Here is a 139,453-nt window from a genome sequence, read left to right as displayed (position 1 = left end):
AGCTGCTGGTTGGTCACCCTGTGGCCAGGCCAGATCTCCTCGGAGGTGGAGGGGCAAGACCCTGGAGGAGAAATGCCTTTGGGCACACCTGGAATCTGGGAAGTGCCTTTGGACCCACCTGGACTCGTGGTTTGGGGAGCTGCTGGTCTGAGGGGATCCTCCATGCCAGGTCCACCTGCGGAGCTCCCTGTGAACTCCTGCTCAAGCTGCTGGAGGAGCCCAGAGGAGGCTCCAGGGTGATCCGAGGGATGGAGCAGCTCTGCTGGGAGAAAAGGCTGGGAGAGCTGGGATTGTTCACCTGGAGAGGAGAAGCTCCAGGGTGACCTCACTGTGGCCTTGCAGGGCCTAAAGGAGCTGACAGAAAACAAGAAGAGAGGGAGTCCCTGTGAGCCAGGAGGGTGAGCGGGGCAGAGAAGCGCCGAGGAGGGACCCTCCCCATGAAGTCCCTCCAGCCTGGTCCCGGACTTCCAGAGGGATCATCCTTAGCTGGGAGTGCAACCCTGAAAGACCTGGAAGGAGTCCCAGGGCAAAAGGGGTTCTGGAGGGGAGCAGGGTGAGAGGGCTCAGGATCAGCAGGAGCTGGGAAATCCCTGGGATGGGCTTGTTCCCGTGGCCACCCCAGCTGCTCCTTCCCAGCCCCTTCCCAAAGCTCAGCCTGAGCCCAAAGCCCCAGCCGGGCTCTCCTGAGCCGCAGCCCCGGGGCCGTGCAGGAGCTTGGGACGCTGTTGCAGAAGGATTCAGAGGCCCCTGCAGGAGCATCCCCAGGGCATGAGCGTGTCTGTCCCTGCAGGAAATCCCCCAGCCGGGGGAGTGCTCGGGAATAATCCCCTGGCAGGCTCCAGCAGCAGAGAGGGGAATTCCTGCTCCGCTCCCCTTCCAAAGGATTACCAAGGGAGACATCAGCAGGGCAGCCCTCACAAACACCTCCTCCCCTCCTGTGGTTGTTCAGTGAGTGACAAAAGGCCGCAGGATTTTGCCACAAATGATAAAAGCCAGGAGCAGGAGCAGGTTCCGGCTCCATCACTCCTTTGTAATTCCTGGCAGTTCCAGAGGCAGCCTGGAATTGTGCAGAGCAGGACTGGGGCTGCTGGGAACACAAAGCTGCTCCTGCAGGGTTTATTTGGACTGAAGGAATCCTCAAGCTCAAGGGGAAATAGGCAGCACCTGCAGCCTGCCCTGGGCCATCCCAGCAGCGCAATCCCATCTGGCACCAACCTGCCAGGACCCCCTTCACCCACAGAAAACACATCTCCCAGCTGGAGCTGAGAGTGGGAATTCCTGGCCACTTGTCCTGTTCCAGTTTCCGTCTGTTCTCACTCCAGTCGTGATCGCCCCTCTGCTCTGCCCCACCTCCCCTGGGAGTCATGCCCAGAAAGGTGGAGGGCACCAGTTTCTCCAGTTTAGGGGGAAAGAAATGAACTGGTGGCAGCATCACACGTGAGCTCAGCTGTTAAAGAAAAGAAGAACGGAAAAAACAAACCTAAAGAAGAAAACTTTGGAAGAAATGAAAGGGAAACAAATCCCAAAGCTGGGGCTGTTCCTGTGAGGGGCACCTGAGAAAAGAGCAGGCACTGAATGAGAATGGATTGAGGGCAACGAGTGCAGAGAAGGACAGTCCCAGCCATGGACTCACAGAACAGCGTGGGTCGGAAGGGACCCCCAGGGATCACCCAGCCCAGCCCCTGGCCCTGCACAGACACCCCAACAACCCCACCCTGGGCATCCCTGGCAGCGCTGTCCCAACGCTCCTGGAGCTCTGGCAGCCTCGGGGCCGTGCCCATTCCCTGGGGAGCCTGGGCAGTGCCCAGCACCCTCTGGGGGAAGAACCTTTCCCTGATATCCAGCCTGAGCCTCCTTGACCCAGCCCCAGCCCTCCCCTTGGTCCCTGTCACAGAGCGGAGCTCAGCACTGGCCAGGTGGCACTCGGGGCCCACAGCAGCCCCAGCCCAGCACCGTCCCAGCAGCTCCAGGGGATGTGGTGCCACAGCTGGAGCAGGAATGCTTCTGCCCAAAAAATGCCTCCTTTTGCTGGAGGCAGCAGCTTCAGTGGGTGAGAGATGGGACAGAAGGGCAGAGAGGGGGGAAGGACCTCACAGGCCTGGAGGGGTCTGGCTACCCCAGCCCAGGGAGCTGGGGTGGGAGATGGCAGCGAGGAGCTGCTGGCACTGAGTGCCGGCCCTCCATGAGCTGGGCACTGGCACCAGGCCGTGCCCAGGCAATGTCCTGGCTGTGGGACGAGGCCTGGGCTCACACCCCGAGTATGGCCGGCCAGGGATGGAGCCCTGCCACTGCCCCTGGGATGTGCCATCGTGCCCTGCCACTGCCCCTGGCATGTGCCATCGTGCAGTGCCCTCTGCTGCACGCTCTGGCTGGGCAGGGGCTCCTCCCTCCCAATCTCCCCCTGCAAACACCATTTCCAAGCCAATTCAACCCTCACTTCAGTTAAATTGAAAAAAACCCCAAACTAATCCAAAGGAATCTTTTTGCACGACCTCAATCCATTTAAGGCGGGATCTTTTCCAGAATGATGGAAGCCATTTATCATTAAAAGAGTATCTGTGTCAGATTACTGCTCCTGTGACTGATGGCATTCCAGGCGCTGATGGAGCATTAGATGTGACATCCCAGATTTCTGTTATTTAAAGGGACAAAGTCAAGTGAAATTTGCCAGTCAGGGGGATGAGACAGGAGCGAATCCACTTCATTAGAACTGCTCCTGACTCCTGTCAGAGTGTTGTGATTTGTTCAAACACTCGTAATTTCCTTCCCCATTCTGTTAGGACTGGAGAGAGAGACACGGTGTCAAAATCCAGATGGAAATGATGGAGCGCTGCCAGAGACAGCCAGGGTTTGTCAGCCAGGGCTGTCGATCCCTCCAGGAGCAGAGGAATTGGGAGGATTTGTGTCCTGCTGCTCCCCAAGCTCTGCCCCAGCACCCCCAAACCTCCTCAGCACCCACACCTGGCTGAAAAACCTGTCCTGGAAAAGCCTCAGGGGAGCAGGGAAAAACCCACAGCGTTTTTTGCCTTGGCTCCAGAAGCATTCCCTGATTCCTGGAGTCCCAGCACAGAGCTCCCGGGGTGCTGGGGCCTGGCCCAGGCTGCAGCTGGAGTCAGGATATAAAGTGCAATGAGCCAAAGGGAGCAGGAATATTTGATGGGATGGAGGTGGGAAGGAGAGGGAGGGACCAGGCTGCTCAGGGACTGCAGCACCTGATACTGGGAGGGAAATAATGAACACCTCAGGTGAGAGGGGACCAGAGCCTGGAAAGAAAATGTGCCATGGAGGGTCCAGGGAAACAGCAATAAAGGTGCAAGCAAAGACATTTCCAGGAGGGGTTTAGGAAGCTTCAATTCCCTTTTACGCAGGACTTTAATTTCCATGGGCTGCCAGCGAGCTCTGAGCTACACAGAAGCTGACCTCAGGATATTTAAATACCTCAAACACAGTTCGGGCTCTGAGGATGGGAGGTTTGCTCTCTGAAGTCCCTCAGCATGACCAGCATGTCCCAAAACCTCTGGCCAGGCTCCTGCAGATCCATCCCAGGAACCTGAGCCACTGCAGGAGTGGGACTGGAGGCAGACTGCCAAGCTTTGCCCAAAATGCCATTTCTGCAAGTGGACACGGCTGGGTTGGGCTGCAGAGGCAGCCGGACCAGGAGCCAGGGGCTGCAAGCCCCTGAGCACAGCCCAGCAGCGGGCAGGGGCTGCCCTGGGAGGCTGGAAGGGAGGGCAGGAGCGGCCAGCTGGGATGCAGAGGGGACTCACGGGGAGCAGGCTGTGGCCACGGGCTCCTGGAACACAGAAAAGGAGCAAAAGCAGGGGCAGGGAGCCCCGGGCAGGCCCTGCCCTGTGCATCAGGGGCACGGAAGCACAAAGGGAGGATGCAGAATCCAGGCTGCCCAGCACACAGTGACAGCAGGGAAGGGTTTGGGGAGCACAGGAGGGGGCAGGGCTGGGGAAGGCCACTCTGGGGCCCTGCTCCTCAGGATGGGTGTGCAGGGGGGGATCCAGGCACAGCACTTGGCTCCAGGGCCCAGCTGGTTTCTATCCCTCGGTAAATCAGCTCCCAGGAGAGGCTCCCTGGGACGCTGCCTGATTCCCTGCAAGGAGGAACAGCTGAACCCCTCCAGTGATGGGGCTTTTGCTTTTTCATTCCGTTCCTGCAGCCAAGGGAGCTTCTCCTGATCCATTTGATCTCCTCTTATGCCCCAGCCCAGGACACGGGCAGCGCAGCCTCTACATTCCACTCCAGCTTCCATGTCCATTCATGCAGGCATTTTCTCCTCCCAGGGACCCTCTGGCCCATCCCTGGCAAAGGCCCAGGGTACCCAGGGATGCTCTGTCCAGTGCTGTCCAGCAGGGACAGTCCCCATCACTCTTCTCCTCCAAAGCCAGCTCAGCCCAGCGCCAGCACCCCGGGAGCTGCACACCAAATTCCTAATGGGAATCTCCTGGCTCCCACAGCTGTGTTTCCAACCATCCCCCCTCCAATGGGACACCCTAAGGGGGTTATTAAACCCCTCCAAAAATCCCCTGGAGACCCTCCAGCGTTGCCCTGGGTGTGCTGCCCAGAGGGAACACAGCCCTCAGCCCATCTGTGGTCCTGGATTTCCTCAGGAGGCTCTGTGCCCCAGGAGCAGCAGCTGTGTGGCACCAGGAGGGGCACAGAGGGCAAAACCAAGCACAGAAGAACCACATGTGCCTCACTTCAGGGTCTCCAGGACTTTGGCTGGCTCTGGCTCGGAGCTGGCTCTGTGCAGTTCTCCCCTCACCCCGGTTCCTGCCAAGGCTTCATTCCCTCATCCCAAAAATCCAGAATGAACAGGGACGCCCTGGAGGACTCAAGCACTTGAACACACCACAAATGTGCTGCTTCATAAATCCTGGGGTGGCTGAGGGCTTGGAAGCTGCAGGAAGGGAGTGATGGATGGCTTTTTCCATTCAAAAACACTTTCCCGGCAGCCACAGGCTTTGATGCCTCCTTCGTCCTGTCTTTGGGACACCGAAGGGAAACAACCAGAATATTCCTTCTCCTGCCATTTCCTCAGCTGGACATGGAGAAAACCCCCTCAACTCTGTGCAGGTGGAGCTTGGTCAGGGAATTCCTGCTGCAGCCGGGGTGTGGGGGAGGGCTGGCTGTGCCAGGCTCTCCACAGACACAGGACCCTCCTTCCTCTGCCCCTTGGGGACAGAGCCAGGAGTTCCAGGGCTGGGATGGATAGAGCTCCACCCTGAGCTCACCAGCCAGCATGTCAGCCTCCCAAAACTTCCTCTTTTTGTGCCTCCAGGTGAGGATAGAACATCTCCAATCCATCATTTCCAGCAGAGCAAGGAGGACGTGGCTGCGGGCCCAAACTGTTGCTCTGGGAATGGTGTTGGTGACTCAGCCAGCGCTTCTGGTGTGGAACTGGACAAGAACCAACCCCTCCCGTGCTCCTCTGCCACCTGCAAGGGCAGCTCACTGAAGGATTCATTTTGCTCCCAAATTTTTGCTGCTCTCCTGTTTTAAAATTGGAAACTGCCATGGCCAGAGATGGTTGAAAAAATCCCACAGCCTGAAGGCTCTTCTGAGCACAAATCCCAGAATCCCAGAGTCACTGTGGTTAAAAAATCCTCTGAGGTCTTCCAGGCCAACCACTGCCAGGGCCACCACCACTGCCCCACGTCCCCTGGTGCCACATCCACAGGGCTGTTAAACCCCTCCAGGGACGGGGACTCAGCCCTGCCCTGGGCAGCTGTGCCAGGGCTGGGCAGCCCTTTCAGTGAAGAAATTCCTGCTGCTGCTGCCCACCCTGAGCCTCCCCTGGCCCAGCCTGAGGCCGTTCCCTCTCCTCCTGGCCCTGTTCCCTGGCAGCAGAGCCCGACCCCCCCGGCTGCCCCCTCCTGTCAGGGACTTGTGCAGAGCCACAAGGTCCCCCCTGAGCCTCCTTTGCTCCAGCCTGAGCCCCTTTCCAGCTCCCTCAGGAGTTCTCCAGCCCCTTCCCAGCTCTCGTTTGCTTCCACCATGGCAATCCAAAGCTCGTTAGTGCTGACTCAGCACCTTCAGTCAGTGACTGTCACACTCTGGGGTCCCTGAACAGCCAGCCCTCAATCCCTTGGCATTTCACCTCTAAAAACGCCTCAGTGAGGACCCTCAGGCTGATGGCACCTGGTGGCTGTAGGGCCCTGCTGAGTTGTTTGGGCTGTGATGGGTTTGGGAGTGACAGACATGGAGAGCTCAAAGGAAAATGTCCAAACTCCCCATCAGATCCAGTCCAGCTCTTACTAGAAATGCAAGGAAAGTAGCCAGGCCCATGCAGGTAGCTCAGGATGATTTATTTGATTACCCCTACAATTATTATCAGAGCTCAGAAGCTCCTGAGGCACAGCAGGACCATCGGAATAAAACACGGAAGCAGCGTGCAGAGAAGGAATAGAACAGGAGTGAGGTGTGCAAACACACCGTGCACAGGGAAACACTGTGATCCAGGATCTCCAGGGCTGGCAAAATGGGAGCCTTCCTTAGGAAAACCAAGGAGCAGCTGTTTGGAACCGAGGAGTTTAAAGCAGGCAGCACAAAGGAGCTCTGGGTTTGGGGGGATGCCGAGACTGGGGGATCACAGGGAGAAGAGGTCACCTTTGATTGCCCCTGGGGCTCTGCTGGAGATGGAGCCTGGATGGACAGAGCCAGCGTGGGCTCAGCCCCAGGGCCCAGCCAGCGGTGACCCCCAGCTGCCCCTGCAGCCTCCCCAGCCCAGGGCTCCCACGGGGGTCCCTTTGGAAGGGGAGATGCCGGGGGGTCCCCGGGTCAGGAGCAGCGGTGAGAACCTCCTGTCTCACCTGCATTCCCTGCACTTGGTGCTCTCCAGGCTGGGCTTGGCTCTCTCCAGGGGCCGTGAGGATCCTCCCACACTCCCAGACTTGCCTGGTTCTCCATCTGGGATCCTCTCCCATCGAGTCCTCTGGAGCAGCAGCTCAGCCCGGGTCCCTGAACTCATTAATCTCATTAATCTCATTAATCTCACCAAACCCATCAAACCCCTCTCTGTGGCCTGAGCAGATGCAGGCTGGCAGTGCCAGCCTGGGCAGGGGTGACACCCACACAGAGCAAAGGCCACCACAGGTCACCTCGTCCAGCTTTTCACCTCTCCTGGAGCCCGTGGCCTCTGCAGGGCCCTGAGCTGCTCAGGGCCAGGGATCAGGAGAGGAGAGGAGATGGAAAACCAAAGGACATCGTTCCTGCAGCAGAGGCGGGGGTGGCTCCAGCCCTGAGCCTGTAGAGCAAGGGGCTGAAAAGGACAGGAAAGGAAGGACTGGCCAAGAACTCTGGGAGCCCCAGCTGGAGAAAGCCCCAATTTTCCTTCAGTGAAGGTTTCCCTGAAGAATTCCTGCCATTCCCAGAATCCCTGCACTGCTGAGGATGTGGCACTTCAGAGATGGGACAAGAGCTCCTCGTGCATTTCAAGGATCCTGCAGAGCCCTTTCCTGTTCTCCCGAGGGGTTTGATCCTCTCCTCCCGTTCCCAGGCAGCAGCAATCAGGGGCAGTGAGTCAGGGCTGCAATCCCTGGTTTTACAGCTGCCACCAGCTGCAGGTGCTGGGCACCTGTTCCCAAGGGCACCAGGACGTGGCTGGCACCCCTCTGCCCCTGCTGTCACTGGTGACATCACGGGGACAAGGAGCTGCCACCACAGAGCTCCTGTGAGGAGGCGGGAGGCTCTTCATGGTCCAGTTTTGTCCTTCCCAGCTCCTTGCACCTCTCCAAGGGGGACTGGGAGGGTCTGGTCCTGTTTCAAGGCATATTTCTCACAGACCCCTCCAAATGTCACCTCCCTGAGGATCAGCTGGACACTGTGGGACTGGGGAAGGAGGTGGTGGGTTCAGGCGGCTGCCCTGGACCTCAGGAAGAGCAGGACACTTGGTTATCCTGAATAGCCCTAACCCTGTCTTGGCTCTCCTCTCCTGGTTATCCCACTTGGGTCTCCCTGGGTTTCAGTCACAGCTTTTCCAGTGCAGGCCCAAACCTGCTGAGCTCACAGCAAAACCCCTCATCCTCCCAGCTGAGCTCAGGCTCGACATGAAGCACCTCTTCCAAAGCAGGGAAGACGTTTGGTTTTGCAGAAATGTTCCCTGTGCTGTGCACAGGAAGGCGTGCTTAGGAGGACACAAAGCTGACATTGACAATTCCCTAAATCCATGCTCCAAAATGCGCCTGCCCTGGAGCCCCAGCTGCCCAGGGCAAGGTGGTCACAGCAGCTCCTGTGCTGGCTGGGGGTTCCTCCCTTCTCTGCATCTGCCAGCAGGACTCTTTCTATTTTTTAATCCAAGTCTCCACCAGTGTTTGTCCTCTTTTCCTGGGTTTTGTTGGATTTCAGGACTGTGCCAGTGCGAGGTTATCAGCAAAGCTTTCCTCAGCTCATGGATGTGGTGCTGAGGGCCAGGTCAGGGTGGGGTTATCACTGCAGCCCTTCCTTGCTGCCTGATCCAGCGGGAGGCAGAGAGCTCCTCAAGGCTGGCTCCTGGCCCTGGGGCCTTGGGCAGGGCTTCGCTGGGGCTCAGTTGCCGCTGTGGCGAGCACAGCACAGCCAGGCTGGGCTGGATGAAGGGCTCGGCTCCGTTGGGTTCCCGGGGATCAGGTCACTCCTGGAGCAGTTGGATCACCCAGGAAAAGAAGAGACTGTGCTGGGAAGGGCTGGGGGCATTTGCCCCTCAGTTCAGGGGGGACGAGAGTGGGCACAGCTGGGCCGGAGAGGTCTCGACCCCCGGCCAGGCACTGAAATCAGCCTCAGCATCTCCACCCACAGCAGCAGCCTCAGGAAGGAGGCTCCCAGACAGGTGTTCCATGTGCAGAACAGGCACCAGGAGCTTGGGAAACCTGACCTTCCTGGGTCCGAGGGGGTTCTCACACAGAAATGGAGCCGAGGACAAAGCCAGAAAACGGTTCAAGAAAGACACGGAAAGAGGGGAACTGCCCGGAGCTGCTGGCACCACCGGACTGCGGTGGGGAGGGTGAAGGGCAGGGACTGAGCGCGACCCGCTCCCGCAGGGACCACCCCGTGCTCTGAGCAGCTGCGGGGCTCGCTGGCTGCTCCCTGAGCCTGCACCGGGAGCTCCATCCCGCAGCTCTCCAGGCCCCTGTCGGGGTGAGGAGGGGGAGCACTAAAGGCTTCACCTTTTCAGTCGAGGAGCAGAGCTCTCGCTGAAGGGAGGCTCGGGCCGAGCTCGAGCTGCCTCTGGAGCTGGGTAGGGAGGGGGGCTCGGTTTTCTGAGGAGGTATCTTTTCAGCTTTTTACTGGCTAGCGCTTGTAGTTCAATGCCTTAGAAAGCTTCGAGCAACCCAGAGAGGTAGCACGGGCAATCCAGCATTTTAGTAGCTCTAAAGTCGGTACCTGTATCAGCTGCAAAGCAAATACCACCAGCAGAAGCAAAGAGGGAGAAATACAGCTCTCTTGGCTCGCTCAATTTCCTGCAGTTAGAAGCTTTCAAAAGAAACAGTCGACAAGACATCTTTGCAGAAAGGGTAGCAGAGCCAAGAGAGCTGTATTTCTCCCTCTTTGCAGCTGATACAGGTACCGATTTTAGAGCTACTAAAGTGCTGGATCACCCGTGCTACCTCTCTGGGTTGCTCAAGGCTTTCTAAGGCGTTGAACTACAAGCGCTAGCCGGTAAAAAGCTGAAAAGATACCTCCTCATTTGGTGCCCAATGTGGGTTTTCCATGGTTTATTTGTGTGGAGCAGGCTGAGGCTCCAGTCAAGCCGAGCACCGAACTCAGAGAGCCCCCGGCTGCCCGGAGCACTCCCCACACAAAGGCACAGCCGCGCTGAGCTGGTGGCCCCCCCTGCCTGAGGAACCGAAGAATAATTAATGCGGCCACTTAACCCCACTGAACCCCTCTCGCTGATATTTACAGGGCAGGACTCGGGGCCGTGGAGAGCCCAGGGAGAGCTGGGGATCCTCCCCTGGTGCCACAAACCTGGACACAGAACGGGAATGAAGTGGTGACCAGCAGCCCGGGCAGTGGGTGGGGGTCCTGCAGGGACCCTGGCAGCAGCTGCCCTGCACCACCCGCGGGAGAGGTGCCCTCGGGAAGGGCTTGGAAAAGCCCGGCAGGGTGATCAGGAGACGGGAGAGGCAGCCCCAGCTCCTGCAGCTGGTTCCTCACTCACTATGGAAGCACGGGCCCTTCTCCCAAAGCCTGGGTTTGCTGGACAAGGTTTAACAGCAGCAGAACAAATCCATGGCCAGCAGAACTCCCAGGAGTGCTGAGGGCACAGGAATGAATCCAGGCCGAGGGTTTAAAGTCTCGTAGCAAGGCTTTGTTTGGATCCATTCCTCGGCTGAAGCACCCCAGGACAGGACCAGAGCACAAGAGGGCAGTGGGGTCCAGCAGGCAGAGCTCAGGGAACCTGGACCATCCTCCAGGGGCACCTGGAACCTCTGGAGCCAGGCTGGATCCGCATGGCAAGTGCATGAGACCCCGGATAACCCGGAGCCACAGCAACACCGGGGTTTATGGGGATGTTTATGGGCTCCTGCCCCGTGCAAAGGGAGCTGATGAACGTCCTGGAGCTGCCTCTCCTTGCAGCGCACAGCAGATTTACAGCCCGGTCTCGCAGCCCTGCAAGGACACAGCTCCGTGTGCTCGGGAAGGACAGGCCCTGCCTCTCCCCCTCCTCCTGGGCCAGCAGCTCCTTCGCTGGCTCTGAGGCCCTTTAACCAAGCCCCAGCCCCGGCTCTTCCCTCACCTCCCCCCAGGCTCAGCTTTTGTTAGCCCAGCTCCCCCAGGCCTCTCTGCAGAGCCCCCCCAGTTCCAGAACCCCCCCAACTCCAGACCCCCCCAGTTCCAGAGCCCCCCAAGTTCCAGAACCCCCCACACTCCAGACCCCCCAGTTCCAGAGCCCCCCCAGCTCCAGAGCCCCCCCAGCTCCAGAGCCCCCCCAGCTCCAGAACCCCCCCAAGTTTCCTAACCCTAACCGAGTTCCAGAGCCCCCCAAGTTCCAGAGCCCCGCAACTCCAGACCCCCCCAGTTTCCTAACCCTAACCCAGTTCCAGAGCCCCCCAAGTTCCAGATCCCCAAGCTCCAGAGCCCCCCCCCCCCAGCCCCAGAGTCCCCCAACTCTAGAGGCCCCCAGCTCCAGACTCCCCGGTTCCAGACCTCCCCCCCCCCAGCGGCACCGCTGGCTCTGAGGGACCTGCCCAGGCTCACCCCAGCCCCCGAGGTCGCCCTCCCCGCCCGGTTCCCGGCCCCGAGGTCGCCCTCCCCTCCCTGGTTCCCGGCCCCGAGGTCGCCCTCCCCTGCCCGGTTCCTGGCCCCCGAGGTCGCCCTCCCCTGCCCGGTTCCTGGCCCCCGAGGTCGCCCTCCCCGCCCGGTTCCGGGCCCCGCGGCAGCTCCTGCCGGCTCTGCCTCCCAGCGCCCCCGTGCTCTGTCCATCCCCACCCTCCTGGCTCCGGCCCCTGAGGAGCCCGGCCCGGCCCCTGCTCCCGCACACAAATGCGTTCCTACACTCCCAGAAATTCAGATCGTTAACAGCCATGAGATTGGGCATTTTCAATTTAACGATTTCCAAGTGCCCGAGGGCTCTCATTCCCTTTGTTTTCCCTCTCCCTTCCCACTCCTACAGCCCAGAGGAGCCCATTTAAAGCAGATCCACCCCGTGCTGGCCTGGCTGGGGGCACCTGGCCCTGCTGGGCTCCTGCAGCTGTTTCTCCCTCTGGACCACGGAAAACAGCTCCCAGTGACACCGTTCACGTCACCTCCCGCCCTCCACGATGCTCCCCGAGGCTCACTGGAATTTCTGCCACGAGGTTTTTGGTTCGGTTGCATGGATTTATTTTGTTTCCCCCTTACAAACACGAAGCTGCTCCTGCTAAACACCGTCCCTGCTTGTCTGGCTCTTCCACTCGTCCGTCCCATCTGCTTCCCCATTTCCTCCACCCTTCCTTCCCCCTCCCTGCCGTGCCCAGGCTTGGATCTCATGCATCATTCATCCCGGCCTGGCGCCTTCTTTTAGGGCAGCCTCCTGGGAGCTGCAGATCTCCTTGAATTCCTCTTCTCGCCCTGCCTTGCCCTGGTTTGCACTCACACACACTTTCCCCGGAGTTCTTCTGGCAACGTTGCATCCACGGAAGAGCAGGAGGAAGGAGAGAGCCTCCACACACCTTTCACCACACCTTGGGAGAGCTCCACGCAATTTTAATGTCCAGAGCCTGGCGCTGGGCTAGGCTGGGCTGGCAGCCGCCTCTGGCACTAGCACATGGCCAGTAGGAGGGGACAGGGTGACACTGCGGTGTCCAGCGTGGTGAAACACAAGGTGGAATTGTATGGGAGCTGCCAGGAATGTTTCCCAGGCTTTGGGAATGCTCAGGGAGGAGCTGTGCTGGCTTCCCAGCAGTGCTGGTCCCACTCCCAGCAGCATCTTTGGGAACAGCTGCCGCAGATCCCATCCCTGCACCTGCCAGCTGGAATTTAACTGGGGCTCAAGCACCCACAGGCCACTGAGGTGTCCCTGGAGCTGCGCCTACAGCGGTGCCCAGCACTGGGGGGGACAATCTTCCCAGCCTGGATGTTCCTATTGCATTGCTCTGTTGTTTGGTGGCTGTCCCGGGATCCCTGGAAACACCTCAGGCCAGGCTGGATGGGGCTCTGGGATGGTGGAAGGTGTCCCTGCTCATGGCAGGGGCTGGGACAGTTGAGCTTTAGGGTCCCTTCCAACCCCAAATACTCTGTGGCTCTACGCTTACCTGTGACAGCTCGACACACCGAGAACTCCCCCAAATCCCCCCAAAGTGATTTCTTTGGAATACAAAGGGCAGTCCTGGGGAGCATGAACTGAAAGGCAAACACAAACATCAGGAAAAGCTCGGGAAGAGCTTTGCAGCCCCTCAGTGGAGCCTCCTGGATTTCCGTCGGTGACAGAGGCCTGTCGGTGTCCCAGCTCTGTTCCCGACCCTCCGAAAGAGGTGAAAGCTGCTGAGGAATTCCCACCTGTGCCCGGGGCTGCCAGGACAGCTCCAGCTAGGACTGGGGCTCTGGCTGGGAGGAAGAAGGAGGCAGAGCTGTCCCCAGCTCCTTCCATCGGGAGATGCTCTGGGTGCGATTCCCCACAGTGTGGGACGGGCCCACGGCCAGAGCTCCTCCTCTGGGCCAGAAACGCACACAGAGGTTTAGAGGCAGAACACGGCAAACTATTGCTGAGGAGATAGAGCCGCTTTTGGGGTGTTTTGGCCTGAACTGGATGGATTCATCCCAGCAGCAGCTCCTCCGCTGGCTGGGAGCTCAGAGAGCTTTTTGCAAGCACATCCGTAGCTCTCGTGCCTTGGCGAGTGGAGAAATAGAAATAATAAAAATAGAAATAGAAATAGATGCAGCAGGTACACACAGCTGTCCCACGATTTCCCACCTGCCTTTGGCTGGTGGGTGTTTGGCTGTTGTCCCCCCAGAGCAGCGTCTGGGGAAGGGCTGGAGCAGGGAAAGCCACTGGTGGAGTGGGATCTGGGCATGGGCAGCTCCATCCAAAGCACGCCTGGAGACCTCCTGGGTCTGCTGGAACTTCTCCAGCGCGGGGTGAGGCACGGGGGAGATGCTTTGAGAGGCAGCTCAGCCATATCCAGTGGCAAATCCCATGGATCAGGGATGTTTGGGCTCATCCCGAGGCTGCTCTGTGAGTTCCACCCAAGGCCGGAATCCCTGGAGCAGGGGGGGCCCATCCAGCTGTGCCAAAGCACATCCCAGGAGAAAAGCAGGGGGATCAGCCAGCAAGGACACCAGGAGTGCTCCAAGGCTCTGCCCAGGGGCTGATCCCACCTGGAGCTCCCAGGCTGGGTGGGCCCGGGCAGGGATCAGCTCCAATCCCTTACTCAGCGTTCGCAAAGCCCCACTCACTTCGGAGGGGATTTCAGATTAAGCTCTTTAAGCAACAAAGCAAGATCTCTCTTTTAAACCTCTCCTTAATCCCATAATCCTGAGGGAAGGCCTCTCCTCCCCCTGCAGGGGCAGGAGAAGGAGGTTTTTGCTGAGGAGGCATAATGACTTTATCCCTACATAATCGGGTGATATTTGCTGATCAGACACAGAAAGCCTTGGTGGAAGTTGGATTTGGGGTAACAACTTGAAGATCTTTAAGAAAAAAACAGATACCCCCAAAACCACCCTAAAACCACAGGAAGAGCCAATGGGAGAGGGGGGAACAGGGTCCTGTTCTGGTGGCCTCGAGGTGCAGAGAGCAGAGCGGGTTTGCCTTCGCTGCAGGAGGGACTCGGTGATTCCCGCTGTGGGACAGGGAGCAAAACCTCCCAATCCATGGCTGGCCGTGGTGGGAACCAGGAGCTGGACATTTGGGATGGCCCAGGGCAAAGCACAGCTCTTACATGGAGCAATCCCCGGATATTTTGGGATGGAAGGCACCTCTGGAGGCCTCCAGCCCAACCTCCTCCCTCCTGGTCAGCAGTGGGGTCACACCTGGTCACTCTGGGTCATAAAACCCTGCGGGGACTGAGGCAGCACCGGAGCTGCTCCCACCTCCCACCTTTCCCAGGGAATGCTGCGGGCAGGGAGGGAGGAGCTGCCCCTGCTCTGTGCAGGAGTTTTGGGATCTCCAGGGCCTCCAGGTACAGGGAGAACTGGAGACCAAGGAGCGCAAAGCCAGCCCAGCCCGGGGGCCTCCCCAATGGGCTTTGAAGGCTTTAGATGGGAGAGAAGAAACATCAGAAGCTCACAGTGTTACCAAAGCAGGAGCGAGGCCAGCCTGCAAAGAGCCTAGAAAATACTGAATGCTTTAATGAAAAATAGTATCTTATCTCTAAACAATGTGAACGCTCATTTTTAGTCTCACACTGATTTTTCTGCGAATCTGTCTGAGTGTATTCAGCACGAGTCGTAGTGAAAGCGATTTCAGCACAAACACACAAAGGGAGCAGCCGGTGTGAGCTGGAAACCTGCTCTGGGTGTGGAGCATTCCCACAGAACCGCCCCTCCCCGGCTTCAAGTTTGGGATCTCAGTCTCCAGGGCTGTTCAGACAGAGGGAAAACCACTGCTGCCACCGGGAGCTGCTTGTGTCACTCAGGGACACCAAGGGCTGGAAACAGCTCTGCCTGCAGGCGTGCCTGGGGTGCTAAACGAGCACCTTGGGCCAGCCCACACCTGGGGAAGGAGCTGCAGGTGTTGGCAGCAGCACAGAGGCACAGAATCACAGAATCACAGAATCACAGAGTCAGAGAATCACAGAATCTCCTGAGCTGGAGGGACTCACAGGGATCATTGATCAAGCCCCGGCCCTGCCCAGACACCCCAAAACCCCCCCTGGGCATCCCTGGCAGCGCTGTCCAAACACTCCTGGAGCTCTGGCAGCCTCGGGGCCGTGCCCATTCCCTGGGGAAGACAACTCTGTGCTAAACTCATCACCCCAATGCTGCCAGCAGCCTGTGCTGGTGGCTGAGCAGGGGAGAAGCAGCCCTTGGCTCACAGGATGGGTGGGGGTCAGTCAGAAAGACAAAAGAGGAGCTGAGGTTTTACCTGCCCAGCCTGAGCCTGGGAAAGAAGGAAATAAAACAGAAGCCCAAGCGAAACCTCCAGGCTCAAGAAAGTCCATCGCCAGTGCTCTGCCTTGCAGCCCCAGAATGGTTGGAGCTGTAATGGGAGGAGCTGCCCCAGCACAGAGGGGCTGAGAGAGGATGGGAGCCCCCAGCTCCCTGAACCCAGCAGGCACCCAGATGTGCCCTCGAGGGAAGGGGGACCTGAATCCATCTGAGCCCAAACCCCCCCGGCTGCCCCCTCCTGTCAGGGACTTGTGCAGAGCCACAAGGTCCCCCCTGAGCCTCCTTTGCTCCAGCCTGAGCCCCTTTCCAGCTCCCTCAGCCGCTCCTGGGGCTCCAGCCCCTTCCCAGCTCCCTTCCCTGCCCTGGACACGCTCCAGCCCCTCAGGGACATTCCAGGGTTCAGGGTCCCCATGGCCAGGCTGCACCAAACCCATTTCACTGCAGCACTTCCCAGCCAGGCCCCATTTCCGTAATTCTGTGGGACCAACCTTCCGGACGGGCTTCAGTGCCACCTCCCCCAGTCCCAGCCCGGGCAGGAGCAGCCAGGCTGAGGCTCAGGAGATGGGGATAACTTGACAGGAGGCACAGCTTTGCCGGGAAAGGCACCGCGGGCTGCTCGTGCAGCAGCTGATTATCGCTGGCTTGATGCTCTCCTGTTCCCCAGCCAACACGTGTTCAGCACTGAGGCGATTTCACAGCTGAGCTGAGCCCGGCCCCTGGCACAGAGAGGGAGTTTAGCAGTGCTCGAGCTCCCAGATGGTGCCCCAGAGGTGAGGATTATGTTGTTATCAGCATCCCTAAAAATCCCGGTACTGGGAACAGCACGCAGGGACAGGGAGGGGATGGAGGATTTCTCCCATCAGGATTTCACCACCTTTTTTATGGGTAATTGCTGCCTTCTGAATTTTTTCAAGAGTTTGTTTGGGGGTTTTTTTTGGCTGGAGTAATTGCTCACAAACTTTCTCATTGACTTGGGTCTGTCCTGAAGAGATGGGGATGGTTTTGGTTCAAAAATTTGAATTTGGAAGATGTCCCCAGTCACTGAGCACTGGGGGTCTGGCACCCCATGCCTGGGTGAGGCATCCACTCATCCCAGCAGCTCCTGAGGGGCTTGAGCCTATCTTGAAGTGGGATGGGAGAAGGTGGAAACACATCCTGGAGGTAGAACCCATCCACAAGGAATCCCAGAATGGTTTGGGTTGGAAGGCACCCCAAAGCCCATCCAGTGCCACCCCTGCCATGGGCAGGGACACCTCCCACTGTCCCAGGCTGCTCCCAGCCCCAATGTCCAGCCTGGCCTTGGGCACTGCCAGGGATCCAGGGGCAGCCCCAGCTGCTCTGGGCACCCTGTGCCAGGGCCTGCCCACCCTGCCAGGGAACAATTCCTTCCCAATATCCCATCCAGCCCTGCCCTCTGGCAGTGGGAAGCCATTCCCTGTGTCCTGTCCCTCCATGCCTTGTCCCCAGTCCCTCTCCAGCTCTCCTGGAGCCCCTTCAGGCCCTGCAAGGGGCTCTGAGCTCTCCCTGGAGCCTTCTCCTCTCCAGGTGAGCACCCCCAGCTCTTCCAGCCTGGCTCCAGCCCTGGCAGCAGCTCTGGGACTCCCTCTGGCCATGGGCACCAGGGATGGGGCTCTGGGAGCCATAAAATCCCCTGCACTGCACGGGCTGGAATCACCCCCGCTCCCGCTGGCTCCGTGGTGCTGCTGCTCCCGGGGTTTCAGGGGTGAAGGTGTGGCCTGGCAGGAGCTGCGCCGGTGCCTGGTGTGGGTCCCCTCCTCCCCAGTGTCACTGCTGGACACGGGACCAGCAGCTCCGGCCCCCTCCAGTCCCTGCTCCGACCGCTTGGCCAGGGCAGGGAGGAGACCCAAGAGAGGGGGACCTGCTGAGCCCCCACCTGCGGGAAAGCTCGGCTCCAGAAGGGCCAGGGCTTCCTTAGAAAGGTTTCCCTGGGATTTACTGCCTCCCCTTCCCCACAGGGAAGGAGCAGGAATGTCCTGGCTGAGCCGGGTCCCTCCCTCTGCCAGCTCCTGTCTCAGTTTGCAGGTGACAAAATGAGGACGGTGCCCTTCCTTCAATTAATTCCCATCTCTTCTTCCTTCCCTCTCAGGGCACAGCAGCAGCTCCAAGACCATAAATGATTTAGGAGCAGAGCCAGATGAAGCCAAGGCTGATGGATGACAATGCTCTGCTTGGGGGAATGTTTTCCTGCTGGAGTTTTTTGGAAACAAATATATTTATCCTCTGTCAAAATTGAAACACAGCCCCCATCCCGGGTGAGTCAGCCCCTGAGTCAGGATCCAGTGGGAGCACAGCTGGGAAGAGCCTGTGGAGCAGCCAGGAGGGATCCAGGCTGTGCCAGGGAAAGGGGAACGGGACTGGGCACAGGAGTCCTCAGGGCTCCTCAAATTCTCCCTGGCTTTATGGGGTTAAAATGAATGTTGCCCATTTTGCCCCTTCCCGAGTCTCCAGGCTGGATGTGGAAGCACCAGGTCCCGTCTGCTGGAAGGGGCAGCCAGGACACGCTTTGGGCAAACCCCCAAACCGGAGCAGGGGCTCTTTGGGGTCCTGGGCAGCACTGGGGCAGGAGGGGGGTGGGAACCCCCTGCAGCCCGGCATGGGCTGTGATCAGATCAACCCTATGGAAACGGGGCTGGAATTACAGTTATTGACTCAAACACAGCACCACAAGAGCCTGGGCTGACCCTGAATGGTGCCCTGGAGAGGTTTTTCCCCCGCTGGGATCTTTCACCGCCCTTTGCAGGACAGGAACCCCTCACCGAACTGGGGTCACTTTTCCTGGAGTGCATCCCATTCCCTGAAAGCTCCCCCGGGCAATCCCACACCTCAGCCCACGGGAGCCTCCGTGTTTAGCTGCACCAGGAGCAGTTCCAGGTGAGGCAGGAGGTGCTGCTGTTGGAGAGCAGCAAATCCCTGCTCCCGGAGCACAATCCCGGAGCTCCGGCTGTGCCAGCCAGGTCCCCAGCCCAGGGAGTCCCCAGCCAGCCAGAGGGGTGTGCTCTGGGGACCTGCGTTCCCTTGTCCCACTGGAAGCTCTGGCTGTGAGCAGATTCCGGGTGCATTTGTGCACTGGAAAATTCACTCTGAGCCCGAGGCAATTCCAGTGGAATTGCAGGAGCAAATCCTGCCCTGGTTGCTCTCGGAGCAGTTCCAGGTGGGAACTGCTGCAGGTGGATGCCCTGGTTCCACCCTGCCTGGCACTCGGGACTGTGCTTTCCCCCAGGGCAGGCGAAAGCCCCGTTTTAGGACAAGGCAGGTGCCAGTTCCCATGGGAACGCCGTGGCACTGACCCCGTGTCACCCGCACTGTCCCCACCCTGTCCCCGCACTGCCCTCCCTGCCCAGCGCCAGCTGAGAGCAGCGGGGAGGAGCAGGGAGAAGGATGGAGGGAGTGTGGGGGCACAGGGAGGATCAGGAGAAGGATAGAGGGAGCACAGGGAAGATCAAGAAGGATGGAGGGGACACGGGGAACACCAGGGAGAGGAATAGAGGGAGCACAGGGAGGACCAGGGAGAAGGATGGAGGGAACACGGGGAGGATCAGGAGAAGGATGGAGGGAGCGTGGGGACACGGGGAGGATCAGAAGCATGGAGGGAACACGGGGAGGATCAGGAGAAGGAGGGAGGGAACACGGGGAGGATCAGGAGAAGAAGGGAGTGTGGGGGCACAGGGAGGGTCAGGGTTGGCCTCTCACAGCCCCAGGGAGTCCTTCCAGCCAAGCCCTGGGGGCTGGGGCTGTGTGACAGGGACAGCAGGGACTGGGTATCCCGGGGGGCAGAAGGACAAATGGCAACAATGCCAAGCAAACCCATTTTTCTTTAGAGCCCCCCTGGATTCCCAAGGGAAGCGCTGTCAGGGGCTTATGGAGCACTCTGCACCCAGAGCTGATTCCCAGGGCAGCCGTGAGGGCGGCAGCCCCAGGATCCCCCAGCATTGGGGCCCCTCTCCCAAAGCAGCTCCTGCAGCTGCCAGGGCTCACTGGGGCCAGCAGGGAACTGGGATGGACTGGGGGGCTCTGTCAGGGGGGTGGGTGCAGCATGGAGGGGATTTAGGAAAGAGGAAGAGGTGCCAAAGGGCCGGGATCCATCGAGGGGAATGTGGTGGGTCCTGGTGGACACCAAACACGCCAGATCCCAAAATTCCAGCTGATGGTCCAGGGTTAACTGGAGTCTCACGTCCAGGGCAGGGAACAGAGCTGGGAAGGGGCTGGAGCCCCAGGAGCGGCTGAGGGAGCTGGAAAGGGGCTCAGGCTGGAGCAAAGGAGGCTCAGGGGGGACCTTGTGGCTCTGCACAAGTCCCTGACAGGAGGGGGCAGCCGGGGGGGTCGGGCTCTGCTGCCAGGGAACAGGGCCAGGAGGAGAGGGAATGGCCTCAGGCTGGGCCAGGGGAGGCTCAGGGTGGACATCAGCAGGAATTTCGCCATGGAAAGGGTGCTCAGGCCTTGGCAGGGGCTGCCCAGGGAGGTTTGGAGTGCCCATCCCTGGAGGTGCCCAAGGCCAGGCTGGACATTGGGGCTGGGAGCAGCCTGGGACAGTGGGAGGTGTCCCTGCCCATGGCAGGGGTGGCACTGGAGGGGCTTTGAGGTCCCTCCAACCCAACCCATCCCAGGATTCTGTGATTTTCTGAAAATAGGCTCAGGAAAGGCCCCCACCATCCATCAGCCCCAGACACACCAATGCTCTTCCTGCCACTCCACACCTGTTAGCAGAGCTCTTACACAACGTTTGTGTTCTCATCTCCTTCCAGTCAATCTCCACCCTCCCTGCAGCCCTGCACGGCAGCCATGCAGCCCAGGCGCTCGAGGCAAAGCTCCTTTATTTCCCTTCTGCTTTAGAAACTCTGTACAGCCTAAGAAAAGAGGCTGCTTTTAAAAAGAAATGGGATCCCCATCCCAGGAATGCTCCATCCACAGCATTGGGACCACCCTGCCAGACACTGGGCACGTCCAGCCGGACACTGGGCACAGCCAGGCACAGCCTGACAGGGTCTGAAGCACTGGACCTGTTGTTATGGCTGCTGGGATGGGATAGAACTGCTCCTAGCCCTTGCTCCTGCTGGAAGATCCTTGGAGCTGTACCAGGAGCTGCAGCTGGTGTCCACAGGGCGCTGTTACACCGTTCCCAAGTCTTGGCTTCTTGGGGATGGGGTTTTACAGGAAATGGCACCAGTGTTTAAAATACCTAAGCCTGAGCAGAGGCCCTAAGGCGACGCTCCCAGCAGGGATCAGGTTTTGGATCCAGGTCCCCCCACCTGCCCTGATCCAACCCTGTGGGGCTGAAATCCCCTGGCATTTTTCCTTAGGGATGTGGAATGTTTTGCTGCCAGGCTCTCCTTGCACAGGAGCCCAAGGAAGCCTCTGGCCCCACATCCCACCCCAAACATTCCCCACTGAGGAGACCCCAGCACCGCGCCCCCGATGCTGCTGCTGAACCAGTTCTGATTTATCTCGAGGTAAGAACGTTATCAGTATTTTCATCCAGGAAGCCCTAAAAACAGGAGGGAAGGGTTAAATCCAGGCTTGACCCCCTTCTCAAAGATCAGGATGATCCAGGGGATGGATCCAGAATTGGTGGCAGCCCGAAGTGGAGTCCTGGGAAGCGCAGGGTGCGGCAAGCCCCAGCCCTCAGCACCCCGAGATGTCCCGTGCCTTGTTTTTCCGCTGGAATCTCACATCCAGGGGGTCGAATCCCCGTTCCCTGGCCCCAAAGAGGGCCCAGGGAGGAGTCCTGGCCGTGTACTCGGCCGCTGAGAAGGTCCTGGAGCCGCCGCTCTGCTCGTGCTCCCTGACCAGCTCCTGGAAACGGCCGTAGTCAATCCAGGTCCTCCACTCGCCATCCACCTGGAACTGGAGCAGAGGAAACGGTGAAGGGGCCAGGGAGCACCAAAGTCAGGTTATGGTGGGAGCAGCCGGGTGGGGATGAAGGGGGATCCCAGCTGGGGCTGTGTTAACTGTGCACCACGGGGAGGTGCAGGGTGGAGCCATCCAGGGCTCCTGTACCACACAGCTTTAACAGGGAAACAAAAGGAATCCAGGTGGATAAACACCCAGAGGCAGCAGGGAAATGATTCTCCACCTCTGCTCTGGCCTTGTGAGACCCCCCCCCCACCCCGAGCTGCTTCCAGCTCTGCAATTCTCAGCACTGGAACAACCTCATCCTGTTGGAGCGAGCCCAGAGGAGGCCACAGAGCTGCTCCAAGGGCTGGAGCCCTTCTGGAGCCGGGCTGGGAGTGCTCACCTGGAGAGGAGAAGGCTCCAGGGAGAGCTGAGAGCCCCTTGCAGGGCCTGAAGGGGCTCCAGGAGAGCTGGAGAGGGACTGGGGACAAGGAATGGAGGGACAGGACACAGGGAATGGCTTCCCAGTGCCAGAGGGCAGGACTGGATGGGATATTGGGAAGGAATTGTTCCCTGGCAGGGCGGGGAGGGGCTGGGATGGAAATCCCAGAGCAGCTGGGGCTGCCCCTGGATCCCTGGCAGTGCCCAAGGCCAGGCTGGACATTGGGGCTGGGAGCAGCCTGGGACAGTGGGAGGTGTCCCTGCCCTTGGCAGGGGCGGGATGGGATGGGATTTAAGGTCCTTCCAACCCAAACCCACGCCAGGATTCTGGGATGATCTCCATGAGGGCTGCACTGCTTTGCTGGAGCTTTCAAAGTGCCGGATCCTCCCCCACTTCAGCCCCGCTGTCCAGGAGGGAGGCTCCTAAAATGTATCCAGGCCTTCTGCCCTTGCCACTTCCATGGGAATCCCTGGCTGTGGGGAGCTGGGAGAGCCCGAGGGGAAGGTGTGGATTTGGGGCCATGCCCAGGTGCCCCTCGAGGAGGGACCTTGCCAAGGTCACCCCAACGCCATGGGACTGCGACTCCAGGGCAGCCCAGCCTGGGCAGCGGCCCAGGAGCAGCACTAGAGCCACGTGCCAAGGACTGGGATGGATTTGGGAGACTCTGGAAAGGAGCAGGAGGGCTGTGCTTGGGAACGGGGGAGATGAAGAGGTGTAATGACACAAATCCTCTTTCCACGTGAAGAATGGCTCCCTTTGACAAGCTGGAGCTGCATTTGTCTCCCAGACCTGCTCTGCTCACTCAGCCCCAGCCTTGGCTGAAGCCTCAGTTAGGATTTATCTCAGCTAAGAGCTTATTGTCCGTTTCATCCAAAAAAAGAGAGGGAAAACAGACCGGCTCCTTGGTTATTGTGGATTTTTTCTCCCCGCAAACTTGATGGCTGTGCATTTCAAATGGCACTTGACTTTGTGCCCAAGAGCTAAAAGCTTTTTTGGGTGGAAAATCTGCTGACACCCCTGAAATTCTGCAGTGAGCCGTGGCTGAGGCTCCTCCATCCCTGCCGGAGCCGGGCCAGGAGGGGACACTGCAGAGTGGCAGCACCGGGAGCCAGCCCTGCCCTAAATCGAGGTGCCCGGGGCTCGTTTGTCTTGTGCCAGGGTGGGCACCAGGAAAGCAGTGGCAGGGGAGACACCGTGGCCCCGTAAAGGAAAAATCCCAATCCCAAAGGGCATCAGAAAGGCTCCTGGAAAAACGACCCGGGTGGCTCCATCCCGAACTCCTCCGTCGCCCTCTGAGGACAGCCCATCCCCGGGACAGAGCAGCAGCTTTTCCACCTTCCCACAGGCTGCCATCAAACCCAGCACACTTCACAGCCTGCCAGCACCAGCTCTCCAAGACAAACAAATCATTCCCAGAATTATCACCCCCGGTTTCTCACCTCATTAAAGCTCACAATTATTTAAGGCTCCCTTTGTTTGACAGGGAAGTGACTGAACTGGAGCCACTCAGCAAAACAAGGAGAAATACTGTGGAGAAATGGCTCTGAACAGGGTCACACGGCTTGGCAAAACCCTACAAACTTCTCCTTTACAATTATTATCCCAAGCTCAGGCTTTAGGAAGGAATTGAGCTGGTTTTAAGTTGCAGGTGAGGCAAGAGATGGGAATAATGGCCTTAAGAGGAAGGAGGGCAGGGATAGGTGGGATATTGGGAAGGAATTGTTCCCTGGGAGCGTGGGCAGGCCCTGGCACAGGGTGCCCAGAGCAGCTGGGGCTGCCCCTGGATCCCTGGCAGTGCCCAAGGCCAGGCTGGACACTGGGGCTGGGAGCAGCCTGGGACAGTGGGAGGTGTCCCTGCCATGGAAGGGGTGGCACTGGGTGGGCTTTGAGGGCCCTTCCAACCCAAACCACTCCCTGACTCTGGTCCCACAAACAGTGGGACACCAGGCACACACAGCTGAGCCTCTCCACATCCCAATCCATGGGGCTGAAGGAAAACCAGCCCAGGGACACAGCCCTGGGAATAACCGAGCCTTAAATCCCTCAGCAGCTCTGCAGACGGGATCTGGGAACAGCTGCCAGCACCAAAATCCCCGTGAGCTTCAGATGGGAACCAGCAGCAGCCCCTGCAGCCCCTGCTCGGGGGCAGGCAGAGGCGTCAGGGCAGAGGGAGCAGCTCCAGAGCCAGCGTGGAATGCCTGGGGATGGGATTCACTGCTCTGCCCTCCCCAAGAGGGGCACAACCCAAACTGCCCCGAGCTGAGCCGAGCAGTGCCACAGCCCACGGCCCCCGTGCTGGCCCCCTGACCCCGGGCAGTTATTCCAAGGGAAGTTCATGATGGCAGATTTGGGGTTTTTAATCCAGCCCCGCTGCCAGCGGAGCCAGGGCTCCATCCCGGCAGCTCCCATTCCCAGGGAGCCGGGTTATTCAGCACAACGGAGAGCAGCTTTTAATCACTGACACAGGCAGCCCTGCAGAGCCACCTTCCTGCTGGCACGGGACAAGGGGAAGGGGGAAAACCCTCGGGAATTCCACCATTCCGTGCTCACACCTGCTCGAAGGAGGCTGCTCGGCTGCTGAGACACCTCGCCCACACCTGGGGACACCTTGGCCACACCTGGGATCCACCCCATCCCTGCTCTGCTGCAGATCCCAGGATATTCCACCTCTTCGTGACCTTCTGCCCCAAGTTTGGCGCTCCCTGTGATGCTGTCCCTGGATCCGGGATGCTGGATCACAAGGACAGCTCCCACTCTCCGAAGGACTGAGGCAGGAAGGAGCTAAACGTGATGGACTCTTTGTTCCTGATCTAACCCTTGTCAGGGGATGTGCAGCTGGGACTGAAGTGCTTCCTCTTCCTCCCTAAATATAGCCGGGATGCTCAGCATGGAATGCTCAGCACGGAACCATCCAGTGCCTTTCCCCAAAGGACAGCCCCAGAGCCTCCCGGGCCCATGCCATCCCATGCCATCCCATGCCAGCCCCGTGGTGCCGGCACTGGGCAGGGAAAGGCCAAGTCCCTCCTGGCTGGGATGGTTTCGTGGCTGATGGAGGGGGCTGGGCCCCTCTGGGAGGTGCCGTGGCACCCCCAGCACTGCAGCCACACAGAACCCCAGAGTGGCTTGGGTGGGAAGGGACCTCAAAACCCATCCAGTGCCACCCCTGCCATGGGCAGGGACACCTCCCACTGTCCCAGGCTGCTCCCAGCCCCAATGTCCAGCCTGGCCTTGGGCACTGCCAGGGATCCAGGGGCAGCCCCAGCTGCTCTGGGCACCCTGTGCCAGGGCCTGGGCACCTTGCCAGGGGAGTTTGGGTAAGGGAAATGAACTTATGGAAGGGATGTCCCCAAAAGCCTCTCCCTTTGTGGGTCACCCTGCCCTGCTGGAGAACACAGCGCTGTCCCAGGCCACACCAGCAGGGAAAGAATGCAGCTGGTGAGGCAAGGGAGGGCTGGAGCACACAGCTGCACCACGAGGGAACGCCTGGATCCAGGGGTGGACACTCTGCTTGTGCAAGCCTGCTTTAGGCTGGAGGGAGGCAGGTGTTGGTCCCCTCTCCCTGGGAACAGGTGACAGACAAGAGGAAACAGTCCCAGGTTGTGCCAGGGGAGGGTCAGGTTGGATATTAGGGAAAATTTCCTCACTGAAAGGGAGGTCAGGGCCTGGCACAGCTGCCCAGGGCAGGGGGAGCCCCCACGCCTGGAATTGTCCCAAAGATGTGTGGATGTGGCACTTGGGGACACGGTGGTGCTGCTGGGCTGACTTACATTGGACTTACTGACCTTGGAGAGCTCTTCTAACCAATCCCAGGATTCTAAGTCAGGCCTAACAGATGAATTAAGGCAGAAAGGGCTGATGGCAGCACCGTGCTGAGCCCACCCTGCTCATGTCACCCTGTGAGCGGAGACCTCCAGGGAGAGCAGGCACTGGAATTCCCGAGCATTCCCTGAGCTGTGCATCCCGAGGTGCCACGGAAATCAGCCCCGGGTCACAGGGAGGAGTCAGGGATGCTGAGACACGGAATCCTCTGTTCTGCCCCAGAGCTGCGGGGTGCCGGTGCCTCAGGCCGGCTGAGGGCAGCAGCAGCAGCACACGGCACAGACTGAACTGGCCACAGATCGGTGCTGGAGAGCCCCAGGGAGCTGGAAAACAACCACCTGCTCCCGGGGGGAAAGGGTTAATGAACAAAATGGGCTGGAAGTGCCGGGAAGTGCTTCGGGACAAGGACAGGGTGGAACACACATGGGAAGCAAACGCAGCCCTGTGGGGCCGAGGGGTTTAGTCCAGAAATGACCAAGATCCTGAATTTCCTGCGGAGGAATCCCCTCTGCACGGCAGCTGCAGCTCCTCCCCGTTCCCAGGAGCTTGCTTGGTCCTCCCGAGGGTGCAGTGACTGTCCCAGCCAGGAAAAGGTCCCTTGGACTAACTGGTACATGAGACAGCTGCTGCTGTGTTGGTATCTCAGCCCATTAGTTCAAAGTGGGGCCACAAATCCCATTTTTGTGACCGTGGTTTATGGGATTCACTCGAAAGCAAAGAGAATTACTCAAGAATTCGGCACTGTTGCTAAAGAATCGAAGAGGATGGAGCCCAAACACACCAGGCAACTCCCAAAGAGAGATGGAAACCATGGGAAAGCTGGAAGGAGGATGCTGGAAGGGCAGGGAAGAGGAGCTCTCCCGCCCTTGGGAGCCCAGCTGAGCTCAGGGAAGGCTGCACTCGGCCCTGGCTGTCCCCACCCATCCCTGGCAGTGCCCAAGGCCAGGCTGGATGGGGCTTGGAGCAGCCTGGGACAGTGGGAGGTGTCCCTGCCCATGGCAGGGGTGGCACTGGGTGGGATTTAAGGGCCCTCGCCACCCAGACCCTTCTGGGGTTCTGAGGAGTGACACCCATTGCCCCAAAGCTGTGGAAATCCCAGGAACAAATGGATCCTCAGGGCATGGGGAGCAGGGCACAGGGGTTCCTCTCTGGGGTGATCTTCAGGGCTCTCTGAAGGGAACTGGACATCAAACATTTCACTGTGAGGCTCCAGTTTCTCGGGCTGTCTGAGCTCCCCTGGGATCCAAAGCTCTCAGGGGCTGGAGTGAATCCATCACTCCCTGGGTGCTGAGGGCTCCCACAGCACCTCGCCTGTACTGCAGGCACTCCCAGAGAGCAGCACCCGCTGCTGGCCAGCAGGGAAAGGGATGTGGGTGTGTGGGGGGAGCCTTGGAGGCTGAAGGGGGGATTTGTAAGGCGCTGAAGGCCCCAAGTGCCCCAGTTCCCATCTCAGCGCCACCCTGTGACCTCCAGAGAGAGAAAGTAACACCAGACACAAAACCTGCAGTTTGCTCCCCTTAAAATCCCTTTTCTCCCTAAATCCCTGCCCTTAAGAGACTTCGGAGCTCAAGTCCTGAGCTGTCACTCAGCACAAGGGGTGCCAGTCAATGAGTGCCACCCATCCCAGGCAGCAGCTGCAGGATCAGCTATTCCTGACATTCCCAGACTCTTTCCTACAGGCTGGCATTCAATGGCAGCATTGAATTTATCAGGAGCATTGTCTGAACACCTCCAAACTCGGACCTAGGAAAACACAGTGAAGCAAATCACATTTCTTAATGATTTTTGTTTCACTCTTCCTGCAACTCCTTAATTTTTTGAAGACCCCTTTGGTTTTGCAATTACTCGCTGCAGTTTGATCAGTCCCAGAGCACAGCTCTGCAAATAATAGGCACTGACAGATTTTATTCTCCACTAGAGCCTGAAACTCAAAAATTAAACCATAATGGAAATAAATTTATTTTTTATTGGCTATTTTAGCACTGAGGCCAGATTGTTTCCCACAGACACCCTCTGCTAATGGCTGTGGAAGGAGAAGCAGCTGTTGAATTCCTCCTGGGCAGGTACCAATTTATTCTTCTTGCTAATGGTGCTACTTAAATCCTGCCTCAGGAAGGTCTCTGCAATCTGTTTGTTTGCTTTCCTGGCCCTCACAATGCAAAGGGAGATTTTGCTTTCTCAGGAACAGTTGCCAGTGGCAACAGCCAGGAGTGAGACTGTAAATAAAGCCAATTTAAGGTGAGATCAAACACAACCAGTGCCAGGTGTCCTGGCTTTCTCTGCTCCTTCCCAGCTGCTCCCTTTGCAGATTCTGAAGTCGGTTTAGATGGGATATTTGGGAGAAATCCTTCCCTGGGAGGGTGGGCAGGCCCTGGCACAGGGTGCCCAGAGCAGCTGGGGCTGCCCCTGGATCCCTGGCAGTGCCCAAGGCCAGGCTGGACATTGGGGCTGGGAGCAGCCTGGGACAGTGGGAGGTGTCCCTGCCAGTGGAATGGGATGGGCTTTGAGATCCCTTCCCACCCAAACCATTCCAGGGTTCTACAATTCCATCAGCTGGCACATTATTATTTCTGCTGTCTTTCCATTAATCTTTTCTGAAGCTCAGAAAGCAACTACGTTCTCGTTACTTTTCATTTCCTGCATCCTTTAAAATGAATTATTTTTCTGGCATTTCACTTGTATTTCATTTAATTTCCCTTCCAGTACTGAAGGGGAGATGGTGACAAACCTTTCCAGCAGGACCCGTTGCAAGGGGTGATGGATTTCAACAGCAGCAGGGTCAATTCACATTGGATATAAGATAATACCTTTTACTATGAGGGTGGTGAGGCCCTGGCAGAAGTTGCCCAGAGAAGCTGCCACAACAACACAGACCCTGAGGGGCTGGAGCGTGTCCAGGGCAGGGAAGGGAGCTGGGAAGGGGCTGGAGCCCCAGGAGCGGCTGAGGGAGCTGGAAAGGGGCTCAGGCTGGAGCAAAGGAGGCTCAGGGGGGACCTTGTGGCTCTGCACAAGTCCCTGACAGGAGGGGGCAGCCGGGGGGGTCGGGCTCTGCTGCCAGGGAACAGGGACAGGAGGAGAGGGAACGGCCTCAGGCTGGGCCAGGGGAGGCTCAGGGTGGGCAGCAGCAGCAGGAATTTCTTCACTGAAAGGGCTGCCCAGCCCTGGCACAGGTGCCCAGGGCAGGGCTGAGTCCCCGTCCCTGGAGGGGTTTAACAGCCCCGTGGATGTGGCACCAGGGGACGTGGGGCAGTGGTGGTGGCCCTGGCAGTGCTGGGCTGGGCATGAAGACCCCAGAGGGCTTTTCCAACCTGAGCGATTCTGCGGTAACTCTGGAGACCAGGTCTGTTAGAACCACACAAGGCAATTGTGCAACACCTCCCCGGAGCAGCCCCGTGCCGTGCCGGGAGTGCCCCTGGGCAACCTCACCTTGCTGTGGGCCATCAGGACGCAGTTGGAGTGCTCGTGCTCGCAGGCGATGCCGTAGTCCGGGAGCAGCCGCGCCAGCTCCTGCACGAAGCTCACGACCTCCCCGTGCCACGGCACGTTGGCCATGGTGAGGCTGCTGGCAGAGCTCTCCCCGCAGTAAGTCACGCCCTGGGGACACACAGAGACCAGGGCGGTCAGCTCAGCCCTCCCGGGCCCGGGCAGTGCCAGCCACAGCGAGCCCTGCGGCTGCCAGCTCCGTGCCCCCTCGCCCCGGATGCCTTGGCGAGGTCACAGGTTTGGAGATGGCATCAGAAGTGGGTCCCTCCCGCAGTGACACATCCCCAAAGCACCGTGCCAGGTGTCCCCAGCAGTGACACACAGGCTGGGCTTGACCCCGGAGCTCTGCTTTACCACGAGTCCAAGGGGGGATGCTCCTGAGTGACCAAGGGACCTCGGAGAGGGTCAGTGGGGTGGGAAACGTGACGAGCCTGGGAGAGTCTCATGGACAACCAACGCCATGTCACTGTGACACTCCCAGAGATCCTGGCCCTGTGCCACAGGGGAACAAGCTCTGGGCCTCTTCCTTCCGAGCCCAGGCTGGGATTTCTGCCCTGGCGAACCCTCTCTGCCCCCCCCTCTGCCTGGTTCCAGCCTCTCTGCCCCCTCTCTGCCCGGTTCCAGCCCCTCTGCCCCCTCTCTGCCCGGCTCCACCCTCTCTGCCCCCTCTCTGCCCGGCTCCAGCCCCTCTGCCCCCCTCTCTGCCCGGTTCCAGCCCCTCTGCCCCCTCTCTGCCCGGCTCCAGCCCCTCTGCCCCCCTCTCTGCCCGGCTCCAGCCCCTCTGCCCCCCTCTCTGCCCGGCTCCAGCCCCTCTGCCCCCCTCTCTGCCTGGCTTCAGCCTCTCTGCCCCCTCTCTGCCTGGCTCCAGCCCCTCTGCCCCCCTCTCTGCCTGGTTCCAGCCTCTCTGCCCCCTCTCTGCCTGGCTCCAGGCTCTCTCTCTGCCTGGTTCCAGCCTCTCTGCCCTTGGGCTGAGCTCTTTTATTCCAGTCACAAAATCCCATCAAGCACCAGCCTTTACAGCACAGTTTTATGGATGGTTGTGTCTGGCCTGCCCGTGGGTTTCCCCCTGTGAAGAACCCTTTTACCTCCTGTAAATGGAATTTGCCTCCAGGTTCACGCCTGCTCCCAGGGCCCTGCTCCCAGCTGCCCCACGCTCCCAATCCCTGGTGCACCTGCATTTCCCTGGACATGGCATGTGCAGACACACCTCTGCCAGCGCTTTCAACCCCAGCAAGGTGCACACAGTGCTGAGCAGGGCCGCAGGAGCTGCTGTGAACTGGGAACTGTACAAGTTTGGGAAGCAGCTGCTTTCTCACCCACAGATTTATGAGGGACTTCCCCCATGAAGCTGCCCAGGCACTGTAACTCAGAGCCAGCCTGGAGAAAGACTGCCAGGGCCCCAGGCAGGGAGTGCTTGCCAGGGATGTACACTCAGTTTTATTTAACCCAGCTCTGTAAGTCTGAACCCAGAGTTGAAACAGGCTCATTCTGTGCTAGTCAGTGCTGTATCAGAGCAGCCAGCCACGCAAATCAGGGGTTTGGATCCCCAAAGTGCAGCTGGAGACACACAGCAATATTCTCCCCACACTCATTATCCAGATTATGATTGGAGCAGCATGAAAAATGTATGAGTACAGAGGGGGAAAATTCTTCAGAAGCTCCAGTGTGATTCATGCTCTCAGTACACTACAAAGATATCGTTTACAAGCAAAGAAAGTGCAGAGGCAAATGGAATAAGTGAATGCTTGGCTGGCTGATTAATTCCCAGCACAAATCAATGGGAATCAGCTTCCAGCACACCGAAGGAAAGCAGCTTTCAACTTCCCCAACTTCTTCAAACTGGAGTTAATTAACAGCTGATAGCACTTAAAACCCATGCGGAGCTGATGAGGGCGGTCACGTTCTGCTTTGCAGTAATACATGAAGACAGTTATTAAGACATCAGGAATTAAAAAGGGAAGGATCCCATTGTTCACCCAGAGCTCTCTCCCCAACCTCCCTGCAGCAGGAACAGCAACGATGCTGCCTCTTAATTACCTGCTTAATAAGGGTGCTTGGAGCAGCCTAATCCACAGAGCTCTGGCCAAGTACCTTGAAATGGAAGCCTTTGAACAGCATCCCAGCTCTTCCTGGCTCTGCCAGGATGGATCCAGAGCAGCTGTGCTGGGCACACTCTGGATTTCACAAAATCATGGAATGGTTTGGGTTGGAAGGACCTCAAAGCCCATCCAGTGCCACCCCTGCCATGGCAGGGACACCTCCCACTGTCCCAGGCTGCTCCCAGCCCCAATGTCCAGCCTGGCCCTGGCCACTGCCAGGGATCCAGGGGCAGCCCCAGCTGCTCTGGGCACCCTGTGCCAGGGCCTGCCTACCCTCACAGGGAATAATTCCTTCCCAATATCCCATCCAGCCCTGCCCTCTGGCACTGGGAAGCCATTCCCTGTGTCCTGTCCCTCCAGCCCTTTCCAAAGTCTCTCTCCATCTCCTTTTTGGCTCCTGCAAGGCCACAGTGAGGTCACCCCAAAGCTTCTCCTCTCCAGGTGAACAATCCCAGCTCTCCCAGCCTCTCCTCCCAGCAGAGCTGCTCCATCCCTCGGATCACCCTGGAGCCTCCTCTGGGCTCCTCCAGCAGCTCCAGCTCCTCCCTGTGCTGGGCCAGGGCTGATTTTCAGCTGTGATGGAGCTGGGTGAGCACAACTGGACTGAGCAGAGCCTTGTGCCAGGGTGGTTGCTGGTGCTGTGGGAAGCATGGGAAGCACATTCCTGCCCCCAGGACCTGGCTCCTGCCCGGGGATCCAGCCAGCCAGCAAAGCTTCCAATCCCCAGGGCTCTGAAGGGAACAACTGCAGCTGACAGCGCTTTGTTTCTCCACTCACACTCCAGACCTCCCAATTTAATTACTGAACAAAGCAATTCTCTTCACTCCGAGCCCACAAATTATAAATTTAATTGAGGCTCGTGCAAATTAACAGAGAACAAAGTGTGGGCCAAGCTGCTGAGTGACAGAGACACTGTTTAAAATCTGGGGCAGCCGTGACCCCAGACAAACAGAGAAAGCCTCAGTGCCACGTTGATGGATTGCAGCTCTGCAGTGCAAACGCTCCTGAGCTGAGCAGCAGCACCCCCCAAGTTACAACCACAAGGCCTCACGCACGTCTGCTCCTGCTGCAGTGGATCCAGGCAGCATTCCACTCCTTGGCTGCTTTTAATAATCACTTCCAAGCTGATTTAACAGAGGCCATCAGTCCTTTGTGTCACTCCAAGCTGCAGGGAGGGCTGGAGGTGGTTGGTTGTGCAGCAGAGCCCCAGTATTTCCCAGCAGCTCTCCAGACAGCCCACAGCCATGGCTGAGGGCCCGGCGGTGCTGCACTGCCTGGAAAGCTGCAGTGACTCCTCCTGGGAGAGCTCAGCTCCAACACAGGACACAGCCCTTCACCCCAGCTCTCCCAAGGAGCCGTGTGGGGATCCAGGGAGGAGCAGCCACTGCTGGATCACCCCCTCTGCTCCCAGAGTCACAAGCTTGGAATTATCCTGGCTGGAAAAGTCCTCCTGGACCACCAGGTCCAACCTGTGACCAGTCAGCCTGGAGCAAAGGAGGCTCAGGGGGGACCTTGTGGCTCTGCACAAGTCCCTGACAGGAGGGGGCAGCCGGGGGGGTCGGGCTCTGCTGCCAGGGAACAGGGCCAGGAAGAGAGGGAACGGCCTCAGGCTGGGCCAGGGGAGGCTCAGGGTGGACAGCAGCAGGAATTTCCCCATGGAAAGGGTGCTCAGGCCTTGGCAGGGGCTGCCCAGGGAGGTTTGGAGTGCCCACCCCTGGAGGGGTTTAACATGTGGCACATGGGGACACTGGCAGTGCTGGGGTTGGATTCAGTCTGGCACCCAAACGATTCTGTGACTCTCCAACAGCAAGTGAGCAATGCTGGTCTCTCTTCAGGCGTGGAGATCAAACATTGTTGGGGTTTATTCATAGCAGACACCAGAACAGGAGATTCAGCTTCACCTCTTCATCTAAACCCCAGCTGGGATGGCAGCAGGATCCTGAAGGGGATTTTGACAGGTGGGGCAATCGCCTCTTGCTGCATGCAATTAAAAACTCATTAAGGCACAGCTCATTTTCCTCATTATTTTAAGCAATTAAATGATCTTTACTGTTTAACATGACAGGAGTGAGCAGACTGGGACAGACACTTCCCTCTGGCCCATCCCTGCACACATTTACTTGGGCATTTCCATTCTGCAGCCAAACCTCAGGCACCAGAGCAGGAGCTGCAGCCCCAGGGCAGCACCCTGAGCTCTGATGGACACCCAGATTATCCATCCACACAAACAAAATCAGCAGGAAAATCAGCAGGAAAAGAGCTTCCAGGTGGCTGAAAACTTCCACAAAGGCTGGGGAAGATTCTGTGCCCAAGTCCTGCCCTCAGACACCGTGGCATGGACAGCCCTGGGACAAAGGACCAGCCTGGCACGTTTGGATTTCTTCCTTAAATTCTGAGGGATAGGGGGAAGCAGGAAGGCTCTGCTCAGGCAGGAGCTCACACTGCTGCTGTGAGCTGAGTGACGAAGCCTGGCTCTGCCCAGAGCAGCTGGGGCTGCCCCGGATCCCTGGCAGTGCCCAAGGCCAGGCTGGACAGTGGGGCTTGGAGCAGCCTGGACAGTGGGAGGTGTCCCTGCCATGGCAGGGGTGGCACTGGATGGGTTTTGAGGTCCCTCCCAACCCAACCCATCCTGGGATTCTAGAATCCAGCAAGGACAGACCCCTAAGATGGAGTCCAATCACTGCCCCAGCAGTGCTGAGGCCACTGTAAGCCATGTCCCCAGGTGCCATGTCCAGTCATCTTTCACATTCCCCCTGGGATGGGGGCTCCACCCCTGTCCTGGGCAGCTGTGCCAGGGCTGGGCAGCCCTTTCAGGAAGAAATTTTCCCCAAAATCCACCCTGAGCCTCCCCTGGCCCAGCCTGAGGCCGTTCCCTCTCCTCCTGGCCCTGTTCCCTGGCAGCAGAGCCTGACCCCCCCGGCTGCCCCCTCCTGTCAGGGACTTGTGCAGAGCCACAAGGTCCCCCCTGAGCCTCCTTTGCTCCAGCCTGAGCCCCTTTCCAGCTCCCTCAGCCGCTCCTGGGGCTCCAGCCCCTTCCCAGCTCCATTCCCTGCCCTGGACACAAAAACGGTGCACATCACATAAACCTGTGGCTTTCAGAACCCAAAGAGGGCACCATGACAGGAAAACGAGTTCTGGCACGTTCCAGACCTTAAGCACCACCATCAGCTCTGTACAAGTGTGACAGTGACACGCCAGCATTAGAACAGATTAAGGCAATAAATCAATTTGATGCATTTTTAATGACTGAGTCTCCCTTTACTATTGGCTTAAGTGGGAGAATGGGATCCCACAGAGTGTGAGGCACTCATGGAAATGAGAACAAGGATTAAGCCCTTGCGAGAATCTAAATCTCTCTCCATCCACCCCGTGAGCCTCTCTGGAGCAGCACTGGATTAGCTCCCTTCAGCTGAAATGGCCGTCATTTATCCCAAGTCTTCAAGCAGCAAATCCCTGAGCTCAGCCCCATTGTCAGGCAGAGCTTCTGCAGCATCTCGTTACCACTCTCTGTTGGTTGGCTTTGAGCACCACCTGGGCCTTGGCTGCTCACCCAGCACACTGAGGGTCTGCAGAGAGAATGCTGAGCCCTATCCACACCCCAAACATGCTTCGTTCTCAAAGGAACACAAAAAACTTACTTTTAATCAAAAATACCAAGTCTTTGGGGGAAAACTGCCAGGTCTCCAGTGTTGTGTGACCACCACAGTGTGAGGCTGGACCCCAGTGCCACCATCCCACTGCTGGATTCTGGGAATGTCACCCAGCCCCTCCCTGTCCCAGCTCACAAAGACTGGGCTCAGAGATCCACAGACATCCCTGTCCCAGCTCACACAAACAGGGCTCAGAGATCAGGATAAATCCCTGTCCCAGCTCACACAAACTGGGCTCAGAGATCCATGTAAAGCCCTGTCCCAGCTGGAAGAGCACCAGGAGTACATCTGGGACCACTCATCCATTTCCTTGGCAGAGCAAGGCAGGATTTTTGCAGGGACACCCTCCTCATCTCACTAATTAACATTAATGGCCCGGGCAGAGCAGCCTCAGCCCCTCTGCTCCATCCCTGCCCTGCCCTCCCTGGCAGGATCCTGCACAGCCAGTGGGACACCCAGGGAGGTGGAAAACCGAGGGGTTTTCCCCAAACCAAACTCCAAACCCGAGCTGGGATGAAGCTCCCAACTCCAGCAGCATACCTAGAGAGAAAAACTCTCCGTGCTGATGTATCAAACCTTCGCAGCAAAATCCAGGCTTTTTCTCCTTAGCAGCAGTTAAAAAAAGGTTGGGGGGGGGGGGAAGGTTAAAAAAATAAAAGAAAGTTAAAAAAAAAACAAAAGAGAGAAGGAAAAGGGAAAAGAAAAAGGAAAGTCCAGGAGTAACAGAGCTGCACAAACACAGAGCTGAGGGAGCTGTGCTGCTCTGCAGGAGCTGCTGGGTGAAAATGCTCAGAGCCCTTTGGAAGGTGCCCTTTTTACCAGTTTGTACCTTTTTTTACATTCTCTATTTACTCAATTGATTAAGGCCATGAAAAAGCCCCTCCTGCCCTGCTGTACCTCCCATCTCCTACTGGCAGCCCTTCAAATCCAGCCAAATACAACCCCATCGCTGAACCTTTCACTTTCTCCTGGCAAAATTCGAGACCAGGATGGGAAGAATCCTACCCCAAAGCACCAGCTTGACCTGGAATATTTTGTTTCAACTGTTGGTTGATATGAAGAAGGAATGTCTGCTCATCCTTGTTTTCACAGAAATTCACCAAAAGGCCAGAGAGTGACGATTCTGTTGGGCAGAAACGGAGGCTGGCTGGCACAAAGCTTGGCTGGTGGCACAGGGAAACCTGCCCCAAAGGCACACATAAGACACTGGAAAACACTACCTGAATGTGAATTAATTATCATTCACTAACATTAAAAGCAAGAGAGAAGTTTCTCGTGCATCACTTTAGAAGGATTTTACTTACTTGGAAAGTTTAGACTAAAGGGAGGGGGGAAATGGGGACAAAGCAGTGGAGAATACTGCTGGAAAAAGGAAAACAGCTCCATGCAGCTCACCTTGACCTCAATGAAGTCTGGTTTCCCAAGGGTTATCAGGTCAGCATAAGCTTTGAGTTCATCCACATTCCAAGCTTTCACCAGGGTCAGCCTGTAAACGGTGCGTTGTTGCTGGAACAAAGGGAAAATCCCATTGACACCCCATTGTGACCCAGGAACAAAGGGAAAATCCCACTGACACCCCATTGTGACCCAGGAACAAAGGGAAAATCCCATTGATATCCCATTGTGACCCAGGAACAAAGGGAAAATCCCACTGACACCCCATTGTGACCCAGGAACAAAGGGAAAATCCCATTGATATCCCATTGTGACCCAGGAACAAAGGGAAAATCCCATTGATATCCCATTGTGACCCAGGAACAAAGGGAAAAATCCCACTGACACCCCATTGTGACCCAGGAACAAAGGGAAAATCCCATTGATATCCCATTGTGACCCAGGAACAAAGGGAAAATCCCACTGACATCCCATTGTGACCCAGGAACAAAGGGAAAAATCCCACTGACACCCCATTGTGACCCAGGAAAGGGGTTCTTCCAGCCTTGCACACAGCTTCAAACAGGAAAAAGAAATGAAATCATTCTTTTATTCCAAGAACTCAGAGACTGAAGCAGACCAGACTCAAACCTGTTCCTTCAGGAAATCTGCTCCACAGCCCCTGGGCTGAGCCACCTCGTGCCACCCAACTCCTCCCCCTGCCACACCTCCTGTCCCAGGCACTTTGTTTCCACGGGAGTTTAAACCAGTGGCAGAACAAGCAGGAGATGTCTCTCTCTTGGATTTGCTTCCCCAGGCACAAAATGTCCCCGTTAGTTACAGGTGTTTCAGTGCCTCCAGCTGGACCAGCCAGCACTGGGGACTTCCACAGGAACATGGAATTATTTGTGCTGGAAAAGCTCTCAAGGCATCAAGTCCAACTCTGACCCAGCACTGCCAGGGCCACCACTGCCCCATGTCCCCAAGTGCCACATCCACAGGGCTGTTAAACCGCTCTACCCCCACCCTGGAGTCTGTTCCTGTGTTTGACAACCTTTCCATGAGAAATTTCCCCAAAATCCACCCTGAGCCTCCCCTGGCCCAGCCTGAGGCCATTCCCTCTCCTCCTGGCCCTGTTCCCTGGCAGCAGAGCCCGACCCCCCCGGCTGCCCCCTCCTGTCAGGGACCTGTGGAGAATATTCCCAGGTCCAACTTCCTGCTGGGAAGGTGGCAGACAGCACTCCCAGAACTTCTCTGCTTGGAGTTACTCTGATTTGCCCTCTAAGGCTGCTCTCCAAAGGAGTCACTGGTGACAAAAGGCCTCTCAACACAAGCACTTGGCCATGGAACAAATCCACTCCTCACTCCTCACATCCGCTTGTTTCCATCCTTCCCCTCCCCTTCATCTTATACTGATGCTTTATTTCACTTATTTTTATTTTTATAATTAAAATTCACTTATAATTTATTTTTATTTATAGAGCAATTTTCCAGCGAATCTGCAGTTTGGATTAACTCCTTTGCTGTCCCTGCACACTGTGGACTGTGAAATGTAAATGCTGATCCCAGTGGGGCAGCAGGAAAGGGACTGGGATTGTGTCCCTGTGCCCCTGTGCTCAGGTGAGACCCCACCTGCAGAGCTGCCCCAGCCCTGGCCCAGCACAGGGAGGAGCTGGAGCTGCTGGAGGAGCCCAGAGGAGGCTCCAGGGTGATCCGAGGGATGGAGCAGCTCTGCTGGGAGGAGAGGCTGGGAGAGCTGGGATTGTTCACCTGGAGAGGAGAAGCTCCAGGGTGACTTCACTGTGGCCTTGCAGGACCTAAAGGAGCCAAAAAGGAGATGGAGAGAGATTTTGGAAAGGCCTGGAGGGACAGGACCAGGAGGAAGAAACTCCTCGCTGTGAGGGAGGGGAGGCCCTGGCACAGGGTGCCCAGAGAAGGAACATTTTAGTCCTTCAGAGCCTCTGACTGCCACGTCAGTGAATTCTGCCCTCAGTAGAAAAATCAAACTCACCTACCACACATCTCTGTGCATTCCACAGGGGGCAAAGCCATTCTTACACCAATTTGTTATGGAAACATTCCAGGTTATTTACTAAGAAATAACCAGAGGACAAAGAAACAAACACCAGGAGCATCTTCTCCCACAAGTGACAGCACTAAACCGGCTGACCTCTACCCGTGGCATTTAAGCAGATACTTAAAGAACAAGAAATTCTTGTGATTTGAATGGATTGGCAAAAGAAAGGTCAAGAGACAAGCAGGAAATCAACTGTTAATTACTGAAGAGAGAACAAGAGAGGAGCTAATACAGAAAAAGAAGCAGCGTTTGCACATAACGGGAAGAAGCAAGCGGAGGGGAAAGATCTAAGGAGGAAAATCTGCAGTGCACACACCCTGTCAGTCCTGTGGAATGATCAGACACCAGTTAATGACAGCTGGCTCCCAGAGGGCAGCTCCCAGTGGGGAACAAGTGCAGCAGCCTCAAGGCACCAGTAAACACCAGTTTGTGTTTAACATAACTGGTCCTGCTCCACAGCAGCCCCAGCAAGGGCAGCGCATCCTCGCAGGCAGGGAAGTGGGGCTTTCTCCCACTTAAATCTCATTTTTAGTACTCTCCAATTCACATCCCAGCTCATTTAGAAGTTTAAGGTCAAGGACTTCATAAAACTAAATGTGCTATGAGTGAATTTAAAGGGCCTCTCCCCCCGGGGCAGCACTGACAAGGAGTAACTGCAGCCTCTGTGTGTCCATCACACCCAAACCATCCTAAAAGCTGCATGAACTCACCACGGCTGGGCAGGGAAAGCAGGGGAGGAACTGAAACTCTGCCAAAGGCAGACAGCAAACAGGTAGAAAAGTGAGAAATTAATCTGGAGAAGCCTCTTTCCAGAGGGGAACATCTCGGCAATGTTGTTGAGCAGAGAAACGCGGCTAGAAGGCACAGATCAAAATGAGTAATAGCCCAAAACGTTATCTGGGAGCAATCCTTGCAGACTGCCGGCAGTACAAACAGCCAGCCTGTTTTATTCATGGATTATTTGTATTTGTTGTACAATAGGGCCCCAGGAGATCCTCTCACAAGCACAGCAAAACAAGAAATAAAGAGCTTAAGCCGTGAGAATTTAACGATCTAAAGCATCAGGATATAAAAGCAGCCTGGGATGCTCCACACTCCGTGTTTCCAGGAAAAGCAGCTGTTACTCCACTCCAGTCACCAGGAGAACATGGAGGAAGAGGAGCTGGTGTGAGAACAACCCTCCAGATGGGTGGCAGTGAAGGGTGTGGGTCTGGTTTATCTCCTTGTGCACAGACCCGGCCTGGCAGGGAGCGGCAGCCCCGGGGGTCCCAAAAACGCAGGTCCAGCTCAGCCTCCTGTTCCCGAAACTCCTGAGGGCAAAGGAGGGCAGAACAAGCCTGGGGAACCCCAGTCTTTTCCCTTTGGGCAATTCCTGCTAAAATCCTTCCCAGCTACCCCAGGAAGCACTGCAGCCCTTCAGTGTCAGGACAGGGCACCAGGGAAACACAGACTGACCAGGCTTGGGGGAGGATGCTGAGGACAAAGAATCCTTTCCTGGGTGGGTCTGAGATCCTGGTCTCAGCACACCCGGGAATGGTCCCAGCCCCGAGGCTGCCAGAGCTCCAGGAGCGTTGGGACAGCACTGCCCAGGGTGGGGTTGTTGGGGTGTCTGTGCAGGGCCAGGGGCTGGGCTGGGTGATCCCTGGGGGTCCCTTCCAGCTCAGGACATTCTGTGATTCCATGAAAAAGACCAAACCTGTCTCAGGGTGTCTCATGCCCCAGTCCCACACCAGCAGCGCTCACAGCTCAGAGTCAGGATTGGGGTCACCCAGACACAGACACAGCTCCTTCCCTCCGAAGGAGTGCCCAGGCTGCTGCAGCCCTGCCCCCTCCAGCAGCTCCAGGCACTGGGAAGCTCCCTGGGCCAGCCTGGAGAGCAATGGGCCAGCCTCCCCCTGAGCCCAGAGCCTGTGCCCACGGCAGGGACATTGCCCCTGGAAACCACCCTCACATCCTCCTAGGCCTGTCACACGTCCCAAGGGACCTGTGCTGGTTTTGCTGCTGGCCCAGCCTCAAAGGCACAGCTCAGGCCCAGCCCCAGCCCAGGACACCCTAACAGAGGACTCGGTGTCACTTTGACAAAGTGCTCCCTTCCCACTCCAGTAACCATGAGGGATTGGGGCTGCTTCTTTTTATCATTTCTTTTTAATTCCCTCCTCCTCGACATTCATCTTTTCCCAGATCAAACGTAATTATTCTTCATGAAACAGCCCAGGTCTAATCCCAGGAGGAAGAGGGAAGGGGGAACGCATCACCTGCAAACAGCAGGATGCTGGAGGGACACGGCCTTGGCTGGGGCAGGGGAGCAGCTCCCTTCTCCAGGAGGGGCAGGGGAGCCTCTCCAAGACCCTCACCTTGGATCCTGTCACTTGAACTCGCTCTTCTGTTCAGGCAGAGTGACAATGTCCCCTGTTTGGAAGTAACTAGAATTACACGTGGGTTTTTGTTTCAGCTGCTGGCTCAGGCTCAGATACCCCGAACGCTTACAGGCATTTCCTAGGCACAGCTGAAATTATTTTATTGCCATTTCATCCACAGACTCCTCCACAGAAATCCCGACTTTTGCAGCTAATGAATCTCAACGTTCTCAACAGCTGGATGCAAGCAGCACTCTCGGGGGAGGAAATGATGGTGCAAACTCCAAAGAGAACCTGCCCTTTGTTTCACACAACTTCACACCCCTCTGCCAGCGCCGGATGAGGAGCAGGAACCACTTCAAAGGCACCTCCTTTCATCAGGACTTTCTTCCTCTCTTCAAGGAAAGGCTCCACTTGCAAACTCCCTTCATGACACGTTCTCAGAGCTTCTGAGCTGCCAGGGACCGCTCTGATCATGCTCCGAACCACCCAAAAACGGGCGCTGAGAGCAGCCCGAGCCCGGCGGGAGCAGTCTCGGAGCTGCCCGGGCTGAGCCCGCTCCCCTGCCCCGCTTATGCAGCGGATTCCTGAGCGAGCCAGCGCTGAATAAAGATATCAAAGCAGTTTTCACACTTGGAAATGACTTGTCACAGGGATGCGCATCGGGAAAAAAAGCCCCTGCAGCCAAAATCTCTTCCCCGCAGTCGATAAGGAGCTGCTTAATGCAGAAACCTCACCAGGGAGGAAAGATCCAAAACACAGCCTAAGGAAATCTCAGATCCCAACACCCCCCAGATCCCACAGCTTTCCAAAGCCTTCCAGTTCAGCCCAGGGAGGAAGGAGGGCTGGAGACCACTCCTGCCTCTCCCAAATCCAGCTCTGCTGAGCCCCCAGGCTCCCAGATCACAGAATCCCAGAATGGTTTGGGCTGGGGGGATGTTAAAGTGCATCTCATTCCACTCCCTGCCATGGGCAGGGACACCTCCCACTGTCCCAGGCTGCTCCCAGCCCCAATGTCCAGCCTGGCCTTGGGCACTGCCAGGGATCCAGGGGCAGCCCCAGCTGCTCTGGGCACCCTGTGCCAGGGCCTGCCCACCCTCCCAGGGAACAATTCCTTCCCAATATCCCATCCAGCCCTGCCCTCTGGCACTGGGAAGCCATTCCCTGTGTCCTGTCCCTCCATGCCTTGTCCCCAGTCCCTCTGCAGCTCTCCTGGAGCCCCTTCAGGCCCTGCAAAGGGCTCTGAGCTCTCCCTGGAGCCTTCTCCTCTCCAGGTGAGCACCCCCAGCTCTCCCAGCCTGGCTCCAGAGCAGAGGTGCCCCAGCCCTTGGAGCAGCTCCGTGGCCTCCTCTGGACTGTCTGTAGGACCCATCACACTCTAGAGCATCATCAGGGAAGGCTCAGTGTCCTTGGAAGGATGCAGATGGATCCATTCTTCTTCAGGAGCCTCCCCTCCCCAAGCGAGCTCCTCTCTGCACCGGGCCCATCCATCACCAGAGGTGCCACCCTCCTGTGACAGTCACTGCAGGCCCGGGGAGGGCTCAGCTGAGCACACTGGCACAGCACAGGAGGGATTCTTCCCCTCCCAGCTGAACTCAGCGCAGAGCACAGAAGTTTTCAGCCTCCCTTCTTGAGGCTCATGATCCTTAAACAAGCCCTGAATAGGCTCTGCTGCGTAGGAACCCACTGGAAACACGGAACGTTGTTCCAGCAGCTGCTATTAATACCCGGGTGAGAGCGAGTGCAGCCTTTGTCTCCAGTGCTAAAAAGGTGCTCATTAGCATAGGCTAATTAACGCATTAACTCTGCTGTGAAAGCCCAGCAAAGCTCGGAGCAGGGGTTTCAGTGCTGGAGGAGCGAGTGCTCAACCCCAGGCTGCACCTGAGGCTCAGCTCCAGAGCCCTGGGCTTCACCCAGCATCTCCCAGCTGTCCCCACGTCATCCCCAGGATGGGGACAAAGCCACCATCAACCTCCCGTTGGACCCTGCCCAACATTTAGCCCCATATCAAGGACCTTCTTTGCCTCCTGTCTGGGTGTGGGGAAAAGCAAAACCAAATTCTGAAGTACTTGGGGATGTGGATTTTCCACGAGGCTGGAGTTTCTCAAGGTTCAGAACCCGGAGATGGATCCCTGGGCCCTGTGTTTTCCTGCCTGCAGTGACCCAAAAGTTACTGTGAGCTCTGAGCTTAACTGGAATTGAGGAATTTCTGAGAGTCAGCCTGGAGTTTTCAGTCACAGTACACATCCAAAAGTGAGGACTTCTTTGGATTTGGATAAGCCAAGTTTATTACTGTGTAAGACCATCAGAAAATAATTTGTAACTGTTAGGTGGGTATAACAAAAATGTCAAATACGGGCATCTAAAGCAGGGCTCAGAAATGACCCAAGATTTGTGTTTTCAGCTATGCCTAAGCACAAAAATATCTCCTGAAGTGCTCAGTTTTTCTCAGCTGAGATTTAAAAAGTTCCCTCAAAGCTGATGGAGTGGGTGGCACCTCTGCCCCTGGCTGGGAGGTGGAAAGAAATGGTCTTTAAGGTCCTTCCAACCCAACCCAACCCACTCCATGATTCCATGATTTGAGTGCTAATGCCAAAAAAATTGGGATGTTCTTAAAAAATAACCCCAAACTTATTAAAAAAACAAACATAAACCCCACACCAAAACACAAACCTGGCACTACTTTTCCATGCAAAAGCCATTCCGGCTCCTTGTGAGGGAATCAGGCAAAAAACTAATTAGGGAATCGAGGAAAATACAGTTACAAGGTGATGTCCACACGATGAGGGGCTGGTCCTGCATCTTGTCTTGAACCTGGAGCCCAAGGCAGTCCCTTTAAAGCAGTTTCTAATTCTTTCAGCTTTCATATAAATGTGTAAGAACCAAAATTGTCTCTCTGAAGTATAATTATTGTGAGGAGCCAAGCCTGATCTCCATATGAAATTCCTTGTTCTTCCAAGGCCTTGAAGATAAGATGAAAACTGTCCTGAATAATAATTAGGAAAACAGCAAAGTTGGACTTCTGGTCTGCATCAGGTTTTTTATCACTCAACACCAGTGCCCTGCTGTCCCACCAAACCCTCTGGAGTGCCCAGCTCTGAAATCCTGCCTGGAGAGAACAAGACAATCCTGCAGTGAGATGAACACATCAGCACTAATTCCCAAGCTGGAATTTCACACCAGAAAAGCCCCTCAGCCTCTGCACAGCCCTGCTGATGTGTGAAGCACAGGAATGAGGGATCAGGACTGGAAATAAGGAGAACAAAACACCAAATTTCTCTCCCCTCCACACTCACTCTTCCTGTACTTGCTTGTAATCTGCTTTATTGCTTCACACTTCAGCAGAAATCAACCAGATTATTGAAAAATCTCTAGAAATAAAACAAAGTACAGCAACAGCTTTGTTTTGAGAGCTGAAAATGTTGTTCTTAAGTAAATCCAGAACCGTGGCTGCTCCTTATCCATTTTCCATGGACTCGGTTTTAACACACTCGTGGAAATCAGCACCGACAACATTCCCGTGATTATTTCTTTCTTTTCCACATTTCCAGTGCAGTTTCAAGGAATCATGTAAAATTTATACCCAGGGAAAAAGAAGCCCAATGCACAGGGACTTAAAATAGAACAGCATGAAAACAGATCCTATCAAATCAGCAGCAAAACCCACTTCGAGCTCGCCGTTAGCCAGGCTGCTGACGGTTCTTTTCGCGGGTGAGAGTGGATGTTTAACCCCAAACGGGCAGGAGAAGCACCAGCAGGAGCCTGGGGGTGCTGCCCCGCAGCCCTGCGCCCCAGGGACAGCTCGGCCAGGCTGCAGCCGGGCCGGGGAGCGGAACACAAACCCCTCCCAGCAGCAGCAAAGCTCCAGCGAGCTCCTGCCCAGGTGCCCGTGACCTCCAGACGCCTGAGAGCAGCAGCTGGCAGGGAACGCTGCTGAGAGGCTCCCGGGACATCGGAGGCATCGGCACCTGCTCGGCTCGGCCGCTGTCCCTGGGTGGGAGCAGCAGCGGCTGCGGCAGCAGGGACCCGCCGGGCACATCCCAAGGGACAGGGCCCTGTCCTGCTCCTGCTGCTGCTCTGCCTCCTGCCAGGAGCCCAGCCAGCCCTGGCCGTGGCTCCAGCCCATCCTCCCTTCCCTCGGAGCTGCCGGCTCCGGAGCATCCCGGCTCCTTCCCTCTGACCACGGGAATGGTTCCTCCTCTGCTGCCCCTGGACAGGCCCCGCCTGCAAGGGATGGGGACACAGAGCAGGGCCCCCCAAGGCCGAGGGCTCCAGCCCCTTCCCCAGCTCCATTCCCTTCCCTGGACAGGCTCCAGCCCCTTCTTTGGAACTCCCCTCCCTGTCTGTAGTTTATTCTTCAGTATTTTCCTGCTCCTGCCTTCCCTGCACTGCCAGGGTCTGACTGTACCTTGAGGTGACAGGTTTGTCACTGTGAGGTGACAGCTTTGCCATGGTGCCCCTCCAAGACCACCAAGGCCTCCCCCATTGTGGCCAAGCAGCCATGCCTGAGCCATCAGGTCCTGGAGCACCAGGATGTGACTGTGGAGCTGTGTCTGGGACATTTTGGGGAATGTGAGAGGAGAGGAGGCTGTGGGAAGTCCCAGATTTTGCCTTCAGCTCTTCTCCCTCTGAAGCCTTTTCCTTCCCACACCTGACCAGACACGAGCATGAACAGATGTGAGGATGTGGCACCTGGGGACACGGGCAGTGGTGGCCTTGGACCGCTGAGGGAAGGGCTGGACTCGACCTTGGAGGCTTTTCCAGCCTCAGTGATTCTGTGGCAAGAAGAAGCTGGCCTTGGACACCAACACATCAGTATGTGAACACACAGACTGGGGAACGTCATGAAAAAGCCAGAGAGTGGCATTTGCATGGGCTGAAAGGAAATGAGGGAGAAAAGCAGCTCAAAAAGAGTAGCTCAAACCCAGCCCCAGCTCAGCCGAAGGCTGAACATCCCCAGAGTCCCTCCAGACCCCGGGCCAGAGCCCAGCCTGCCCCACGGCACCGCCAGCTGCTCTGGAGTTTTCAGCCATCCCAGTTATTCACACACCCAGCCAAAGGCTTGGATGCTTCCTCACAGGTCTCTGTAGCTGGAAATCTCAGCCAGGAAAACAACTTCCCACTGAGATTCCCCGGGGCTCTGAAAGACTGTTCCTCAAAATCCCTGCTTTGCTCAGCAATGGGGGATACAGGAAAGGAGAATAAACTGCATTTTAAACAACCCTCTAATACTGAAGGATTGAGGGAGTAACTGCAGGATGAGCCTGGAGGAGGGAAAGTTTTGGAGTGACCTCCCATCACCTGAAGGATTCCACAGGAAGGATGGAGAGGGACTTTGGATGAGGACCTGGAGTGCCAGGACAGGGGGAAAGGCTTCCCACTGCCAGAGGGCAGGGATGGATGGGATACTGGGAAGGAACTCTTCCTATGAGGGTGGCACAGACAGGAGCCCAGCCACAGCCTGGGAAGGGGTGACTGTATTAATGGGAATAACACTCGTTATCCTGGGAAATAACAAACCAGCAATGCAACTTCCAGTGATGAAAGCAGAGATTAAGCTGCCATAAAAACATAATTACCTCGTTAGAAAACACTCTTACAGGCTGCGAAGCAAATGATTTATATTTTTCTTCTGGGTTTTGTCCAAATCATCTAAAAATAGATCTGAAAGCCCCACCACCAGGACTGCTGAAAATCCTGCCCAGTTCACTTCACAAAGAGCAATGTAAACAAGGAGTCTGACATAAATTTCTCTTATTGATTAAGCAATCCTTGCAAGCCCAGTGCTCTTGTAAAGCCTTAATTCAAGAGTTGGGCTCTAAAAGAACAAACATTACGGGCTTGAAAGTGCCCATTCAGTTAAATACGTGAGCTTGGGCTGCGGCTGTGAGAACTCCTGCAGGTGCTGGAGCAGAGCAGGGGAATGAAAAAAAATCCCAACCAAGGATTTACTCAAGTCCTGAGTGTGGATTCCCAGTGCAAGGTGTACTCCACCTGAGGAGCCTGCCCAGGGGACACCTGAAATCCCAACACCTCCGATTAAAGCCCTCCTTTGGAGAATGTGTCCATGAAATGCCTCCAGATGCTGCTGCTTCCACAGCCAGCTGGACCCAGAGAGCCCAGGCGGACCCAGAGTCCCCAGGATTGCTAAGCAAATCCCAGCCCTGAGCCAGAAGGACATAAAAGCAATGATGCACACACACACACACACACTTGCACAGCTCTGTAAACAGTTGTTTTCTAGTATTTGTATTTACTATGGATCATCAGCTCTCTGTTCCAGGGCTCATCACCTCCAAATGCTCCAGACCTGCTGGGTTTACACTAAGCTGGGTTTAGCACTAAGCACTTACAGAGATCGTTTGCACGGCCTCTCATTTGGTTCTTGCACCAAACAGATTTTGTCCCTCCTGTCCTGTCCCTCTCCCTCCTTTTAAAAGCCCCTTTTAGGCTCTGGAAGGGGCTCTGAGCTCTCCCTGGAGCCTTCTCCTCTCCAGGTGAGCACCCCCAGCTCTCCCAGCCTGGCTCCAGCCCTTGGAGCATCTCCATGGCCTCCCCTGGAGCTGCTCCAACAGGTCCCCATCTTCCCTGGTGAATTCTATGAATTAGCACATTATAATCAGAATTATATGAATTTCTGGGAATTCAATGAAAGGTGCCCCAGCAGCTTTGCAGCTTCAGAGGCGACTCTGAATTCCTGTGCTGGAGTTCCTGCATTTCTCCCACTGCAAATCCAACAGCAGCTTCATCCAAGGAGAACACACAGGGCTTGGCTGCCAAATGCACAACCTGCAAGTCAACAACCTCCAGAGGTGTCACTGGAGCAGCCATGGAAACCAGGGATGGGCCACGTGGTCTGGGAGGTCACAGCCAGCACTTCCAGCCAGCAGCATGTGGCCAGAGCCACCAACACCCAGCTCCCAGCCCCAGCTCCCCATGGACTGGTGAGGGTGGGCAGGAACAGGGCCAAGGCACCCACAGCCCCATGGAACAAGGGAAGCAGCACTCCTTGGCAAGAGCCTGTTTATTGCCCAAAGTCACTCTGACAGAGGAAGTTCGGGGCCTCTGTGACCCAAAGTAGCTGAACTGGGAGCTGAGGGAGAAGATCAGCGAGGAGCACTGAGGGCACAGCCGGTCCCTGAGCTCTGCTGCACATTCCTGCTGCAGGATCCTGCCCTAAGGGCCCAACCCAGCTAAGTCAGGGCCAGTCCCCTTGGAGCCCAGCACATGGGTCTCACCGTGGGGCAGGAGAACCTCCCCAAGCCCACCCCACCCCACCAAAGATGTGACATTGAACAGCTCTGGGCACCCCATCCATGTGTCCAAGTGTCCAGGCGTCCCTGTGTCTCTGCATCCATGTGTTCCTGTGTCCCTGTGTTTCTGCATCCATGTGTCCCTGTGTCCCTGTGCCAGTGCATGCCAGGACCCAGCATTCCAGCCTTGCCCCCCTGCCCACCATAACAACCCTTCAGGAAAGGATTTCTCCCCGCTCCAAAGCAACGTCTTCCTGATTTGCCTTTCTCAAAGGCAGGAGTACGTTCCCACCATCCCCAGGTCCCAGAATGTCCCTTTCCCTGCTGGCAGTGCCTGTGTCCCCATCCCACATGAGCAAACACATCCTCCTGCAGGTGCTGTCTCAGCTCGTCTTTCCTGAAATGTCAAACGCAAGGATCCAGATGAACGGATCCGACGGACCCCGCGGATGCTCCTCACCCGACTCCGGTAATGGGTCAGTGAGGAGAGAAACCCGGAGTTAACGCACTGAGCAACTGGAATATTGTGCACTGCCCTGCACAGCCCCCTCTGTGCCACTCAGCCCTGTCAGCTCAGCTTTACAGGCTGAAATAAAACCTTGGATTAAAAGCAAAGTGCAGCCCCAGGTTTCCTTTGTTGCCACAAGCAGATTTTAAGGTTGTTCTTTCCTTCTGGAGAGTTCCCATAAAAGCACACACAGGCTCTGCCTCCTCAGGGTGCCTGTACATGAAAATGGCTCCAGTTCACAACCAGAGACTGACAATGTGACCAAATGTCCCCAAGGCCACGGAGGCTGCTGGGGCAGCTGGGAGTTCTGGCTCACAGAGCCAGGCCCAGGGAAGGGAACAGCCCTTGGCTGGTGGTCGGGTAACAAATAACCTGGCAGGGGGAACAGAGACTGGTTTGAACCAAGCTCCCTAAAAGCCAGAGCTGGCATCTCTCAGGCAGCTTCTAGAAGAGCTCAAGGCAAAGGAGAGACCCTGTTTAACAGAAGCTAAGAACTGCAAATGCTCCCTGAACGTTCAGCAGCAGCAAAGCCGGGCATGCTGGACAATGTCTGCTGGCTGAGGAGGGAAGGGATGGGTGCAGCTGGGAGGGCAGGAAGAGGAGGGCCCTGTTACTCCCATGTCCCAAGCCATGGGACGGGGCAGGGGTGCCCTGTCCCAACCCCGAGGTGGCACTGGGCACCCTCTGCAGCCACAGCCAGCAGCAAACAGCCCAAGGCAGGAGTGAGAGCAGGGGCTGCAGCTGGGACCATGGGCTGAGAGAACAGGGATTGCACCCTCTCCCTGTGCCTCGGGCTCGCTGGGTGCCCTCAGACCCTTCCCCTCCCTTCCCGCAGCCTCACTCCCTGCCTTCCCAAGACACACGGGACAGCAGCAGCTGGGATTACACATCCCTCTGCTTGGAGCTGTGCTATGAACATTTCCCCCTTTCCTTGCCTGCAAGCAAAGCAGGAGGGACTGGCACAGACAGAGAAATGAGGTCTCACTCCCTCAGCAGCCAAGCGTCTTGCTGGAGCCTGGCTTGGATTGCTGTGAGGACACTGAAAGGACAGGATGGATTTCAGAGACAATAACTCCATATTAACATCATACCTGTGTCACACTCCTCAGGCTGCATTGCCAAAGGCTTCCACCACGAGTCTCATTAGCAATCCCATTAAAACAAGCACACAGCCAGTGAGAGCATTTACTGTGCAGAAGAGTCAAATTCTTCTAAATTTATAGTGGCAAAATTGATTACTGATTCTAACATCTGTTACAGATTTTACATTTAAATTCTCCTTAAAAAATCCCTCAGCTCAGAAACCTCAGGCATGGCTCCCCTCCCCCAGGAGCCACATAAATCATCTCCCTGCAAATCAAATGTGTCTCTTCATAAAAACAATTGTTCCTGTCATATATTACATAATAATCAGCACTAAAACCTGCTGAGGATGTAATTCAATGTATTTATGCTGTTTGTAATCACACAAAGACAAGGGTACCTTGGAAGACAGGGTAAACGTTGGGAAAAACAAAGAGACTCAGGTAAATAGCAGCAGATGCAAGGCTGGGAATGTTTAAATATCAAACTGGTCTCTTCATCACCCAGGAATGTAACAGGAACTACCTGTGAGCAGTGTGAAAACGCAGAGCTGGAGACAGCGATGGGAGATGTTGCTCTACCCTGTGCCTTCCCCTGGATAAACCATTCCTAGCAGCTGCCAGCAAGGAATATCCAGCCATGGAACTCAGGCACTGCCAGGGTGTGATATCCTAGCACAGGCAGAGGGAACTATTCCCCTTCTGATCTTTTTTTAATAAAGGAAAAAAACCCCAGGCGTCTGCTCCACCTCTCCCAGCGAGCCCTGACCCCGGTTCTCCAGGAATTCCTAATCCCCTTGAGGCAGAAAAAGAGTGAGGGCAAGGTTAGATCCCAGATCCGCAGCACGTGTGGTGTGTGGTGCCAAAAGGCACAGTCTGAGCTCCTGGCAGTGCCAGTGAGCTGCTTCCTGTACTTTGTGACCCTGCTGCAAGGACAGCAAGGACAAGGTTCTGCTCCATCACCAGCTCCCGCAGTGCCACACCATCCCACCAGCCTGCAGGGCTCATTCCTGCTCTGTGCACGGCTCCAGTCTGTTGGAGGGAACGTTGGCACCTGGCCCCTGCAGGTCCCAGCAGCTCAGCACTGCCAGCCTGGCTGTGGCAGCACAGCAAATCCTGCCAGGCCAGCTCGTGATGGGACAGGAGTCATCACGAGGGAGTCAAGGAGGTACAGACAGAAGAGGTGACACCACGCCAGGGCTGGAAGATGTTCCTCAGAGCCCCAGTGACAGCAGGGACCTTCAGCCCAGAGCTCACCGAGCCCATGGACACCCATGGACCAGCAGCCACTTGCTCAAGAGCTGTTTTACTCTCCCCAGGTAAGAGCATTCCCAGAGGGTCAGGGAGGGATCCTGCCCCTCTGCCCAGCCCCAGGGGCACCTCTGGAGCCGTGTCCAGCTCTGGCTCCTCAGCACAGCAGGGACAGGGAGCTCCTGGAGCGGGGCCGGCGCCGGCTGTGAGGATGAGGAGGGCCTGGAGCAGCTCCGTGCCCAGGACAGGCTGAGGGAGCCGGGGCTGCTCAGCCTCGAGAGGAGCCCCAGCTGAGAGGGGCCCTCAGGCCTGGGTGTCCCTGGCTGCAGGGAGGGCTCAGGGCAGGGCCCAGGCTCTGCTCCGGGGCCCGGCAGTGGCACCAGAGCACCGGGCAGGGCCTGAGCCCAGCAATTGCCCTGCCCAGGAGGCAGAACTGCTGCCCTGGGCAGGGCCCAGCCCTGAACAGGCTGCCCAGGGAGGGGCTGGAGTCTCCCTCAGCGGGGATATTGCAGAGCCCTCTGGGCACAATCCTGTGCCCTGTGCTCTGCGATGGCCCTGCCTGAGCAGGGAGGTGGCACCAGGGACCCTCTGGGGTCCCTTCCAGCCTGGCCCAGCCTGGGATTCTGTGAAGGCAAAAAGCCCCCTCAGAGCTGCAGCCAAGGGATGTGAACCATGAATTGGACACGAGCTGCTCCGTCCCATCACCATCTTTTCTCCAGCTGTTCCCAGAGTTTGGGTAGAAATCCACAAGCACTTTGTCACACTGGGTCACTGCATCCCCATCCATTTCTCAGCAGCTCAGCAGGGGATTCCCATTTGCCCCAGCCAATATTCCTATTGCTTGGGAAAACACTTGGTGATTTATGGACAATGACCAGGACAAGTTTCCAGAGTTCCTCAGCCTGCAGAACATGGTCCAGTCACCCTGAGGGAACAGAGCCCAAACCAGACACCAGAGGATCCCAAATCTGACTGGGGGGGATGACAGCTCACAGACCATGGGTTGTTTTCCTGCTCAGCACATCTGGTTAAAGGTATTTTGGAAAAAAAAGCATCAACTTGATTCTAAAACCTCCAGGGATGGAAAATCCCCCCCTTCCCTCCTGAGCTGGACCCTCAGCACTAGTTTGGAACCCATTCCTCATTTGGATATGGATTAGGAAGCAGCAATGGCTGGAAGAAACATCTTTCAGCAGAGATTTCTCATCCTGATGATGAGATAAGGATTCACACCCTCAGTGCCTGCACCAAGCACTTGTCTATCAAGCCAAGTCACCTCTCAATCACTCTCACAAACTCAAGGCTGTCAGAGGATGAGGCTCCAAAACTCAAACGTGGTGTTTGGGAAGGGAACAGTCTGAATTTCCCATGTCGATGTTTTCTTTTTCCTTCTCCATTTAATTTCAGGGGTAGAGGACTCAGGACAAGAACAAAGGGAGCCTTTGGAGTCCACCTGCTGTTTAACATAAGCTCCTCTCTCAAGAAGTGCTTCTCAGCACAGAAAATTTAACATGAAGATGATTTCAATGAGAGCAGCTCTAGGAAGGATCGAACTTGCTCCAAGTAGCAGTGGACAAAGGGGGGGGGGTTCATGTTGTTTGCTGCAGAGAGAAATAGCACAAAAGCTTTTTATCTTTTATTCCTGGGCTTCCTTTGAAAATGGATGTAGCAACTAATCCCCGACACGCTGGATGAGGCTGTCAGATCATCCTGGGAAAAATTTGTTTTAAATTCACCCCTTTACTGAGGCTCAAGAACTTTGTGCAGAAGTTCAGTTAAAAGCATGAAATCCATTATCAGCATGACTGGGCCAAGGCCAGGCTGGATGGGGCCAGGAGCAACCTGGGCTGGTGTAAGGGGCCCCTGGAGGTTGGAATGGGGTGAGTTTAAGGGTCCTTCCCACCCAAACCATGCCAGGACTCTGAGGTTCTATAACCACCTCACTGAGGCAAGAGGTTTGAAGCCCATCTTTGCCTGGGCCCTCCCGTATTTAACAAGACCTGGGCTTTGGCTGGAGGAAAGGAAACAGCCAAGACAAACATCCCCTCTCCTTTCTCACTTAAATCCATGTCCTTTCCTCTTCCTCTCTCCCACTTCTCAATCTGGATTACCAAACCAGAGGATTACTTTGCCACCACCCACCCTTGCAGCCCCAGTCAGGGAGCAGGGAGAGAGCAGGACGAGCACCTCCCAAACCCCACGAGGGTGGGCACAGCAGGTACAACTCGTGTTCCTATAAACTCCCTTTGCCCACTTTCATTTTCCACTGTGCCCAGCCCAAAGCTGCCCATGGCTGCTCAGCAGTGACTCAGATGAGCTGCAGAGCCAGCTCCTCTCGGCCTGGAAGGACTGAATCAGTCTGGAAGGTTTGTCAGGCACTGCGAAAATCTGGGACTTGTGTTTGTTTCCTGATAAATTAACATCACCTTCCCAAGACAACGCAGCAGCATTCCCACCCAGCCTGGAAGAGGGCCGGTATCTCCCAGGAGCTCACAGCTGCTTTAGCTGCCACCACCTCCCGTGTTCCACAGTCCCACAGAACAGCCCCTGAGAGCTCCGGGCCAGGCGGCTGGGAGGGGAAAGGGAGAGGTGCTGCTGCCCAGGAGCACTCTGAGGTTTTGGCTACCAGAACATTGTGTTTGATCAGTGCAGGGAGTGTCCCCTCTGCTGGCACCGCTGAGGTCACACCTCCAATCCGGGGTCAGTCCTGGGCCCCTCAGGACAACACAGACCCTGAGGGGCTGGAGCGTGTCCAGGGCAGGGAACGGAGCTGGGAAGGGGCTGGAGCCCCAGGAGCGGCTGAGGGAGCTGGAAAGGGGCTCAGCCTGGAGCAAAGGAGGCTCAGGGGGGACCTTGTGGCTCTGCACAAGTCCCTGACAGGAGGGGGCAGCCGGGGGGGTCGGGCTCTGCTGCCAGGGAACAGGGACAAAGGGAAATGGCCTCAAGCTGTGCCAGGGGAGATTCTGACTGGATATTAGGGAAATTTCTCCATGGAAAGGGTGCTCAGGCCTTGGCAGGGGCTGCCCAGGGAGGTTTGGAGTCCCCATCCCTTGGAGGTGCCCAAGGAAGGCCTGGACGTGGCACTGAGTACCCTGGGCTGGGGACAAGGTGGGCATCGGGCACAGGGTGGACTCCATGGGTGGGAGGACTTTTCCAATCTCAATGATTTTGGGATTAAGAGGAAAAACCAACAAACAGCAGCTTCCCCAAGAGTTCCTGATGTCCCCTGTGTGATGCTGGCTCATGCAGCCGAGCAGGGCTGGCAGAGCAGGGTTTCACCAACTGGAACAACCATTAATTGGCTCTTGTGTTATCAGTGTTTCAAGGACCCTTCAAAGTGGAGTTGCTTGGAGGAGAAAATGCACCTGCTAGTGGAGCTGCTTTCTCCTCTCCTCTTCACCTTGACCAGGTTATTTTTAGCTGTACGGACAGACTTGCCAATACTTTCACCTTCAACTGTTTGCAAGGCAACTTCTGACAACCCCCAGTAATGAACACCCAGGGTCAAGAGAGGCAGCAGGAAAGGAATGATGGGCAAAAGCAACTTCCCAAAAGGCTTTTTCAGAATTTTGCGCCTTCAGTATTTTAGCTCCCCTTCTTCCCACAGATTCCCCTGCTCACAGAGAATTGAGTTTGCACTCGATTTCAGTACCCTCAGAGTTTGGCCTGAGGTTCTGCAAAAGAGCAGCTGTACCTCCACACACAAAGCACCTGATCACGCTGCCCGCTGCCTTTGCAGCAGCAAGTGCCACTCAATGCCTCTGAGTCTAACAGATCTACTCATCTAAGTTCACTTGGCAGGGAATGGTCCAACACTGTCATCCGAGAAGGCAGAAAAACTCATTATTCCAACAAAACCTCATTATTCAAAGGCAACAGCGTCTCTTGGCTGTTCATCCCAGCAGGTAACGTGTCAGCATCTGCCAGATCAGTAAACACAGCCCTGGCTTCCATCAGAGCAGGAACAAGAGAGGCAGACATGCTTGTGAGGCACTGTTCTTACTCACTCACGTGCTGCTGGGCCCAGGAGTGCTTCATTAATTACTGCACAGCTCCCCTGTCACACAGAGCCTGAGCTGCCACCGCCCCAGGGCCCCCAGGACTCAGCTGAGTCCAACACAGTGCAAAGGCCCCCTGTGCTGTGAGCTCAGATCCCCTGGGATGGGTCAATCTTCCAGAAAAAAGCAGATTTCTCTGGAGCAGGAGGGTGACAGGGCTACCAAACTCCAGCTTTAATGTCCTTTACGGCCCTTTCAAGGGAGCCTCTGAGAGCCAGAGCAAAGGGACACAGGGGATTTACAACTCTTCCCTGGACTTCCAGCTTTCCTTCAGCAGTCTGTTTTCAGCGTAACCCCTTTGTTAGGAAATCTCTTATTTGATCATCTCTTCATCTCTCACAGCACTTTATGTTCACAGCATTTGCTGTCCCATCTGACACATCCTGCTCTGGAAAACTGCTCAAACCTGCTGCACTTCCCACACCTGAAGGCCCAAACCATAGGAACACACTCCCAACACACCCAGAACCCACTCCATGGTTCATCTAAAAGCCTCTCAAGTCTTCTGCTTCTGCAGAAAGTAGGAGCAGGTAAGGTGAGAATGAAGAGGAAAGGTGTAGTGAGTCAGCAAAGTGCAGAAGGAAGAAAAGAGCCATTTAAAAGTCCATTCTTCAGTGTATACCTTTTCAGCCAAGGCCTTTAAGCTGTCCAGAAACCTCTGCCAGAAGTCCTTGAAGAGGGGTCTGTCAATCCTCCTCAGGCTCTCCTTGGTGCTGGCATCCACGCTGACATAGAGCTGGGTGACAGGCTCCAGCCTCCTGCAAAGGGAAAAGGGAATTGCTGCTTTCAGGAATCTGCTGCTTGACCTTGTGTTCTCCCCCAACAGCAGCACCAGGAGCTGGACAGGATTCCCAGGGAAAACCACCAGAGCCCAGAGGTTCATGTCTGCCAACACCATCAACAGCAAGGTGTTACAGCCTCAACAAACACCCCCCAGGGCTGAGAACTCACACACAGCCCTTGGCTGACAATGCCATGGTCATTCCTCACTGCACCAGGACACATTTCACTCCACTGGAGCTGTCACACATCAGGAAAGGCTTCCCAAAGGAAGGGGTTCAGGTGAGGCACGGAGAGGTTCTGCAATCCACAGAGCTCTGCCCTTTCTCCACCATCTATTTGGCCCATGGGAAAACGTTCAACAGAAATGGACAATGGGAGCAATTTCTTCATGGAAAGGGTGCTCAGGCCTTGGCAGGGGCTGCCCAGGGAGGTTTGGAGTGCCCATCCCTGGAGGTGCCCAAGTGCCCATCCCTGGAGGTGGCACTCAGTGCTCTGGGCTGGGGACAAGGTGGGCATCGGGCACAGCTGGGACTGGATGATCCTGGAGGGCTTTTTCTACCTCAGGGATTCTGTGACTCTAAATTCTGCCCTAATTCAACCAGTTCCTACCGCTGGACATGCTGAACTCCCCTGGCCTGCAGCTGGATCATCAATGACATTTTTGAAGGGATCTCAAAGCTGTTTAGAAAATAAACCCACACACAAACCAGCACCGTGTTCTCCTTCCACTGCCAAGGCTCTTATTCCCCAGAAATCCTGGAGTAGAGCCTTTCTGGTCACACGTGCTGCTCACAGCACCTGGAGCCCAACACTGGGAAATTCTGAAGGGATTGAACCTCCTGTGCTGTGGGAAGAGCCCAGGTGGAGCCCGATCCCTTCCATAAATGCCAGGGGAAGGAGGGAGAAGCAGCAACACCACAGTCCATCAGCAGAAGGATCAAAGGGATTAGGAACAACCTAGAAAGGAGCTCCCTTAGAATCCCAGGATCATTGAGGCTGGAAAAGCCCTTCGAGGTCACCAAGTCCAGCTGTGCCCAATCCCCACCTTGTCACCAGCCCAGGGCACTGAGTGCCACGTCCAGGCCTTCCTTGGGCACCTCCAGGGGTGGGGACAGACTTCCAGGATGGAGACAAACCCTTTCCCCTGCCAGAAGTGACAGGGGCAGTGAGGGTCACACAGCCACCCCTCGTGGGGGCTGCAGCATGAACAACCACATCCCAATGTACCACAGAGCCCTCAACATTTGGGTACAGCATTTTTGGGAGTGTTTTGTGGGAAGGCTGTAACGAGCAGGCACCAGTCCCAGCTTCATTTGGTTCTCTAGAGAAGATGAGAAGAAATCAGAAGCTATTGTTCAGCTGCCAAACAGTGCCACCTAAAAATACACTGACCCCTGCCCACCCCAAAGGTGACAGAGGGATGAGAACTGGCCAGAATGAGACTGAGCAGAGCTTTGTGTCCAGAAAAATCCACTTAAAGTGGACACTCAGCCAACCATCTGAGCACGTTCTCTCTGTGTGTATTTAGACAGCAAAATGAAATAACCCAGAACAAACGGAACATTTCAGGTTAAAATCTCAGTTTTGTAAACAAGTTTGTCTGGACTGGCAGCCCAAAGCCACAGACTCCAAAATGACCAAATGTTCTGGGCCTAAGTGGATTGAAGTGCTCAGTTTCAAGGAATACTGAGCCAAACTCTTTCTTTACTCAGTGCTATCTTTGCTTAATTAAAAGGGGTCCCAGCGAAGATGGAGCAGGTGCTTTCCAAAAGAAGGGCTGAGAAAAATCATCTCTTCCCAAGCCTAAGGACAGGCAGGAGCCAGACTCACTGTCAGCATGGGGGAAATGAAGGAATTAGAATTGGTCCCAGGCAATTTCAGCCCCACATTGCTCCAAATGGGGATGGTCCACAGGGCTCTGCACGGCTGGGAATCGAGCCAGGAGGAGCTGGGCATGTTCTGCCAAGGGGGAACAAGGAGAAGGGGCAACCACGGGCGCAGTGAGAACAAGGACACAGATTGGTGCTCCTGGGACACAGCTCCAGTGCAGAACTAACAGCAAATCCAGCTGGATGGTACCAGGATGGATTTGGGGTGTGAATTTCTGAGCTAGCTCAGACACCTCAGGTGAAATGCAGGACACCAAATCCATGGCATTTACACATGGACTTGGGCAGAAATCCTGAGCTGAAATCTTCAGCTGAGCTGTGCCACTCAATGAATAAATTGATTTCAGGCCACCAGCCCTGAGGTGACCTCACCAGGCAGGACAGAGCCCACAAGGGACAGGAACAGCAATATCAGAAATAAGCATTTGCTTGTGGGCATTAATAATCTGCTCATTATCGTTATTATTATTGATCATAGTGCAAACCCACACACGAGGGTTGGTCACAGCCATGGGTCAGAGACAGGAGCCAGGTAAGGGTTCAATAGGAGCTCCCCTGGTGTAAAACCTCCCTCAGTTCCCTGTGAGCCTGGGGCAGGTGAAGCTGCAGCCCAAAGAGAGGAGGAGGAGGAGAGGAAGGCACAGGGGGCACCCGCTGGAGCCCCTGTCCTGAATCCAGCACCACCCCAGGCCACGCTGCCCTCTCCCTGAATGGGCTGGGTTGGGTTGGGTTGGGAGGGACCTTAAAGCCCATCCTGCCATGGCCAGGGACACCTCCCACTGTCCCAGGCTGCTCCCAGCCCCAATGTCCAGCCTGGCCTTGGCCACTGCCAGGGATCCAGGGGCAGCCCCAGCTGCTCTGGGCACCCTGTGCCAGGGCCTGCCCACCCTCCCAGGGAACAATTCCTGCCCAATATCCCATCCAGCCCTGCCCTCTGGCACTGGGAAGCCATTCCCTGTGTCCTGTCCCTCCATGCCTTGTCCCCAGTCCCTCTCAGCTCTCTTGCACCAGAGGTCACCCTGCCTATTTCAGGCCAAACTTTTGGACTACAGCTCCTCTGCTGACAGTACAGAAGTGAGCTGGGTGCCTACTTCAGTTCCCATATTAAGCAGATCATCTGCTTTGATGAGCCAAAGATCAGTTGCAATTTTTAAGACAGCAAGACTAGCATTTTATCCCCTTCTTTTTTGTTTCTTTTTAAAAAGATTCAGCAGATCCGAAAAGTGCAGCTTCAAAATAGAGTGTGTGCTCTCTTTTTAAACTGCTATATTTAGGAAAGAGCAATTTCTATCTATCAGGCACATAATACATGACTTAAAGTAACTTGATTACACAATTATTCAATCATTTGGAATGCCTTTGTGGTGTATAATTACTCACTCCCAAATTGCCTGCGCTCCCCCCTCAGTGCCGGATTCAGACCACGAGAAGGAGTGCAAAGGAAGCTCTCCCGGGAGCATTGGCACAGGAGGGAGCTGGAATGGGCTGGGTGACACAGCAAGGCCACCCTGCACGCAGCTCCCACGGCTCCAGGGCTGGACTTGCTGCTGTTCTGAGCTGCTGGGACTCTGAGGAGCCTCCAGCCTCCCTGGAGCTGCATTTCCCCACGTGCTGCCCTTCCTTGCTACACTTTGATAACAGCAGCCTGGATGCTCCAAAACATCAGAAAAAGGGATTGTTTACCTTTGTAAAGACTCTGAAAGAGTTCATTAAACTGTTTGGAAGATTTCACTCAAGTCCCTCTGAGGGAGGTTGAACGGAGGCCGCTTTGCTGATGAACATGTGCTTGTCACCTCTCCTCGTCCTGCTGGAGGTGCTGGGCCAGACAGAGCTTTGGGCTGAGCCTTCACAGCTGCTGCTCCGGAGTCAGAACAAAGATCAGCCCCACAAGGCAATGCCTGAGCTCAGTGCCCTGCTCTGGCTGACAGAGGGACTCCAGTTATCCCTGCCCCGGGCACAAAGCACAGCTCACCCACTGCTCCCCTCCTGCCACACCTTCACAGGTGCCACGTTCCATCCTCTCCACTTCCAGAAGTCATCACGGTTTGGTTAGTGGGTACAGAAAAGAAAATCAAACTGAGGGGCAGAAGGGGATGAGAAAGAGCATGGGGAGACTGAGGTTAAAATCAAACAGACCCTGAGGGGGCTTCTTCATCACTGGTGCTTTTGCAGAGCTGAGTCTGAGGGGCCACTAAAGGGGATAAGGACACAGGTCAGCACTCCAATGTTCCAGACTAGGACACGGGGCAGCACTCCAGTGTTTCAGCAGGAAGTTTAGCAGGGATTTCCTGCAGCTCTTACCTGATCTCCTCGGGGAACTGAGCGTTGGTGACCAGGAAGGTGGAGATGCCGTGCTGGTGCAGCAGCCTCACGAAGCGGTTGATCTGTGGGTACATGATGGGCTCCCCCACCAGGGACAGGGCACAGTGCTTCACCGTCAGGGCCTCCTCCAGGCGAGCTGCCTTCACTCCTGACACGCCTGCAAGGGGAGAACAGCCTTAAATCAACAGTGGATGGGCCCTGAGCAACCTGCTCTGGGGGAAGGTGGCCCTGCCCGAGGCAGGGGTTGGCACAAGGGGTTGGTTAAGGTCCCTTCCAACCCAAACCCTTCTGTGGCTCTGTAACAAATCCCCCTCCCAAATATCTGTATCCAAAACACACCTGGCACAGGGAGGGCTGAGAAGAGCAGCCGGAGCCCTCCCAAAGCACAGGGGACACCAGGCCACAGGCAGGGCCCAGGAATAGCTCCACAGCACCCAGAGAGCAGCAGCACCCAGAGCCTGGGGCTGGGAGTGCCCTGGGCACTGCTGAGAGCAATTTGCTGGTAACACCTGAGCCAAGCTTAATAAACACTTGAGCCAAGCTTTCCACTGCTAAGACCTGGGGGATGCTGGTGAATGCTGAGACGCAAACACGCAGGGCAGCTCAACGCCACTTCAAGCAGGTGTTAGAGAAGAAGCCCAGGACATTGCTGCTGCTGGTCCCTGTGGGCCTCCAGGAGGAGCAGCCCCCAGAGGAGCCAGCACAACTCCCCAGGCACAGCAAGGGACCACACCCAGACTGCAAACACAGAGCATGCAGCTCCACAGAGGATGTGTTACACAGAAAACCCAGCACACGGCACGGTCCTGAGCAGCCAGAGACCTTCCAGAAGGAGAACACGAGGAGCTCAAACGCAGCGTCCATGTGCAAACAGCACATGAGTCCCAGTCCTGATGCCCACGGGGGAGCTGGATGCTCCTCCAGCCCAGCCACACCTGACCAGGTGCTCAGGACCCCGGATGAAATCAGCTGCCTCCAAACAAGCTTTTGTTCCAAATCTGTCACTTCACATTTCCCTGATGTGCCTTGATGTACTTGAATCTTACCTGCGGCTTTAGATTGGGGGTTGGTCTGTTTTAAAGATAAAAAACAAAGCCTGGAGTGGGAATCCAGGTCCTCAGCTCCCCTCTCGTTGCTTTGACGCTGCAGTACAGAAAATTACAGCTCTGCTGCAAAGCTCAGATAAAAGAGGTGTTTGTGGATATTGCTCCAGCCTCACGTAGCAAAGCTGGTTTGGAATCAGAGCAGGGCTCCATGCATTTTGAGGCAGCCAGGCTCAGTCCTGAGGAAGTGACAGGACTAATGGTTATTCCATAGAAACCTGACAGCACTAAATGAGAGCTTTATTGGAGAAGAAAGCGGCATCTCAAGCACACGCTGAGATTAAAGGACTAACTTTCATATTCTTAAAACTACTGCAAGTCACTTTTGGAATTAATTAATTTCTCTCTCTCAGCATCTTGCATCTGGACTCTCATAATTACCCTGCCAGCTCTATAAGCAGACAGAACAAAATCCCAACATTCCCTAAAGTTTGAGCGGAACTTTCCCAAAACAGTTTACACCAAACCTGGCACCTCCACCCGGACGAGGGAGTGGTTTTGTGCCCAACCATTTGAGCACATGAATCACCAGCCAGGCAGGGATAAACTGCCCAGGATGAGTGTATTCCAGGAGGGCATGGACTCTCCTGAATCCCTACGGCTCTGCTCCTGAAATCAGCTCCCAGCAGAGCACACAGCCAGGCCCCTGTGGTCAGCTCCCTGGAAAAGCTGATTCCAGCTGCTCTCCCACTGCTCGGTTAACGTGGGAAAGGACAGCACCACCTGGCACAGCACCCTGGAGAGGCTGGGGGCTGACTCTGGTACCCCTTGCAAGGAGCTGAGCAGCACCACAAGAGCCTGGGGCACTGGGGGATGAGGGCCCTGCTCTGTCCATAGTTATCCATGGGCACTCCGAGGATTTCCTGGGACAGGTCACGCATTTCCATTTGGTTTCTTCCCTGTACTATCAGACTCCCACTCTCCCACTCCTCAGTTACGTTTCCATCCTGGGTGTGCCCTTTGCAAGGGCACAGAGATTTACAAGTAGCTCCCCACAAAAATGTATCCACCAAATGAACTTCCCACCCTCGCTCCCTATCAGTGAGGAGTCTCTCCATCATTTACTCCAAGAGAGAATTATGGGGCTTTAATGGCTGTGCTCTCCACATCCAGCACAAACTGTGGCAACACTGCAGCAGCAGATGATTCATCACCACCCAGAGGCACCCAGAGTGTAGAGGGTTGTCCTGCAGAGTATCCTAAAGGATAAAGGGACACAAGAATTCTGTTCCTTCGAAGGAGATCTCCTTTGCACTGCGATGAATAAAGCACTGGCTGAGCTCAGCAGTGTCTCTGGCCCATGCAGTGGGTGTGGGGATGCACCTGCCTGCAAAGCTCTGGGACTGGCACTGGTGCTGCAAAGAGCAGCACCAATTTGTTCAAACGGCTCAGGGGGGCACCTGAGCACCACCCCCAGACACACCAGCCCTGAGGGCTCCCTGGCTAAGACACTTCCCATGTTTTCATTCCCCAGAAGCCCAAACAGTCTGTTCTACCTCAGGGGCCAGGGTCCAAACACCTCAGCCCTGCTGGGACCCCTCTGGAGTCCCTTTGGGTGCCCAGCCAGTGCTGCAGCATCACAGACACGTTAATGCTGGGAAAGACCCTGGGATGGAGTCCAACCATTCCCCCAGCACTGCCAGGGCCACCACCACTGCCCCACGTCCCCTGGTGCCACATCCACAGGGCTGTTAAACCCCTCCAGGGACGGGGACTCAGCCCTGCCCTGGGCAGCTGTGCCAGGGCTGGGCAGCCCTTTCAGTGAAGAAATTCCTGCTGCTGCTGCCCACCCTGAGCCTCCCCTGGCCCAGCCTGAGGCCGTTCCCTCTCCTCCTGGCCCTGTTCCCTGGCAGCAGAGCCCGACCCCCCCGGCTGCCCCCTCCTGTCAGGGACTTGTGCAGAGCCACAAGGTCCCCCCTGAGCCTCCTTTGCTCCAGCCTGAGCCCCTTTCCAGCTCCCTCAGCCGCTCCTGGGGCTCCAGCCCCTTCCCAGCTCTGTTCCCTGCCCTGGACACGCTCCAGCCCCTCAGGGTCTTTCTTGCAGTGCCCAGGACTGGCGGTGCCCCAGCAGTGCCAGCACAAGGGACAGAGCCCAGCCACAACCTGTCCTTCATTCCCCACAGCGACCTGGGTGCCCTCACTGCTCAACCAGGTGGTTCCTGGGATTTTGCTGTCTTTTTTCTTTAAAACTCAGTGCCAATAAACCCCCCCTGCTCTCTGTGCAGAGCTGCTGGAGGAGCCAGTCCTGTTCCTGCCCAAGGCAGCTCCAGCCCTGGCACTGCCCACTGGGGACTCTGCTCGTGCCAGAGCTGAACCTTTCCCTGTCCCTGGCTCGCTCACACAGCTCCTGCTCAATTTGGCTTTCACTGCTTCCACCCTAACAGTATTTCCCCACACACCTCAGGGTAGAACGACATAAAACTCACTAAATGAACAGGAGCTCCTGGGCTTTTCTTACCGATTTTTCTTCTCCTTAATAAACCTTTGACTCACAGCACTCAGGACAGGAATGTTGCCATCTATCACTCTGCAGAAGTAAACCAGTTTTTCTTTTCCCAATCTGCTGCCAGTTCTGGTCCAGAGCTTTTCTTTTTCCTCCTTGCACAGTTCCAGGTCAAGGATAACTGTGCTCAGGATGCAGAGGCAGGTTTTGAGCAATATTTATGAATTTGGAAAACAAGCTCCAAAAAGAGAGGACTGGGATGTCCTGACACTTCAGCAGTATTTCAGATGCTGAAAAGTCTATCCATAATCGTTCCCTCTCCTCAACCCATTTGGGGAAGACAGGAGGGTAAGGGAAGGAGAAGGTTCTTCCTTGGTCCAGGGTGATAATGGCTTTACTTGGGAGACTTGAAAGCCTCCAGGGCTGGAGGGTCCCCCCTCTCCAGGCCCCACCCTGGCTGAACAAGCTCACTTTGATGTGTAACGTGTCCCTCCCAAACAGAAACCAAGTCTGTGTCCCTTGTTCTGGGGACAGGGACAATCCCAGCACGGACCGAGCTGGGGTTGTGGATCTCCTGCAGAACCTCCCAGTGCTCAGAAGCACAGAATCATTAACGCTGGGAAAAACATCCACGATCATCCAGTCCAAACACTCCCCAGCACTGCCAAGGCCACCACTGACCCCTGTCCCCAGGTGCCACATCCACATGAATTCTGAACATTTCCAGGGATGGGGACTCCACCCCTGCCCTGGGCAGCTGTGCCAGGGCTGGGCAGCCCTTTCAGTGAAGAAATTTCCCCAAAATCCACCCTGAGCCTCCCCTGGCCCAGCCTGAGGCCGTTCCCTCTCCTCCTGGCCCTGTTCCCTGGCAGCAGAGCCCGACCCCCCGGCTGCCCCCTCCTGTCAGGGACTTGTGCAGAGCCACAAGGTCCCCCCTGAGCCTCCTTTGCTCCAGCCTGAGCCCCTTTCCAGCTCCCTCAGCTGCTCCTGGGGCTCCAGCCCCTTCCATGCATCCATTGGCTCAACACTGGTGTTTCTCCAGGCCCCCTGAGGCAAAGCCCTGCCCTGACTGCACCTGTCCCCTCCCCAAACTCCCCTGCCAAGCTGCTGAGGGTGTTTCAGCCCCAGCACCCCTGGGGCAGCTGATGTTTGACACGGTGCCAAAGAAACCCCAGCAGTGAGGCTTCCCTGGAGCTGCTGCTCCAAACCAGCCACGTGAGGACAATGAAGCCCATGGGGCCCTACCCTGAGCTGTTTTTCCACCCATGATCCAACTGCAGACACTGAGACAGAGCAGCTCTGCTCTGCTGACAGAAGGGTTTTGTGCCTGACACATCCTGGGTCCATCGGATTCTCCTTGAGCACAGCCAGCCTGAACAATCGGGTTCCCAAAATGACAGCCAAGGCCAGGGCTCATCTCACACGTTTTTATGGCTGTTCCATTGCATTCCTGCTGCTCACAGGCAGCTGGGAAGAGCAGAACCCTGGAGCTGTCCTGCCAAGCTGGCCAGCCCCGCCAGCACACAGCTGACCTTGGCAGAGCAGCCAGATCATCACACTTGGGCAGTAAAACCCCCCAGCCTTCCCCATAGTATAGACACAGAATATCAAACTGCAGGAATTTCTGTGGGAAGCAAAGGGCAGTGCTTTGCAAAGGTGCTGTGGAACTGCAGCTTCAGTCACAACCAGAGGTACTGAATAATTCCTGAAAATCAAAACCTGCTGGTTGCTGCTGTTTCATTGTTGATGAAGTTCCAGGGCTCACACAAAGCTGGGTATTAAGGCTGGCAGTTTATTTCCTGTCAGGTAAGAGGCTGATTGCTTTTGCTTCCTACCTGCCCTCCCTTTTCCAGAGGAGCCAGGCTCCCCCATCACCCAGGCTGGCTTTAACCACTGTGGAAAGCTCTGCACACCCAGGGAAAGGATTTTACAACTACCAGGATACACCAGAGGCAACTCCACTCCACTCCCTCCAGGCAGCAGCACACACTCAGGGGCTCAGACTCATTTCAGCAGACATTAAATGTGCCACAGAAGCTTCTTCTCCCCCATCTTTCTGATACCCCGAATCTCAGGCCTCCTTCCCAAAGGACCAGAACATTCTCACCTGTGTTTGGAAGATGCCACTGCTGGTTATGCTCTAAAAGCACCAGGGGTGGGGACAGAGCAGAAGTTACCTTTGAACTGCTTGATCATGTTCTGATGGTTCTCAATGGCCTCCTGCAGGATCACCTCAGGCTGGTCCATCTTCCAGCGCCACTCGGTGCCCACGGGGTTTGTGTGGTGCCTGAGGGAAGAGGGGGCAGTCACTCACTGTCACTTGTAACCCACCTGGAGAAGTCACCTGCCACCTGCAGACTTGGCATCAACAATATTCAAAGCAACAAGAAATTCCAGCAACCTCCTGCTGCTGCCCCAACCTCTGGCTGTCACCTTTGAACACCACTCTCACACCCCTCTCCCTCCAGGCTCTGGTCTCCCAGAAGGAAGAACAGACCTTGTGGACAATATTAAACTTTATATGCCTATTTTGAAGCAGGGGTGAAAGGTTTCCACTATATATTATATATTCCAATATATATATTTGGAATATATATAATTCCATAATAATGTCTGCAAAAACCTCTACGAAGAAAGGGAAACTGGTTCTGCCTCCTCTCTGCCCACAGCTCTGCAGAAGGAAGATCCCAGGCCATTTTTAGTTCAGTTTCAAAGGTACCAAGCACCACCTGAGGACAGGATTTGTTTCCACCCCGATCTTTGTGTGGTGCTCTGGTACCAGGACAGAGGAGGGCAGGCTCCTCCAAACTCCCTGAAGAGAGCAGGAAGCCCGTGCTATACCAGGGATGCATTCCCAATGGATCTGGGTCATCTCCCAGATTTTAATCCCTCTGAGCCACGCAGATTGCAGGGAAAAATCACAGAACTGAGGAACAGCTGGGTCACACTGGGTTGGGAAGCCAACCTTGCCTGGAAAGGATCACTGTCCCCATCTCTGTTTTCTTGGAAACCAGCAAAAGCCAGTCCAGGTAAATCCACCCAGGCACCTGGAAGATCCACGGAGTTCCTCCCCATTTCTTACTTTATTAGCATGAGAGGATCATCCAGCCCTTCAATATCACCCGAGGGAAGTCAATGAAATTCTGTGTTTTCACCTCCTCGTTCTCTCTCCACCTTTTCCTGCTTCATCCCAAAATATGCTCCAGAAGTCCCTCCACTTTCTCCCTACCACTCCCACAGCACAGCTCATTATGAGCAGCACACTGGGCAGAGTCTTTCACAAAGGCTCTCAGATTAACTCAGCTCTGGACAGGAGCACCACCAAGCAAATACACTCCTGACACTCAGCTTTCCAGCCAGGTGAGCTCTGCTTCCTGCAGCCCTCTCCATCACCCCTGATGCCAGCCCTGGGGACAACTGGGAGGTTACAGCTGCACTCAGCCTTCCAGCTACAGGGGATCAGGACAAGACTCCCAGCATGTAACTGAGGGAGAAAGGACAGGGAAGCACCTTCCCAGAATGAAGGGGCTGGTCCAGTCCTTACCAGGGACAAGCAAAAGGCTCCCACTGACCTCTGGACAAGGGGGAATGGATTCAAACCAAAAGAGAGGAGGTTTGGGATGGATATCAGGAAAAAAATTCCTCCCTGTGAGGGTGGGCAGGCCCTGGCACAGGGTGTCCAGAGAAGCTGTGGCTGCCCCTGGATCCCTGGCAGTGCCCAAGGCCAGGCTGGAGCAGCCTGGGATAGGGGAAGGGGTCCCTGCCCATGTCAGGGGGTTGATCTTGATGACCTCTAAGGTCCCTTCCAACCCAAACCAGTCTGGGATTCTGGGATTCCCCAAGTGAGAAACACCTGCAGCTGCACCCTCTGACAATGCTAAAACACAAACTCCAAACCCAGGCTCAGAAAAATCAGCCTTTTCACCCAAACATTTCTTCATCCACTTCAAGAGCAAAGGTTCAAACACTGCTCTCAAACTTTACCACCTCAAGGATCCTTTAAGCCAAAGCAGCTTTTTGAATTTCCCCTTTATTTCCGCATCTGGCAACACAGAAAGTTTTCTGAATGTCAGCTATAAAAGGCATTTATAAAACTCTTACATGTTTAACTGCAAAACTTGTACCTTGTATATTTAATAGGGCCAGCTGGCAGGAAATCAATAGGCTCTGGGTGCACCCTGGACAGCGATTAGTGTCCAACAGGCCCAGCATTCTTAACACATCCAACTCTTTAATAAACACACCAGGTCAAGTCTACAGAGCTGCTTATCTGGCAAAAAGGAGGTTCTCTGCTAAGAGGAGGACAAAGGAGCAATGTCTCGGGCTCAGGAGATTGGTCCCCAGCCCCCAGCACAGACAGAATTCCAGTGTCACCTTCCCATCCCCTCCCATCACCCACCTCACCGGCTACACCAGTCTTGAGCAGGAATTTGTGTCGGGGATTCATTCCTTCCTTCCTTGCCAAAATAACCCAAGTAAAATGAAACCTCGCCCAAACCCCCTCAGGGCAGAAAACCTTGGTCCTAGCAGAGATTCCAGGTGTGAAACAGGTTTGGTTTGCTCCTTCAGAGACACCTCAGTGCCACAGCCCCACGGACTGCACGGAACACGATGGGAAGCTCCTGCTGGCTCCCCTGGAACCTCCCCAGCCTGCCTCCCATCCCGCTTCCCCCGCAGTCTCGGCACACCTCCGATCCACCAGGACTATGGGACAGCATTCCCTGAGTCCCTGGCAGCCCCTGGGAACCCTGTGAAGGTGCAGCTCCCCAGGGGCTGTGTTGTGCCTCCCCAGTTGCTTGGGGACTATTTTAATAAATCAGCTTTTGCTTCATCCATTCTGCAGATGGTTATTAAGGAGCTCTGAGGGCAGATGCAGCTCAGGGATAAAATATCATTTACTGCAGTGATCGACTGCCCCAGGGTGATGCCTGGTGGGGAACAGGAAGGTGAGGAAGTGCTGGTGACAGTGACATGAGAAGACAGCACATCATTCCCAGGGAGGGCAGGAGCAGAATAAAAATCAGAAGAATTCAAGAAGCAGGCTCAGTGAACCCTGAGAGCCAGCAGGGGAGATCCCAGAGGAGAAGAGCTGAAGGGAAAAGAAGTTCAGGAGAACTGGCAGTTTTGGAAGCCCTATTAAGGCAGAAGTGCAAACTGCAGCAATAAAAAGCAGAGACAGAACAACAAAATCAATCTGCTCCTCTGCAGCCTTGTGAGCCTCCAGCTGCAAACAAAGGGAGGAGCACAGAAACTCAGGGCCATCAGCAGAAAGGGGAAGGCAAAACATCAGCCATGACCAGGAAAGGACACACGGAAGAGATCCCAAGGACCTTCCCTGGAATGAGGGGAGGAGGGAGACCACAAAAAAGGCTTGGCCAACGCACAAGCCAAGCATGTTTGATGTTCCTGCTGGTACAGTCTGAAGCTGGCTGTACCTTCTCTTCTGCACCTCCTGAGAGCCACAGGAGGAGCCCAGACTGGCCTGGGAAGAGACCAGGACTGAGATGCTGAATCTGAACGAAATGTTTTCCCTAGGATGGGTAAAGTCTCCCTAGAGCAGGCTGGATAAATGGGCTGACGGGATCAGAGGGTGCCAGGGGTGGCTCAGACCGGACATTAAGTGGAGTTTCTTCATGGAAAGGGTGGTCACAGGGCAGGGGTGGAGAGGTTTAGAAGCCCCGTGGATGTGGCACTTGAGGACATGGTCTGGTGGCCTTGGCACTGCTGGGGGAACAACTGCACTCAAGGATCTTAGAGGGCTTTTCCAACCAGAAGAATTCCATGATTTTCTTCCCATTGAAAACTTAAAGATGGAAGATGCCCCACGCTGAAAAACTCCATCCCAGCTCTGAGATGCTCCCTTTTTTAAGAGCAGAGTCTCCTGAACGGCAGGTGATGCTCAGTGTCCTGTGCTTGTGTCCAGCCATCCCACCCCTGCTCAGCACAGCTTCCCAGACTATTCCAAAACTCACCTGGATGCCAAAATGTGCAAGTTCACTTTCGAAGCCCCCAGTCACCGCCCCACATCAGTGACTGCTGGACCTGACACCAACCCTGCAGGGACAACCAAGGCCCAGCGAGGACATTTCACAGCCCATAATCTGTTTATATTCACCATAAATTGCCATAAATTTGGGAGCTGACTGTAACAAGTACCAGAACCTTCAAGAAGTCCAAGTCCAGGACAACTCAAAGTGCCATAAAATGAAAATCAGAGATTTCAATCCCACACATGAACATTTTCTGCTAGAAATGCCTCAGATGACAGAGCTGACAGAGCAGCACATAAAGGCACCAAGGCTTTTTTTACCAGTCATGGGCACGTTCTCTGTTGTCCCTCACCCCATTTGTTTGGTTATTTCAAGAGGACCTGGCAGACAGACAGGCCCAAAACTCAACAAACCAGTGAAGAACCCAGTGAGGGATGAACCTTGGTCACAACAGATCCCTTCAGGGAACAAACCCATCACCAAACTGAAACCCTGGGAGGGGAGAGCAGCAGCTGAGCAGAACCAGGACTGGTGGCTGGACATGCACAGAGACTCTCTGAGCTTCCAGGCTCAGCTTCCAGGTGTTACAAACCTGCCCTGGACACTCCTTTGATATCAAGACCCCCCATTTCCCTCAAGAATTTACCCCCTGGAGGAAGTTAGTTACTGAGGAGAAGCTTTTGTTTTCATCTGTTTTCAGTTTCTTCTTAATTTTTTAAAGACCTTAAGCACTTCTCCTGCGAGAGATTATTAATTTTTAATCTCTGTATTTTGCAGGGCTTACTGTGATGCCTGGCTTTTGGCCACCCACAGATTTAGTGTCTGAACACAACTTCAGCTGCTGTCTACGAGCAAAACCTGAAACCTCCAAGCACAGGTACAAACATTAAAGTTACAGCAGAAGAAATACGAGCCAATTTCTTCACAGGATATTTCACTCTGTCTGGTTTGCCTCCTCCTCAGATGCAAAAGTAATAAACCCTATTAATTTAAATCTTATTTAGCTGTTCCATCTCTCCACAATAATTGATTGGGCTTTGGACACTGAGCCAAAAACCCTCATCAAATCAGGCCTGCCTGGTGCCTGTGCTGCAGGGAGGAGTCACAGAGCTCCGAACCCACACTTGCTCTAATTGATTAAAAGATTTGGTCACTCGCACATTTCCATTTAGGCAATTAAGCTAAAGAGACACAGCCCCAGTGAGAGCAGCTGGGAGCAGCGATAGAGAGTGAGACTCCCTTGGAGGGCACGATTATGACTGGGGACGCTGCAGGAATCGAGGTGTGGGGTGTCCCCCTCAATGCTTTTGATGGAACAGCCTCAGTGCTGCCTGAGGGGGACACCAAACAATCCACCTTGGAGAATCCTGGAATATCCTGAGCTGGAAGGGACCACAGGGATCACCCAGCCCAGCCCCTGGCCCTGCCCAGACACCCCAACAACCCCACCCTGGGCATCCCTGGCAGCGCTGTCCCAACGCTCCTGGAGCTCTGGCAGCCTCGGGGCCGTGCCCATTCCCTGGGGAGCCTGGGCAGTGCCTTCCCCTGAGATCCAACCTGACACAGCTCCAGCCATTCCCATCTCCCAGGTGGCTTTTTCTGTCCCCACAAAAAGCTGCCATGCAATCCTGCATCCCCAACCTCTCTGAAGGGGACAGGCAGGGAGCCAGTGAGGAGGCCCTGGCAGCTGAGACAGGTCCCAGGGACAAGGGGGCAAAGGAAAGCATCCAGTGCAGAGTGAAGGCACATCTCTGACAACAACCCCTAATTTTCTGAGGGTGTTTGGATACTGGCTCCACCCATGAGCTCAGTGGAAGGTGTCCTGCCCACAGCAGGGGTTGGAACTGATGCCCTTTAAGGCCCCAACCCAAACCCCTCTGTGATTCCATCATTACTGGTTTGGGGCCAAAATGTGTGAGCCAGGACCAGCCAACTCCAGTGACATCCAATTCCCAGGGAAAGCAGCTGAACTGCAGCATTTCTTGCCAAAGTGAGCAAGAGAAAATAAACAGGCTCCTTGGCCTTTCCTTCGGGGATCCGGGGGGAGCTCGGTGCTTGTGCACTTGGAAACACTGGCGGAGTCTACAAATGTCAAAATCCTGAAAGAAGAGATCAAGAAGAAAGAATCCCAGCAACCTTATCTGCAAGGCAGCATGCAGAGCTGCACGAGGAGCCCAGCACAAAACCTGTGTGAAAAACATTCTGCCAGCAGCAGATCAGTGCTTCACGTGTCTGCAGCGCACAGATGGCACCTGCTGCTCCAGAGCTGCCTTGTTTATCCTGCCCAGCCACCAGGGCCTGCAGCTCCTCTTCAGTCTCACATGCTGAACAACCTGCAAGGTGTGGGGGGCTTAAAACAGAGGCCTGACTGCAGGGTTTGGGAGCTGGGCTGGCACAGGATCAGCAGGGATTGGGTGTGGGAAGGAGGGAGGGAAGATCCCCCTCACAGCCACACAAAAGCTGCAGCAGCCCAGGCACAGGAGCTGGAAAAGTCACCAAAAAGAAACCTTTTCAAGTCAAGCTTAAGGTCCTGGGATGAACCTCAAACTAGGCCTCACATCTTCCAACTTAAACTTTCCAGCTTCCAGGGGAGGCCTGAAGACAGCCAGCTGCATTCCACATGGGAGAGTCCAACACCTGCCACCCCCCTTCCCACAGGAGGGAAATGAATGACTCAATACTGAAACTCTGAGCACAGTGCCCTGGGAAGCTGTTTCCTCGCACTCAGGTTGCAGCCATCAGGAAAATCAGCATTGTAGCACTCGTTCTCATCAGGCAGAGCCCTCTGAAGTGACAGGTGACAGCGACAGGATGACGAGTTAGAGACACACAGAATGGTGCCAGCTTCTCTGGGTCTCTGCACTAATGGACTGATTTATCAATTATTGATAAATCTGTACTATCTCATTTATCAGTTTCTGCACTCTCCAGTGCACACTTGCTGGACTTCTCTGATTCAGCCTATTTCACATCCAGGCTGCCAGAAAACCCTGAGTGAGGGCATCTGGAAGAGAAACTGGGAAATGCTCTGTGGAGCAGAGCTGGGAACACAGCCCCTCATCCTGACCATGCTCCTGTTTGCTGTTTAGGATGTGCCCTGTGTGTGGGGACAAAGGGACAGAGGGCCACGTCCCTCCCAGCACAGTCCCACTGCAGGACTCAACGCACCCCCACACAGAAACAGAGATGAGCAGAAGGTTTTCCTTCCCAGGCACTGCCTGCTCTGAAGCAAAGCAGAAGCTGCACATGAAATGTGCCATTTGCTGCCTCCTTCCCAGCCAGGATCTGAGGAAAGCCCACCCAGAGCACCAGTGGTCACTTTGGAAAAGACTCCCAAATGCAAACCCCACAGGATGCCCAGTGTCCAGTGCTCACATTTAACTTGGGACACAGCTTTCAAGGACCCTCAAAGTTCGGGCAGCCCTTTAAATGCTCCCATGAAATACCTGCATTATTAAAAATCCGAGGACTGTGAAAGACAGAAAGAGGCACTCAGAGGAATCTGGCTGGTTTTGCATGGAAATGTTATCACAGAATCCCAGAATGGTTTGGGTGGGAAGGGACCTTCAAGCCCATCACACTCCACCCCCCTGCCATGGCAGGGACACCTTCCACTGTCCCAGGCTGCTCAGGGATTACTCACTGGGATGCTGGACACGCAGGCTGGGGGATGGAATGGGTGTTGTTGGCAGCCTGGGGTAAGGCACAAGTCCCAGAGGAAGTACAGCTCGCATGGGACGATTTAGCAGGGTGGAAAACAAAAGAGCTCAAAGCACAACCTCCCTGTCCTCCCACTCCAGGCGCTCTCACGTCACTGCTGGCATTTCTGCTGAGCCTCAGCCTCTCTTCCCAATCCCACCCTGCACTCCCCCAGCCTGGCACACACCTCCCTTGGAAGCCCAGGCAGGAGAGAGTGAGGAGTGCTGGAGCTGCTCAAACCAGCACAGCTCCTTTCCTTCAGGGATTAACCCCAAAGTCAGTCCTCTGAGAAAAGGGGATACTCTCCTGACCAAAATGGGGAGCCTTTGAGTTGAGGACAGGTTGTCCAGCCTGGAGCAAAGGAGGCTCAGGGGGGACCTTGTGGCTCTGCACAAGTCCCTGACAGGAGGGGGCAGCCGGGGGGGTCGGGCTCTGCTGCCAGGGAACAGGGCCAGGAGGAGAGGGAACGGCCTCAGGCTGGGCCAGGGCAGGCTCAGGGTGGCATCAGCAGGAATTTCCCCATGGAAAGGGTGCTCAGGCCTTGGCAGGGGCTGCCCAGGGAGGTTTGGAGTGCCCATCCCTGGAGGTGCCCAAGGAAGGGCTGGAGGTGGCACTCAGAGCTCTGGGCTGGGGACAAGGTGGGGATCAGGCACAGGGTGGACTCAGTGATCCTGGAGGACTTTCCCTATCTCAGTGATGCTGGGATTTATCAGCTGCTGGTTCAGGAAGGCAACAGTTACTGAGTCACCACTTTTCACTTGTTCAGAGCAATGGAATTGGTGGGGGTGAAGGTACTTTAAATATGGAAAATGGTCCCATTTCCAGAGACGCTGCCACTGCTCAGCACCTCGGGGGGTTCACACAACACCGCCCAGCCCACGCTCTCCAGAGCACAGCTGGAGCTGGCTCAGGGACAGCTGCCGTGTCCCACAGAGCCCCCACCCCGGAGCCACAGCCCACGGGTGCCTTACCTCCAGCAGAAGACACACTTGTTGGCACAGGCCAGGCTGGGGGTGGCCTCCATGCAGCGGTGGCTCTCGATGCCATAGAAGGTGTGCTTGTAGCAGCCCCCGCGGCCCCGCAGCATCGACTGAGGCAGGGAAACACACACCAGGAGAGTTAGAAACCCATTGGGGACCAGACTGAGGGCAGGCAAACACACACACACACACACCAGGAGAGTTAGAAACCCATTGGGGACCAGACTGAGGGCAGGCAAACACACACACACACACACACACACACACACACACACACGCACGCACCAGGAGAGTTAGAAACCACATCTGCAACCAGACTGAGGGCAGGGAAACACACACACACCCCCCAGGAGAGTTTTAAACTCCCCATCAGGAGCCCAACTGAGGGCACAGCTGTTGACCTGCTCCCTGCAGCCACCCGTGACTTCAGTTCCAAGCTCAGCAAAGCCCCGAGCAGGGCTGAGGGACACCAGTGCCACCTGCCCCGAGAAATGCCCAGCTCACTATAAAATGTGGCTCTTTACATGATCCTGGCAGCCAAAGTGCATTCAGGAGGTCAGACTCAGCGCTGTGTTAGAGGAGCAAGAACTTTAAGCTACTCAATCCCTTCCTGGCAGACCCCAGCACAAGGATGTGCTCTCCTGGAGCTTTTTGGACCCATGCAAAGCAGGCAAAGCCTCTTGAGCTGCAGGAGGCATTCCTGGAAAAGCTCACTCAGGAGTAACAAGGATCCATTTCCAGGCTGTCCTACTGCACACTCCATTCTTTTCATTTATCTGGCAGAGTATTTCTTGCAGCACTAAATTAAATAAATGCCCTGACCTTATAAACCCTCATTCACAGCCGGCAGTGGCTCCAGCAGGATGCTGCACTTCCCCTCCCAGCACAGCCACAGCAGCTTTCCCAACAGGATTCAACTCCTATTTATCATGCAGGCTGCTTGCAGGAAAGGCTGTCTTTCATTAGCTCAGTTAAATAATAATAAATGAGAAAGAAACTTTACTACTCTCAAGAGAAAATCTGAAATATAACATGGCAGCTTTTAATCTGCCTTCCTCTTCCTGGAGAGTCCTGGTGATCCAACAGAAAGGAGCAGCAGGGACAAATCTACAGGTAATCCCTAACTGGTTGTACAGGTGGAAGATGAAATGACATGGAAAATGCTGTTTATTCTACTCATTCTTCAAATGACAGAGACTCCAGGAGATTCACAAATTCAGGAGAGCAAGTTATATTTGGCCTTTCCTAAGGCAAATAAACAGACTCTTCCTAAAATATTTCTGCTTTTTTCTGGAATTTGACAGAACCCAATCTTTTCCATCTGAGATATCCCTGTGAAACTCTACTTAATACTGATGCTGCCAGCCCTGCTCCTGCTTTCCACAGACACAAATCTCCACAAAGGCTCCTGAAGACTCTCACACACTGGCGTGAACCTGAGGCAAAGCCACTGCCTGGAACCAATCTCAGCTCAATTTATTGGAAGACTTTACATTCAATTCCTGCTTAAGCTAAAAATAGTGTGTGCCCATCTAAGCACACAGAGCTGCTATTTACTTTGTGAAACGGCCTTACAGAGCTGCATTAAAGTCTGGCTCTTTCATAAAAACAGGTTCTCTGGCTTTCTCAGTCACAACATTGAAGTTTGGCAAGTTTTCCTTTAAACATTTCGTGATCATGTCTGACACTAAAAGTGCTAGCAGAGAGAAATGGTTATAAGAGTGACCAGCAGAGCAGCAGTGGGATCAGTGCATCCCCACAAGCACTCCTGACAGCCCAGGGTGGGCTCTTGATGCTGCTCAGGAGAAAAAGGCTCTTGATGGAACAGTTCATTGTCACCAGGCACTGCAATGAAAACTCTCTGCAGCCCACCCTGGGGACGGCATCCTAAGGGCTCTTTCAAAAATAAACAAAGTTAATCATGCAGCAAAGGAGAGCTCAGAGAGCAAGGACTGATCATTGCCACAGCACAGGAGTTAGAGATGTGCTGCTGGCATGTTAACGAGGTGCTCATTCCAGAGGTTCTCATCCAGGGATGCTCAGGGGTGCAGGATGCTGCATCATGGTGGGTGAAGGGGCTGGAGCCCCAGGAACAGCTGAGGGAGCTGGAAAGGGGCTCAGGCTGGAGCAAAGGAGGCTCAGGGGGGACCTTGTGGCTCTGCACAAGTCCCTGACAGGAGGGGGCAGCCGGGGGGTCGGGCTCTGCTGCCAGGGAACAGGGCCAGGAGGAGAGGGAACGGCCTCAGGCTGGGCCAGGGCAGGCTCAGGGTGGGCAGCAGCAGCAGGAATTTCTTCACTGAAAGGGCTGCCCAGCCCTGGCACAGGTGCCCAGGGCAGGGCTGAGTCCCCGTCCCTGGAGGGGTTTAACAGCCCTGTGGATGTGGCACCAGGGGACGTGGGGCAGTGGTGGTGGCCCTGGCAGTGCTGGGGAACGGTTGAACTCGGTGATCTCCGAGGGCTTTTCCACCCTTAATGATTCTCTGATCATTGCTCCCCAAATGCACAACGTTAGAGACCAACTCTCAGCTTGTGAGCTCCAAGGGACCTGCCCAGGACAGCTGAAACCACACCCACCCTGGAGAGGCTGCACTTTGCTCTCCAGGGCTCTGTGCCTCTGCTGGGAATGTTTTTAAGTCTGGAAACTGCTTGAAAAGCTACTGAGTTCCAGAGCCTCCAGGAGACAAGCAGAGGGCTGGGAGGAGGCTGTGTCACACGGGTGTGCTCACACACACAGGTACTGCACACTCTCACAGAGCAGCCACATCATTAACAGCAGCTACATCATTAACAGTTACATCATTAACAACACCTCACCCTGGAGATCTGATCTGGTAAATGCTGAGAAGCAGGGGAGCCCTGACTGTCACTGTCCCAAGCCAGCCCCAGGACAGGGGGTTCAGGCAGCCTCGTGTGCCTGCTCAGGTGTGACAGAGGCTGTGTTATCCCTGCTCCACAGCCTCACACAGGATACAACCTTCCCACTCTTCCCTGCCTGGATTTCAGTAAGCAGGAGAGAGTTTAGCAGAGTAACAGGAAAAACCAGAAAAGGATGCTCCCAGCTCTTTGCCACCGTTGCATTCTCACTCTTTGCAGAGGGATTTTAACAGCTGGAAATGCAAGATTACAGCTTGGAAGATGGAATCTGGGTTTGTGCAAATAATAGCACATTTTTAAATGACATTTCACCAAGAATTTGGAATACCTGAGTAAGTCTCTAACTTTGGTTTTATTTATGAAATGAGAAAAGGAAACAGAGCATACCTTTGTCCATCGGCAGAGCTTCACCCCAGAATGGCTCCCAATGAGTTTATAACCTGAAAACAAAGCAAAAATCATCAAACAATTGAGTTTAGCCTGCAAGAAGTGATCCACTAAACATACCAGTTGGTACCTACAATGATTAACACCATGGGCCCAATGCTGCTCTTCCCTGCTGGCCCCAAGGTGACACCTCCAACAATGGCAGTGCCACCACAGGGACTTCAGCCAGCTGGAAATGCTTTCTTCTCGTGGGACATTTATCGATGCTGCTGAGTCTGGTTTGAATCAGGGTGCCCAGGACACTCCTGCATGGAGAGGATGGCAGAGCCTGTCCAACCCAGGCTGTGGGACAGCTCCCAGACCCCAAGGAGCAGGACAGGGAACTGGAAGCATCTCCCTGGCCCCAAGCCATGACCCCAGAACAGCCTCCTACCCCAGAACCCAGGATCCCTGTCCAGCCTGGAGGACAGGAGCTGATTCCCAGTGCAGTTGGGGGGGCACAGGAGGGGAACACAAGCAGTGCTCAGCCTGAACCCCACCTGGGCCTCACCAGCTCCACCCCACTGCTTCTGGGGCAGCCACGGTGAGGGAGCTGCTCCTCCACGCCCAGATGAAGGCTGAGCTCAGATCACCTCCCTGTTCCCAGCCAAGATCAACACAATTCCATTCCAATGGGTCCAGGAGGATTAATTGCACAACGTTCTTTAAGCACTAAGTGCTATTATTACCCAACCTGCTCGAGTGGGGTTATATTCATTCCTCCTTGATAAAAGTGCTTAGAGGCCAATATGTCTGAAGGATTAAAAGTCCCTCCAAATCAGCATAAAAATAAGAGGGATTTGAGACACCTCACCGTGTCCCTCACAGTGGGGTTCGTATGTCACTGGCCTGGCTGTCCCCACACTCAGCACATCTCAGCTGCCAACTGCAGGCTGCTGCTCTTATTAATGCTTTCAAGGGAAGGAAAAATATCACATTTCAGCTATCAAGTCTTCTTCCTGCCAACCAGCACAAACTTAACAGGAGAAAAGCCTTCAGCTCAGCAAACTGGCCTTCAGCTCCTCCACAGAGCAGCAGCAGCAGCACTGCCCTGCCCTGCCCTGCTCGTTTGTCCCTGAGCAGCTCTGGCACAGCACGGTCCCAGCGAGAGCAACTGCATCCCAAAGTCCCCACAGCTGCAAGGACACCGAGCGAGCCAGCCAGGAACTACAGCAGCAGCAGATGCCACACCAGCTGCAGAGGCAGAAATTCAACTGTGTGCACGCAGACAGGGCTAACAGGGAATCAGACAGTGCCCTGCTCCTGCCACTCACACCCAGCAGGGACCTGCCCAGGCTCTCTGCCCACTCCAGCTGATGTGTTTGATCCATCTCCTCACGCTGGAATGTACAGGCAGAGTGACCTCTGCTGCAGGGAGGCTGGAGAGGGACTTTGGACAAGGGCTGGAGGCACAGGACACAGGGAATGGCTTCCCACTGTCAGAGGGCAGGGCTGGATGGGATATTGGGAAGGAATTGTTCCCTGGCAGGGTGGGCAGGCCCTGGCACAGGGTGCCCAGAGCAGCTGGGGCTGCCCCTGGATCCCTGGCAGTGGCCAAGGCCAGGCTGGATATTGGGGCTGGGAGCAGCCTGGGACAGTGGAAGGTGTCTCTGCCCTGTCCCTTTAGGGTCCCTTGCCAAACCATTCTGGGATTCTGTGACAGCCCTTCCAAGACAGTCCCCAGGGCCACATGCAGTCTTGGGGACACCTGTACCTCCGACTGGCTGAGACCCAGCAGATCCTGGGGCAGGCCCAGGGGCACAGCCACACACACACAGCTGGACATGGCTGGAACCCAACATCTCCCTGCCGTGGCTCTGTCCTGCCTTCCTGCAGCTCTCCTTTGCAAACAGCTTGTCCAGCAAGGTCTAATCTCAGCTGAGACCTCCCTGCCCTGCTAAATGTGTGTCCTTAGAGGATTTGTGGCTGAGAGCTGAAAAGGTGCTGCATTTCTCCTCCTCTAACAGCTGTCCAAGGCACACTCTGCTGCTGTCACACAGCACAGCCCAAGCCTTATTCTTCCCATTTCTCCAAATCCAGCAGCAGCATTCATATAAGATTATTCTCTCCCAGATCACTTGTCAGCAGCAGTAGCACGGCTGCTTTGAAATGCGTTTTGGAGAAAAATTACATAGGAAAGAGGACATGCCCACCCAGATCTGCTACTGAGCTGTCTGAGGGAAGAGAGCAAGCAGCTAAACTGAGCAAGGTGCCAGGCTCCAGAGCTCCAGCATTTTCTCTTAAGTTCCTTAAATCAACTTCTACCATGTGGAGCACCCACAGCTTCCTTCAAAGGCCAAGAAAACTGCACATGTTCAACATCAGAACAGTCTTACAAACTCCAGCCAGCTCCGGGGATGGGAAGGGGGTTACTCATCCCTGTGAGTGCCAGCAGTCCCTGCTGTGGTGACAGGAGGGACCAGCAGAACTCCTGAAGCCACAGAACTGGGGTCCTTCACCGTGTGGGGACCTGGGAGAAGGTGTGGTCACTCAGCACTGTGTGCTGGCCATGCCATGCTTTTGACACTTGGGAATGAGAGAAAATGCCAGAGACCAAGGCTGGACACGTTTTCCACCCCAGCTGCAGGTGAGCAGAGACTCTACAGCACTGCACAGCCTTCCTTCAGCACTGGCTGCACTGCTGGGAACGAGGCAGCAGAGCAGTTTGGGCTAAAAGAAAGCACAAAAGGTTAAGCAACAAACTGGGAATGTCCCAGAATCACAGAACTGTTCTGGCTGGAAAATCCCTCTGAGATCATCGTGCCCAACCACTCCCCAGTACTGCCCCATGTCCCCAGGTGCCACATCCACAGGGCTGTTAAACCCCTCCAGGGATGGGGACTCAGCCCTGCCCTGGGCACCTGTGCCAGGGCTGGGCAGCCCTTTCAGTGAAGAAATTCCTGCTGCTGCCCACCCTGAGCCTCCCCTGGCCCAGCCTGAGGCCGTTCCCTCTCCTCCTGGCCCTGTTCCCTGGCAGCAGAGCCCGACCCCCCCGGCTGCCCCCTCCTGTCAGGGACTTGTGCAGAGCCACAAGGTCCCCCCTGAGCCTCCTTTGCTCCAGCCTGAGCCCCTTTCCAGCTCCCTCAGCCGCTCCTGGGGCTCCAGCCCCTTCCCAGCTCCCTTCCCTGCCCTGGGCACGCTCCAGCCCCTCAGGGTCCCTCTGTAGTGAGGGCCCAAATGCGACCCCAGGATTGGGGTGTGACCTCAGCAGTGGCAGCACAGGAGGACAGGCACGTCCTTACTGCAAAGCTCCAAACTAAACGTGAAAAACTGTGATCAAAGCCAGCCTGGGGGTCTCCAGCCCTGTTCCCACACTGCAGCTCCTGCTGAGCCTCCCTTCTGGAAGCTCAGGCCAGCTCCACTCTTCCATCAGCTTTGCCACAACGTCCCTGTGGCTCGCCAAGGCCAATGGTGCTTGAATCCAATCCTCCTGATGGCACCAACTCTGGAGCTGTGGAGCCAGGACTCCACATTCGCTCCTTTGCTCTGAAGGGCTGGGACTCGTGAGCAATAACTCTAAGTGGGTATTTGGATCCAGTGTTTGGATGGACCTGCTGCTCCCCATCCCTGTGTACCTTCCGACACTGAAGCTGAACAAACCAATCTATTTGTTATTTCCACAGTCTAATATGCAAAGGATTCCTTCAATTATAAGCAGGCTCACAGTAATCAGCTCAGCTCCTGACGAAAGGACAAGAACATCTCATCTGAAGGCTGGGTATGAGTTGATCCTGCTCAAGATGATAAATTTTAGATGACCTAGAAGCTTGCCAAACTTCACTGAAATTAAGTGTCACTTTTATGGACGTGAATTAAGCTTTTAAACAACCTTTGGGGTGAAAGGAGTGTTATCAGGCAGCAACACCAGGCTGGGAAACATGTGGTGATTGCTCACCCTGACAGGCCAACTGGAGTTTAATAGAGCACAGAGGGATTGGAACTGGAGAGACAGCCAAAGTCACAGCTCCTGATTGCTCCAGAGGCTGGGGCAAGACTGTGCTCAGCTCTTTGGAACCACATTGCAGCATTTCCACTCCAGCCTGGAAATAAGAGTTTAAAAGTCCTTTCTCTGAAATTCCAAGAATTCACGGAGGGAGCCAGCTGAGCTCTCAGCACTGAGCCAGGAGACTGTAACGCTGTCTGTATTCCCAGGGCACATTCCAGGACATCCAGGTGCTCTGGGTGTGGTTTGCCAGTTTACCAGTACCACATCCAGTCTTTCCAGGCTCCTGGATGGAGATGAATTATGTCCACAACTGAGCAATTCTGTTATTTCTGAGAGCAGAGCAGATCAGCTGAATTTCTACAAGCACAACTGTCCCTATCAGGAGCTGTGTCACGCTACCTGCACACTCTGAACAGCTCCTCTCAGAGCCGTGCTGAGCAGCCTTCAAGGATTGCTGACTATCCCCAGGTGGCAAAATGTCCAGAACAAATCCCACAGACACTGAATCCCTGAGGCTGGAAAATCCCTCCAAGGCCATCGAGTCCACCCTGTGCCCGATGCCCACCTTGTCCCCAGCCCAGAGCACTCAGTGCCACCTCCAGGGATGGGCACTCCAAACCTCCCTGGGCAACCCCTGCCAAGGCCTGAGCACCCTTTCCATGGGGAAATTCCTGCTGATGTCCACCCTGAGCCTCCCCTGGCCCAGCCTGAGGCCGTTCCCTCTCCTCCTGGCCCTGTTCCCTGGCAGCAGAGCCCGACCCCCCTGGCTGCCCCCTCCTGTCAGGGACTTGTGCAGAGCCACAAGGTCCCCCCTGAGCCTCCTTTGCTCCAGCCTGAGCCCCTTTCCAGCTCCCTCAGCCGCTCCTGGGGCTCCAGCCCCTTCCCAGCTCTGTTCCCTGCCCTGCACACGCTCCAGCCCCTCAGGGTCTGTGTTGTCCTGAGGGGCCCAGGACTGGACACAGGACTGGAGGTGCCCCAGCAGTGGCAGCACAGGGGACAGGCAGTGCCTGGATGACACCTCCCAGTTCAGATCTCCGCACCACCAAAAGTTTGCTTTGACCCGAGACTTTGAAATCCCAAAGCAAAAGATTCAGTTCTGGAAGAATGGAGGAGATCAGTGGTTGACAAAGCTCCAAAACTCACAAGGAGCAGACCCAGCCATCCTTGTCCAGGAGTGCAGGCACCGGGAGCTTGGGAAGGCCTCTCCAAGGCCACACTGTGCCTCAGGAACTCTGCTGGCCCCTGCAGGGCTGCTCTGAGGGGAGCACAGCACAGCTGACACCGCTGTGCCAGGCTATCCAGCACTCTCCTGGAATAGAAGCCTCTGTGATTATCTGCTAGAGCTGCAGCTCAGGGCAGTCTCACACCAGCAGAAGGTTTACAGGGAAGAAATTCCCCGTTTCCTGTGGTTCTGAAGGACTGCAGTTTAACAGGGCCAGAGCTGGAGGTGGTGACACAGCAGGACCCATCCCCACCACCTTTAAGGGACCATTTTCCACATTGGAACACAACTGCTGTGCTTGAGCCACCACCCAAAAGAGTACTTGAAAATCATTAATAATAATAATAATAATAATAACAATAATAATACACCCAGAAATGCCATTGGTGTTCAGATTATATCAGCGTTTTATACAAATCTAGAAAGAATGGGACTCTGGGAAGTGGAATTTTTCAGATTGCCCAAGCACAACAAGAGAAACCTCCAGGTTCATTCCTAAAACTGCTCAACCTTGAAGAAATTCCTGCCAAGTCCACCAAGACCTATTTTAGATTCTCTCCTTGTTTGAAGAAAGACTTTTAAAAAGTACAAAGGGCTCGTGACTGGAGAAGGATTTCTCCCATGAGCCCAAAGCAGGAGTGGGGACAGGAGCAGGGATTGCAGACTGTCCCTTGTTAGAACAAACCCTGTCCCTCCCAAAGGGATGGGAAGTTTGGCCTCTCAGCTGCCTCAGATCCATCTCACTGGACACAAAATTAGTATCTTGAACACTTTTAAGACACAGTAAAAACCTCCTGGGGACAGTGAAAGGGATCCAGCTGCTGCACAGGCAACCCAGAGCCAGCCTAGATCCAGGAAAATGTGATGGGCAAACTTCAGGGGTGGGAATGCCAGGAGCTACAACAAATTCCAGCCTCAACAGCTGATCATAAGAGACCTAAAGGATTCTCAAAACCTGGCTTTTCCAGATGTCTCTTTTAGTCCAAGAGCACCCTTCCCTCAGAAGCACAGGAATATAAAACCTCCCATATCCAAAGGCTATGATGCCTTTGACAGAACAGCCTCGGAGACCCCTGATACTCTCACCTGCATCAACCCCAGACAAAAAGCAGCAGCAGCAGAGCCTCCTGTATCTGTCCTCTTTGTCCAAAAGCACCCCCAGGCCACAGCATTCCCCTGCTTGCCACGAGTGTGTCCCACTGGTGACCTCCAGCAGCATCAGCCAAGCGTGGCTTAGGGAAGGGGGGCCGTGGGCGTTGCCAGCGTGGCAGCTCACCCCAAAACATCCATCCCCCAAATGCCTGCAGGTTCCTGACACCTCCTCTAACCCAAGGAGAGCTGGAGGAAGGGTGTTCATCCCTCAGCCCCAGCTCCTTCACTAACTCCTACACTGGCTTTGCCATCCCAAGGGGAAAACAGCCCCTCCCCCTCTCCCAAAAAGGGACCATGGAATGGTTTGGGTTGGAAGGGACCTCAAAGGTCAACCTGTCCCACTGGTGACCACTGCCAGAGGGCAGGGCTGGATGGGATATGGGGAAGGAATTGTTCCCTGGCAGGGTGGGCAGACCCTGGCACAGGGTGCCCAGAGCAGCTGGGGCTGCCCCTGGATCCCTGGCAGTGCCCAAGGCCAGGCTGGACATTGGGGCTGGGAGCAGCCTGGGACAGTGGGAGGTGTCCCTGCCCACGGCAGGGGTGGCACTGGGTGGGCTTTAAGGTCTCCCCCAATCCAAACCAGTCTGGGATTCTGGGATTCTTTATTCACAGGAAAATTCAAGAAATCTGCGAGAACCTGGCCTTTCTAAGAGCTGTACTCAGGGTCAGCTCTGGCTGAAGGCTGGAAGGGAAGGTACCACCTGCACAAGGATCCTCCTCAAGCACCCAGAACAAACCCAAAAGGTACCAGACAGAACTACAGACTGCTAGGAGCTGCATCTCTTTTCTGTTTTGTTTTCCTGAGACACTTTTCAGTCATTCAGGGCACATTCCCTTCTCCACATTTCCATTTGTCCCAACTGTCCCCTTGTGTGGGGCGAGTGTCACGTTACAAAGAAAGGAAAGCAAATTTTATCCTTGCCTGAACATATCCTGTAATTTGTTCCAGCTTAGACTTAATTTCAAAGCCCAACACTCTCCCAAGCCCTGCCAAAATCTAAAACAAACCAAAAAAAAAGGTGCACTTCAAATATAGATGTGTTTATTTTCCTCCATTTCACATGGGGTAATTCTACCAGCTCTGGTAACAGGTGAGAGAAGAATCAGCCCCCCAAACCTGATTCTGCCCATCTCCTCTGCTCCTGATCAGGTGCTTCAGCTGTGCCAGCACATCAGAATTGCAGTCAGCTCTCCACCAGCTCCTGGCAGCTCCCACACAAAGGGACTTGAGCATCTTCTGCTGCCTGGACTCCTTCCTTTCACCTGGCTCTTTGCCCTTTATTTACAGGCATTTCCTAAGGAATTGATCAAGTCTAGGAGCCTTCTCTGTGCCTGGGTTGGGTCACTGGATTTATTCTGCTCACCCAGAGTAATTTGTTAGTTAGCAAAGTGATTTTCAATCTCCCCACGGCCAGTGTTTGATTTCTGTGGCACATTCCGGGGACTGCACCAGCGTCACCAGCCCCTGAGCCAGCTGTGGGCCGCTAGTGCCACCTGGAGTTGAACAGCTCCTCCCAAAGCCTGCCAGATCCCAAACCCTGGAGCACAGGGCCCGCAAAGCACCCAGCACCAGGTCTGTGCAATGGCTTGGGATCCCATTTCCACATGCTGGACATTCCCAAGGCTCAGCACAGAGAGCCAGGCTGATCTGGGCACAAGAGCTGCAGGCACTGGGAACCTCAGCCCAAGAAGGGCCAGCAACAGCCACCAAATGCTTTTAGAAACCTCAGCTCCAGGTTGGTGAGCACCTGAAAAGCCCAGCCTCCAGTATTTTCTGCAATCAGCCTCTTGCCTGCCCTTCCCCGCTGAAAACTACAGGCCAAAGCACAGCTTTAGCTGCAGCACTAAGTCAGAGCACAACAGTTTAAGCGGCTGCTGCAGCAGCCCAGACTATTTCAGATAAGAGCTGTCTCTTAATGCACCACTTGTCTTTGGAGACACATAAAATAGAGGTGTCCTGGCCACCCTGGGGCTAAATTGTAGCTTTCCTTAACCAGGAAGGACAGAACCAACTGGACTGCAGCAAAACTGGCCTTGTGGGACAGAATGATTTACCCAATGTCAGTGGGGTCATCATTAACCCATTGCCACTGTGCTGCCAGGCAGGGAGAGCAGAGATTTGTTTGGTCCTGTTGCAGCATGAGAGAGCAGAGCAGAGAGCATGGCAGAAACACAGTGTGAGCAGCTTCAGAAATCACAGAATCATGGATGGTCTGGTCTGAAGGGACCTCAAAGCCCACCCAGTGCCACCCCTGCCATGGCAGGGACACCTCCCACTGTCCCAGGCTGCTCCAAGCCCCAATGTCCAGCCTGGCCTTGGGCACTGCCAGGGATCCAGGGGCAGCCCCAGCTGCTCTGGGCACCCTGTGCCAGGGCCTGCCCACCCTCCCAGGGAACAATTCCTTCCCAATCTCCCATCCAGCCCTGCCCTCTGGCAGTGGGAAGCCATTCCCCCTTGGAGCCTCCTCAGCCAACACTCAGCTCTCAGGGCTTTGGGTTCACTGCTCCTGTTCCACCCCTGCCCCGTGGAGGGAAGCGCATCAGAGCCCACCTGGGGCTGCTGAACAACCCCTGTGGAGGGGCAGGGCTGATGGAGGTGGCTGGAACAGACACGTCACGTCTGAGCTCTGAACAGCTCAGGCAGGCAGGGCAGTGATCAATCCCTCTCCCAGCTGCCAGCATCCAGCAGGATGTTTGGCTTCAGTCTGACCATCAGCATCAATAAAACATTTGGCAAACCCAGGAGCAGCCATGACTAACAATGGCACCAACCCCAGCAGAGCACAAAGTCATGGTCAGCCACTGAGTCATGGAACAGCCTGACTGGAAGGGACCCCCAGGGATCACCCAGCGCAGCCCCTGGCCCTGCACAGACACCCCAACAACCCCACCCTGGGCATCCCTGGGAGCTCCTGGAGCTCTGGCAGCCTCGGGGCCGTGCCCATTCCCTGGGGAGCCTGGGCAGTGCCCAGCACCCTCTGGGGGAAGAACCTTTCCCTAATACCCAACCTGACCCTCCCTGACACACAGAAGGGTGTTTTGGTTTCTTTGTTTGTTTTACAGAAAAAGAAAACTCCAGTGTGTTCTTCTACTTCCATCTTTCCTATTGATACAGCAGCTTGGGACTCCCTCTAAAGCTCACCAAGGATTTAAATGCGCTTCCTGAGAAATGAGGAACACTGGAAAGGCTCACAAGTCCTTCACGCTGTACCAAATCCTCCTGGCACCCAGGCCAAGCAAAAGCAACTTTCAGCCCAGAAAGGATTTGTGCCAACAATCTATGAGCAACCCCGAAAAGCAACGTGAAATTGGGCTGTGTTCACTGAGCACCACAGGAAATGTGAACATGGAAAGTTCGCTCCTATTTTCGGTTTATTTCATTCATTTCAGGCTGCCTGAACACACAAACGACTGAAGCACCAACAGGAGTGCTGCAAAGCCACCACACAACACTGCCAGCCTCTCCCCGGGCACTGGGTACTCACCAAAGCCTCAGAGCTGGGTTGGTGGTTTAGGCAGGGCTGGGCACTGATGGAATTGCAATCGTGTTGTTTCTGGCTGCGACTTTCAAAGGCAACTATTGCTGAGTACCTGTTATCAAGGTAGCTGCAAGCAGGCAGCTCCAAGGGCTCACACCTCTGCAATCCAAGGGGGAGGCTAAATTTAGCCAAAATTCAATGCCAGGGCTAAAATAGAAACCTTTGCTTAAGCACTATTCCCTTTATCTCCAGGAAGGTAAACTGCTTTGAAGGTGAATCCACAGTGAGCACCACAATGGTCTGAGGAGATGCTGCTCCAAGGGAAACCTCTGTTATGCAACTGCAGCATCAAAGAACAGCTCTCTCATGAACCACTAATACTCATTTTCCTTCTCTTGGGCTAATTATGCCCTCAGGGATACTCTTGAAAAGACACTGAGCCTCCACCCAGAGCAACCAGTTGGTGCAAAATAAATGAGACAATCTTTTGACTATACTGCACTTGTTATTTTAGGGAGAATGATGCTGAGGGAAGAAGGGAATTGTTTTGTGGCTACAAAAATAAAAGCCTTCCTGGAGTGTTATTTACAGGAAAAAATGTTATATGACATAAAAAAAAATAATGCAGCATCTCTTTTTCACAGCTGAGTGACCACTGAAGATCTTGGTGAGCAGCAGAGGAGGGAGAGCTGGGAGAGGCAGCTGGGCTGTAAGGACACAACAGTTTAGAGTCTGCCAAAGTGCAGAGTTATGTGAGCAGATCCTACCAGTGGCTGCAGCACCAGAGCTACCCTGAGCACTGCAGGAAGGGAGAAACGCAGACCCACTTAGCTGGGTAAGGAACTCCTGTCCCTAGAGTACCACGAGGCAATCAGAGCTCTCTGGGGAGCCTTCTTTGTGTCAAAAAAATTACGGTAGGAAAGTGACCTTCCCTCCAGCACTGCTTTCATTTTCAAATGGCCACTTTGTACAAAAGCACAGTTCCATTGCCACCCCAAACCCAAACCAGCAGGGAGTGGTGAGACTGAGCTGGGGAAATGCTCCAGCCACCACACCGAGCACAGGGCCAGCACAGAGCCCTGCCCCACTCCCCTGCTTCATTCAGTAGCTCAGAATTCATTCATTTTAGTAACTAAAAACAAAAGGCTGCCACCTTAAATCCAAAACTAAGTAAAATAGAAATAAAATACACTCAGATACATGACAAACAAAACCAAAGTAGCTGCCACCATACCACAGCCTGCAGGAGTGAGGCTGAACAGGTGGATTGATCCCAGGCCTGCCCTGCTCCCAGCCAGCAGCAGCTCCCTGAGGGACACGAGGAGAAGGCGAAGTCTCGGCCACTCCTGGCTGAGCCTTTTTTGGGTCATTCCTTCCAACCACAACGTTCAAGAATGGCTCTTTGCTTCCCAGCAGTGCCAAGGCTGATGGAGAGCCAGTGACCAAAGCTGTCAGCCACTGGTGGGCAGAACACTGCAGGCACCAGCAGGGCTCAGGCCACAGAGCAGCCGAGCCCCCGGGGGCAGCAGTGCTGGGGGGCTGGACTCGCCCAGGACAGGCCAGGGCTCCAGAGCTCAGCTCTCAGTGACACAGGGGCGTTCTCAGCAGCTTCAGGAGAGATGCCCAGGGCAGTGGGGGAGTGCCCATCCCTGGAAGTGCTGAGTAAATGTGAGGATGTGGCACCTGAGGTCACGGTTTAGTGTTGAACACGGGGGTGGTGTTGGGTTGATGGCTGAACTTGATGACCTTAAAGACCTTTCCAACCTTAGCAATTCCACTATAACCCTGATTTAGCAAGCAAACCAAGCACACTCCATCCTTAGAGAGAAAAGAAATCAGACTAAACTCCCTTTAGCCTCCATGTGAGCAGCAAAAGGAAGCTCCCATCAGCCTTCTCCTGGCTCTGCCACTCCCAGCTGAGGCTCCTGAACTGCAGGGCTCAGTCTGGCTCTCCTCATGCTGGTCCTTGGCTTTAAAAGAAGACATTAAATCCACTCCAACTGCTCTCATTGGAGAGCTGCTGATCTCAACATCCAGTGGATGGTTAAAATTAGTTTGAATTACTTCCTCTTCTGGAAACAGAGTTTCAGCAACAAATCAGAGTTTGAAACTGAGATAAAAGCAAGGGACTGAGATGCAAAACAAATGCAAAGCTGATCTTTAAATATTCTCTGAAAAACCTACACTGTGGCAGCTTGGGAGTGTGGGACCATTGGCATCTCTCTTGAGCTGCCCCAGCAGATACATCAAACCCTGGGAGCTCCAGGCACTGCATGAGGAGCTGCCCAGGAGCCAGCAGAGTGTCCTGGGGACCAGGAGGGCCACTGAGATCCTGGGGGCATCAGGAAGAGCATTCCCAGCAGGTCAGGGAGTGATCCTGCCCCACTGCTGAGCCCAGTGAGGCACCTCTGCAGTGCTGTGTCCAGCTCTGGGCTCCACAGCTCAAGAAAGACCAGGAGCTACTGGAGAGGGTCCAATGGAGGCCACAAGGATGATTTGGGGTCTGGAGCATCTCCCTGGTGGGGAGAGACTCTGGGAGCTGGGCCTGGTCAGTCTGGATAAGGGAAGGCTGAGAGGGATCCCATCAATCCATAAACTATCTCTGGGTGTGTCAGAGGATGGTGCCAGGCTCTGGTCAGTGGTGCCCAGGGACAGGACGAGGAGCAATGGCCATGAACTGAACCACAACAAATTCCACCTCCACAGAGGAAGAACCTCTTCCCACAGAGTGGCAGAGCTCTGGAACAGCTGCCCAGAGCAGGCCCGGAGTCTCCCTCCACGGCCACATCCCAAACCCACCTGGACACACCCCTGTGCCACCTGCCTTGGCACTGTTGGACTGGGTGATCTCCTGAGGGCCCATCCAGCCCCAGCCACTCCGTGTGTCCTGTCTGTGCTTCAGGCCTGCCAGGAGGGCCCAGGGCAGCCCCTCACACACACAGAGCTCCTGCCACTGCTCTGCTCCAATCCAGCACCAAGGCTCTGAGCTGTGCCCAGCTGCTCCGGGCAGAGCCTCACCTTGCTTTGTGAGTGCCTCCCTCAGGGCCGGGGTGATCATCTCTCTCCTCTCAGCCTCCTCCTTCCTCCCCGTTCCAGCAGCTCCTTCCTCCAGCTCCCGCTCTCTCTGTTTGAAGACAGGGAATTACAGCCAGTTAGCAGCAGGCATCACTCCAAACACGGGCACAGCCACACCTGCTGGACTGCACTGGGGTGAGCGCCCACACTGCAATTCCTGCTTCTGGGTAAGCCTGCATTTCATCCCTCTTCCCATCAGCAACTTAGGACAGTAAACAGGAAAAGAAAAGCCCTACAGCACACGAGATTTGTCCCACTGACACAGCAATAAAATGCCCAAGGATATTTTAACGACCAGGGTGTGAAAACTCATCCAAGAGTGACTCCAGGTTTTCAGCCCAAGTGTTTCACAAGCGCACAATAACCTCACAGTGACCAAACCAGCGTGTGCCTGGGGTGGCACTGCTTGGGAGAGCTCAGGGGACAGCCCCCAGGAGCCTGCAGAGCTCTGCACGAGGCCCCTGAGGCAGCAGCCACCTGCACCACCAAAATTCAGCCACACCACAGGCCTGCAGGAAAAGGCTGCAGCCCCTCCCCACAGCCAGCTCCAGCAGCAGCCCATGCAAGTCTGGCTTCCAGCTGCTTTCCACACACAGCTGAGCCCCGGGCAGGAGTGTCAGATACCGGGATAAAGTCATAAGCACGAGCAGCAAACCCTGGCACGTAACAAGCGGTGACTCCCCTGCTGTGCAAGTGTCACTGCTGAGACTTTATGGGTGTTTATTGTTTCATGTCTGCACAAAGAAGCATCAAAGTGGAAATAATTACTTGGGTATTTCATGCAACTTGTAATCTGTCAGTCCTTTATGGCTTTTATTGAAGGAGTTATGGATAAACAACAAACAAAAACCAGCAGAGGACATTTTGTCTTGACAGTCTATTTCACATCCAAGCCTCTTTTGTGCCAAAGCCATGGAAAAGATAATGGAAATGCCTCCAGTTTGAGTCTCCCCACCAACTGTCAGCATCACTAAGGAAACCAGTGCTCCTGACTTGCCAAACTGCTCATCACAAACAGGGAGAGGAATCTGGCTGCTCCTGCATGCAAACAGACTGCTTCTGCACCTGAGCAACACTTCAGAGAATGAAAGGTGCCTCCAAAGAAAAATGAATTTCACTATTAAAACCCACACACACAGAGGTTCAAGGGCAAAACAGAGCTCCTAATAAACATCTGAGAAGAAAATAGGAGAGTGAAACATTTAGGGACACATTATTAATGTCCCTACTCATTTTGGATCAAATTGTGCTCACAGTCTCAGGGATGTTGTTCAGAAATGTATTTTTCAACAAGCAGTACCACAACATGGTCCTTTCTGAAGGAGAAAGCTGTATCCATCCTGTACTTCCTTCCACTCAGCTTCCTGAGCTTCTAGGCAGGACTTCATTGATTTCTGTAACACATCAAAACTCCCCTGGAAGCCTACATCTAATAATTAATTGCCATTTAGTGGGTTTTAAAGCTCATTTCTTGAGCCTTGATCTTAATTTGTCAGCAAGACTCTTCAACAGTAAAATATTAATATTGCTGGGAAAGCTTCATGCATAAGGAAGGAAGGAGATAATAGATGAAGTCTTCATCTTCCAAGTGTTAAATAAAGAGTTTGCTCTGCCAGAAGCCATCACTTAACCCAGAACCAGGCCTTAGCACAGACTGAGACCTGGGCCAGAGGATGGTGGCCCTGCCCATGGCAGGGAAGTGGAACTGGAGGAGCTTTAGGGTCCCTTCCCACCCAAATCACTCCCTGATCCTGTGACTTGGAGCCCCTCAAAGTCCTAAGCAGGATTTCAGTGTGGACACCTCCTGGCCTGTGCTCTACCAGCTCAGGCCAGGTCAATCCTCCCGAAGAACTAAATCTCCATTATGGAGGACATCCTAATATTAAAAATGCAGCCTTTGATCTAATTCTAAATGAGAAACCCCATCCAAGAGAGCCTTCAAACACAGACAAGTCCTTCTGCATGGAGAGTATTTGCCTTTCTACCTCCCCGCCACTGCAGCACCTGAAGAAGCACCTAAATGGAACAACATCCCAATTCCATCCTGGCAGGGCACAAATACAGTTCAAGGATCATTTTCCCCTCACTGAGAGGATCATAATTTTCCCTGCCCACATCCTGATGTGAGAGCCTTAAACAAAACAAGGCTTTGTTTCTCCCTGCCCTGCAATCCCCAACCCGTTCACTTCGGCAGGGGATTGGCTTCACACACTCCTGGTGGGAAATGGCATTCACTGCACAGGGATTTTTACTTATTTGCTTAATAAACCTTTCAAATCTGTTATTTAGGGTTGGTGAGGAGAGAACAAAGTTAACTTTACACAGAGCAAACGTCTCCAGTTGTGGTGATTTAGCAGAAAGCCCTGCAGTAAATCCAAGGCAAATCACTGTCTTTCCATAGCAAATCAAGCAAGCAGTGACAAGAGCCAGCTTTTCAGGGCCTTGAAATACTTCACTGACAAAAACTGGAGCTGCAGCTCACAAAGGAGTGAGCCCAGAGATGAGGAAAACCTCTGGATACACCCCAATTCCTTGGAAGGCTCAGCACAGCTCCACTGTAGGCCAGAGGGGTTTGGTTCTGAAAAAAGGCAGCTGAACCTCAGGTTTGATCCCCTGCTCTGCAGCTGAAGGGAAAAGGAATCCCTTCCCTTTCTCTCTCACACAGGCAAAACAACAAGCAGAGGCAGCACATTCCCAAGGCAAGGAAAACACAACTTCCACGGACCAAGAGCCCCTGACACAAGTGAGGGCCTCAGCATTCCCTGCCCCAGGACAAATCCCAGTGCCAGTGTTTCAAAGGGCTTCCTCCAAACCTGCCTTCCAAACTCAGCCACAGCCACCCCAAAGGTCACCATCAGGATGTGCCACTGCCACTTGTCCTCCTCTCCAAAGTGCTCTCTCCAGGATGTCCAGGTGCCCAATACCTCCCTGTGTTTCCCACCTGATCCATCAAACACTCTTCAAACTGATCGTGCAGGGGGAGAAAAATAAAAAAGGCACCAGAACTCCACACAAAGGCTGGGAGAGCTGGGGCTGTGCAGCCTGGGAAAGAGGAGGTTGTGTGGAGACCTCACAGCACCTTCCAGGGTCTGGAGGGACCAGGGAAGGCAGAGAGGGACCCTGCCTCAGGAACTGGAGGGACAGGACAAGGAATAACAGGTTCAAACTGACAGAGGGGAAGTTAAGGTTGGATATTAAGGAGAAATCCTTCCCTGTGAGGGTGGGGAGGCCCTGGCACAGGGTGCCCAGAGAAGCTGTGGCTGCATCCCTGGAAGTGCTCAAGGCCAGGCTGGACATTGGGGCTGGGAGCAGCCTGGGACAGGGGAAGGTGTCCTTGCCCATGAAACAAGATGAGCTTTAAGGTCCCTTCAAACACAAATCATTCTATGATTCCCTAAATTAACTTAATTTAGCACTTTTAGTCTCATGGCTCTATTTACCAATGTGCCATGGCAGGGGAAAAAAGCTCCCCCAAAAGCTTTTACTGTCAGAAAAAAATTTACACCCAATTATGACTCAACTTCTTCCGTGGTTAACCTCCCAGTGGTCAGAGAAAGGGAACCCCTGGCCTTGCCAAGATTTACAGCCTCATCCATCTACAGGCTCCAGGATCTTTTCCCAAATAAAAGGCACAAGCACTAAGCAAACAAGAACACACCAGGGCTGGAGCCAGCACTAACAGAACAGCCCTGAGGGCAACGCTGGCCAGGCTGTCAGGAAAAGCTGCCTGGCAGCAAGAAGAATTAGCAACACTTCCCCAGGGGCTGGGGAATGAACTGTTGAAGTTCATGAATTACATGAATGGAGAGTTAAAGGTCACGGAGCAGAGCTCTGCAATGCTCCAGGGGCAGCAGGACAGCCAGCAGTGCTGACAGCTCCTCCCCTCGCTCAGCTCATCTGGCAGGGGCACCACTGGCAGGAACCCGTGGGCATTTGGGAAGTTGATGGGACACCAGGCTGCCCACAGGAATGGCACTCCTTTCCTGACAAAACAACCTTCCTGTCAGGCTAAAACACACGGAGAAGAAGGGGACAGGGAGCCCACTCCACAATGACACCCCTGAACACAAGCAGAGGAGCAGAGGGTGCATGTGGGGACTGTCTTGCTGCAGCAACAGAGCTGTGGCTGTCACAATTCAGCTGTGGCTGTCACAATTCAGCTGTGGCACACAGAGACAGAGCTGCAATTTGCTCAGCCCATGGATGAACACCCTGTCAATCCCACAGCACCCTGGCCCTCGCTGCTGTCAGTCACCAGCAGAGACAGCCTGCTCCTGCAGCAGAGAGGAGAACTGGGAGCTCAGAGTGAGCGAGCTGTGAACCTGCAAACAGCCCAACAGACAGAGAATCTTATTAGAAACAGCTGCCAGAGTCTACATAATCACAGGCTACACACCCACCCCAGCAGTGCCCAGTGAAGCACAACGAGCTGAGAGCAGATGGGAACGGGCAATGCAGTACCTGGCCATGACCAAAACATCAGCTGGCTGGGGCAGAAGGAAAAATTGGGGCAGGTGCTCCTAAAAAGTGGCCCTAAAGTCACAGAATCGTGGAATGGATTGAATTGGGAGGGGCCTTAAAGCCCATCCAGTGCCACCCCTGCCATGGCAGGGACACCTCCCACTGTCCCAGGCTGCTCCCAGCCCCAATGTCCAGCCTGGCCTTGGCCACTGCCAGGGATCCAGGGGCAGCCCCAGCTGCTCTGGGCACCCTGTGCCAGGACCTGCCCACCCTGCCAGGGAACAATTCCTTCCCAATATCCCATCCAGCCCTGCCCTCTGGCAGTGGGAAGCCATTCCTTGTGTCCTGTCCCTCCAGTCCTCTCCATCTTCCTTGTAGACTCCCTTCAAAATGGGGAAAGTCCCTGAGAAGTTGTGACTGATACCAAAAAACACCAAAGAACCCCCAACTTCAGAAGCAGGACTCTTCTCTCCTGAAGGAGAAACCCCTGTGAGCTTTAAATAAGGAGGTGGAAGCCCATCTCCCTCCCTATGCTGTAGGATAACAGAAGGTCCCTGCTGCTACCCTGAGGCAGCAGCTCCCAGCTCCCACCTAAACAAAGGAAAACACACCTGCAGCTCCACCCTCACAGGGGGAATTTTCCATTTCCTTTTGTCTGAAAAGCCAGTGCTGAGATTTTTGGACATTTACAGCAGCATTTTACATCCCAAAGTCCTGCAGACAAGCAGTGACAGGAGCTTCTGCTGCCATCCGAGTGAATCAGCCTGAAAGGGCACCGTGCATCTTCTGTGAGATGCAGAGGGAAACATGATCCCACCAACGTCATCTTCTGGGAGGTTCAACATCAGCCCAAGACCTCGAGGACAAAAACCTCCCAGGTCACAACTTTCCAATCCATCTGCAGGGCTGCAGAGGGGGTGCAGTGTTGTACTGAGATGCAGCAGCTGCTCTGCTGTAGGGCAGCTTTTACAAGGTGCTGCTGAAGCACAGCTCCAACTCACACACTGCTGAGGGGCCCTGCCAGGGTTTGTGTGATTTGGGAGACCTCCTTGGACAAGGCAGGAAGATTGATTTTCAAAGGAGCCAAAGGAGTCAAAATTAACACTGTGTCTGTGTCCACCCAGAAGTGGCTGCTTATACTTGAAAACTGAGCCATATTTTCACATTTCTTTCTTCTGTGCTTCAAAAATCCCAACTGAAGCCAAGTTAACACAGTTTAACAAGTTTCCCAAATGCCCCAGTTCAAACCAGTAAGATTTTCCATTCAGTCTCTCTCACACAGAGCAGGCAGCACACATCCTTCCACACTCTTGCCATCCTTTGCAAATTCTTTTTTAAATGGCTCTGTAAAGACTTCTCCATTCCATTTCTTTGTTTTCCTTGGAGTTCAGGACTAAAGAACATTTCATTTCAACAGCAATTTTTCAAGTGCTCAAAATAACACAGAATCCCAGAATGGTTTGGGCTGGAAGGGACCTTCAAGACCATCCAGTGCCACCCCTGCCATGGCAGGGACACCTCCCACTGTCCCAGGCTGCTCCCAGCCCCAATGTCCAGCCTGGCCTTGGGCACTGCCAGGGATCCAGGGGCAGCCCCAGCTGCTCTGGGCACCCTGTGCCAGGGCCTGCCCACCCTCCCAGGGAACAATTCCTGCCCAATATCCCATCCAGCCCTGCCCTCTGGCACTGGGAAGCCATTCCCTGTGTCCTGTCCCTCCATTCCTTGTCCCCAGTCCCTCTGCAGCTCTCCTGGAGCCCCTTTAGGCCCTGCAAGGGGCTCTGAGCTCTCCCTGGAGCCTTCTTCTCTCCAGGTGAGCACCCCCAGCCCTCCCAGCCTGGCTCCAGAGCAGAGGGGCTCTGCTGCATTGATCTGTAGAATTTGGGGAATTCTGCCCAACTCTGTCATTAGACAGGCAGGAAACTTAAAAAATGCACAGGAAAATAAAAAACAAACCACCTGAGAAATGGAACAGAAATCTGGTGAGAAATGGTGAGCAGGAGGGCTGGGCTGCTGCAGGGTCACTCCTGACCATCTTCACCAAAGGATGTGGTCAGGAAAACGCTGCAAATAAACACTCAGAGCTCTCAAATGCCTTTACCAAGGAAGCCACTGCCACACCACATGTCAGAGACTGAATGTCCAGCCAAAGGTTACATTAAAATTATTTTGGGGTTTTTTTTCCTCTTTTATCACTCACAAGCCTTATTCAGAAAAAGCCTCAAGATCTCTCGTAATTTTATTTAGCAATTGTAATCCTTTCCATTAGCCAGGGTTTGGAGAAAAAAGATTTGAACCCAGGAAAGGAGAAGGGTGAAGTGTCCCTGTGGCAAATCCTGCTCTTAATGATAGAAGTAGTCCCCAAGAAGTTAAATTATTTTTCTTAAAGCTCATTTTAAAACGTAGGCACACATTGAATTCTGAGCCAGAGTAGCACAGGTTGGAATCCAGCCCTGAAACAGCTGCTGCAGGTAAGGGCATGTTTTTCATGAAGGAATCCTTCACCCATTAAAAGCTGAAGTTTTTGGGGCTGTCCACATCAGTTTTAACTGACAGTTACGTACACAAATTTTATTCCATTTGGTTAAAATATCAGTGACTATTCTCTCCTCCTTCAAACAGTTTCTACCTGTAGCACAAAGTTGCACATGACCCTTGGTCTGTAAGGCTTAGGCCTGAAATACCTCATTGCCCACTGCCCCACTCCAACCCAACTCAGCTTCCTTAAGAGTTTCTTCACCCCAGGGTGCAAGGTTTGGGCTTCCACAGCAGCCCCAGACTCCAAGGGTTCCCAGGAAATGTTGGAAGGGGTGGGATTTACAAATGGCTAACACAGGGTGACTTTCCAGGGATTTACAGTGGCAAAGGGGACAGGAAAGCTCCCGTGAAGCAGATGGATACAGAGGGACACAAACTCACTGAATGCACCCTGGGGTAGGCTTTGGTTCCTTGGTGTGTTCCAATCATGCCCCTCTCTCTTTACATTGCAAATGAGCCTGTCAGCATCCTCCCACTGCTTGTTTTAGGAAACGTGAGCACTAATCTCAAAGTTGTGTCAACAAAATATGCTCATTTGATTGCTTGCAAACCCATCAAAATAGGGAATCAGGATATTATTATCGCTGTTACTCATGCCTGAAGTTTATAAATATGAAGGTTAATAAAGTGATTCCGTTCCCTGGGAATGGGTGTAGATGGATCTGTCTCTCCCAGCTGGGAGAGATAACCCACACCAAGAACCACTGTCCCTGTCATTAATGGAACCTTGCAGGCCTCAAACACCATCAGAGTCCACTTTCCCTGATAAATCCACATCGGGGAGGAACCCTGGAGGAGAGGCAAAGTGTGCCACAACTGCAAAGCTCCAAAGTCTACCTAGTGCTTAAATGCACTAAAAACCATCAGCACATACGATGGGATCTGGTAAACTCACAGAAATTGCTGTTGTATCAGGCACCAGGTAATAAATTTGAATATACTACCACTATATCCCCAACCTTGTGTCAATTTGGGCTCAGTGTGCAGAAGGCACCATCACCATGAATTGTGTAACTTCACACCCAGCAGCCCTTTAAAAATCCATCTCTTCTCTAACTCAGAGTCTGTAATAGCTGTAACTCAACCAGGTAGAGAGGTTCTGGCATTCCCTTGGAACTCCTGAATCCATCTGCCTGGTCCAAGTGATGCAAGAATCCAGTACCTGCTTCAAGCCCTTCGACAATACTTTACAAAGTGCACTGAACCTGCAGAACATGGGGGAGAAAGCTGTAAAACAAAGCTCAGCCTTGATTTCCATCAACGCAAACAACAAAAGACAAATGCAAAATTAAATTAAGACCACCTGCAGAGATGTGAGCAAGCATTTCTTAGATCACCTCACCTCCACAGCCTCACTCTGCCATCCCAGAAAAGGCAGGACAGTAAGGAATTCTGACTCTCTGTGCCTGCACAGCTGTCTTACCTGCTAGTGAATTGCACAAGAGGCAATTCATGCAGAAGAGATGAAAGCTGGACCCAAATCCATTCCAAATTAACTATAATGCACAAGGCAGAACTTGCTGTTCTACACCCCATAGGCAGAGGGGTGAACACCCAACACTGACACCCACAGAACTGCTGCTGGAAAGTGTCAGGCACATTCCAAACCCAAGGAACTCTGAGCAGGAAGAACTGTCTGTGATATAACCCTGAAGATACACAAGTTTCTCTCAGACTTGCTCACCTGTGTGTGACCAGTTCAGATCCCAAAGCCCAGAGCACTTGGCTGTGTGGGCAAGGATCCCTGCAGGACAACAGGTCACCTCAGGGTGAAACAACAGTGTCACACTCATTTCACACAGTTCAGCATTCCATGAGAGGCAAAATGGCTAAAATGGCCAAAGGGAGAACGATTCACCTGGCACAGGAAACCTCTCAGTGCACAGACTCGGAGCCTAGAAAGGGGATGGGACTTCAACAGGGGTGCACTTATGCACACTCAGAATGAGCTCTCAGGCCCACACCAACACCTGCCCTCTCAGGATTTAATCCTTTGCAGGAGGGCAGCATTCAGCTCTCACAGCAGAACAACTCTGCCAGCTCCTGCAGGAAAAGGCTCAAAGGATCAACACCTGCAGGTTCCAGCTCCAGGTGAGGGTCTGTGCTCAGACAGCAGCTGCCCCTCTGATCAGGGGTGGCACTTGGGTCACAGCCACAGGAATCTGATCTGCACAGAGACACAGTCACTGCAGAACAAAGCACATCCAACACCCAGGCCTCTCCCTGCTCCAGCAGAGCAACAGGGAGGCTGAGGAGAAAGCAGTTTGGATCTTGCCCCAGCCAAAGGCACAGACAGCAGAGAACTTTCCCTGTCTGTCTGTAACCCACACCATGCTGACCTCAGCACTGACTTCTTCCAGTGAACGGCAGGAAGTATTTTATTGCTGTGCTCGCTTTGTGTTTGTAAAGTGGACTATGGTGTGTGGTTTTCCTGGATTACACTGCTCCTCGATCATGGTGTTGCTGTATTCTGGCGGTGAGTGAAAGCCCGATGCCCAGCTCTTCACAGAGCTTTGGCAGGGCCCGAGCACCGCCCCGGAGCAGCGGCCGCAGCACACACGGTTCCCTTTTGGCCGCTGACCTCTAGTGGCGAGCGCAGGAGAGAGAAGACAGGAACGACGTGTTCCGTGAGGAACTGCGGTCCCTTCTCCCTCCGAAGGGAAGGCACAAGGCTCCCCCGCCCTTCCTCACGAGCTGCAGCCACAGGCCCCTACCGGCTCCGGGACAGAGCCCTCTGTCCACCGCAGCCGGTCTTGCCCCATCGCCGGGGCTCCTCTCCTCACAGAGCTGGTTGCGAACAGCAGCAAGTGCTTGATTTACCTCCTTCCCCTCCCCAAGGTGGGGAACAGAGATCCCCAGGCTCCCCTTGTAAGCTCCTGCCCTCCGAGCACACATCCTCCTGTGAGCCTGGCCTCAGGTGGCCTAGCAGTGCCAGCTCAGCTCAGCCCACTGCGGACACTGTTACACTTCCATAGGGTCATAGAGCAGCTGGCATCGGCAGGGACCTCAGAGATCATCTCATTCCACACCCCTGCCAGGGGCAAGGACACCTCCCACTGTCCCAGGCTGCTCCAAGCCCCAATGTCCAGCCTGGCCTTGGACACTGCCAGGGATCCAGGGGCAGCCCCAGCTGCTCTGGGCACCCTGTGCCAGGGCCTGCCCACCCTCCCAGGGAAGAATTTCTTCCATATCTCAATCTAAACCAATACTTAAACCAAGTAACCAATCTGTAAAAAGCTCCAGCTGACTCTGGCAGCAACTTCTCCCTTCTCTGTTATGCTCCAGAAACTCATGGCCGAGGCAACTAATAGGGCCCCATTTTGGGAAAGAGCTGCGAGAAGCCCACAGTGCAGAGGCACCCACGGGAAGGGCGGTGTAACTACAGAGAAGTCAGTCTGGTGAGAAGGGCTTGGACAGCAGCTTAAGGCTGCACAAAGAATGGCAGCACCCTGCAAAGGTCACTGAGGGAAGAGGGTCAGCAGATGGGCTGAGAGCACATCACAGACCACCCTTCCCCACCCTGACCAACAACTGCTCGGCCAGCAAAGGAGCGGGGAGCGCAGCAAGGCCCTGCAGCTACTCCCTGTCCCTGCTCCTTTGTGTGTGCAAAGCAGAGGTGAGTGTGACACATCCCAGCTGCAGGAAAGGGACACCACCAGCGCCACTGAGAACAGAGCCAGCAACAGCCTGGGACGGAGCAGGAACTGGGGCTGTGGGACAGGCCCTGTGTCTGAAGCACAGCACCTCACCCCAGGGCAGCAGTGATCAAGGCAAAGGTGCTCTGCAGCTGGGTGCTCCTGCAGCACCTGCAGCTTTGTCCCCTGTCCTGACACACCTGCACTTCAGTGACACCCCACAGGCAGTACAGGAGCAGGACCTGTGTTTAGGCACTGGGCTGGGAATCTCCGTGGCAGAGATTTACAGCCAGAGCCAGTGTTAGCTCTGCAAACAAATCTTCCCTCAGACTGGAAATCACAGATCACCACGGCAGCATTTGCTTGGTGAGCACGTCAGAGTCAGTCTGTGACTACACCCAACACACCTCCAAAGATGTTCTTTTTTGGGACAGCTTCTTCCATAGCTCATATTTTACTCTCCCTCTAACCAAACCCTACAGATCCAAATCCAGCCAGTAACATTTTAATCAATCCACCTGCTCAGTGACCAAGACCTGACCATTCCACACCCCCTCTAACAGCAGTACCTTTGCTTTCTTCATGTGATCCATGATATTGCCAAGATCTTCAACATCGACGACAGAGTCTGTGCCTCCAGCTTCCTCCTCACTACTGGTTTCAAACAATTCCTCTGCCTGTGGGACAGAGCAGAGGAAAAAAGTTAAGAATTTATCTGGCTGTTAAACATACGACCTTCATCTAAGCTAACCAGTGAAATCAGCTCTCCTCATCAGTAAGGACCACTGAAAACAAGGAATAGCCTACGAAAAACCTGTAGGATGGCTATGGAACCCTGAAGCCCTTTAAACTCTCCAAGAGCCTTGCTGACAGCAAGATTTATTCCTCCTGCCTCTGCAGCAGCCAGCACTCCCAAACCCAGCCAGAAGAACCACTTACTTTCCTACAAAACTCAACCCAGCAATAACTTCCAACCCACAGTAAATGGCTTGAGGGAGGATTAAAGTGCCATAGCAGCTCTGGGTCTTGCACTGGAGAGCAATAGAGAGGATTTCTTAGTCCAAATCTGCAGTCAATAAACACTCCAGAAGAGAGAAATGATTACAGGCAGACACACACAAAGGACAGCCAGAGCTTGCTCTGCTAACACTCCCCAGCTGCCTTTGGAAAACCTTGGGATGCAGGCAGAGCAGCTGAGCTTCACCAGGGTGAAGTGAAGCAGGTTAATGACTCTCAGGGAACTACACGGCCCCCTTGGCCTTGGGACAAGGCAAAGGCTCTGCTGATAACCCAGACTGGCTCCCTGGAGCATCTGTCACCTCCCCCCAGCCAGGAGCAGGACTCCCTCATGGGGCCCGGATCCATCACTAATCCTTTGTTCCTTCTTCTGGCTGGCTCATTCTACTTGTTATTGCCATGGGCTCTCCCCCCTCTTCTCCCCTGCTCCAGAACATGTATCAGGCTCCCACAGCAGCCCACTGAACTGCAGGAGGAAGGGGAGAAGTCAAACAGTGCTCCAAATAAAACAAGACCTCATGGATTTTGGCTGTACCTCAGTATTCTCATGTTCCGAAGTCCCATGTTCATGATCCGAGCTTTCCTTGCTCTGCTTCCCTGAAGATTTGCACTTCCCCTTCTTGCACTTCCCACTGCAGGGCTTTTTCTCCCCTTTGCAGAGCGCCTGGAGCCGAGTGAGGAATTTGGCTTTCCAGGCCTCAAAGTCAGCCTCGATGCTGCCGTGCTTGCTCTGGGCCACATTGCAGTCCCCTTCGGCTCGAGTCATGATCCTGCTGGCACTGAGCATCCACAGCCACCTGTCCATCCTCCTTCCAACCTAGGGCAGCAGGAAGGGTTGGAAAGGAAATTAAACCAAGGCCAGGTTCAAGCAGAAAACCAGAAAAGCAAGGATCAGCCCTGGGATTAGAGCCAGTGAGCTGCATGGCACTGCAGGGCAGGGAGCCGGGGAGTCCCTCGCAGGTGCTGGCTCAGCACAGACACAGGGCAGCCTGAACACCACCACACCCCTGAGACTCCACTGGAAAATCCCTCTGCCATCCCTGTGCGAAGGGATGGGCTCTGGTGGTGGTGCCTGCTGGTCAGAATGGTCACATGTGCAACACACAGCCCCAGCCCCAACACAGCCTGCTGACAAGGGACGGCATTTTTGTGTGAGATGAGGCCAATGGCCAGGCAGAGACACGGTCACAGCTCCCATCAGGGAATAAAGCTAAAACCCACATCAGAAAAAGGAGTCAGGTTTAAAAGGCAGCAAGAGCAAGAGCTGACAGTGCTGTGCCCTCAGGTGATTGCAGAAAGCTTTCAAAGTTGGGAAATGAACTCAGTAAGGATTTACCAAATGTGTTACCACACCTTCCAGTGCCTGTAGGACTCATTCCCATCTAAAACCCAACTGCTTCAAAGCTGAAGTGCCCGTGTGGCCAAGGCCAATGGCACTGGCTTGTACCAGCAATGGTGTGGCAGCAGGACCAGGGCAGGGACTGTCCCTCTGCACTGGGCACTGCTGAGGCACCTCAGTCCTGGGGACAGTTTTCACCTCTCACTCCAAGAAAGACATTGAGAGGCTGGAGCGTGTCCAGGGCAGGGAATGGAGCTGGGAAGGGGCTGGAGCCCCAGGAGCAGCTGAGGGAGCTGGGAAAGGGGCTCAGCCTGGAGCAAAGGAGGCTCAGGGGGGACCTTGTGGCTCTGCACAAGTCCCTGACAGGAGGGGGCAGCCGGGGGGGTCGGGCTCTGCTGCCAGGGAACAGGGCCAGGAGGAGAGGGAACGGCCTCAGGCTGGGCCAGGGAGGCTCAGGGTGGGCATCAGCAGGAATTTCTTCATGGAAAGAGTGCTCAGGCCTTGGCAGGGGCTGCCCAGGAAGGTTTGGAGTCCCCGTGCCTAAAGGTACCCAAGGAAGGGCTGGAGGTGGCACTCAGTGCTCTGGTCTGGGGACAAGGTGGGCATCGGGCCCAGGGTGGATTCAATGATCTTGGAGGTTTTTCCCAAGCTCCGTGGCTCTGGAATTCTGCCCATGCCCTAAAGCCAGTCCCTCACCCAGTCAGCACAAGAGCTGCAATTCCCACACAGAACACCAGCATCACTCAGATTTGAAGCATTTCATGCAGCTGAGGCTATCAGAGGAGCAGAAGGCACACAGGGAGCGCGGGAGACACTCACCGTGTTGTAGTGATCCACGTAGGCCGAGTTTCCCAGCCCAAACACGGCGTATCTCAGGCCCTGCAGGAAGCTCTTCCCAACACGGAAATCATTGGCTGCCTCTTCCAGCCACTTGCAGAACCAGGCTGCGCTCTCTGGGGGCTGCCCCTCGGTGTAGGTGGCCACCAGGAACACACAGATGTTCCTGCTGCTTGTCTGGTCACACACAGAGGACAGGAGAGAAAAAAAAACACTGCATTTTCCAGAACTTTCTTTTCAAGCAAAGAGTTACAACACTCAGGCAGCTGGGAGAAGTCAAAAAACAAGGCTGTCTCCTCTTGGGGTGGGACAGTGCAGCTGACAATCCCAAGGGTGCTAAACAACAGCACCTTAAATTAACAGAAAGAGGTCAAGCTGAACAGGGATGCAGTGGCAGAGCAGAACTGGACATCCAGCCCAACCAGCAGCTTCCTGACCCAACTCCTCCAGCAGGAAAGTGTCCCATGGATAAATACTTCAAACTCCTCAACCTCACATTTACAGACTTGTTAGGGGCAGTATCAAATGCTGACAATTCATACTGAAACCCTACGGAATTTCCAGCACACAGTTCCCACCAAAACCTTTTGTTAGGGTTGATTAAAACTCTCAAGTAGCAACTATCAATATTCATAGAAGGAAAACCCATCAAGGACTACTCCACATAAATAGAGCTCACAAGGAGATTATCGCTTAAAAGCCTCTAAGGCTACAGAAGTATCCCCACCTTCCTGTTCTAGTTCTGAACCCTGCCCAGGTGTACCTGGTGCAGCCACTCTCACCCAGCTCACCCCTGAGTTACAGAACTGGCTCACACAGAGTCACTGTCACAGCAAAATGTCCTACTGGTGCTTGGAAATTTTAAAAATTTAGGTATTTTCTGCTGAAGGCCGAAAATGCATATGTAACAGGGAAGCAATTTTCAACACAGAGCTTTGGGGGATTACAGAACAGAAATACAAGAGGGAAACAGCCTTGACAACCCTGGGAAAAACTTGTACTTCTTACTGATGGTTATGCCATACCCACCTCCTCTGATAAACCATCTTCTGGATCGTAGTCTCCCATGTTAATGACTTCCACAGGCAAATTAAGGGAAGTAACAGCTTCAGCCAGAGCTTTGGCAAATCTCTGAACAAAGAAACATAGGAAGTTATCAATTACTTCAACCCACACAAGCCCTGCTGTGCTCAGCCACAAGACTTCTCCCAGCCCAGGAAGAATGACGACACAGGAGACCTGGACACTGGCACTGCAATTCCTCACATTCAAACAAAAATGGAGTACATTGGCTGAGAGTTACAACATTATAATGACTGATCACTTCACAGTTACACACATAAATTACATTTCTCCTTGAGAAAGCACCAAAGCCAGCACTTCTCTCTATGAAGACCTGTTAGAAAATTAAGATTATAGTGCAAGAGTGAACTTTCAACTTTATAATCAATCTCTACTGCATGCCTTGCTTAAAGGGAGGAGAAAAACTGTTATTTTTATTAAATTTTCAATTGTCTTGCATGTTGGGCAATGATTGTAACAAGCTAATGAATGTGCTGATGAACCCCCAGATCTGCAGCCAGGGCAGTGTTCTAAGGCAAGCAACGTTCTTGGATCGCAACAGCATTTCAAAGCAATTCCACAGATGTGCAATAAAAGTACAGATACCTTTGCTGTGCCAGTCTGAGAGCCATAGAAAATCTTCACTCCAGCAACATGGACCTCCTGTGGCTGAGGAAGGGCACATCCATTCCCCAGTTTGCCTGCTGTTCCCTCGGAGGAAGCGGGATTCCCGTGGGATTTCTCACCCTATGAAACAAGAGCTGTGTCACATCAGTCCCTTTTCCAAGGGATTTCAAACCAAGAGCATTTACAATTCAAATCCTGGAGCCACTCTCAGCAACAGTCAAAGCGTTTTGGTTCCTCTCACACCCAAGTACACCAGGACCTGTTTTCCTGACCTAGCCCAGGAGACACACACTTGTCTGGGAGATACCAGGATGCAGCTGAACCTCCCAACTCCTGCAGCAGGTCTTCACCCACCTGCACAAGGAGGTTTTCAAGTCCTGAATGGCCTAATCCCCTCCATCCTAAAACCAGCCCAAACCTGTCAGCATCATGAAAACGGGAAGGTGCAAACACAGGGCACAAGCAGAGGGGCTTATCTGGAGTGACAGAGCAACCCAGGGGGACACATTCTCCCAGTGTGAGGAGTGTCCTGCTGAGCTCTGCCCCAACGTCAGAGCAATGAGGGCATTTAGTGACCCACAGACACAAACAATCCAGGCTGAGGAGCATAACCAGATACCTAAACTGCACTTGGGATTTGCAGCACCCTCGGTGCCTTTACCCAGTAACTACTCACTTCTACCCAGGTTTTTGGGGTCTTCTCAGAGAAAAGCGCTGACAGGCTCAGTTACCTTCCTTTTGGTTCTGGTGGTGGTGAACTGAACAACAATCCAAAGGCTGATCCCAAAAGCAACAGCAGAATAGATGTAAAATCTGTGCAGCCATATGGACACCAGGCAAGTATGGAAGTAGCTCCACGTATCCATCGAGACATCTAAATCTGGAATGTCGCAGATTCCTACAGTGTGAATACACAAAATAATCACACAGTACCCATAGCCTCACGTCATCAGCTATTGCCCAGGCTTTGCAGAAAACAGCTTTTGGCTAAAGACAACACATTAAAGTTGAATCAAGAAGACTTCACCTGTTCAGGTGTGTCAGCTGAGCTCCACGCTAACATTCCATACCCTCAGAGGGAAACTCTGGGTTTTTCCTTGATAGGGCAGCTCTGTTACAAGGGAAATCAGAAAATACTTGTGCAGTCCAAGTGCCTGAAAGGAAAAAAGTCCTTGTGAAACATCCACTGGATCGTACTGGCCTCTAGCTTTACTCAAATCCAACAAATGCAGCTCTCTGTCCAAGGGGGAAATCACCTGCACAGAACTTTCTGCTGAACACAACCCCTGCTTAGATGTCACACTGATTACAAACAGAGTTTCAAGGGCAGACTGAAACATGGATTCAATTGGAAACACTTTCACAGAATTCCATGATGCAAGTGAAGTTTGATTTGGAGCAACTGAGACGTTTCAGGTTGGTTCAGAACATTCAGGGCACAGAATGCCAGGGTACAGCCAGGAGTGCACCTGCGTGGTGTCTGGGAATATCTATTTCATATGGAATATTCAGGCACTCCAAAAAGGCTGGTTTGTGATAGTTATTGACTGAGGAACACAGCTGACACCCTCCTACTGTCATCTGCAGCTTGGATCTTGTTTTTGCAGATATCAGTCGAGAGCACAGAATCCAAGTATTTCCAGGAGGCTGGAAACTCGTGCTGGCTGTTACTCAGGGTACCAGATCAAAGGCTTAAGGGGATGCCCTTCACCCCTCCAGCAGCAACACTGAGACTCACAAAAGAGAAGAGCCAAGAGCACTTGCCCAGTGTTCCCAGTTTTGCCCACACCGGTTATAGGGATTCCCTTCACCTCTACACAATTTCCTCAAATGCGGTAGATGCTATATATATTCAAGAGCATTTTAGCTCCAAAACACACACACATACACTCACTATTATCCCCGTACACAACTGCACACCCTCCCTTGTGGTTATCACCCCCACAAACACACACCCCCCCCCCCCCCACCCTCGTGGTTCTTCCTCCTCTCACGGTTAATGCCCCTCTCTCCCCCAAAGACCCCTCACGGTTATTATCCCACCCCCCTCACAATTATTAAACACTCCCTTCCTCCCTCCGAGTTACTACACCCCAATACCCCTCATGGTTAATAAATACACCCCTGGTCGTTACCCTCATCTCCCTCCACAGCACCCTCTCACAGTTAAACCCCCCCCCCCACGGTTATTATACCCTCCCTTCACGGTTATTAGCCCATACCCACGGTTATTAGCCCACAAACGCGGTTATTGTACCCCCCTCACGGTTATTACCGCCACGCACACAGTTACTACAGCTCTTACCCCACAGACACGGTTATTCTGTTCCCCCCACCCCGGTTCTCTCTCTCACCCACAGCCATCCCCCCGGCCCCGGCCGGCTCCCCCGCCCGGCACTGACCGCGCCACCGCCCGGCGCTCCCCTCACGCCGCCATGCGCCGCTCCCGCCCCTTCCGCCCGCCGCGGAGCGGCCGCCGTTCACTGCCGGGCCGGGGGCGGAGCGGGCGGCCGCCGCCATGTCCATCTTCACCCCCACCAACCAGATCCGCCTCACCAACGTGGCCGTGGTGCGGGCACGGCGCGCCGGGAAGCGCTTCGAGATCGCCTGTTACCGCAACAAGGTCATGGGCTGGCGCAGCGGAGCGTGAGTGCCCGGGGAGCCGGCGGGGAGGCGGCTCGGGCCCGGCGTGGGGCCCGCGGAAGGGCCCGTGTGGAGATCCGCGTGTGAGGGGGCCGTATCCAGGGACCCCCGTGTGGGGACAGGGAAGGGCCGGTGTGGTGTGCGGGGTCGGCACTGACCGTGCGGGACTCGGCGGTGGGGCCGGGGATGGTGCGCGGTGCCCGGATCTGGCCGCGGGAGGAGGCGCGGGGCCGACAACGGCAGCACCCGGGCCGTGCCTGCGCAGGGCACCTCGGCGGTGGAAGGTTCCAGCTGTGCTGATTCAGCCCGGGCAGCGGGAGCTGCTTGTCCTCGCTGAACACAGCAGTGCTCCTGGCATTGCTGCTTTGCTGGAGAGGGGCTTTGGACAAGGGATTGAGGGACAGGACAAGGAGTGGTGGTTTCAAACTGCCAGAGGACGGGGATAGATGGGATATTGGGAAGGAATTGTTCCCTGGCGTGGGCAGGCCCTGGCACAGGGTGCCCAGAGCAGCTGGGGCTGCCCCTGGATCCTTGGCAGTGCCCAAGGCCAGGCTGGACATTGGAGCTTAGAGCAGCCTGGGACAGTGGGAGGTGTCCCTGCCCCTGGCAGGGGTGGCACTGGATGGGCTTCAAGGTCCTTCCAACCAAACCATTATTCTAAGTTTTCTACGCTTGTCTCAATCTCTAGGGAGAAAGATCTCGACGAGGTCCTGCAGACACACACAGTGTTTGTCAATGTCTCCAAAGGCCAGGTGGCAAAGAAGGAAGATCTGGTTCAAGCATTTGGGACAGATGACCAAACAGAAATCTGTAAGATGGTAGGTTTCACACACTTTGCTTTGTAAAAGATGTGAGAAGGTTTAGTTAGGTCGCTTTGTAGTGAAGGATGTTTGTAGGATGCTGCTATAGGTGAAAGGGTTGTTTGTTAAGAAATGGGTAAAAAGGAGCAGTAGCTCTGTTTTATAGTTTTAAATATGGCATATGCATGTGACTGAAAAGAATTCTGCCTAAGACACAACTTGCATGTACTGATGTCTCTGGACACAGCCAGCACTGAAGAGTTCCTCACGTAAGGTAAGTTTTTAAGGATGCAGAGAAAGGAAGGGGACAGTTGATTACTTTGGAGAGCTCACTTAAGTGTTAATAACAGATCTAATTTCTTAGTCCTTATTGGTGGGATACGAACTGTGGACTTGTTGTGGGTGATGAGATTTCAGTAAATCTCTTGAGTCAGCAGTGTCCTGGCAGCCAGGAGGGACATCCCTGTCCTGGGGGCACCAGGCCCAGCATCACCAGCTGGGCCAGGGAGGGGATTGTCCTGCTCTGCTCTGGGCTGGGGCAGCCTCCCCTCCAGTGCTGGGGCAGTTTTGGGTGCCTCAATATAAGAAAGACCTAAAGCTGTCAGAGTCCAAAGAAAGCTATGAAGAAGGCAAAGGGCCTGGAGGGCCCACACGAGGAGCAGCTGAGGGCACTTGGTCCGTTCAGCCTGAGGAGACTGAGATCAGACCTCATCAGGGGCTGCAGCTCCTCCCGAGAGATGGCTCCAATCTCTGCTCCCTGTGACAGGGACAGGACCCAGGGGACTGGGGCTGTGTCAGGGAGGGTCAGGCTGGAGATCAGGGAAAGGTTCTTCCCTCAGAGGCTGCTGGGCACTGCCCAGGCTCCCCAGGGAATGGGCACGGTCCCGAGGCTGCCAGAGCTCCAGGAGCGTTTGGACAGCGCTGCCAGGGATGCCCAGGGTGGGGCTGTTGGGGTGTCTGTGCAGGGCCAGGGGCTGGGCTGGGTGATCCCTGGGGGTCCCTTCCAGCTCAGGAGATTCTGTGATTCTGTGAAATCTGTGCTTCTCTTGCTGCAATTTAGTGTTTCTGTGGTGAGCTTTTTTGTTTGAAGTCTTTCCAGTGCTGTCTGTTGTAATGATTCACATTATTAATTCGGTTATTGTTTGCTGCACTTCATGTCTAACCAAACCTTTCAAGCAGGTATCAAATTTAACAAAGTTACTGGACTTTTCACTCTTCAAACCCATGATGTTCATTAAGTGATTTCTTTATTTTACAGATTTTATCCAAAGGGGAGCTGCAGGTGTCAGACAAGGAACGGCACACGCAGCTGGAGCAGATGTTCAGGGACATCGCCACCATCGTGGCTGACAAGTGCGTGAACCCCGAGACAAAGCGGCCCTACACAGTGATCCTCATCGAAAGGGCCATGAAGGACATCCACTACTCGGTCAAACCCACCAAGAGCACGAAGCAGCAGGTGAGTTTCCTGCAGGATCAGCTCCTGCTCCCAGGTGGTGTCACCCAGGGGAATTGCTCAGGTCTCAGTCACAGAGGGATCAGCAAAGCCCCGGGATCTGAGGCCCGCAGAGGGATTACTCAGCCATCTGGCAGCTGAGTGCCTGAGAGAAGCAGCTCCTGAAACTCAGGCAATTTGTTTGCTAAGAATTCAGGGAAGGGAGAAAGAAATAAAAAAATCCAACAGTGATACAGCTAGGACAGAAAGAAAAGGTTTAGTACTTATGCTAATTGAGGTGGTGTATCAGGCTTGCATCTGAGCCACGTGGGTTTGTGATGTTTTGCAGTATAACTATTTAACGTTATTTCAGACAGTTTTTAAGTGTTCAAAGTGATCACAAACAAGAACTCTGTCTTTTCTTGTTAATCTGTCAAAAGAGCATGATAGCAGCCTCCCTGCCACAGAGTGGCAGTGACCAGCACTGAGAGATGGCTCTGAAGCTGGGGAAAAGGTTCGGGATTTGGATCTGGGTGCTGGTTTTTGAGCAGGTGTGTAAGTGCTCTTTTTCTTGTCCAACAGGCCCTGGAAGTGATCAGGCAGCTGAAGGAGACCATGCAGATTGAACGTGCTCACATGAGGCTGAGGTTTATCCTGCCAGCAAAGGAGGGCAAGAAGCTGAAAGAGAAACTCAAGCCACTGATTAAAGTTATTGAGAGTGAAGACTTCCAGGAACAGCTGGAAATTGTAAGCAAAAAGCAGTCCCTGGGTTTCAGGTTTGGTTTGAGCTACACCTGTGTGTTTTACTAGGAGATGAATTCGTAGATAGAAGTTGTTAAGATAAACTGCAGGTTTACCAGAGATCCTGAATCAGAGCTGCAGTTGGAATTTTTTAATTTCACACAGTTCAGGTAATGTGAGCTGGAAGCAGCCTTTGGCATCCAGAGCCTGCTGCTCCAAGGTGTGGAGTGCACAGTGCAATTCCTCTTAGCAGTGATGATCCTGCAACACTGATAAGTTTCTCTCATATGTGAAATGTTACTGTTATTAATTTGGTGGCTTGGGTCTGGATTTTGAGAGTGGTTAATTATTTTTCTTTAAAAATCAGTGTGTGGTAAAGCAAAAATTGGTATTAAAATCTTCATGAGAACAGATTAGAATCCAGCAATCCCAGCTGGCAAAAGCCATGTCCAGCATGGGGAACTGGAACTGTAGGGCTTCTGTGGAAGGGTTGCTGCCAGATAGTGCCTGTCAGTTCTGCAGAGTCCTTCTCATAACTAACCAGAGTTGTTTTAACAGCAGTGGATGTTAGGCCTTGGGTAGGGGCTGGTGAAATTCGAGCATTCTTGGCTGACTGATGAAATGTGGAACATTCCAGGTGTGCCTTATTGACCCAGGCTGCTTCAGGGAGATCGACGAGCTGATCCGCAGTGAGACAAAAGGGAAAGGATCCCTGGAAGTGCTCAGTCTGAAGGATGTGGAGGAAGGGGATGAAAAGCTTGAATAACAAAACCTTCCTGCAGCAGATCTGCTTCGACAACCTTGCCACAGTGACTGGTGTAGCCACTCTTCTGTTAGGCCTTCATGGTTTTTTCCAATCTCTTGCTGCCAAATATTTTCTGACACTAATCCTTTGGGATTTTTCCGTGCAGTGTGGGTTGGGTTTTTTTATCATTTTACACTTGCTTGGTTTACAGATGTCTTTGCCTGTAAGAAGATTTTGTGTCAGAGTTGCACTAATAAGGACTGAGTTAGGGTGTGGTAGGAGGTTACTCTGGCTTTGCTTTAGTTCCAGGGTTGCTGTTGAAGAGTGTTTGAGTGATTTGGTGCCAATTGTTTGTACCTTCAGGTTGTCAGTGTTGAGTGGGAGACTGCACTGGTCACTGGGCAGTGGCTTTGTGTGTGAGGAGAGGGACCTTAAGAGAGCTGCATTTTCACTTCTGAACAGATGCAAAGCGTGGATCGTGTCTGAAAATCAGTCTCTTGGCAGCATGAAAACTGACTTAGGCTTCCGTAATTGGCTGCTTGATAATTAAAGTACTTCAAAGGACCATTTATAAGGAATTCCTTCACTGGCTATAACAGCACTTGCTGACTTAGAGATGATGTTCTCCAAATAACTTATTTGTAGAATATATTTAGCTACATTAATAAAAGCAAATTATCATCTATTTATATATTATAGATACAGAAAGAAATAAGAAACTTATTTTTGTTAATAGTAGGGGAGATATCCCTGACTGTGGCAATGCTTTTGTAAGCTGAGGGAGTAGCCTGTGCTTGGGAGCTGCTGCTTTCACATGATAAAATGAATCTCAAACAGGCAGTGGTGGCCTCTGGCCATGGAGCCAGACAGGCTTTTGTTGGACAGCAATGCCCAGCAGGAATTGTGCGTGTGTGCCCCTTCGCTTTTTAGTGCACCAGAACAATTCTGGCAGCTGTCCTTTATCCTCTGTCCTTTTTTTGCTGCTCTCTAATCCATGCACAGAATTTCCAGCCAGTTCCTGAGGCATGGGATATAGTTCTTGCTAATTCTGTTAAATCTTGCTGCAGCTGTGTAAAACAAATGATTTGAAGTTGAACCAGGGTATTTCAAAGAAAAGGGGAAGAGAGGACAAGAACGGGGGAAGGAGATACTAAAAATACAAAGCACCAGGCAAAGCAGATCTGGTTCAGTGACTAAAAACTAAATCAGCAGGAGTTTGAGGAGCCTTTAATATGACATTCCTGTTTCCATGCAGATAGCAGGCAGCAGGTGAGGAGCTATGGGCCAGCCAGGGATGAGATCTGTCCCAGGTGAGCGCAGTGCTCTTTGGTTGCTGTTGCCTTCCAGAGACTCCCCCCTCATGTGACAATTAAACCGAGCTGGGTTTGTAGTCCTGACCTTTCCTCTGTGCCTTTGTCTCACTGTGAATTTTCTGGAATTTCGTCAGGGAGTGTAGCAATCAGCTGGAGGAGGGGAGGTTTGGCATGTGAGGTGGCTGCAGGGCTGGATCCTCAGTCCAAGGCTGCCCCTTGGGAGTGGATTTCTGCAGCAGCCAATTTGTGTGCACTTGTGCAAGGCCAGGATCAATTCCTTCAGCAGTATTTTGGGAGGATCTGCCTCTCTAGAGCCTGAGTTTTGCTGAGGGCAGGTGAAACTGAGATTCTTGAGCCACTGGCTATTTAAAAATGCTTTTGTTTGTTCCTGAGGGTTGAAATGCTGCCTAGGAAATGCAGGGGTGTAATGAGTGGAGCTGCCATGCGGACATGGCTCAGTGTGGAGAGCTCTGTGTGTGCACGGGCACCACCCTGGGCTGCTGCCTCCACGTGCTCCTCTCTCCAGGCACGCCTTGGGAAGCACTGAGGATGATCATGCAGATATTTAACTCGTCACTGGCAATTAGTGCTAACATGCAATTCATCTATATGCAGATGAGACGCTGAGCAAGAGCCCCAGAGGATGCTGTGTCACTAATACCTGATTTCACAATTCTTTAATTTCTTGATTTGCTGTGTTTAACACCTTAAGCACAACGGGATGGCAGCAGGTTAAAGATCTGGAGTTACAGAACCTGACGCTAAGCTGATTGATGAGCTTGGTGCTAGGAAGGCAATTTCTTTGTAAAGGCTTTTCTGCAAATCCAAACATTAAGGATTTTCTCTGGTAGAGGAAGCTTGGGTTTATTTATGGACAAATAAATGTACATGCTGGCATTTCTTGTCATGTTTGTAGTTCAGCAAGAATGTACGGTGAGCATCAGAATAAAGCTCAGGATTGGTAACTGGCTTGTGTTTGCCCATTCCAACGAGAGTGTAACGCCCTGCACAACCACTTCATGGCTAATTAACTGGAATTTCCAAATAGGTGGGCATTCAAATAAGGTGGCGGCTTCCAGGAGAGCACAGCTGCTGTGTTTGGGTGCACATGCACATGTGTTTTCCCTGAGATTGTCCTCCTGTTCCTGGTGGGGCTCAGAATGGTCCCTGACAGCTGCCACTGCCACGGCGATGGAAGACAAAACTGGAATGCTTCTCTGCCCCCCTCCAAGAGCTCGTTAATCAGTTATTAATGAAGCTGTTCCCTGCAGAAGCGTCGAGGAGGGGGCTGGGCGGTGGCTGAGCAGGAGCTGTGTGGCGGTTGGCAGTGCCACGGTGACAGTTCCGCCTGGAACCCTCTGGTCCCAACACCTCTGCGGGGCAGCAGGGCCTCGGCGTCTGTCCTGCAGGGGGCTGCCAACAGTGGCCAAGGGATGGAGGCCCCCGGCAGCACGCAGGGCCCCAAGGCCGACCTGAGCCAGCGCAGCCAGGAGCTGCGTGTCCTTGTGGCCCTGCAAGGTGCGGCCTCGGGCTGCTCGGGGCAGGGCGGGCACGGCCCCCTCGTCCCGCGGTGCCATGGGCTCCCTGATGTCCCCCAGAGCAAGGCGGCAAGATTTTCGCTCAGTCCTGCGAGGAGAAGCTCCGGCAGAACAGGGAGCTGCTCCCCAGCCTGCAGGCGACCTTGCAGGAGGATTCCAGTATCCTGGATTTTGTCCTGAAGGTACCAGCAGGTCCCTCCTGCTGCATCCCTGCCTGGTGCTTCCCCAGGAGCTGGGAGCACGGGCCAGCAAAAGGCTGTGTCATTGCCAGGCTGACAGTGACCCTTTCCTTGTCCCTCCCCTGCCCACAGTACAACAAACTCCCCATTAAGGATGCTTTTGGAGAGGGTCAGGAGCTCATTCCAGCCACTCAGAGCGTGGAGGTAATGGCAGGGGCTGGGGGCAGGGGCTTCTCGCAGGGGGCTGGGGCTCTGGGGACACTGGGAGGAACAGTGCATGGCAGAGGGACATGGTGCCAGCACCAGGACAGCCCCATGGGGCTGCTGTGGAGAGACACAGGGTGTTCACGTCTGGTCCTGTGGGTCCCTTTCCACCATGGGACCCATCCATGCAGACCCTTTGTCCCAGCAGATCTCCTGGCTGTGCCACCCTGTGTGTCCCTGGCACTGCCCAGGTTCCTGCAGGGTCCAGTTGCATCCCTGGCAGAGAGAGGCTGTCCCTGCCCTTCACTGCCTGTCCCAAGGTTGTGCCCTGTTTATAAACCCGTGGAGACTGAGGAGCTGTCCCCACAGAGCTGCCTTTGCCCAGGGGCCTCTTGCAGGGACAGAGTGGTGCCGCTGCTCTCTGACAATATCCCCATCTGGGCCCTGATTGATTTATTGATCCCCAGTCCTGGTCTGTGTTATGCCCAGCCCTGCCATCAGCAGTTGCCCACCTCTGCCTCACCCCAGCCAGCCCCCAGAGCAAAGCTCTCCCAGATCCCATCCTGTCAAACCAGTGACAACATCCTGGAGCAGCGCCCCAGTGTCCCCAGCTCTACCCTGGGGGGAGTTTTCCAGGCAGCACCCCCTTCTCCTGCAGCATCCAGCCTGGGAAATGCTCTCATGCCCATCCAGGCGGTCCAAAAGAAGATGGAGGCCAAAATCCATGACCAGGTGAAGGTGTGTGACATGCTGCTGCACCAGCTGAAGCAGTGGAGCCAAGCCAGGGACGAGCGCCAGAGGCACCTGCAGGAGCTGCAGGATGCCGAGACGGATCCCAAGTGGCAAGAGCCACAGCTGCAGGTACCCAGGAGCCCTTCCTGGTGTGCCAACACCCACGGGGGGCTTTAATCCAGCCCCTGCACCCCCAGCTGGGCACTGGGCATGGCACACGGAGTCACTTCGTGTCTCTCCCCCCGTGTCTGCCCCAGACCATTCGCCAGCTGGGCAATGACATCGAGAAGATGATCATGAAAATTCACAGTGGACAGATCGTGACCAACCTGTACCTGAAGCTGCAGGAAAACCTGAGGAGGGTGAGCTCCTCCTCACCATGCCATTGTCTCACCTGCTCCCCCTGCAAAGGCACGAGGTGCCCGAGGGGCTGTGTCCCGGGGGACGCCCTGCTGGTCCCCTCCATGCCCTGTCACAGCATGGGGACCCCAGGGCTCGGAGGGTGACCTGTGGTGGCTCCTGTGTGCAGGAGCTGGTGTACCTGCCTCAGTACCTGGACCTCCTGTGTGGGATGACTGTGATGTACCACGATGAGCTCACGGCCCGGAGCAACCTCAAAGCCAACGATGTCCTCAGGGTGAGATAACTGGGGCCCTTCCCACCCTCCAGCACCCACAGACAGCACCACGTACCTGGGCCTGAGAGCCTTCAGCAAGGAGCAAAAGACAGAGCTGAGCACCCAGAGGCCTCCGTAGGTCCTCCCAGGTCTCCCTCTTGTCCCCTGAGGCTGGTGACAGCCCGTCTGAAGCACCAGCCATGGCAAAGGCAGCGTGTCCCACACCCAGCTGGCCTTGCCAAGCTTCCTTCACAGCCTGTTTGCATGGAGTGGGGGCATTTCCAACACTGGCCATCCCATAGCTCAAATCATAGATTCATGGAATGGTTTGGGTTAGCAGGGACCTCAAAGCCCATCCCATCCCACCCCCCTGCCATGGGCAGGGACACCTCCCACTGTCCCAGGCTGCTCCAAGCCCCAATGTCCAGCCTGGCCTTGGCCACTGCCAGGGATCCAGGGGCAGCCCCAGCTGCTCTGGGCACCCTGTGCCAGGGCCTGCCCACCCTCCCAGGGAAGGATTTCTTCCGTATCTCAATCTAAACCAATACTTAAACCTAATAACCAATCTGTAAAAAGCTCCAGCTGACTCTGGCAGCAACTTCTCCCTTCTCTGTTATGCTCCAGAAACTCATGGCCGAGGCAGGACCCCAGGTCCGTGTGGAGAAGCAGCTCAGGGACCAGTCCCTGGCTGAGCAGAGGATGCAAATCGAGAGCCTCCGGCAGCAGGAGGAGATCGAGAGGCAGCAGAGGCGGGTGAGCTGGGGGTGTGGGGCAGGCAGGGATGGGGATGTGGGGAAGGCAGGGCAGGGGGTGTGGGGCAGGCAGGGATGGGGGTTTGGGGCAGGCAGGGCAGGGGGTATGGGGCAGGCAGGGCAGGGGGCAGGTGAGCTGGGGGTGTGGGGCAGGCAGGGATGGGGTGTGGGGCAGGCAGGGCAGGGCTGTGGGGCAGGCAGGGCAGGGGCTGTGGGACAGGCAGGGCAGGGGGTGTGGGGTAGGCAGGGATGGGATGTGGGGCAGGCAGGGCAGGGGATGTGGGGCGGGCAGGGATGGGCTGTGGGGCAGGCAGGCCGGGGCAGGGGGCAGCCTGCAACGCTGAGCCCCGGGGTGACCGTGAGTGTCCTTGCAGCAAGCCGTGTCCATGCTCTCCGCAGAGCACGAGCTGAGCTCCTCAGAAACGGTGGTGGGTGAGTGCCTGGCAGGGGCCAGGGCGGGGGGACGTGGGCACGGCCATGGGCATCCTGCCCCGCTCCTTCCCTGCCACCCCAGGTGCTGAGGCGGAGGCCGCCGTGGCTAAGAGGGAGCGCGAGGCCTTTGTGACTGACAAGATGGAGAAGGCGAAGAGTGCCCTGCAGTGCTCCTGCCTCTGGGTAATGGCAAAACCAGCCCTGGTGCAACCCGGGGCGCTGGGGAGCTGCGGCCCCTCTGCTCCCCCCGTTTCACTGTGGGGTTGTCTGCTCTCCTCTCCCTGGAGCCCCTCAAAGCCCCTCTGTGCAGGCAGGCACGGAGCTGCCCCTCTGCAGGACCGGACGCTGCAGAGCTCCGTGGTGCTGTAGCCTTGCCGAGGCCCTGCTCTCAGCAGGAGCACCCCGGGCTCAGTCCTTGTGTCTCCCCTGGCCAGGACATCCCCAGCAGCATCCAGGCCCAGAAGAAGTCCCTGGAGAGCCTGCAGCAGCACATCGATGAGTGCAGGGAGAGGAAGAAGGTGCTGAAGAAGACGCTGCAGGAGCTGGAGCTGAAGCAGGCTAAACTGAAGTTCAACCAGCCCATCAGCACCATCAGGTGCTGCTGGCCTCACACAGTTGTGCCAACCAGGCCACCACCCTTGTGGGGACATGTCCCAGGAGGCACCCTGACCTCTGTCCCTCTGCAGCCACCCGCCCCTCCCGCGCTGGGAGGGTCTCTGAGCTCCCGGCTCTGGTGCTGGCAGAGCACCCAAAGCTTCCCCTGGGGTCCCAGAGCTCCCCTTCTCCTTGCCTGGCACGGGAAGTGCTGCCAGCAGCATGGAGCTGGGCTGCAGCTGGGGGTGGGGGGAACCTGAACAGCGTTTGGAGCAGCTTTGGGGTGTCCCTGCGCCCCTCTGCAGCTGTGTGATGTGAGTGCCACTGGCTCCAGGCTGCGGGAAGAGGAGCTCAGCGAGAACCTGAAGCAGGAAGAGGCCCGGCTGGAGCAGATGCGAGCCCAGATGTTGAGGAACCAGAAGCGCCTGATCGAGTTTGAGAACATCATTGACAACCTGTTCCTCCACCTGCAGGGCATCTTCATCCCTGACCAGGTACCACAGGAGCAGGGCCAGGCAGGCGGGGCAGCATGGGGACACCCAGCACAGCCACCACCAGGGGCTCGCTGTCCCCACCACGGTGGCTCTTTCTCCCCCAGGATGAGTCTGTTGCGGTGGTGGGGCTGGAGGAGAAGCTGCAGCACTGTGAGCAGAAGATGCAGTTCCTGAAGGAGAGGGTGGCAGCCCGGCCCAAGGACAGCACTGACGAACGCAGTGAGGTACAGCGGCTCCGGCCCTCTGTGCCCTTGGGGGCACGCTCAGGGTCCTCACAGATGGCCACCCAAGCCATCCGTCCTCAGCAAGGCCGCAGGGAAGGGCCATGAAGCAGCTCAGCCCCAGAGGGCCCTGGGCACCCAAGGGGTACCCAAGGTTGTAACACCCACCTGCCCTCCAGCACTTAACCCAGGGCACCTTTCACAGACTTTTGCCAAGGTCAGGAACCTCCTGGAGAAAAGAACTGCAGGTGAAACACAGAACTTGAAGATTTCCTTCGAGGATGAAGACACCATGGAAGATGGTAGGAGAGCATGGTGGGGACATGTCCCACAGTGACTGCTCCAGCCCCTGCCCCCTGGGAGTTTTGGGAGTCTTTGTCTGTCTCCCACTGGCCCAGCAGACACCAACCCACAAACTGCCTCCGGGTCCTGAGGCTGACCTTGGCTGTTTCCAAGGCTTTGAGCATGGGAGGTGGCTTTAGGCAGGAATGTGGGAGAACGAAGGCAGGTGGTGGGGTGGTGGGCACCAAGCCACTGCAGGAACAAGGAGAGACGCTGTGGGGCAAGAGGGGAGACCCTCATCTTCAAAATCACCTGGTTGTGAAGAATAGTCAGTGCTTGGCTCTGCCTGTGGACGCTCCTGGAGGAGGCAAAGAGCTGTTGGCAGCTCACCAGCTTTCTTTAGCAAAGCAGGAGCTGTGCCCACCACACTGTAGCTCCAGACCTTTACAGGAAGCCCCAGCAGCACTGGAGGTGGGCCACAGTGATGGCACCACCAGGTCCTGCAGGTCGCCCTGGGATGCCGGGGTGGAAAAGCCCAGGAGGACTCTCGAGGATCCCACAAGCCCCACAAACTGTGCCAGCTCTCCCAGGGACTTGGGCACAGCAGAGGCGGCCCCCAGCCCCTCCCCAGTCCCTCCTGTCCACTCTCCCCTCCAGACACCTTGGATTTTGAGGATGAAGACCATGACTACATCCCCAGCCGTGAGGACATCAAGAAGCAGGGGCTGCAGCTGATCAGAATGAACACCAGACGTCGCAAGAAGAAGTAGTGGCTTCTCCACGTGAGCTTTGAGGGCCCCAGGACCCCCCTTGAACCCTTTTCTCAGCAGGTTTAATAAAGCAGATCCTCTTCATTCCTCCCAGTTCTGTGGCAAGGCTGGAATGGGTGGTCCTAGGTCACTTCTGTCACTCAGAACACGTTGGGGTCCGTCCTGAGGGGTTCTGAGCTGGGTTTGGAGGTGGGATGGGCTGGGTTGGGGACAGCTCCCAGTTGCAGCAAAGCTGGGGCCGGGCTGGATTTCTCCCCCTTGGTGCTGTGGGGCCAACACCTTCCTGGGACCTCTGATGCCCCAGGGGCTGGAGCCTGTCCGAGCCAGCGATGGGGAAATGTGGGGAAGGGCCGAGTCCTGTGGGGACCCCAGGGTGGGTGTCCTCGTGTCCGTGCATGGGAGTGCAAAGGCAGAGCCCACTTCGGAGAGAGACACCCAGACCTGAGCAGAGCCCCCTCCCTGGTCCTGCGACTCCTGCCCTGATCTTGGAGCCAGCCCCAGGTGTCACCTGTGGGCTGCAGGAGGCTCTGGAGGTCAGGAGTGTCGCGGTGTGAGCCTGCTGCTCCAGAGGGGGATCCCCAGCGCTGCTGAGGGGCACAGCCCCCCAGCCCTGGAGGCCACCTTGTCCTCTCTCCTCTCGTGCTGCAAATAGATGGTGCTGTTTCTCCAGGAACCGCCGGCACCGAGGGGCCGCGCCCGTGCTCCTGGACAGACACCCAGGGCAGGAGCGCCTCGTGCCCTGCCACAGGGGATGTCCGCATCGGAGCGGCCCTTCCCTGCCCGCTCTGCTCGCTCCCTGCGCTTCGCGCTGGCATCATCAGTGACATCATCACCGAGGGAGGAACGGCTGCTGCTCCCAAGCCTCCCGGCACTGTTCCTGGTGGGCATCATGGAATGGGCATCATCTTCACAAGGCACAGCACAGCTTGAGGTTTTTCAGGGAAGCTCCAGAAATAACATCACGTGTCAGTGAAGGCATCTCATGGAGCTTCCCAGAATCCACAGCCACAGGTGGGCTCTTCTGCAAGTAACGACCAGGCTGTAACTGCATATCCATCTGTTCCTGTCGTGTTCTCATGTGCCCACCACAGCCTCACCCCCCTCACAGGGAAGGATTCCTTCCCAATATCCCATCCAGCCCTGCCCTCTGGCACTGGGAAGCCATTCCCTGTGTCCTGTCCCTCCATGCCTTGTCCCCAGTCCCTCTGCAGCTCTCCTGGAGCCCCTTTAGGCCCTGCAAGGGGCTCTGAGCTCTCCCTGGAGCCTTCTCCTCTCCAGGTGAGCACCCCCAGCTCTGCCAGCCTGAGAAATGTGTCAAGCTCTTGGTCTGGTCTTTCCACACTGGCTGTGGGGAACAGGGAAGCCACAAAAGGTGTGGAAGAGCCAGAGTTGGATGGGGGCTTCAGCCTGTGGCCCATTTTCTGGCTTGAAGGTAGTTCAGGGATGTTTTAGCTGCCTTTACGGGACGCGCAGAGCAGCAGCAATGGGGTTGCACTTCCCTGAGCTCCTCCTGCTGCGAGCAGGGGATCCAAGGACTACCTGCTCCATCAGGAGCATCCACTGGATGTGTTCAGACACCGCAGCCCAAACCCTCATCACAGCTGCCAGGAGAGGGGAAGGGCTGCCAGCCCCAGCCAGCAGCACCTGGGCACGCAGGCAGCGCTGGGTGCAATCGGAATGACTGCTCCTGGCTCCCTGGATCTGAGATGGGAATGGGTGCAATCGGAATGACTGCTCCTGGCTCCCCTGGATCTGAGAGAGATGGGAATGGGTGCAATCGGAATGACTGCTCCTGGCTCCCCTGGATCTGAGAGAGATGGGAATGGGTGCAATTGGAATGACTGCTCCTGGCTCCCCTGGATCTGAGAGAGATGGTGACGGGAATGGATGTGACAAGTGGAGAAGAGGTACAAGAGAGAGGGGGAAAGAACCAGAGGCAGTGCCTTGGTTTCTGGATTTGAAAAGATGGGAAAAGGTGGGGCTGCAGGGGCTCTCCCATAGGGGAAAATACCATTAATTATATAAGGAACAAATGGATAAATAGGGAAGGGAAGGGAAGGGAAGGGAAGGGAAGGGAAGGGAAGGGAAGGGAAGGGAAGGGAAGGGAAGGGAAGGGGAAAAGGGAAATGGAAAGGAAGGGGAAAGGGAAACAACAGGACAGATGCCACCTGAGGTCTCATTAGGCATCAGGTGTGGGTGGCACAGCCCAGGGAAGGAGATGAGATTTCCTTTTCTGCCCTAAGAAACCTTTATTCCCCTCCTCTGAGCTCGGCTGGAGCTCCAGCATGGATTGCTGCAACCAGCGCCAGCACTGGTGAGGAACCAAAAATAGGACATTGGGGAATTGCATGGAAGCATTTGCCATGTGGAAATATCAATCTCTGCCTTGGGAAGGCTGGGTTGGAGTGGGTTTGGAGCTTTTTATTTTTAAAGGTGTGATGAGAATCACATGGAATGGAGTGCAGGGAAGGGTGGGCACAGCTGGGGCTGTCACTGGAGCATCAGTGCTGGGTTTTATCCTCTGGGAAAAGGGGAACCAGGTAGATCAGCCAGTGTGGGGCCAAAAGCAGAGCTCTGCTGGCTGCTCTGGGGAAGGGGGGACAGCCAGGGGATCCTTCTTGGAGCTGCAACACTGGGAGGTGGGAGGTTTGTGTATCCCAGCCTTTGGAGTGAGAGCTGCTTGCAGCCAAGGAAGCACAAACATTTCCCATTCCCGTGTGAATGGTGAGAGGGTTCATGGGGGATGGGCCTGGTGAAGAGCAGGAATTGGCATCACAGCCACAGGGGGGGCTCAGAACCCTGGGCCATGCAAGGTGGGGCTGAGGGAGTGCTGGTAAAGGATGGACAGACCCCGAGGAGCTGGGGTCCCTGCTCTGATCCTCAGCAAGGGGAGAAGGGGCTGCAGGGGAGCAGTGCCTGGGGTTGGCAGCTCCCACAAGGCAGCTTTTCTCCACAGAAGAGGCCGTGGACCACCTCAGACCCTGCTGGTGGCCTCCTCTGGACCTGCTCTACCAGCTCCATGTCTCTGCTGGGATGAGCTGGAGGCAGCTCCAGAGGGGTCTCAAGAGAGCGGAGCAGAGGGGGAACATCCCCTCCCTCCCCTGCTGCCCACCCTGCTGGGATGAGCCCAGGAGACACTTGGCCCATGGCCAGGTCATGTTCCATTTGTCACCCACCAGAATTCCCCAGTCCTCCTCCACAGGGTGCTCTCCATCCATCCACCCATCCATCCCTCCATCCATCCATCGTCCATCCACCCATCCATCCATCTCTCCATCCATCCACCCATCCATCCATCCATCCATCCATCCCTCCATCTCTCCATCCATCCATCCCTCCCTCCCTCCATCCACCCACCCATCCATCCCTCCATCTATCCCTCCACCCATCCATCCATCCATCCATCCATCATCCGTCCATCCACCCATCCCTCCCTCCATCCATCCCTCCCTCCATCCATCCCTCCCTCCATCCATCCATCCATCCATCCCTCTCCTGTCAGTGCTGGCCCTGGGGATGGCCCTGCCCCTGGTCCTGCACTCAGCCGGGCTGGATCAGCCTCAGGGCTCTGTGGGGAAGACAGGGGGTCCAAGGGGTGGTAGGGGTGGGATATTGGGGTGCAGGACAGCGGGATGCAGGGAGGGATAACGGGGTGCAGGTGGATGATGCCCACGGGGTGCAGGTGGACGATGCCCACGGGGTGCAGGTGGATGATGCCCACTGGGAGGCAGCTGGAGATGCCGCCCATCCATCCCAGTGCTGCTCTGCCCACCCCTCCTGCTCCTCCACCCCAGCAGCTCCTGGGGGAGCCAAACTGGGGTGATGGGGCACAGGGATGGGTGGTGTCTCCTGGCAGGGCTCCCCCAGTGAGGGGGGGCACAGGGGTGCCCGGGGGCAGCCTGTGGAGGGCAATTCCATCCCCTGGCTCAGGCTCTGTCCTCCCAACTCCCCTCCCAGCCCCACACCAGCAGCACCCACGACCCCAAGGCATGTGAGAGGGGCACACCCGCTCCTTGTGCCCCCTCACCCCAGAGCTGGATCCCAAAGGGCTCTCCCACCGCACCCCGAGCTGGGTGTCCCCATGCGTGCAGCACAAACCCCCCAGTATCCATTTCGAGCCTTTTCCAGGGGAACAGGAACTGGGATCAAGAGGCGACAGGGAGGGCCACCACCAGCCTCAGAACGAGGGTGCCCAGGGATGGGGGATGCCCAGGGGTGGGGGATGCCCAAGGGTGGGGGATGCCCAGGGCCATGGGATGCCCAGGGATGGGGATGCCCAGGGATGCGGGATGCCATGGGGTGGGGGATACTCAGGGATGGCGGATGCCCAGGGATTGGGGGTGCCCAGGGGTGTGGGATGCCCAGGACCATGGGATGCCCAGGGATGGGGGAATACCCAGGGATGGGGGATGCCCGGGTGACCCCATTTGGTGGAAGCCACGCAGGGTTGCAGACAAGCCGGGTCAGCCGTATTTATTGAGAACGGTTGTGGAGGGATAAAAATATTTCCACTACTCTATAAGAATTATAAACCTATACTCTCTGATCCGTTAATAAACGCCTCTAGGACCGTCATGCCAGGGGAGGAGCTTCTGTAAGAAAATAGCGAGATTAAAAAAAGGAAAGCGCTAAATATTCCCTGCGGGGCCCTGCCCGGGGGGGCCCTGCCCACGGGGCCACGGGACCCCCGGCTGGCACGGGGACACGGGGGACACACCCGGGTGCTGCCCTGGCACCCTGCAGCCCCCACCCCCGAGCCCCGGCCGGGCACGGCCCCCGCCAGCCACGCCCCACCCGGGGGACCCCGGCTCGGGTGCCCTGATGGGGACAGGACACATCCCCACGGCAGCGAGCTCCCAGCGATCCCACAGCTCCCAGCGATCCCACTGCTCCCAGTGGTCCCACTGCTCCCGGTCCTGCCTGCATCCTCACCACCCGTGGTGCCCAGGAGGGGTTTGGATCCATCTCCCCAGGGATGCTGCGAGAGGCGGCCAGGGCTCACCCCGGGCACGCACAGCGGGGCTTTGCCGGCAAGCAACACAGCTGGGGACATCCTTGGGGACACAGGGACATCACACAGAGCCCGGCAGCAGGGTGGCATGGCTGGGGACATCCTTGGGGACAGAAGGACACTACACAGAGCCCTGCAGCAGGGTGGCATGGCTGGGGACATCCTTGGGGACACAGGGATGCAACACAGCTCTGTGGGAAAGCAACACAGATGGGGACAGTCCGGGGGGACAAGCTGCAGTGCTCTGTAGGGCAGCAACACCAAGAGGGACACGGTGGGGAACATGGGGACATCACGGGGAACATGGGGACACGCAGCAGTGCTTCGCTGGGAAGCAACACAGATGGGGATAGCCTTGGAGAATACACAGGGCTGCTGTGCCAGGAAGCAGCAGGGACAGGGACATCCTGGGCACACAGGGACACCACAGACAAGCAAGTGACAGCAGGGGCCAAAATTCCAGCCAGGGTCGGTGCTGTTGCCATGGGGTGAGAGGTGCCACAGGCACTGGACACTCGTTATTGCTTTACAGGGCCAACATCACAGGGGGCTGGGGGTGCCCAGCCTCTGATTTGGGGTCCAAGGGATTTTCCCTGGGGACGCTGATTCCCCAGTGCTCCCTGTGCCACAGCCCTGCTGCCACTCGGTGGGGACAGGGTGAGGACACAGGGCTGGACGGTGGCTGCTCCTCCATCCCCTCTGTCCCCTGTGGTCCCCGGGAGCTGCCGCCCCTCCGTGCCAGCCAAGGCCAGGGGGAACAGCCCTGTCCCCCCCAGAGGGGCAGCTGGGGCCTTTCCTCTTCCCTTAGGCCAGGGCCAAGCTGAGCATAAAGGCTGTAAGCAGGGAGCCCGGGGTGACACGGGGACAAGGGACACACTGTGGGGACCAAGCTGGCCGGGGGCCTCCCCAGAGCTGTGGGGAAACAGGGGAAGCCAAAGCTTGGGGGACCAAGCTGTCCCCAGCGAGTGGGGGGGACGGGGCAGGGGACCCCGGGCTGGGTGCCCTGTCCCCCGCTGTCCCCTCGTGTCCCCCGGTGTCCCCGCGGGCCCTGGGCGATTGCATAAGGCGATGCCGCAGCAGCTTAAGGTGGTGGGTGGGTGTCGGTACCGAGTCTGGCAGCGGGGCCGGGCGGGTGGAGCGTGATGTAAACATTTCTGATCGGGGCCAGGAGGAGGAGGAGGAGGAGGAAGAGGAGGAGGTGGAGGAGGAGGGACGGGCTAGTGCGAGTCCTTCATCTGCTTCTGGATCTTCTGGAGCATCTCCTGCATCCGCCGCAGCTGGAAGGGAGCAGAGCCGGGATCGTGGGTGCTGCCAAGCCCCAGCCACGCAGCGCTCGCGCAAGTGGGGCTCGGGCTTGAGCATCCCAGACAAACTGGGATCACCGGGAGCTGGGGAGGTGCTGGGGGGAGCCCTTGGATGCACCTCCAGCCCCTGCTCGGTGGAGCAGCAGCCGCCGGGATGCTGCAGGAGGAACGGCTCCCGACGGCTGTGGCATGGGCGGGGTGCAGGGAGCGGGGAAGGGCCATTGGGGGGCTCAGCCAGCCCCACACTCACCTCCTCATCCTTCTCCCGGATGAGCTTCTCCGTCTCCACATCCGGCACCGGGGGGATCACGGGGATGGGGAAGTCTGTCCCGCTCTCCCGGGTCAGCTTGCTGTGGCAGAGAGAGGAGGTGAGGGTGCTGCCCCAGCCCCCGGGACACTGCCCCACGGATGGCCCAACCCCCGCAGGTGCCCAGCAGCACCCCCTGCACAGCCCCTGGGCCCCGTGGCCACCACCGGAGCGGCCTTTTCCAGGCAAGCTCCAGGCACCCCCCCAAACCTCAGCACCCCCAACCGAGGGGGGACCCAGGGACTTCCTCCGCACCCTCCCATTCTGGGGAGGGACAATCCCGCTGGGGTCGGGCTCTCCTGGGCCGGTATTTTCCCCGCTGCTTTAAAACACCAAAACCTCGGCATCTCCCCTCTCTCCTGGCCTCAGGATGGGCTCTCCAGGCACCCCACTGCCCTGCCAGCCCCAGGGATGCTCCATACCCTATTCCTGAGCCTCAGCTCCCGTTCAAGCCCATTCCAGCAGCCCATTCCGGCTGGAAAGAGCCGCGAGCATCCCCTCAAGGCCACGCCACCGCGCAGGACCAAGGCCAGCCCAATCGATGGCTTCTCCCATACCCACGGCTCGGGGAGGGACCAGCTCTGCCACCCATCCCTGTGGATGCCACGTGCCACCCCAGCGGGTGACAGCAAGGCCGGGACACCAAGAGCGGCTGGCAGGGTCACGCGTGCTCCCACGTGCCGCGGCCAGCGCGGCGCTCCGGCCAAGGGGCTGATGGACACGGCTGCGGCACGGGCAGGACGGGCCAGCCCTGCCCCGCGGGGTCCCGCTGCGCCGGGGCTGGGCTGGGGCTGGGCCGGGGCCAGGGATGGGGTTTGGCCGCCTTGGGAGCCTCTTGGGAAGGCGCTGCCGTTGTCTCGGTTCTCGCCGTGGGGAGCACGGGGAGCTGCTGCCAGCCCGGGCAGCCACACGAGGCTGGAGCGGGGCACCAGCAGTGGGGTGAGCAGCAAAGGCTGTCGGCACCCCAAAACCGCACCCCCGGGAGGGCAGCACACGCCCCCTGGGCAGCCCTGGGGGGCTCCGTGCCACCGAACAGTGACACATCCCCCGGCCCTGGGGCAGCCGGGGTGACACCGCCAGCACGCAGCGTCCTGTGGCACCCCAGGGGCAGCTGGTGTGGGACACGAGTGGGTGGCCACAGGGCCAGAGTGGGTGGCCGCAGGGCCGGCTCGCCCCGAGGGCAGCTGCCTGGCCCTTGCGCGGGCACAGAAGGACCAAGACAGCGTTGGGTACCAACAAGCACTTTATAGAGGGGCCAGGGGCGGCGGGGAGGGGGCGGCGCCCAGCGCGGCCCCGGGCGGTCCCGGCTCAGTCGGCGGAGCAGTCCCCGCAGCACAGCCTCAGCACGGAGGGATGGCTCCTGCCCCGGGGCACACAGGGAGAGACGCTTACAGGTGCCTATAGAGGTGCCTATAGAGGTGCCTACAGCCACTGCCAGCCCCCCACAGCACGGCTGCAGCCCCCCGGGACCCGCAGAGCCTCCACTCGCTCCCACACTGCTCCAGCCCCCCGGCTGGAGGGTGCCACCAGGGACCCTGCTTGGGGGGGCTCCCTCAGCACCTCGGGGTGGCTAAAGGGGGTGTGGGGTGCCGGGAATTCGGCTGGTCCGGGAGCAGAGCCCCAGCACCGGCTTTTGTTTGGCTCCTGCTCTGGCGCCGGAGCCTTCAGGGATGCAAAGGCCCCTTCCTGTTGGAGCATCCCCCGAGACACACCCAACCCTGAGGGGACACAGGGTGCCCCTTACTGCCAGAGCATATCCCTGGCCCCCAGCCCCAGCCCTGCGGGCACATGGGGTCCCCCTCAGTGCTGGAACACGCCCCTCAAACCAGCCCCAGCTCTGGGGAGATGCAGGGTCTCCTTCACTACCAGAGCATCCCCCCAGCCACCCTGGGGTCACAGAGTGCCCCTCACCGCTGGAGCATCCCCGCTAAGACAGACCCAGCCTCGGGGGATGCAGGGTCCCCTCACTGCCGGGGCACTCCCCCGGCATTCTCAGCCCAAGGGCACAGGAAGGACCCCCCACCACACCGGGGCCCCCCTCCACGGCACCGGGGCTGCCCCGCACAGACCCACACAGAGCCCCGACCCGCCGACACCGCCACTGCGGCGAGTGGGGTCACCTCAAAGGGAGAAGCCCCCACCCCACCCCACCCCCGGCCCCGGCCCCGGCCCCGGCCCCGGCCCCGGCCCCGGCCCGTACTTGCGGTTGCGCTCCTTGACCACCATGCGGGTCATGCTCTGGATGCACTGCGTGCGGTAGTTCTCGTAGTGCGTCTCCCGCGTCACGTCCTTGAGGTCCTGCATGTGCGTCCTCACCAGCATCGTCCGCAGCTTCACGAAGTCGCAGTGGGCCGGGTTCTCCACTGCGGGGTCAGGGGGTCAGGGGGCCACGGCCAGCGCCCCGCGTGTCCCCAGGGCCGGGGTGGGACGGGGCGCCCCGCGTGTCCCCAGGGCCGGGAGCCAGCGGGGACAGCCCAGCGTTACCTTCCACGATGCCCCAGGGGTAGAGGCGCCCGCGGACGCGACGGCCCTTGGCCTCCACCACCGTGTTGCTGCCGATGACGGCGAAGGGGATGCTCTCCTGCAAGGGCATGGGGGGTCAGCAGGGCCCACATCCCTCCACGTGCCCTCCTCGGCTGTGTCCAGCACCCATTTGCCAGGATACCCCAAAGCCCCGGCTGTGGAGAGCCCCCGTGGGACAGCAGAGGTCGTGGCAGGGGTTTCTCCACCTGAGCCCCACCCCACCAAGCTGCAGGTGGCACCCGTGGGATCTTGGTGATGTGTCTGGGTAGTGAGGTATGTGACAGCTCCTCCACGCTGGAGAGCTTGCGTGGCCCCAAAGAGTCCTGCAGGTACCCCAGGGTGACCGGTCCTCCCGGCCATGGGGCTCTGCCCCTCCCGTGATAGGGCTGGAGGAGCCAGACCCACCTTCAGTGCCTGGTCCTGCAGCTTGAACTCCTCATCCTCGTCCGAGTCACACTCAGGGAACTGGTAGATGCGGATGCCGTAGTGGTCAATCTCCTCCCGGATCTGGAGGCAAAAAGCCCCCTGAGGGCAGGGCCCCGGCCTTGGGAGGGGCGTGGGAGGCACCACACAGGGCCAATGTTCCCCCCAAAGCCTGTTCCCCCCAAACCAGATGTCATGGACACCCCCCAATCCTTCCAAGCCCCAGCTGAGCCCTGGGCAGATGTGTCCTTGGTGGCCATGGGGGCAACATGGTCCTTCACAGGGCTGCAAGCCTGGAAAGTGCTCCAGGCCAAACTCCAGGCAGGAGATGGATGGAGAGCCCAGGGCATGCCCATGCCCAGGGACCAGCTGGGACAACTCCAAGCCGGCCCAGCTGCCCTCACCTTGTTCTTCATGCGCTCCACCTCAGCGGGCGTCAGGGTGTCAGCCTTGGCCAGCACAGGCACGATGTTCACGCGCTGGTGCAGGGCTCTCATGAACTCCACGTCCAGGGGCCGGAGCCTGCGGGGGGAGCCTGGTGAGCCCCATCCCGCCGAGCCCCTGCCCACCCCCTGGCAGCGCAGGCAGGGCTGCCCATACCCGTGGCCGAAGGGCGAGATGAAGTAGATGCAGCAGTGCACTCGGTTGTCCTGGATGTTTTTCCGGTTGAGGCCACTTTCGTCACGGAAATACTGCTCGAACTGCTGGTCGATGTAGTCGGCCACCGGCTTCCAGCTGCAGGGACAGCAAGGTGACACCGAGTCCTCTGTGGGACCCCCGGCTCCCTGTGGACCCCCAGCTCAACACCTCCCGTGGCTCAGCACCTAAGCCCGGTGAGCCGTGGGCATCCCACCCACCCCGGGGAGACCCCCACCCCATGGCACTCACCATCCCACCCACCCCGGGGAGACCCCCACCCCATGGCACTCACCATCACACCCACCCCGGGGAGACCCCCACCCCATGGCACTCACCATCACACCCACGCCAGGGAGACACCCACCCCATGGCACTCACCATCACACCCACCCCGGGGAGACACCCACCCCATGGCACTCACCATCCCACCCACCCCGGGGAGACACCCACCCCATGGCACTCACCATCCCACCCACCCCGGGGAGACACCCACCCCATGGCACTCACCATCCCACCCACCCCGGGGTGTCCACCCTGGGGACAGTCCCCACCCCATGGCACTCACCACTCGGTGTTGTTGACGGCGTCCCCGAAGCCCGGCGTGTCCACGATGGTCAGGCGCAGCTTGACCCCCTTCTCCTCAATGTCCACCACGTGCTTGGTGATCTCCACTGTCTGTGTGATGCGCTCTGTGAGGGGCACATGTGTCACCGGGGGGACACCAGAGAGGGCGGAGGTGATGTGGGGACATGCTGCGACCCCTGGGTGTCATCCTCACCCTGGGGGCTGGGGTCACCCAGCTGGATCAGCCCTGACAGGCACCGTGCTCCAGCCCAGGAGAGGATGCTCCCCGCCGTGGTCCCCACGTCCCCATGGATGTGCACCCATCCCTCGGTGGCTGTGCCACTGCCACCCCAGGACCCCAGCTCGGGCAGCACGGGGCTCTGACCTTGCTGCACGAGCATTTCAGGCTCCCGGTACCCCCACATGTGACCCCACAGCTCCACACTGCAATGCCCCTTCACCCCAGGACCCTCTGTGTCCCTGCATCCCCAGGGATGCTCCTGCTCCATTGTGTGTTTTGGCTTTCACTCCAAGCAACGGAAACAAATCAAACAAACCCCTCAGACTCCTGGGGATTTGGGCAAGTTTGGGCCATTTTAATTCAAAAACTGGCTGCAGCTGAACTGGCACTGTGCCCCAGGCCCTGACTGTCCCCAGCCTCCCAGAAATGCTGCGGCCCCAGCCGATGCCCAACGAGCCAGGGCTTGTTTTCCCAGTGGGAATAAAGTCCCCGTGGGGGGCCCCCATCCTGTGCAGGGGGGACCCCACTGCCTCGGAGCAGCCCCCTGTGCGAGTGGGCAGCTGGCAACGAACCACACGTGGCTTCAGAGGAGCCTGGCTGGGCCAGGAGAGGGGCTGCAGCCCCAGGAGCACCCCTGGGCTCTGCCACTGCCCAGTCACCCAGGACACCCCTCTGGGCTGTGACTGTCCCCGCTGACCTTCGGCGTTGAGCAGCTTGCGGTCCCGGTACATGTCTGTCAGGAAGAGGCTGTTGACCAGGGTGGACTTGCCCAGCCCGGATTCTCCTGGGAAAGCAGGACAAAGATGAAGGGGGCAGCCAGTGTCCGCCACCCCTGTCCAGGGTGTTCGGGATCCAGAGTGGGGTCAGCACCTCCGGGCCGGGCTCAGCCCCCCCAGTACCTGCCACCATGAGGGTGAAGTCGAAGCCCTTCTTCACAGACTTGCGGTGCACCTGGTTGGGCAGCGTGGCAAAGCCCACGTACTCCTTGTCATCCTGCAGAGGGCACAGGGGACGTGGAACACGGGACACCGCCAGCCCACCTCCTACCCTGGAAAGCCTCTCCTTCCCCCCACCCGCAGAGGGATTCCCAGGGTTGGAGTTCCAGGGGGTGAGGCTATGCCTGCCCAAAACCTTTGTGCTCACGGGATGGGAACATCCTCCATCCCGCAGCCCCTCGCCCCACGTGCGTCCCCCTCCCCACGGACACGTCCTGCACCTCAGAGGAGTCGTAGGGGTCCAGCTGCCCCCAGGGGCTCCGCGGGCGGTTGGGGCTGGGGGGCGGGGGCGCGGCGATGTGCTGCTGGAAATCCGAGGGCCGAGAGCGGGAGAAGAGCCTGGCGTCCCTCTCGTCGCTGGCTTCGTCAGGGGGGACCCTGCCCACGCTGCCCAGGGGGTGGCCGGGCTCCCGCCGGATCTCCGGGGCCTCCACCTTCCTGGAGCTGTCAGCTGGTGGGCAATCCCGCAGGAACTGGGTCAGCTCAGCCTCGTCCGAGTCCTCCTTCAGGAAACGCTTTATCTGGGGACCAAGGGAGGAGATGACACTGGTGGTGGCAGTGCCAGCCCGAGATGGCACCACCCACCTCAGCCTCACAAGCCCCCAAGCCGCAGCAGCCAGACACATGCAGCCTCAAGGTGGCAGGGATGGGAGGAGAGAGGGGGCACGGCCACCCCAGGGGACCAGCCACCACCCTGGGGACAGCCACGGGGACAGCCGTGGGGATGGCAGTGGGGACAGCCGTGGTCCCGTGCACCCCAGGCGCTTACGGCTTGCGGCGTGGGGACGGCAGCCAGCTCCTGGCACTCCGGGGGACAGGGGTGGGCGCCTTCCCCCTGGGCACCCCGCCGCTCCTCGGGGTCTTCTGGGGCAGCCAGGACCCCCCCGCGCCCCATGGCCTGCCAGGAGGACAGGGAGGGGGCCGAGAAGAGGCAGAGACACCAAGAAGAGGTGAAGAGCAGTGGGGAGGGTGACCCGAGCTGGGCCGCAGCCAGGGGGAGGCAGATGGTGGGCAGGGGTCCCCTGGTGCCCGTGCCCCCCGCCTGCTGCCCGTTCACAGGGGGCCAGCACGGGCGATGGCACAAGAGACCCCCGTCCCTGCAGTGCCAGGAGGCCGCCAGGGCGGGGGACCCGGCCCAGGGACTGACCAGGACCCCGACACCTCCTTCGCCTGGCTCTGCCCGTCCCGGAGCGGGGACTGGGGGAGACAGGCACAGCTGCCCCCGAGCTGCTGCCCCGTGGGGTGGCGGGGCTGGGACGAGGGCCGGGGACGCCGGGATTGGGATGGCTCCACATCCTGTTTACAAGCGCTGGAGGGAGGAGACGCGTTCCCAAGGGCACGTCCGGCAGCGGCTCCCGTGGGGCCAAGCCCTGCTGCCAGCAGGCACCAATGTCCCCAAGATCCCACGGCAACTGCCAGGCGACCCCAGCCCCACGGGCAGTGAGACCCCAAACGAGAGGCACGCAGGGGCTGGGGGAACCCGTGACCCTGCAGGCTCCCAGCCGGGGGTCAGTGCCCCTCCAGACCGGGGCCTCGAGGCGAGAGCCCTCCGTGGGGACACGTGTCCTCCCCCACGCCGTGTCCCCGCTCGCTGGCGGGGCGGGCAGCGGTGCCGGCGGCAAGGCGAGATGCGCGGAATTAGCGGGCTGGAAACAAGGTCACGGCGCTGCCGGGGCTGAGCGCTCGCACGCCTGGCCCCGCTCCCGCTGCCCCCCGCTCCCGCTGCCCCGCTGCCCCCACGGCCACCGCACGGGGACTGCGGTGCCAGGCTGGGGGGCAGCAGGTGGCCCCATGGCGGGGGCTGCGGGACCCCCGCGCTCCCCTGTCCCGCAGCGGGTCCCGAGTGCTCGGTGGGTCTGTGTGACCGCAGCATCTTCTTCCTCACCGCCCGTGACCTGGGGGGGCTCAGCGGCAGCCCCCAGCACAGCACAGCCCGGCTGGGGACACTCGGGGTTGGGAGATGATGCTACCACCAGCGGCGAGCGCTTCCAGCCCTGCTGCCGCTCGCTCCATCCCTCGGGGCTCCAGCCCTCTGGGGTTCGCCCTCGTCCCCCAGAGAAGCCGATGACCTCGGCAGTGCCGCGGCACCGAGGTTTGCGCCGCGTCCTTGGGGGTCCTTCAGCAAGTGCGGCCCCCGGCAGGGCTGTCCCAGGGACGGAGCACCGGCTGTGGCACCTTCCCGCAGCACCGGGCTGGTCCGTGCCCCCCACCCGCCCAGCCCCCTCTCTCGCCCCGCCGGGGACGGGTGCTGCCCCCGTACCTCTTGCCCAGGCTGCAGCTCGGGGCAGGTGGCCATGGCCCAGCCGGTGTCGCCCGTGGCCAGGAGAAGATGCCGAGTGGCACCGGCTGCGTCGAGGGCTGGGGAGCAGCATTAGCATAACTCCACCCTGGGCAGGCTCCGCGCCCCGCGGCACCCAGGAGCCAGGCACGGCCCCGGCGAGGGGCAGGGGATGGGAGAGGGACCCCCGGGGCACAGCCAAACCCAGCTCCTGCCCGGCTGCGGAGAGTTCAAGGACCAGCCAAAGGAGGTCCTGAGGGGCTGCAGGACCACCACCATCAGCACCAGCAGCACCCCTGGGCTGAACACACAGATTGGCTGCAACCCACGAGGACACGCAGTCCTTGGAAACACCTCTGTCCTGGGACAAAAACCCGCTCCATCCCGGGACAAAAATCTCCCTCCTTTCCAGGACAAAATGCCCCTCCATCCCAGTGCACACCACGTCCTCTCCCACTGCCCACCTGGAGCACCCCCCAGCAGGTCTCCACAGCCTCCTTGAGGTCAGAAACCCAGTTTTCCATAAAAACTCCTTGAAAACTGCACACTTTTGCACCTGACAATTAAAGCTCCCCCACATGGCTCCAAGCTCCTGCTCGAGCTGGGCCTGCCTGGGAAGGACCCAGGCCTGGACTGGGAGAAGCAGGGATGCTGCCTACCACAGGGATCCCAGGCAGAAGCTCCAGCGTTCCTGCCTCGGCTTTCCCGGCTCATCCCTGGGAGGCGAAGGGTTAACAGTGCCCCAGGAGGAGCCGTGGGTGGCAGTCAGGGTTCCCCAGCTGTCACTTCGGGGTCACCAGGGACGGTGATTCACCTTGATGCATGTCGAGCTGCATCAGAGCAGCTCAGGCGCGATCCAGGGTCGCTCGGCCGCTTTCCAAGCGTCCCGGCCGGCACTCCCGGCAGGAGCGGGGATTTACGGCAGCGAGAGCCCGGGGCTGTGCCGGTGGCCCCGTAAGCAGATTACACACGCGGCTGAGTGCAAGCCGGCCTCACACCCGGGCTGCCAGCGGCCCCGCAGCCCCAGCCAGGGGCCACCCGCGCCGCCTCGTCCCCGCCTGTCACTCTGCATCGCACCGTCCCCGCGCGGTGACAGCCCGCGGGATGCGGCACGGGGGGACACGGGGGCAGCGGGCACAGCCTGAGCTAGGAGAGCCACCGGCTGCCCCTGAGCATCGTTCCGCCGGGCACCACATTCCCTTGGGAGGTGTTTTCCCAGCCTGCTTCTGCAGGGAAAGGAAGGGAACACCCCGGCGAGGTGCTGCCCCACCGCCAGGCTGACGGGGGCGGTCCCAAGCCCTCTAAAGGTGACACCCAGAATGCCACCCGCGGCACAGCCACTGTGTCGCTATGGCCGAGCATCCCAGGCACGAGCGCTGTCCCAAAGGCACGAACCCCACGCAGGACAAGCACTTGGTGGCCCCCAGCGAAGCCCAGCGCTGCCAGGACTAGCCCAGCACTTTCCCGGGGTGACAGGACCCGGGCTGTGCCTGCTCCACCCCGCCTCTGGATGCACGGGATGCTCCCACAGGAGAATCAGGGTTTCGTACCCCCAGCTCTGCCACCCCACCCACGAGTGGCATTCCAGCTGGGAAACTGAGTCTCCCAGCAGCTCCGAGAGGAGCAGGGCGCTGGGCATCCTGTGAGTGGGGGGCAGGCGGTGGTGTGGGTCGCTGCTCTGGGCAGGGGGTCAGCACCAGGCAGGTGAGCAGGGGGGATGAGAGCCGCATCCCTTGGTGCAGCAGCTCCAGTCCCTTTCCTGCAGGGAATCCTCCAGCCTGAAGGACCTGGAAGCATCTGAGTGGGGAGCCCAGGATGGGACCACGAGCGGTGGCTCCTCATAAGCCGGGACATGACAGCAGGGCCTGTTCCAGGCTGGAAAGCAGGTGGCATGTCAGCACGTGGGGCTGGGCAAGCTCTGACCCACTCAGAGCCGAGAGCAGAGATCGGGGGAGACCCCTGCTCATCCTGCCCCTCCGGGCCAGCCGGGAACTGCTTTGGGGACAGACGGATGTGGCACCGGTGGCAGGGACACCGGCTCTGCCTCTGCAGATCCTTCTGGAGCACCTCCAGCCCCAGCTCATCCCGCGTTCACGGACGCGGGAGCCCGGCTGCTCCCGGTCCCCAGCGGTGACTGCCGTCCTCCCCCCGATGTTTCCAGGGCTGGATGAGTGCATCCCAAAGCCACAGTCTGGAGCCTGTCGGGAAGGCGCTCCGTTGCGACACGCTCCGCCAGCCGCCCTCCTCTCTGCTTTCGCTGCTCCAGCTCCGGAGGAATGTGCCGGGCTGGTTCCCACGGCGGCTGCCGGGGCAGCGCGGCCTCAGCGCTCCCCACCGAGGCCACTTGTCCCAGCGGCCACAAGCCGGTGCCACGCGAGCCACGGCCACAACCCTCCGTCCTCATCCTCACCCTGGACACAGCCTGAGGTCCCCGCGGAGACGTGGCCCGGCCGAGCGGCTCCTGGGGACCTGCCACCACCGCGGAGGGCTGAGGCAGGACGGGAGATGCAGAACAAGCTCCCGCGGGCCGGCAACGCCAGCGGCGGCTCCGGACCTTGCCGGTGAGTACAGAGCCGGCTCCGTGCGTGTGACGGTCCCGGCCGAGGGCCCGGCCAGGCTGGCAGTGCCGCCAGCGCCGCAGCCCGGGGACCTGCCAAAAGCTGGGGACCGATGCTCGGCACGGAGCCACGCCAGAGCAGGAGCCACGCTCCCGCTGCCCACGCACGGACACCCGTGGGGGGAGCGCAGGACGGGGGGACACGCAGGTGACGCTCCCGAGCGCTGCCCTCCCGGATGCCCCAGTAAGGGGCCCGTGGTCCCCCCGCCTCCTCCGGGGGCCGGGCAGGTGCTGCCCCGCCGCCCGTGTCCCCCCCGCGCTCCGCTGCGGCACCGGCGGCCCCGGTCCGCTCCGCCCCCGCGCACCGTCACCTTCACGGAGGGCAGCGGGCTGCGGGAGCGGGCCCGGGCTGCGGGAGCGGGCCCGTGCCACCGTGCGGGGCGGTGCGGGGCAGCCCGGCCCGGGCCGGTCCCACGTCCCCGCCGGCCTTACCATGGCTGCGGCGCCGGGCGCCGTCCGGGAGCGGCGGCTGCCGATGGGCACGGCCGGGCCCCGCCGCGGATTAGCAGAAATAGCAGCGGCGGGGGCGGGGGCGGCCCCGGGGCGGGGCGGGCGGGGGGGCGGGCGGGGCGGCCGCTCGGCATCACCGACAGCGGCACCGGGCACCGGCACCGGCAGCGGCACCGGCAGCGGCAACAGCGCCCGGCAGCGCGCACTGCACGGGGGCACCGGGCACAGGCACACGGCACCGGGGCCGAGCAATGTACACCGGGCACCGACACCGACATCGGGCACCGGGACCAGGCACCGCACACCCGGCACTGGCACCACGCACTGGGTACCGGCACCGGGCGCTGGGCATCAGCACCCAACCTTGGCAGTCGGCTCTGGCATCAATACCTGGCGTCGGCCCCGGGTACTCCCCTTGGCAGCTGGCAACGGGGCCAGGCACCGAGCAGCAGGCACCAGCTCTGGCAGCACTCACCGGGCACCGGGAACTGCACGGTGGGCACGGGGTGGTGGCACAGGGCAGCAGCACCGGGCAGAGGGCTCCAGCATCAGCGCTGGGGCACCAGCACCAGGAACAAGACACTGCACCAGGGACAGGGCACTGGTACCAGGGACAGGGAACAGGCGGCCCATGCAGGGCACCAGTACCGGGTTCTGGGCATTGGCAGGGCCCGGTGCAGGCAGTGGGGACAAGGCCCCAGCACCAGTTGCTGGTGCAGGTGAGAGGGAACAGCCCCCGTGCCGGAGAGTGACCTCCTGGCAGTGCCACCAGTACCAGGTACTGCGCAGGAGGCACTGGGCTCCACACAGCCACTGGCGGCTGGGAGCACTGGGCACCAGCTCGGGGCTGTTAGGTACTGGGAAAACACCCCAGCACCACACATCCCGCATCACCCGCTGGGCACCAGGGACTGCGCTGGGTACCAGGGACTGCGCTGGGCACGGGTCACCGGATCCCAGTCTCCCAGTTCTCCCTCTGCAAAATCCCAGCTCGCCTCCCCCTCCCGAAGCCCTTCCCGGGGCTGATGCCGAGCCACCCTGCTCCTGGCCAGTGGGCTGGCAAAGGGACCCAGACACCCGGCTGGCTGTGTCCTGCCCCCATTCCCACTCCCATCCCGCATCAGGGATGGCAGTCGCTTCCCGGGGTGCCCCCGGCCCCAAGCCCGTGTGAGTGGCAGTGGCACGCGGCCGTGTCCCCGTGTCCCCGAGGGCAGGGAGGACGCTGGCACCGGGCAGGGTTGCCTGGGGCGCTCGTGTTCCGGCCATGAAAGGGGCCGGGGGAGCCTTGGCCGCGGTGGCCGTTGCCCGTGGCGAGCAGCTGGCAGAGCTCAGCCCCCCCAAATTTCAGTCTCCCAGTCCAGCTGTCCCTCAGGACTGTCCTTGTCCCACCTCAAACTCACTCCAAGCCACGGGGGTGGCGAGGCCACATGCATTCCCAGAGCATCCCTCTCATAGGCTTCCCCTCCCTGCCTCAGTTTCCCTGCTCATAAGAAAAGCCAGAGGCAATTCCCCAGGAGGAGAAGACGGATCCAGCCCCGGTCAGGCTCTGACCGAAGCTGTGTGACTCCACAGGGACCATCTCAGCCTTGTCCCCAGCCTTGTCACCGCCTGGAGTCTCTTCCCCTCGGACATGACAGAGCCAGGCTGTGTCCAGATGGCTCCACATTCCCTTTATTCCCATAAATAACTATCACAGGCTCGACGCAGCCTCAGAGAGCACCGGTGGCCACCTCGACCCTGTATATTTGGGGGCTCCAGGCAGGGATCCCGCTCTCCCAGCACTCCACCTTGGCCAGCCATGGGGTCCAGGCAGGGTCAGGTAGGGGCAGGCAGGTGAGGGTGACTGTTTACATCCCTAATCCCCACAGGCAGCGCTTTCCTCCGAGATTACCGGGG

The 139,453-nt window shown here is 56.3% G+C and overlaps 4 protein-coding genes across 4 annotated transcripts; 2 read left to right on the top strand and 2 right to left on the bottom strand.

Annotated features, from left to right (window-relative positions):
- Nucleotides 1-20,402: 20,402 nt before the first annotated feature.
- On the bottom strand, nucleotides 20,403-108,158 carry LOC309580654 (S-adenosyl-L-methionine-dependent tRNA 4-demethylwyosine synthase TYW1-like). The gene is made up of 17 exons (XM_082294792.1): nucleotides 108,117-108,158; nucleotides 106,742-106,868; nucleotides 106,446-106,612; nucleotides 105,694-105,834; nucleotides 105,055-105,156; nucleotides 104,008-104,202; nucleotides 102,385-102,666; nucleotides 101,402-101,509; nucleotides 90,145-90,250; nucleotides 77,289-77,341; nucleotides 74,019-74,137; nucleotides 65,536-65,645; nucleotides 59,793-59,970; nucleotides 55,442-55,577; nucleotides 36,255-36,365; nucleotides 29,054-29,221; nucleotides 20,403-21,378 (listed from the first exon to the last, which is right to left on the bottom strand). Exons 3-17 carry the CDS (start codon nucleotides 106,578-106,580, stop codon nucleotides 21,157-21,159), a joined length of 2,166 nt encoding a protein of 721 aa, XP_082150918.1. The 5' UTR covers nucleotides 106,581-106,612; nucleotides 106,742-106,868; nucleotides 108,117-108,158; the 3' UTR covers nucleotides 20,403-21,156.
- A 31-nt stretch (nucleotides 108,159-108,189) lies between these two features.
- Nucleotides 108,190-114,288, top strand: SBDS (SBDS ribosome maturation factor). Its single transcript, XM_082294383.1, has 5 exons — nucleotides 108,190-108,360; nucleotides 109,046-109,175; nucleotides 110,416-110,616; nucleotides 111,175-111,339; nucleotides 111,971-114,288. Exons 1-5 carry the CDS (start codon nucleotides 108,233-108,235, stop codon nucleotides 112,097-112,099), a joined length of 753 nt encoding a protein of 250 aa, XP_082150509.1. The 5' UTR covers nucleotides 108,190-108,232; the 3' UTR covers nucleotides 112,100-114,288.
- Nucleotides 114,289-114,824: 536 nt separating this feature from the next.
- On the top strand, nucleotides 114,825-120,205 carry LOC309580707 (coiled-coil domain-containing protein 183-like; the record flags this gene model as incomplete). The annotated part of the gene is made up of 14 exons (XM_082294877.1): nucleotides 114,825-114,909; nucleotides 114,990-115,111; nucleotides 115,241-115,312; nucleotides 116,006-116,173; nucleotides 116,302-116,406; nucleotides 116,574-116,681; nucleotides 117,285-117,413; nucleotides 117,787-117,844; nucleotides 117,927-118,027; nucleotides 118,279-118,439; nucleotides 118,773-118,932; nucleotides 119,037-119,156; nucleotides 119,359-119,455; nucleotides 120,093-120,205. The coding sequence occupies 14 exons, from the start codon at nucleotides 114,825-114,827 to the stop codon at nucleotides 120,203-120,205; spliced, it is 1,599 nt and encodes a 532-aa protein (XP_082151003.1).
- A 6,168-nt stretch (nucleotides 120,206-126,373) lies between these two features.
- On the bottom strand, nucleotides 126,374-134,508 carry SEPTIN4 (septin 4; the record flags this gene model as incomplete). The annotated part of the gene is made up of 12 exons (XM_082294543.1): nucleotides 126,374-126,493; nucleotides 126,771-126,870; nucleotides 129,028-129,190; nucleotides 129,312-129,408; nucleotides 129,756-129,857; nucleotides 130,178-130,295; nucleotides 130,374-130,508; nucleotides 130,978-131,101; nucleotides 131,915-132,001; nucleotides 132,117-132,210; nucleotides 132,434-132,733; nucleotides 134,473-134,508. The coding sequence occupies 12 exons, from the start codon at nucleotides 134,506-134,508 to the stop codon at nucleotides 126,434-126,436; spliced, it is 1,416 nt and encodes a 471-aa protein (XP_082150669.1). The 3' UTR covers nucleotides 126,374-126,433.
- Nucleotides 134,509-139,453: the final 4,945 nt, after the last annotated feature.

The sequence above is a fragment of the Coloeus monedula genome, assembly GCF_965178545.1.
Source record: "Coloeus monedula genome assembly, chromosome: 20".
In the NCBI taxonomy this organism is placed as follows: domain Eukaryota; kingdom Metazoa; phylum Chordata; class Aves; order Passeriformes; family Corvidae; genus Coloeus; species Coloeus monedula.
Note: the sequence above shows the minus strand (reverse complement) of the source record. Positions and strands in the feature narration are given on the sequence as shown.

Excerpts from the sequence above, each read along its gene's own strand:
- LOC309580654 (XM_082294792.1), bottom strand. The coding sequence starts at position 106,580 with ATGGATACGTGGAGCTACTTCCATACTTGCCTGGTGTCCATATGGCTG. Across the intron at positions 105,835-106,445 it reads CCACCAGAACCAAAAGGAAG|GGTGAGAAATCCCACGGGAA; the intron begins GTAACTGAGCCT and ends CTTGTTTCATAG. Across the intron at positions 36,366-55,441 it reads TAAAGGCCTTGGCTGAAAAG|CAACAACGCACCGTTTACAG; the intron begins GTATACACTGAA and ends CCTTTGTTCCAG.
- SBDS (XM_082294383.1), top strand. The coding sequence starts at position 108,233 with ATGTCCATCTTCACCCCCACCAACCAGATCCGCCTCACCAACGTGGCC. Across the intron at positions 108,361-109,045 it reads ATGGGCTGGCGCAGCGGAGC|GGAGAAAGATCTCGACGAGG; the intron begins GTGAGTGCCCGG and ends CTCAATCTCTAG. Across the intron at positions 109,176-110,415 it reads AAACAGAAATCTGTAAGATG|ATTTTATCCAAAGGGGAGCT; the intron begins GTAGGTTTCACA and ends TTTATTTTACAG.